The following is a 144179-nucleotide window of genomic DNA, read 5'->3' as shown; positions in this document are numbered from 1 at the left end:
GGAGTGTATAACCACTCTCCATTATATCTACTTTGTTTTCCCTTTATCAACTCTTTTGTTCTAGAAAGATCTCAACTAACGACTCGCCAGAAATAACAAGGGGGTTGAAATGGATACAATTTGTCTATATCCTCTCACGAACGGAAGACAAAACTGTGAAGAGTGACTAAGACCTATCAGCCATAAAGTTTTATTTAAGTGCATTATTGTCTATTTTGCAAGAAATAACTAGACAATACAGTGAGTGTAATGTCACTGATGTAAGTGTGGCGGCCTTTTGGGGTGTAAGGATGTCAGCAGGGATCAAGATGACTGACCATTGTAATGACTAATGTCGCTAAGGAGATAAATACCTTTATAAGAATATTACCACACTAACAACTAATCTCACTAAGGAGATATATTATAATTCTGTAAACATGATTGATAAATTCAAAACAAAAATGAACTTGAATCAGCCTCGAAACCACCAACTCACCAGCTTGACTTTACCATCGATGGTCAAGATGGGGTTCAATGTGTCAAGACCCTGCAAAAAAGAAGTTACAAAATTAAAGAAATAAAGCAATTGCAATAGTTTTCAAGAAGCTGCAAGAACAATCCAGTTGTATAGAATTACAGAACTACTTGAAACAATGAGTACTTAACAAGTCAAAAGAAATAAAAGGAAAGCCAAAAGGGTTATCACTTAGTTTTGAATCTATAAGAACATCAAAATATTGAAACATAAAGGTGAACTTGGGATCATACTGAGAGAACATATGGTGCATTTGGGAAAATGTAAACTTCGCAAGGAAGGTCATCTAGATCAAGCAATACATACTCTGCTTCCTCCATGTTATCATCACAAAGTGACTGGTTTTCCATCATACATCGCAGCAGAAAGTAACAACACCAAGAATTGCAATTGTTGATACACACAAAGGAGGGAAAGAAGTGAAGGAGAAAAGCTTAAAAGAGAAAAAAGAACGTGTAAAACAACAACGAAGGAAAACCTTACTTTTTCATTGTACAATAACTTTATATATAGATGTCACATTGCCCCATAAACTTCAATCAATGACATAATGCAGCAAATGTATTACATATTAAACAGTAAACAAGACACCTTCTTCTTACAATCACCCTGTGCATTACTATTGTGCTTCAGAAAATCAATTTTGTTAACTTCTTAAATCTCTTTATATTTGAGCAATTGTGAAAGTCAAAACAACAACTGTCATGTCAGCATTTCTTCGTCCAACTAGGATATATTTTATGAACAAAAAATCAGTATTCAAATTCTATTATTATTCTTTCTTATGAGAGAAATAAATTAAAATTCCATCTAATCCTCATAATAAATGAGAGAACAATGTTTGATTTGGTGCTTCTTATGATACACAAAAAAAATTCAAAAAGGTATGGTGTGTCAATGAAGAATAAAGGATAAGCTAGCTCTTACATAACTACAACAGCGAATAAAATGTGATCATTTTCAAGGTTTTCCCCGATTGATTTGATATACACTTCATGATTTATAAGCTTTTGGTATAAAGTAGCTAAAGTTTTGTTCCTTCCCATGTTGTATCCTTCTTTTTGATATGAAGATTTGATTCTCTCTTTCCTGTTTTTTTTTTAAAGCTTTTGGCATCCAAATGTTGAGCCTTTATAGTTGTTCTCTGTCAGGTTGTGACTGTTCTTTCAACTTTCGAGTATATTCTCCACCAGGGAAAAAAAGATGACAAAATTTTACTTGTTTCCATCTATCTTCCTTAAGCTGAGTAAACTTGTAGTTCTATAATACAGCTTTTTTTGGTTTCAAAAAGGGTGGCCCAATGGTTTGGGCTTGGGACTTCCATGTTGGAGGTCTAAAGTTCGAAACCCCTTGCCAGCGAAAGCAAGGGGTTTGCCTTCTGGGTCGAACTCGTCGTACCGACCTTGCCTAGTGCGGGTTACCTTTCCTATGTGGTTTGCGAGCTATTGCATAGGAGCGGGGGTTTTATCCTATGCGCAGCCAAAGATAGCGGCTGCGGGTTTCCTTGTCATCAAAAAAAAAAGGTGGCTTTACAGATTACAGCTAATATAAGCTTCCCAATTGTCCACAAAGAAAAATGATCATCACCATTACTAATAAAAATCGTACAGGATACCTACTTTTAAAAGCAATTTTTAAGTTTTCCAAATGCCTATAAAACTTAAAAAGTGCTTAAAAATCAAAATCACCTAAAAATAAGTTAATCCAAACAGGCATTGAATACTGTATCCAATTCCTACTCTCACACAAAGCTTTAATGGTCAAATTGGCGTAGTGAAATTCAGAAAATTAACTTTACCAGAAGACTGAGAGACAAGGAAATCGCAGCTTCTGAGTTCACTACTTCACTTAGATACACAGCTTCTGCCTTCTGATTCAGAAATTATCGTCTAGATTGAGGATTGAAGCACTGTCTCAATGAGGCATGAAAGTTGAAAACAGTGAGCAGCTATGGCGCTGAGTGCAACATTTGAATGCGCTGATGCCAGGCCGCAGCCCTAACCCTGAAGACAATCTAGTCAGGGGTAGAATTGTAATTTGAATCTGTCTAAACCGAGACCTGATCTGAACCAAGTTACGATGCGAGAAAAGGCTTAAAATAGTCCATTATCTTTGAGTTTAAACTCAAAATAGTCCCATTTCTTTTTAGTGGAGTATTAATAATCCTGATTCTTTAATAAAGCAGTGCATTTTTAGTCACTATCATAACCACCGTGAGTTTTTTTAACAGAGCAGTAGGTTGTGCACGTGACTTCTTCTCCCGAGCAAACTAACTCCTCAAATATCATTCTCTTCCCCCATTTCTATACATAGTGTAGTTTTTTCTCTCTTTATAAACAAACCAGGTCATTCTCTTCCACCATTCCTTTTCCCAAAATTTCATAATAACCTTAATTTACAAATCATTCTCTCAACTTAATGGTTTATGGCAACTCTCTGCATTTGGTATTTCAAATAACCAAATTTATGGGAATTTACCACAATTTTCATTGAAGATCAAGGCACTATCACTAGGCCACAACTTGCTATTAGGACACATTACCCTAGTGCATAAACTTAGACATCTAAGAACATTAGACCTTAGTGAAAATTTTCAGGAGGAATAAACAAAGGGATATTCATGTTACCTGAATTAAGTCACCTAAACGTTTCACAGTGTTTGAGGTGGTGGAATTCTCTGATAAAGAATAAAATGCCAATCGTCTACATGGTCATTTGCCTGTGAACTTGGTTACTTACCCAAACTTAACATAAATAAACCTTGGACATAACCTGTTTTCGGATGAGATTCCATTAGAATATTGGTCAAGACTCGGATTTTCATGGAGAAGTCTCAACTTGGAATATAATAGGCTGGAGGGATCGGAGCCTCGAGAGCTCAACAGGACTTTAGAAGGGGTTTGGGGAAGTTTTGAACACAATTCTCTCATTTGTCCAAAGGAATTGCAGCTATGTCATGGACAGAGGACAACTTCAGAATGTCATGGAGGATACCATAATTAGTTGACATATTTATCTTCTAATGTTTCAAAAGGAGAAGCCCAAACGACATTGCAATAGCAAGAGTTTTAAGTTTGGAGGGAAAGATATGAGTAGCACATGCATAACCTGTTGCTCTGTTAAAAAACTGACAGTGGCTAGAATGGAGATTGAAAATGCACCACTTTATTAAAGAATAAGGATTATTTATGCTCCACTAAAAAGAACTAGGACTATTTTGAGTCTAAACTCAAAGGTAATGGACTATTTTAAGCCTTTTCTCTTACGATGCGATAGATTAATTATGATAAGATATGTTATGTTGAAATTAATACTGTATTTCTTATTAGTGTTGGGTTTGTTATGTGTAATACGTTTTTGTATAAATTTTAAGAACAAGTTATTTATTTATGAAAATACCATTCATGAATGTGGATAATGATGTATAAAAAAAGGTTTAAAGGGGTGTTTTTGTCATTTAACTATTTTATCCCGATATAAGTTATCTCTGACTTACCAAACAGATAATAAATTAAGTGACATTATAATTTAATCTCAAAATTATTTGGTGTTATCATTCTTAAGTCTTAACAAGCGGTCCTTAAGTGTAGTATAACAAATTCAGATCCAAACCAGTAAATCATTAATTCAACAATTAATTATCGATTTAGATTTTTGATTTTGAATAACCCTATATATACATCAAAATATCTAAAAAAAATTTAAAAAAATCTAATAATCAATTCAAAAAGAAAAGGATGGACAACTTTCACATAATAATCAATTTTAAAAGAGAAAAGATTAAAAAGAAGAAGAGTATTGTTTTGACCAATCAAAACAAACAACAACCAAAAAAAGGAAAAATAAACAAGAATTATACTAAGCCTCATTTGATCATGAATTTAAAAGTCGAAACTTGAAAAATTAAATTTGTTGTTATGTTCATATTTGCATTTTTAATTGATTATTTTATTAGAAAACTTTTATAAGTGAAATTCCTAAAGGAAAATCCAAAAGTGAAAATATAAATCAAATTTTATAATCAATCTATATTTGAAAATAAAATTACAAAATCTAGAATCAAATACTAACTAAAGATTTATCTAAATTCAATTGTAAGATCATCTTTGCTGATTTTTTTTTTTTTCTCTATACCAAAACATTTTAAAATAAATTCAAATTTAATCGTATCTTATGCCCGAGAACAGAAAAAATCGGTGGAGATATAAAAAAAAAAGAAGAGAGAAATCTTCGCCTGTAACTTTGGTGTCTTTCCTAGTTGGACATTTTTGTCTGTAAATCTTCTTTTTTTTTTTTCTCTGCCTTGCTCGTTAATCTTTAATACTTTATTCTTCAGTCAGCATTTCGGTTTATTAAAGCTTTAAGTTTTAGTCGCTTTCATCTTTTCCCACTTCTATATAAAGAAAAAAATCCCACTATTGGACTGTTTCTTTACCTACTTTTAGCTTAATTTCTTGTTTATCAAGGCCCCCACAACTCAATTTTCATTCATAGATCCGATATTTGCTCAAATTTGTGTTTATAAAGTTCCTATCTTTGTGGGGTTTTGGAGTTTTTTCTTGTAATTTGCTAGAAAAAAAGTTTAATTTTGTTTGTTTGTTCAAGTTTGTGCTTTGGGGTTATTGTTTCTTGATGATTTATTTCGACTTAGATTATAAGATTTCCCCGCCAAGTCCTTCATTTTCTTATTCAATTTCATCGAATTTTCTTACATCTGATATTTTCTTGATAAAGTGTGTGGATTGTTTCCATTTTCGTTTAAAAGATTGTTTTTGTGAAGGGAAAATGGGGGATCGTTTGAGGTCAACTTCAATGGAGGATTTGCCAGTACATTTGATTCTTGAAATATTGATGTCGGGTCGATTAGCTGTTATTGATTTAATAAGTTTAGAGCTAACTTCAAGGACTTTTAGGGGAACACATGGTTTGTTTCCTAAAAAGTTCAAGTCTTTGGTAGATTATGCTGCTTTTCAGCTTTGTGGATTGAGTTCAATCTATGCTTCTTTGCATTGTAATGCTCAGGAAGAGCTGTTGAAGCGATGTAACGGCAATTGGAAGCGTCTTTTGAGGTTCTTGATGGCAGTGGAACAGTCCTCTGATATGGTTGAAACTTCTGCAGGCAATGTACTATTTCTTTGGAAAACTTATAATTCATTTATCAATGTTTACTTTGTTTGGTTGAATGCTATTTTTAGGACTAATAAATATACGGATGAAATGTTACTTATTTAATAGATGGATGGAATGTTTTAAAACACTGTTTTTGTTGTTGTTAGTCATGAGATATGCTTGTTGATGGAGGCAAGGGGCGGAGCCAGATAGGGCCAAAAATGTTACTTTTTGAACCCCTTCGGCTGCTTCATGTGTTTACTTCTTCGTATTTTGAACCCCGTAGTGAAAATTCGGACTCTTCAACTGGATGGAGTACGTGATTCCTCTGCTTCACATATAGCAGTCAGTACTAGGGTATTTTTTTGTTTGATTAGGGAATTCTATGTAAGGTTTAGTGAATTATTTAGTATTGCAAAGAAATGGGACCAAATAGAATGGAATGGATAACGATGATTCATATAGTCGATCTCACTATTTTGTGATTGAGGCTTAGTTGCTGATTGATTTCTATCTTTCTGATCTTAATATCTCTAGATTTTAGTTACTCGCTCTACTAGAATAATCTGCAGCTAGGACTTCATCATTTGTTCTTACTTACTGTAACAAGTTATTGGCAGATGCAAATAAGGAGTGGCAGGTATCACACACTGCTAATCAATGATTCAGCAGCATACTCTTGTGGTTCCAGTTTATGCGGTGTCCTTGGTCATGGGCCTGAAACAACGCAGTGTGTGGAATTTACTCGAATTAACTTTCCTGTTCCCGTACAAGTTGCCCAAGTTTCAGCTTCGCATAATCATGCTGCTTTTGTCACAGGGTCTGGACAGGTTTGGCAATCGTCATATATTATCAACTACTCTTATTTTTATTACAGTAATTTACCTTTTACATGCACTTTGTTTTTTGCATGCATAATGTAAAAGATTTTTCTGTTCTTTTTACTTACGAGTAATAAAGAAATGCTGAGCTAGATACTGTAGTATTAATGGTTGAGGAGGCTTTAGGCTAACCTCAAGGGATTACACATAACTTGTTTGCCTCAAGTCATGACTTGGTGTGCTTTCATGTTATGTTTGTGGCTAGTTTTTCTACTCCGTTAGCCGTAGTATGTCTTTTCCTAGTTTGCTCTCTTCTTGATGCAACTCTCTCTCCTAAGAGAAAGCAAAGTAAGAGATCTGATATAGAGGGACGAAATTAGGAGAATTGAGAATAAGTCTCTTACTTTCTTGTAGATACCAAAAGAAAAGTAAAGGAGAAAAAAAGTGGAAATTCTCGTTCTGTTGAGGAGTAAAGTAAAGTAAGTGAAAGAAGAAGAATGTAATTGGAAACAAGCAATCCAATCTCATTTTTCGTTTTTTTTTTTTTTTGAGAATTCTTTTAGGAGAGGCTCCTTTGGAAGACTGATACTAATATTGTTGAAATATCTATTGACTTTGAAAAATGCAAGAACTGCCACACCATGCCAGTCTGTAAAAAAAATTCTTACTATTATAGTATGAGTTAGACCTAAAACTTATCTGCAAGGTGTGGCCAATGAAGTGGGTGCTAACCTTGGAGACTATTAACAAAAAATACTAGGTGAATTCTTCCTATTTGCCTAAGCTTTAGTGTACAATGTTTGTCGATACTTCTATGTTTCTATCCAAGTGCTGGTCAAATACTTCTGCTCATTTTTTCCTTTCCCTTGTGGAGAAAATCAGTCATCATTATGCCAATTTATAGTGGCAAGTTGCTACTGCAATAAAATAAGATAGACAAAAAAAATAAAAAAATCTATACGGAGCGGATTGGTGCACTTTACAATGAGAGAACCTTTCAACTGTCCTACCGCTTAGACATATCCCTTTACCACAGTCCACAGTAGGTTGCAATAGTCGAAGTGTGTTAGAGAATCTTTCTCTGTTGTAAATATGCTAAAAACTGCCATATTTTGTCTTCTTCTACAATATAGGATGTATATACATACTATTGGAATGAATTTTCTATCACTCATGAGGTTTACAATTCTTGGTATAGGTGTTCACATGTGGAGATAACTCATCATACTGTTGTGGGCATAGCGACACCGGACGCCCAATCTTCAGGCCAAGAATGGTTGAAGCATTGAAAAATATTCCTGTCAAGCAGGTAAATTTCTTTCTATCGTGTCATGCCATCTAATTGATGGGATTACCTCAATACATGTATACAAATTGGGAACGGAAGGATAAACTCCGTTAAGTTTTAATAGCATAATTCAAGTTGTGAATGACATAAACACCTTCTTGTTCCTATGTTTAATTGCAATAAGCTTTCTATCATTTCTTCAAATGCTTTTTGATAAATGGATGGACAAGCCACTGTTGAATAAATGAAGGCTAAAAATGAAAACAAAGGCATTTTTAAGATCGAAAATGAGAAGACCCATGCATCACAAGGATAAATCTTCCATTTCCCATACAACTACTGAAGGTGAGAAACAGAGTTAGGCAACACCTATGAAATGTCCATTAGTTTGAGTAGCAAATTTGGAAATACCATTGTAGATGCTACCGTGCTAATGCGGATCTAATTGGTTCCCAGCAATGTGTATATGATGCTCTTCTGCATTTTGTCATTGTCTGTAAATGTTTTGGGTTCGTTTATCTTTAAAGTTGGGCTTACTTTTGTAGTATCTTTGAAGAAGTACTCTCTCCGTTTCAATTTATTTGTCTGATTTTGATTTGACACGGAGTTTAAGAAAGTAAGGAAGATTTTTGAATAGGATATATGGAATGTATTAAAATGCCTTTTAATCTTGTGTCTTAAACATTCCATGTGGTAAGTTGGAATTAAAGAGTTGCCTAACAAGGAAAGAGACATTCTTTTTGAAACGTACTAAAAAGTGAAGTATGAGAAACAAATTGAATAGGAGGGACCGAGGGAGTAATAGATAAATTGCCGAATCGATGTTACATGGGGTTCCAGTCATCATTTAATGAATTTAACCAATTGGAAATTTTTATGCTGTGTAAATTGCATGGTAGAGATAAAAAACACTTCATTGTCCTACACGAGGATGTTGCTGTTAAGTTTTGTCATGAATACACTGCTCACTACTGTTGGAACTGGTTCAGGTTGCTGCAGGTCTCAGTTTTACTATGTTTCTCACTAGGAAAGGTCATGTTTTCACATGCGGAACTAACGGACATGGTCAACTTGGTCTTGGTGACACGTCGGATAGGCCAACACCGACATGCATAGAATTACTGGCATCTGTTGGTTCTGTAGTTCAGATTGCTGCTGGACCAAGTTATGCACTTGCGGTGTCTGATGATGGGACTCTGTACTCTTTCGGTTCGGGTACTAATTTCTGCCTTGGTCATGGAGAACAGCAGAATGAACTCCAGCCACGTGCAATCCAGTCGTTTAAGAGGAAGGGCATTAATGTGGCTCGTGTTTCTGCTGGTGATGAACATGTTGTGGCACTGGATTCCACTGGATATGTAAGTCATTGTACCTAAAATAACACGATATTATAATTCCATTTAAGATGTATGCTAAAAGTTGGTTGACTTAAATAACTGCAGAAAAGAATAAAGTGCTAGTCACGACTGATGATGATTTTCGTGATTTCAGGTATATACTTGGGGGAAAGGTTATTGTGGTGCATTGGGGCATGGTGATGAGATTGATAAGACTACTCCGTCACACTTGACCAGCCTTAAGAGCCAACTAGCAGTTCAGGTCTGGCATTCTTTTACATTCGCTAGTCGATATTACAAGATCAGTATTAACTAAGGCAACATGAAATAACTCAAACTAGTATATAACACAAATAATATGATGCAAAGTAATTCAAGACATGTAAAATATATAACAGTCTTTCTAGTCTTAGCTTTATTTTGCCTGCCCAGTCTTTTAATCATTGATTTCCTTAAATTTTATGATTTTGGTAGGTTTGTGCAAGCAAAAGGAAAACGTTTGTCCTGGTGGATGATGGTTCTGTTTATGGCTTTGGCTGGATGGGGTTTGGTAGCCTCGGATTCCTTGATAGAGGAGCATCAGATAAAGTTTTGAAACCTCGGATTCTGGAGAGCTTGAGATCCCATCACATATCTCAAATTAGCACTGGCTTATACCACACTGTTGTTGTCACAAATTGTGGACGCGTCTTTGGATTTGGAGACAACGAAAGAGCCCAACTCGGGCATGATACAGTAAGGGGATGCCTTGAACCTACTGAAATGTTTATGGAGAAAGCATGAATAATGCAAGCAATAGCGGAAAACACGCCTCGTACAAGAACTAGTATCGAGTACTAAAGTGCCAAAGTCGTCTAGTACATGTTACTAATCAAATAATGTACTTTGACTAGACAAATATTGTTTGTAGAGCGTTATATAACATTTCAAAAATGACTTAAATGTTTTGCTTTGTCTTTTATTTGTTTATTGATTAAATCTTTTGTTAGTGTTCTTGTGTAAATACAATTTTTTGTTGTATGATACAAAAAAACAATCACACATTATTGACTTCTGAAGTTCATTACAACCTCTTCCTCATCCCAGGTACAGAAGAGCAGAAAACAACATTACGAAAGCACTAATTAAAGTCTCCTAAAGATCAATTACTCTTTAATGGAGACTTTCAACATGTTAAAAAGAGTCACAATTCCTACCTTGCTGCAATCGTCTTCAATTACCCAAACATAATTCACTAGATATGCAATCGCCTGGATCATAATTCATCACATGCAGCTAATTGAAGAGAACATAGTTTTAGCCTCAAAAAAAGAACAACGCATTCCCAAAAGCAGGGTCTGAGGAGGTAGATTTTACAATTTTAGCCTACTTAACGTTTTTGTGTCTCTACTAATTAATGTTTATACATTAAATAAGAACAAGAAGAAATTGACTTTGCAGAATTCAGTCATGGTTCACTTTCAGTCGCCTTGGCCCTAGCTCGAATTGCAGCTTTTGACATATCGTCTGCAACATATTAGAATAACAAGTTTTCGTTTTTCTCAACAATTAGTGCAACAAATACATGATCTACGCTAACATTTAATAAGAAAAATAGGTTTCTAGAATGCTTTTATCATTAATTGTTTTGAATGCAAGCGAGCTTATATATAGAGATATACCAAAGGGTACAATTCTTGCTTTACCTTCTACTAGCTTTAACACCTTAAGCTTTCGCCTGAGTCGATTGATTTCTTGTTCTTTTTCTTCCCTAAATTGCTCGACTTCTTCGATGTATTCCTTTGAATATTGCTCATATTCCAAGAGAGTTTGGCGGTCCACATAAATAACTCTCGCTACAAAGACCAAATTGAAACAAACGACACCTCGCATCTACACCAAAAAAGGTACATTCTCACAATCAATACAGAAATACGAGTGTTAAGCTGAGGTGGCGGATACGTCTACACCCTTGTTACACAAGCTTACTAAATGTTATTGTTCGCTAAACATTGAAATTTGAACAGAAAACAACAACAAATTAATTCAAAATACCGTATGAAGAATGAGTAAATTGGCAGCTGTTTGTATTGCTAGCTCCTCACCAACAGGCTTGCCATGGTATCTCTGAATTACACAAAGGGATATAGCAATTGTTAATAGTTGGGTTGTCCAAGTAAACTTTCTACAATTTTTTTCTTGACAACTGTTTTTCAAATTCAAGCCTAAAATACAGAATACTTCATTTACCTGACCATACTTGACGAAGGACTGCTTCAATTTGGGGTGCAAGGCATCACTTTTTCTAAGGCCACAAGCTAAAGACTCCGACATAATATGTACCATACCATCACAAAGCTTAGTGAATACTGCCATGATTACATAAAATATGAGAGCAAGTAAAAATTGTAAATTGTTAAGAAACTGAATGTATAACACTTACTTGGGCTTCTCATAACGTTGATAATCAAGACACTTATTCCATAACCTACAAAACATTTTTTTGTGAAATTGTTACAGCTTTCAATCTCAAAATCACAAACTTGTCTAAATAAAGTTTTAGGGATCTATGTTCTCCTCATCCCTTCCCTTTTTCCTTTCCTTCTCGATTTTAAAATTAAAAATAAATTACAGGGAAAATTGCAAGTATTCCTGCCGGAATTCTTCATAATAAAGGGAAGAGCGGCGACGGAAAAGGACTTACCACCAGAAACGCTGGACTGGGCTGATGCAGACGTGATCGTGTATTTGGAAAACTAGGCTATTTTCAGATACTTAAATTTATATAAAATTGAATAAGTAAATATATATGTTACTTGATTAATACACTTACGAAATCATATAGAACATGAAATTACATGTAAGATGAATGTTTTATTAAAATTTAAGTATTTATTTATATATGCTCCAAATTAAAAAAATAAAATAGATATCAATTAAAATCATGTTAAGAAAATATATTTATATATTATATCTTTCAGTTGATATTAGAGGATCAGTATGAAATATGAAATAACTCAAACTAGTGTATAATACAAGTAATAATTGAATAACTGATATGAATTATGATACGAAGTCAAGACTTGTAAAATATAAAACAGTCTTCCTAGTCCTAACTCTATTTTGCCTGCTCCGTCTTTTAATCATTGACTTCCTTAAAATTTATGATTTCGGTAGGTTTGTGCAAAAAAGAAAAAAATGTTTGTCCTAGTGGACGATGGATTTGTTTATGACTTTGGCTGGATGTGATTTGGTTGTCTCGGATTCCTTGACAGAGGATCATCAGATAAAGTTTTGAAACCTTGGATCCTGGAGAGCTTGAGATCCCATCACATATCTCAAATTAGCACTGGCTTATACCACACATCTTTGGATTTGGAGACAACGAAAGAGCCCAACTCGGGCATAATGCAGTAAGGGGATTCCTTGAACCTACATAAATGTTTATGGAAAAATTATGAATAATGCAACCGATAGCACAAAACACGCCTCCTACAAGAATTGGTATTGAGTACTAAATGAGTCTCTTCATATCCAGGGCTCGAACTCGAGAAATCTGGTTAATGGGTGAAGGAATCCAACCACTGCACCACAACCCATGTTGGTTGTTGTTATTATCTAGTACATGTTGTTACATACTAATCAAACAATGTATATTGATCAGACAAATATTGTTTGTAGAGCGTTATATAACATTTCAAAAATGACTTAAATGTTTTGCTTTGTCTTTTTTATTTTGTTTATTGATTTAAATAAATCTTTTATGCCTTATAACATGTATGAAATCATATAAAACGTGAATTAGATGTAAGATGTATGTGTTTTACTGAATTGTTTTTATTAAAATTTAAGTATTTATTTATATAATGATGAACTTTAACATTTGATACATTAATCAAAATATTAAAAAAAAATGGACCAAAATTATGGTTTTATGTGTAAAATCAAAAAATTTAAAACAAGATACATAACAGTACTAATGTATCATATACACATTGAATAATACAAGGAGGGGTCTAACTTATCATTAATGTGTCATTTTTTAATTGACTAAAATAAATAAGTTTAAAAATCAATAAAAGAAGATCAAAAACTAACCTTAGGAAAAAAAAGGTCGAGAAATCGTAGGAGCAAATTTTTGACCCCTCTTTTAAGGATTTTATCCACCTGCGCTTTAGAAGATGAAGAACAACTTTGATTCGTCATTGCTAATGGATGATGAAAACGTTAGATCTGGTTTCAGCCCATTTAGAATGTACATGATTAGATTATAGGAGTGAAATAAGGGAGAGATTGAAAAAGTGAAATTAGGAGTGGGAAAACGTGGGTTTGTAAAGTTGGAGTAATGTATCCAGATGAGTTGAGATTTTGGGAAAAAAAGAGATTTTTGTAATATTTTAGAATGGAAGGGAATAATAGAAAATATGGTAAATAAATATGTGTATATAAGTAATTTTTTCTAAGAAACAACTAATTTATGTATACAATTAACAGGAGAGAAAAGACCAGTAGCTATTTTGAGTTAAACAAGGAAAATTAATATTTTGTTTGATATGACTCTCTTGATTTTATGACTATTATTTATTATCATTACTATTATTAATTTATTTTTTAATTCATATTCCTTTTTTTTTTTAATTTAACAAATGTTATGGCCTGTAATTTTTTAAATGTTAAAACATGAAGCCTAAAGAATAATAACTAATAATAATTAGTCTTATATATGTCAATTATAAATTTTTCACTTGACCTACACATAAACACAAACAACAGTTTCACATGAACTCATTTTCAAAAGTAAAACTCAGCTAAATCTGAATCTCTTTTACTCTATACAAATCACTATGAGCATGCAATAAAAAGCATATCATCACTTACCCAGAGAAGATAACTCATACAAAAAAATGGAGGTGTGGCTTCGATGCTTGCGGTAACTTAACTCGATATCTATAAATTTTTGAAATGCAATTAAAAATAAATCATCCGCTTACCCATATTAAGAGATAACTGATACAAAAAATTGAGATGTACCTTTAACTAGAAGCGACGATTAAACGATTGCACTCTATTACTTCATCCTTCAGCTTTAGGTAACTCAATTTCTACCGATTTTTGAAATGCAACTGAAATTTGAACAATATATGAAGTCATGATATTTAATTAGGTTTTTTTCAATATTGCTCCCATTTTTCTAGTAAAAAGGGAGTGTTGAGGAGTGAAAGTTTTGGTACGAGTAGAGTATAGAGCAGTGAAAGTTTCAGGTGGAACAAATTTTTGGCTGCATTGTCATCACGTGCTTTTATGTAATTCCCTTTTAAAGTCGATTTTTTACATGATGTTTGACTTAATAATTGCTAATACTATAGAAATTTTTGTCCGAATTGATATCTAAAATTTGGCTTACCAATCAAAAACTTGAGATAAGTATGCTTGAAAGTTGGCTTACCAATAAAAAAACAATCCAATTGATGCGAGAAATGAATTACACTATTACAAACCAAGAAACAGTCAGAATGCCACAACACTATAAGGCACTAACGCCTATTGTGTGTTAGATGATTCAGGATCTAGTAATCTAATTCAGTATGTTGTTACACTAAATTCTAGCTGTAGATCATCTTAGTAGCTAAAATCTAAACACATTAAGGTCAGAAGATATAAATGAATTGATAACTAAAGAGAGGTCGGCTAGCAGTATGAATAATCGATATCGATTCCATTCTATCTTTACCCTCTTCCTTCAACACCTTATTCATGATACTCGGTACTTCATCGACGATAATTTTCTTCAAATATTCTTTTATTTTGGCTTGTATGTGTAGAAGCAAACTAACTTACGCATATTTCATCTCATATTGTTTTTTATTGTCTTCTTTGAGTACGTTTATTTTTCTTTTAATCTTTTCTCTGACTTCTTTAATCTATTCTTTGACTTCTTCAATCTCTACTCTGAATACGTTCATTACATTTGATATATCATCTTTTTTGTACAATTGCATAATATGTCATTCTATATACCCTCTTTACCTTCATTCATACCCTCTTCCATTAACACCTTGTTCACGATATCCGGTACTTCTTTGATTTTCTTCAAGTCTTTACCCTCTTCCTCAACACTTTTCTCTCAATACTCGGTACTTCATTGACGATAGTTTTCTTCAAATCTTCTTTTATTTTGGCTTGTATGTGTAGAAACAAACCAACTTGCGCCCATTGTTTTTCACGCTCCATCTCCCAATGTTTTTTATTCTTTTCTCTCACTTCTTTAATCTCTCTTCTCACTTCTTCAATCTCCCCTCTGAATTCTTTTCTGAGTACATTCATTGCATTTGATATTTCATCCTTCTTGTATAAAAGCGTAGCAACAAGAACCTAGCAACACCAACAACAACAACACTAAGTAATTCATAACCAAATGAATAAAAAAATTAAATAAATCATACATTCGCTTGATGCTAAAACGAACGTTACCTAGTTAAAAGCTTTTTCATGTAGAACTTTTAACTGCTCAAAATCATTCTTAGCAAAAAAATATGCTAATTCAACCACTTTTCTACTACGCTTAATTTGATTTTTCTAGTAACTTTGATATTGGCTCCATTACAAGTTTCATAAATAGAGTCGTATCAGGCATTATTAAAGTACTAAAGTCCAGACATACATATATATGTAGGTTTATCAGTAGATTGCAATACTTAGTGACAAGACAATAAATATTTAATATTTAAACTTTTTCATATATTTTATTTTTATAAATTCTAAAAAGATATGGTTATTGGTTATAAATTTAATAATAAAAAATTTCAAATGGTAGTATAAGATTTCTTGTAATATTTTGTAAGATAAGTAAAAATTATTATGTGTTATTTAACAACACAAATGTTTAAATCTATTTTATTGATTATAGTTTTAAAAACTTCTTAAATAGAGTCAATTGTTACACAAACTATCAAAATTATTCTAAAAGTATATTAAAATAATAAAAAAAACACCATTGCTTGATTGAATATGTTGATTAGATTATCATTTTTTTTATTTGCATAATATTTAGTATTACTTTTAATTACAAAAATCAATATTAGAACAATTGTTTCTTTTAGGCGCATTCAAAGTTAAAACAATGTTTACTTAAAATTTAATTATTTTCATAATCTAATTAGTTCGAACTAAAAATGTCTAATAAAACATCTCTAAGAATTTAAGAACTCCTGATATTGAATTTGGCGTGAAGGGATCAATTTGACTATGACAAAATTTTGAAATGTATTGCAAAATAGACTAAATTGAAAAGAATTTTGAAATTCTTTTCCGTGCAAGCCTCTGTAGCCGGTGAAACACCGTTTAATGAGATAAATAAATTGGAGAGGGCAATTCGGAATTGGGGGCCCGATTGGACCACAGTAAATAAATTAACACTGAAACTATTGTTCTTCATTATTTTTCATTGTTGTTAGTTGCGTATTCTTTATTTGCAGTTTCTGAAGCATGACCTACTACAATCCTAAGATGTAAAAGATCAAATTAATTGATTTTCATTATTTTAATGATGAATACAAGATATGAATTAACATGATCTATACTAACAATTGATAATATAAGGTATCCAAAAGTTAATATTATTGTCTTTAGGTCAAATCAGATAAACAAAAAATATTATTTACCTCCAAAGATTAGCCTTTTTAATTATTTTTTTAACCTTCTCGAAGGAATTGCTCCATTGTTTGGTTTCTACTTCTACCTCCATTGATGCTTTGTAGTTAATCTTGAATACCAACAAGAAAATGCATGAATTATTTGTGGTTGAAGCTAAAGTTATATGCTGAATTACCATTCAACTTTTCAGAATTTAGAAATTCATGGGTGTTTAACAAACCCTTAGTGGAGAAGACTCTAACGTTCTCCTAGTGCATTTTGAAAATAGACTCGGTCAGCTAGAGGAGAGGGTCAAATTTGCTAGTATAAATGAAGAAAATTTGAGTTTTTTTCTAGTATCTGTTGAATGAAATGCAGCAACTAGAAAAAAATTCAATTTTTTCCTTTCTTTCCACCTGCGAATTTGACCTCTCTGATTCTTCTTTCAAGATGTGCCAAGAGAACGTTAGTGCCTTCTTGAACACTGTCCTCATTTTGCAGTACCAAGAGAATCTTAGTGTCTTTTTCAGGACCGTCCTCATTGATTTGCAGGAGTTGCAGCAACTCCAACTACGCAAGTCTTTTATCATGATGATAGATGTGATTCCTAGTTTGTTTTAACCTTGGTATCATAGGTCTCTTATTGAATTAGCCTCTGGTCAATCTTGTTCATGTGTTTGTTGATTATCCATCTTTCTTTGCATCAACTTTTCCTTCTTCATCCTTTAGTAGCTTATATAGGCATTCAATGCCTAAAATAAAATAATTAAACTAATTAGTCATCTCTACGAGAATAGAAGATAATCAAACTAATTAGTCATCTCTATGAGAATAGAAGATGGTAGAGAATTTTCTTTTTGGATCTTACCCCTATCTTTATAGATTCAGACAATAACCCTATTCATTTATCTTGCGCTGCAATGTTAGTAATGGTTTCTGGAAGGTCCGAATTATACAACCTTCTCTGAAATCGATAACTATTCTAAAATATAAAAAAAACATATGATATAAAAGAAACAATTAATTAATTTATTTATTTTAAAATGAACTATTACTTACATGCCATGTTTTAATTGCAACATTCACAACAAAACGTGCGAAGCTCGAACCCTCACGCAGTATCGCAACAACTAGAATCAAGTAGAGTTTGACGAATGCGCTAGCTAAGTTGAATAAGTTCATCTGTGAGTTAGGATGTTTGTTAAAAAAACGATTGGTAGTTTCAACAATGTGCATCCTTCTACAGAAAATCAGTAACTAGATCAAAATGTACAGAAAATACTCGGGATACTGAAAATAGTTCAATTATACGTGAACCATAGGTCACTCAAAATAGTTCAACTTTTTTGAACCAGCAAGAAGGCCAACCAGAGGGGAAAATCTTCCTATTTGGATGAAGGATTTTGTTTCTCTTAACATTCATCAAGACACACCCTATGCTATGTTTGTATTTTATGATCAAGTGTCACCTAAATATCAGGCCTACTTGTCTACATTTTAAGCTGAGACAAAACCAACAAACTACCAACAATATGCTATTAAACCTGGTTTGCTACCAAGAGTTTTTGCATCTAATGGTCAAAATATGTATCAATTTGTTAGTATATGATGATCCATGTACTGTCTACCATCTAACAAATTGAAACTGTGATAAATAAATAACACCCTCACTTTGTAAACAAGCATCTAGACACTCCACAAAAATTGTTCACTTTACTTGTCATTATATCAAGCTACTGATAGAAATATGAAAAGAGCGTCAGTTAGAGGCAACTCTTGTAACACAATTCACTATATGTTGTGTTTGCTAAACTTTGAAAGCAAACACTAACACCACTAAATTTTGAATATTGTAAAATAAATGACATATAATAAGTAGTTGTCTGCATTATTAATTTCTCACCAACAAAATTATCGTAGAATCTTTGAGTTACAGAAAAGAGATATCAAGTGTTAATAGTTGGTTTGTCCAAGAAGCTTTGCAAATTTGAAATAACTTTAGAACTTCCTACAATTTTTTTGAGAAGGACTTTCCAAGGTCCAGCCTAAATAAAGAATTAATTCATTTACTTGACCAATTTTGATGGTGTCTGCCTAAATTTTGGGTATGAGACACCACACTTTATCAGCCTCGAAGCTACAGGCCTTGATATGGTCTATACTGTAGAGTCAAAAAGTTTATTATTGAGTACTAACATGACGACAAAAAGATGATCAGAAGTAACAAGTGTTTTACAGCAAAATGTGCAAGAATACTTGACAGTTCAAAATCCATATGATGTTAAATTGTCAACTTGATGCATGTTGGACTTGCCCATAGACAAGATACCTTCAACACCTCCTTCACAATACTTGTCACTTCCTTGACGATAATTTCCTTCAAGTCTCCTTTTGTGTTGATTCTACTTTGCAAAAGTTCTACTTGTATGACATTTTTATGAAGGAAGGTAACTTCTGTTTTTGGTGTTTTTCACGCTCCATGTCCTTATTTTCCTTGTGAAACTCTATTCATATAGTGTTCGTCCTGAATTCACTAAGCGGTCATTTGGTAGGATATGTAAGAATAGTGCATAATATGATATATTAGTAATGCCAATATTAGTTATGCTGATATTTTTCTTATGGTAGTGTTTGGTTTGGTGCATTAAAAATAACATGCATTGAATCATTTTCTTTAAAAAATATTTGCAATAAAATTGTTGAAGATCAATCCTTTTGGACCAAGGCTTTGATTGCTGTGACGGCAACCATTCCCCTGGTAGAAGTTATAAAATACTCAGCTAGACTGTACTAACAAGCCACAAGTTGGTTTCATATATGATACACTTGATCAAGCTATTTTCATCTTACTATAAACAGATGAAGTTGCATTTGCATCCTAGTACAACCATTTATTGTTGTGTTCGTCCTAGCGTTGTTGGCTTATAAAATAGGGTAAAATATGTGAGATGAGGCATGTCATAAACTATAGAGATTCAATCAAAGAATTGTATTTAGCTGGGATCCACAATCTAATCCACATAGATTAGAGCAGGAAGTAAAGTGACATGAAAGACATCATTGGTTCACCTACTGTGCAATGAGCCGAACCAAATAGTATAATTAATTATCTAACAATAGCTAAATTGAAGTGAAAGCAGATTCAGTCTCCTCCAACATTGTGTATTAAAGGCATAATTATATTTGACTACATACATATTAACGAGAGGAAATTGAAATGCTAAATTATCGCAACAAATATTATCCATATCCTCTCTTTCGCTTCCTCAGCATCTGTTTAGTTCTTCTAAATAATGAAGGCAAGATGCGAATTAATTGATAATATAAGTTCACAAAAGTTATTATTTACCTCGCAAGATTAGTAGCTCGTATTCATGAGTTTCTTCCCGGAGTCTATCATATTCTTTCCAAGTTTCTTCTCTTCTTTTACGGGATTGTTCCATTGCTTGATCTGCTACCAAGACTCTTTGCCTCTGGCGGTCTAAATATCTATCCATTTGATCGAATATGGTGATCCATGCAGTACCTAACATCTGAACATAAAGAAAATGTGATAAATGAGTGTCAGTCAGAGGCAACCCTTATAAACTTTGAAAGTAAACATCAACGACAATAAATTTTGAATACCGTCGACTGAACGAGATATTGGACAGTTGTCTGCATTGCTAGCTCCTCATCAACAGGATTATCATAGAATTTCTAAATTACATAAAAGAGATAACAAGGGTTAATAGTTGGCTTGTCCAATGGAAGCTTTGCAATTTTAAAATTATTTTAGAACTTGCTACAATTTTTCAGCCTAAATAAAGAATTAAATCATTTACCTGACCCATTTTGATGGTGGCTTGCCTAAATTTTGGGTACGAGGCAGCACCTTTTATCAGTCTCGAAGCTAAAGGCCGTGATATGGTCTTCACCGTGTCGTCAAAAAGCTTAATGAGTACTGACATGATCATGTCAAAAAGATACCTACAACAATTGTGAAAATCTTAGAGCATTCAATGAGATTACAAACCAAAATAGGGTTTAGGGTTTACGGTTTTAGGCTCCTCGTTCTCCTAACCCCATTCATTTCCCTTCCCAGTTTTAAAATTAAATAATAAAAGAAAAATACCGGGATTAGGGAGAAATCACCGGAATTCTACAACATTGACAGAAACGAAGGGAAAGGACTTGCACAAGTTGTGTTCGTCAGTTTCGGAAATTTGGTGCTTAGTGGAAATTATTATTAATAAAAGGGTCGTTTGGTAATTGGTACATAGATTAATAACCCAAAGTTTAGTTAGACAAATATTAGTAATATCGAGATTATTTTTTATTAATTGTTTGGTTAATTATTTTTTACCTAATCTTGTGTGTGATAATAGAAGTTGTCTTTTTATTTTTTGTTTGACAATTGATATAGTTTTACAAAATCAAAAGCTTTATTAAAGGTTGGTATCTAAGTGTTAATAGGTTTTTGTTTTCATTTTATTATATCACTTTTGATCATGTTTATAAATGTACATTTATTTCACATTCTCAATCAGTTTTCTCTAATTAACACTTGGGCTATAATACTCTTTTTGTATTTACTACTTTTGGTCATCGACAACCTTAAATACTTAGACTATTCTTCAAAATGAATTTAATTATATTTTTCATAATTACATTTTTTTATCTCTCATTACACGAATTTGTTTCAAAGAATGGTATATATCATCAGAATAAGTCTATAAAAATTAACATAGGACACACGTGCAACGTATGTGTTCAACACTAATTAAAAAATGTGTGTCTTATAAATTGAGATAGAGGAGTATATATTTATGCTTTTTGCAATTTTCATACTTAATTTACGAGTTTGTCTGCATTTGAATTCATTAATTAAGTAACTGTTATATACACTAATTTCCAAGTTTTCATAGGTGGATCTGCGTCTACGTATAAATAGTTAATAATAAGAATAAATTACAACCTAAGCCATAAACTATATCTTCATTTTCTTGACTTAACAAGTAATGTAGACATCTATTTTTGTGAATAAAGAAAAGAACTTACACTACCTCTAATAGACTTGCTCTGTTCTGTCTTGTGAGAACCACCAGAGCTCTGTAGTTTCCAGAATTTGTTCCGGCGGAGGATTCAACAGACCTGGAATTAAAGAGATGGCAGATCGTTTCTTTCCAAACACCATGCCTAGTTTTGTTGATGAAACTACAATTGAAGAATCATTTCTTGAAGGGGCAAAAGATCCACTGTTGGAGCTTCTGTATTTGCCTTATGGTACTGTTTGCGAGAAGCTCAAAAGGGTTGCTTTTGATCTCAAAGAAACGGTACTCAATTCTCTCTAAGTGCCTGCCAGGTGTTTGTGTAAATTCCCTGTTTCTTTTTGTCTTTCTGATTTTGATTTTGTTATGCTTCAGATAGTGAAGGAAACATGGGTATGTAAAAGGGGAAGAGTGAGTGACTATACAGTTTACACTGGAGCTTTGGGAACTGCTTTTTTGTTATTCAAAGCTTACCAAGTTACTCTTGACAAGAATGATCTTGTTCTCTGTTCTGATATTATCAAGGCTTGCGACTCTGCTTCCCGCGGTTCTGGGTACCCTTTCTCTCTCTTTCTGCAGAATTCACTTTTGATTTTGTGAAATAGACATGTCTGTGAAGATGCTAACTACATGCACATAGATAGAAAAGACCCTTTGAAGTTTCATTGTTATGTTCCCTGGGATTGGCAAATAAACATTTTGTGGTTTAAATAGCTAGTATATGACTGGAAATCTTCTAAATGATCATCAAATGGTTACATGAAATTCTAATGCAGAGTGGGTGAAATAGGAAAATAGAAGGTAAAGAAGTTGAAGAGAGGAGGAGGAAATTGATACATGTAGAAGGTCCGCGTCCTTCTACATGTGTTGACTATAAGAAAAGCCATTATCTGTTTTTATATATCCTTAGTTCAAGTTTCAAGTTGAATGTTCTATATCTTTTGTGAGTTTTTCTAAATCGTTCTCTCAATAATCAAGTAATCCATTAATATAAATCGGATAGGGAAGACCATGAAGTAAACTAGTCTCCGATCAGATGGGAGTAAACCTGTAACAGTTGGTAGGATCCATTGTATATTAATTGCACGGCGGTGGTGGTGGTGGTAAGGCTTTTGGTGTCATAAGTTTTACTGCGCAAAGTTGCTTATGATTCACTAGTCCTTCTATTGATAACAAAGGATTTAGCTTCTTTCCAACTGTGCTTAATTTTTTCTGGTTTTTGATTTGGCCTATTTGTTGGTGTTCTGCATTTTTTTTCCTATACTCTTCGGTCATTCTGATTGGTTTAATAGAAACTTCAAGTCAGCACTAGTCAAATGATCCGACCAGACAATCCAATCGAACTTTCTGTTTCATGATCTTCCACATAGAAACATGTTTTAGGTAAATTCATGAGGAGAAGTTGAACTCTAACTTGTGAAACTGCAGGCGTGTGACTTTCATATGTGGACAAGCTGGTGTTTATTCTCTTGGTGCAGTTGTGGCCAAACACAGCGGGGATGAACAATTGTGTGATCACTATGTGACAAAATTCAAAGAGGTTTCTTTTCATTGTTCCAAGCTTTTGCTGTTGATGTCAATAGTCTTCTCATTATCTATCTACAAATGCAGATTGAGCTTCCTAAAGATCTTCCGAATGAAATGTTGTATGGGAGGGCTGGTTTCTTGTGGGCTTGTTCATTCTTAAACAAAAATATTGGTAGAGAAACAATATCTCCGACCCAAATTGTAAGAAACTTCACAAATTCAATCACCTTCGACGTCTTATGCTTCCTCATTATGAATGGCTCTTAATTTCTTCTGAAATTTTTTATGCAGCGGGCAGTTGTTGCTGAGGTTATAAAGTCCGGACGAAAAATGGGGAAAGGAAGATGTCCACTGATGTATGAATGGCATGGCAAAAGATATTGGGGTGCTGCTCATGGACTAGCTGGGATAATGCATGTACTTATGGAGATGGAACTGAAAGCAGACGAGGTCGAGGATGTGAAGGCTACACTGCATTACATAATCCGAAATCGTTTTCCCAGTGGAAATTACCCTTCAAGTGAAGGAAGTGAATCTGACCGACTTGTGCATTGGTGTCATGGTGCTCCAGGTGTTGCCCTTACTCTAATCAAAGCAGCTAAGGTATGGAATAGTAACTATAAGAGACGGTAATCCTAATAGTTACTATATAACTCCTCAATCCTCGTTGACATGAGATGAAATCTGTGATCCTGGAAGGGATTTCTGCTCATCATTGTCGTAACTTTTCAGGTTTTCAGCAATGACGAGTTTCTGCAGGCAGCTGTAGAAGCAGCTGAGGTGATTTGGAATCGAGGCTTGCTCAAACGAGTTGGAATTTGTCACGGTGTTAGTGGAAATTCCTATGTCTTTCTTTCACTATATCGTTTGACAGGTAAAGTTGAGTACTTGTACAAGGCAAAGGCCTTCGCGTGCTTTCTGCACACTAGAGCTCAAGCACTCATATCAGAGGGAGTTATGCATGGAGGTGATCGTCCATACTCGTTGTTTGAAGGAATCGGAGGAATGTCTTATCTCTTTTTCGACATGATAGATCCAATGGAAACAAGGTTCCCTGCTTATGAACTCTAGTTTTTGTACATACAGAATATGCTGTAGATTGTAGAATCAGCTATGTAAATCTTTTATGTATTACCATATGATGTATTGTCAAGATAAAAATAAGGTTTGCTTACATTTTACCCTCGTCAGATTCCACTTATAGGACTATATTGTACCAAACCTATAATGGAGAAAAATAAATTAAAAAAATTGGACCTCCAAATGCGGGTTCATGTTAATTCTTGTTTTATTCAGCAGAAATTAATCAAAGTTTGTTAAATATTTAAATTAAATGTGCTCACTTTTAACATAAAAGTACCAAACTGTTCAAAAAGTATATATTTGAGGTATCACTTTGAACCTCTTTCCAAATGCAAGGAGTCCCCTAGCAATAGGTGTGGATAGCAATGATAAGAAATTTGAAAAAATCACACCTCAAAAACTAGTTATTAAGGTAAAAAACCCTAATATCGTATAAATTCCATATCGATTCCCATTAAATTAATATGGGACTCAAATTTCATACCTTTGACATAGGATCACAATGAATATTCTTTCCGTCTCAATTTATGTAATAAGTTTTTTTTTATAGTAGGTATAAAAATAATGTCACATCTTTATATTTAGTACGTAATAATTTTACCAAAGATCTATAGCTTACTTTATTAAATTACATATTTAGTCAAACAACGTTACATAAATTGAGACGGAGACGAGGGAGTCCATAGAAAGTAGAGAAGAGATGCAAAAGTAGCGGTGCATTCTTGTTTCTTCTTGTATTTATCTTACTAGCTTCTACAAGTCTCCAAATAAAAAAAAAATACATCTTATCATCCAGATAACTCTAAAGCTTTTTGTATATATATGTTCAATTGATTCCATCTTTCTACACAAAATATACTATTTTTGAGTTTAGACACAAAAAAAATAAATTCTCAAAGATGGCAGAACGTTACTACCCTAATGAAATGGGTGGCCTTTCAATTGAAGAATTGGCACCTGAAAGTGCAAAGGACTCTTTATCCAAACTTCGTTCACTTCCTTATGACACTATTTCTCAAAGACTCAAGCTAGATGCTATCAACCTCAAACATGAAGTATTCTTTTCTTTCAACTTTTAATTTCTTTTATTTACTGAGATGGATTCAGAAATTAAAGTTTATCGAGATGACATCGAACTCACTATTGGATTTAATGTGTTCACATATTTTTTAGGTTCAGTTAAACTCATAACATGTGTAATAAAACGAACACTCACTCGTCTAATAGATGAAAAACTCATTTAGTCTATAAATTCATAACCAGATTAGGGATTTATTTCGTTTCGTTTTAATTTATGTGATGTATATAGTATGATCCGATATGAAGTTGAAGCAATATAGAGAGATTTTACCATGTTTTAAAATTATCCTTAAAAAAAATTATGAGTATACTTTGATGGACTTTTTGCTAAACAAGTGAGATTTAACCACAAGTGGAATTAAGATTTTAATTTAATTTGTTCCGAATTTTACCATACATACAAGTGGTAATTACTGGGTTTTAAATTAATATTTTTTTACATATTTAATGAATTTATTGATACAAATACACTGGGCTACTACTTTCGCCCTCGAATTTAAAATAAAATACGTCATTATTTTTTAAATTGATTAAAAAAATGTGTGTAGTATGAATTGAGACAGTGGAGTATATATTTATGTTTTGCAATTTTCATACTTAATTTTATGAGTTTGTCTACATTTGAATAATTGAATTCATTAATTTTTTGTGTGTTAATAATTTTGTTTTTCCTAAATAAGGTTGTGAGGGAGACATGGGCAGCAAAAGGAAGACATGTAAATGACTACAGACTCTACACTGGAACTTTAGGGACTGCTTATTTACTATTCAAATCATATCAAATTACTCGAAACAACGATGATCTTGCACTTTGCTCCGATATTATTCAGGCATGTGACGCTGGTTGCAATGGTTCAGGGTACGTCTAAAGACATAATTAAGTAAATAAAAGTATGTCATTTTCGACATTTTAAGCTTAGATCATAATTTGTCATGGTAGTATTATAGAATGTGTGATGAAAGGCAAATTCGATATCCAAATTATGAAATTATGTGTTCGGAATTTAGTAGGCGTTTGAACGTAGATTTGGTTAAATATATGCAGACCACCTACATTTATAGGCGGGCACGCAGGTATTTACGCTCTTGGTACTGTTGCTGCAAAGAATAATGGTGATGATCAATTATGTCAACAATTTTTGACTAAATTCAAGGAGGTATTCAAACTTTTTCGTATGATAATGTGATTCGATTATTTTTCTAGTTAGACTTGAATCTAGTAGTAAAATGTGAGAATTTGTAATTTTGATTATATGCTATAACAAGGTAAATGTGACCTAATGGTGATACGAATTGTCTTATACTGATGATGAATATAACGTAAATTCTTCATTCACGCATATTGTATGCTCGTATATTTATGTTCCGCGTGATTAATTTTGTGATTTGATTGTTTTTTTTCCAGATTAAACTTCCAATAGATCTTGGAGATGACTTGTTTTATGGTAGAGCAGGGTACTTATGGGCATGTTCTTTCTTAAATAAACATCTTGGCAAAGGCACAATATCCATCTCCCAAATGGTAATTAGCAAATTTAACTACTCAATTATATTAGCTTAATTACGAGAAAATGACAAAAATGATCCTTTATGTTCGAGGTAGTTTTGAAGTAGTCCCTTAAATATAACAGATATTGACATTGTATGTGTTGGTATATATTTGACGGATACTAAAAGTGTTAACGTTTGACAAACTTAATGGATTGAAATTGTTCAGGAGTTTATCCGAGGGACTACTTTGAACTTACTTTCGAATACGAGGGACCATTTTTTTTATGTTCTTACTATAACTTGGTATTCAAATTTTGTTATACAGAGAGCAGTTGTGAATGAACTCATCAAGGCAGGTAGAAAACTGTTGAAATTAGAAAATTTTAAATCTCCTTTAATGTACGAATCGAGGGGGAAAAAGTACTGGGGAGCAGCCCATGGATTAGCTGGTGTTATGAATGTTTTACTAGACATGGAACTAAAACAAGATGAAATTGAAGATGTTAAAGGAGCATTAAGGTACATGATCAAGAATCGATTTTCGAGTGGAAATTATCGTACTAGTGAAGGAGATGAATCAGATGTTCTTGTCCATTGGTGTCATGGTGCTCCTGGTGTTGCTCTTACCCTTGCAAAAGCAGCTAAGGTACAAGTTTTGTCACATTACATGCACCTTGATTAATTTTACGAGGTGTCTGCTACCTACTACTAGCATATAGTTACAATATATGTGACAAAGATCAATTTTATGATTTCACTATACTCTTGAAACCTCGACGATATTGTGTTCAGGTTTTTGGTGATGATGAATTTCTCGAAGCAGCTAGAGAAGCAGGGGAGGTAGTGTGGAGACGCGGTTTGCTCAAACGAGTCGGGATTTGTCATGGAATAAGTGGGAATGCTTATGTTTTTCTATCACTATACAGGCTAACAGGGAAAGAGGAGTATTTATACAAAGCAAAAGCATTTGCTTGTTTTCTACATGATAGAGCTCATACTTTAATATGTGAAGGTATTATGCATAAAGGTGATCATCCTTTTTCTTTGTTTGAAGGAATTGGAGGAATGGCTTGTTTGTTTTTGGATCTTGTTGAGCCATTTGAGTCTAGGTTTCCTGCTTATGAAGTCTAGGATTAGGACTTTTTTTAACCTTATTGAAAACAAACAAGAAATAATGTAAGATATTATGTACCTAAGTATATGTGTGGTGTGTTTTTTTGTGTGTGTTTGTGCTAGTGATGATATTGTAATTGTTTAGATAAAGATATTGTCTTGGTTTGTGTTAACAAGATCACAGATTTCTTCTGTTTTTTTGTATAATGCTTGTACTTTGCTAAGAGATTTTCTTATCTTTGGGTCCATCTTAATCAACTAAAGTCTTTTTCTCATCATAGTACATATAACTTTAATCAATTAAAGATTGTCTTATCATACTACATAAATAGAGAAAAAGGACAAGTTGAGAGTAATACTACATAAATAGAGAAAAAGGACAGGTTGAGAGTTATGATGGTGTGATGGATAGGTCCTGTCGTTTTGGATCAATCAAAGATTTTCGAGTTTGAGCTTAGAAAAAAGAAAAAGTTTTAATAGAGAGTTCATCACTTTATACAAAACACAAATATAGATTTGTTGGGGTTTTAAAATAGATATTGCCGCGTAAGATTCTCAAATCAAAATTAACCAAATTTTCATTCTCTTTCCTACTCGGAAAGGGGGGATCAAAGAGTAGTTCATTTTCGTTCTCTTCCCTACTCAGGAAGGGAATCTTCTAAATGAATGTCGACTTATGTAGTGGTTGGCTTTCTTATCAAAATGTCTTAACCAAATTTTCATTCTCTTTCCTACTCGGAAAGGGGGATCAAAGAGAGGTTCATTTTCGTTCTCTTCCCTACCCAGGAAGGGAATCTTCTAAATGAATGCCGACTTATGTAGTGGTTGGCTTTCTTATCAAAATGCCTTAACCAAATTTTCATTCTCTTTCCTACTCGGAAAGGGGATCAAAGAGAGGTTCATTTTCGTTCTCTTCCCTACCCAGGAAGGGAATCTTCTAAATGAATGCCGACTTATGTAGTGGTTGGCTTTCTTATCAAAATGTCTTAACCAAATTTTCATTCTCTTTCCTACTCGGAAAGAGGGATCAAAGAGAGGTTCATTTTCGTTCTCTTCCCTACTCAAGAAGGGGATCTTCTAAATGGATGGCGACTTATGTCGTGGTTGACTTTCTTATCAAAATGTCTTGTTAGTCGATAGCAGGAAGTCTAGGGGTGTACATGACCGAGTTGGTTCGGGTTTTTGAAATATCAAACCAAACCATTTGTGTCGAATTTTAAATCTATAAACCAAACCAAACCAATAAAACTCAGGATTTTCAACCTCGGGTGGGTTTTTTTGGATTTTTTCGGTAATGTATTCATACAAACATATAATTTACTTGTACTTCAAATATTCTTTAGTCCTACCAAAATACAACTATCTAAGGTGTTTCTTAAGAAAATAATACAAAATATAATAGGAGTAATGACACTAAAATATCCAACAAAATAATAATAATAATGAAATCGCGTAAGACAAATATTGCAAATTAACAAGTCATAATGAAAATGATCATAATTTAAAAGTACTAAATCATGCAAAAATAAGTTTAATAAGTATTAGTTACATGACTAAATATTAAAGGAAATTAAAATTAGATTATGTATTTGAATTGTCTAAACCAATGTAAAACCAAAGAACAAATATTCAATATTATTGTCATTCTTAGTGTTGAATTGATTTACTTTTTGCATTAGTATTAATTTGATTTTGATTTAAGCTTTATTATAATTACCAAATCTGTGAATTATAATCTTTATTGAACCATTCAGAATCTAAGTTTCAAACTTGAAATAATATATTAAAAGATAAAAATTATGAAAAAGTATAAGAAATATTTAAAAATTATATCAAAGTAAATATTTTTATGTATAAAATAAAATTTTAAAATTATATATATAATATCGAGTTGATTTAGTTTCGGGTTGGTTTCTTTTAGTTAAAATTAAACCAACCCAAATATAGTCGGGTTTTTTTTTTCAATACCAAACCAAGTCAAACCAACCACTAGTCGAGTTTTTTTTCTCGGTTTGCGGTTTAGTTCGGTTTTCGGTTCGATTTTGTACACCCCTATCAAGAACTAATGGCTGGTATTATAATGTTGAACCCAGGATATTTACCTAGCCTTTTAAGTAAACAAAGAAAGAAAGGCATAACACAAATTCAAATTAGTTGGGGATTCAAAATAAATATCGAACATCGCACGGAAAATCAACAAGAAATTTCCGATTACAGAAAAACCATCGGTTTCAACAAAAAATTTCCGATTTCTCTGAAACACTGACAATTTTGTATAGACAGACAGCTTGAAGTTGAATGAATCTCAAAGAATTTCATTTCATTTCATTTTCCAATAAACACTTTCACAATTCTCAACTCTACAATTTCCGATTACAGAAAAACCATCGGTTTCTAACCAAAGGTGTAACCCTTTTTTTTTTGGGCTTCTATATTATCACCATATCCTGATAAAACTACTATAATTTCCAACCCTCCATTTTTGTCCCTCTTCACAATGCCTAATCAGGCAAGACTCCTATTTTAGTCCCAGAACCACTGGCACTAAGCACAAGAACAAAGAAAAATCACTAATATTACAAATCTCACCAATCTGTACAAAATTCGAAAACTTGGCTGTAGCAGTGTGTAACGTGGAATCGCAAAGACTTCCCCTGTTTGATCCTTCTTCTATATTCGGATTGGCAGTCCAAAATTTTGGAAAGTCCTGATTTCCCCTCTTTGGCCTGCGGTTACAATGACAAAACCCCAGGCAGACTTGGATTGATTTAAACCATTGGAGAAGTCGACACTAGTATCTACACTGACACGAGGGCTACGATTTTTAGTAGCTAACAGGAGTTTTTCCTCTGGCCATGTTGCTGAGAATTTATCAGAGAAGTAGCTGTTCATGGCACCACTTAAAGTCCCATGAAGAGGACTGTTACTGCAGCTAGATACCAGAGGTGAGCACTCGGAGCCATTCTCTTCAATGGGTATAGGAGGATGGTTGGCAGTGGAAACCTCGTCGAGATGATCAGCATGCCCATTTTGTTCCCCTAATGAGGAATCGGAAAGTCTCAAATTATCGGATATGCCAGGCCAAGGAATGGCCACTGAAACATCTTGACAATGGAAATGCTCATACGACTGTGTAATGGTAACGCCTCTATTCCTGCTTGGCCGAGAATCACCTTCATGTTTCCAGATATAGACATGTGAGTCCTCACTGGCACAGACCACATATCTACCATCAGCAGTCACAGAGGCTGAGATTTGGCTGTTTGTATTAAGAAAACCTGTCATAGTTGGTGCTAACTCAATACTAGGATATAGCATGGGGGAAATTAAAGCTGAAAATTGTGCAGGAAGACCAACATCTCAAAAGGTCAAGTGGAACTAACTATAAACTTCATTCAGTAACTGACCAGCTTTATAAGATAATTATAGCAGTTTCAATGTACCTTTGAACTTGTGGACAAGATCAACACCATCAACCACCCGAATTCTCGAATCTGCAGATGTTATAAGCACTTCTGATGTACTCCCTGGCACAAACTGTACATTTAAATTTATCAGCAACCAAGGAATTCATGAAGGTTACAATGTAAATTTATCCAGACAACAACTATTATTCCATCTGTTGCACATTAAGGTTATTAGAAAGATATGCGTAAATACACACATTATGCCCCAAACCTCCAGTTAACAAAGGAGGGGGAAAGTATTTTTAAGTTTTTGAACAACTATACTTGGAGAAAAAAGAGGTACTAAGATCAACTGAGGCAAAAACAAATGCATCTAACAGCAATCAATTATGAATTACCTGGAAACCAGTAATTTTCTTCTGGTGAGCCTTCTTCTTCTTATTCTGCAGATTGATTTGAACTTTTTTCTGCAATTTATTATCTGAAAACAGAGAGGCACAAAACATCAGCATGCTGAGTGCTTATTTTGCCTCTAGAGAAGAATGAGAATGGAGGGGGAACAAGGAAACATGAGGGACAACAAATCAAACCTGATGTGTTGTAGTGACAACAATTCCCCTTGTATGAACCAACAAATGCACCCTTCAAACAACAATCAAAAATTTAGTAACTAAAATTGGAAGGATCCAAATCCTAAGTGTTTCTCATCTACCAATGGTTTAACCTAACATCACAATGAGCACTATGTTCAATAGTCTCACCTGACCATCTGGTGTATAGCAAGCGGCAGTGACCATCTCATGCAGATCATTCCAATCAACAACTTGCCTCTCTGGAATGCTCCATATGCGAACCTTAGCATCTAGGGATCCACTGATAAAGTATCTATCATCAACAGGATTAAACTGGATGCAGGTTACTGTGCCAAAGAAAGGAAGTCAAGAGCACACTGCAATGAGTCAATTAGTGAAAAAGTTCCAGTGTATGTAATTTCTAGGTCATTATAGTTATTTCTAAAATTCTTAACAAACATTGGTGTTCATATTCATTAGACTTAAAAAACCATGGGGAGTGGAAGGGTGAAAAAATAAGAGCTCGGTTCAATAGACATACCATAATCACTATGTGAGAAGACCTTCAAACAAGACTTGCTAGACAAATGCCACAGCCGCACTGTTTTGTCCATTGAAGATGAAAGCAAATGCTGTGAAAGGACAGTGATAGAATGTATCAGAGAAAAGTAAAATAATTAGCTCACTAATCCAAAGAACCTAATGGCATGTGGCCTGTGGGTCCAACAACCCAAATTTTAGAAAGCAACAGGAAACAAATGCTTCAAGGGTTCCCACTTATCAGAAAAAATATCAGGAGTCATCAAATAAAACCATTAAATTATGCAACTTTAACTAATCATTTTTTTATTAAGAACTGTGCAACTTTAAAGAATCATCCAGCATCAATAACCATAAAATGCCATCTGGATATATTCTCAGAACCGAGGAAGGAAATGGAGCAAAGTAAGTGGTTACGCTGTATCATTCTAAATCTGCCAGATTTCTCTATACAATTGAATTTAAAAGTTGGTAAGTTAATTTAAGCACCAAAAAAAGATGACCACGAGCCACAACAGCCTGAGCCATTTGATATAAATAGCAGCCAGATCAACCCTTTTGTCCATTAGAATACAGCCATTTATTTATTTTTTTAAGAAAGTTAACAGAATACAGCCATTTATTCTCATTACAAGATATTTGCTTATGTCATAAACAAGAAAGAAACAAGTAACTGCGAAAGTGTTAACTGGCAGTCCACTAAGGAAAGCTTAACGCGAGATACTGTATGGTGGATAGAATCAAGTTTCATTGGTCTGCTCTTTGGTATCCATCTTTCACAAATGGGTGAGACAAAGCAACTACAATAAAAGATAGGAGTATTTTTTCCCCTCCAACAGAAGGGGACAGATAAGAACAGAACGTGCACTCGTGAACAAGCTCAGATAGCTCCAGGAAAAGTAGAGTCACATACAGTGTCGAGCCATGCTACTATTTATCATCTTATAAAGAGATTAAATGACTCTTCATTTCATCTTCTTGTGTACTTGCACACAAAATTAACTCTGTGATATCATTCTGTCAGAACAGATGAAGAACCAATCCTAGTATACCTCCAGCAAACCTTTCATAGTAAAGTAAGAAGCATTGCATAGTACTAGATCCACCTTGGCAGAAATCTATATTCAGCACACACTCAAACCCTGAATTAGTTGTCCCTCAACCAGAACCGATGGCAAATGGATTGCTAGTCTTAATCAATTTTATTGGTTCTCAGGGGAACAAGAAGGTAAGTGGAAGACGAGACGTTGATTGATAAAATAATAAACTAGCTGACATCTGAGTCCAAAAGAATCATCTTTATTGTGTCTGAATTGAAAAATCAGCTTTCACTTCTTATCTATTACAAGCCATGTACTCCCCTGCGGAATTACTGTTCAAATATGTTCTCATTTGAGAGGTAGTATTCAAAGATATTTGACAAGGTACATACGACTTCTCATGGCATATTCATATTGGTGAAATGTTTAGCATTAAGGAATGTAAAGAAAGCTTAATTCTTTTGTAGGGTAGGCAAGGGTCCAGAAAGTGTCCAATATGAAAATAAAGAGTGCCAGCTAACCTGAGACTTGGACCATGAGAGGTCAAGCACATCATCCACATGCCCCTGAAATGAAGAGATGGGCTTTTCTGAAAGTGCGAAAACAGTTTCCGGTACCAAAACATGGTCAAAGCTCACTGATTTTCGACTTATAGACAACCTTCCTCTTCTTTTCTTCTCCGGGTGGCCATCATTTGGTGACATTGTAGTTGGCTCTGGAGATCCATTTGCCAAAAGCAAGAGATTTAAATTCCCGTCTTCTGGCTTATCAAGCAATAGGTCACCCTTCCTCTCTGATTCAGTAACCTGCCAGACATGTATTATACAGTCCTCACCAGCACTAGCGAGATACTTCCCGTCCAAACTAAATTTGATGGTCCAAATAGCCCCAGTATGTGCCAGTATCTCTTGGCTCTTATACAGTGCTGTAAGTTCTTTGCAGGACTTTCCGTACTGCCGAACCCGTACTCTTTCAGGCCCATGAAAAGAAGCATCCTGACTATCATCTGTAGCCGAGCTTGACCTTCTGCCACCCTTCTCAGATGATGTATCCCTCTCATCACTGCTCCGCCGCTCCTTATAACCTGTCATAGCACCAGCCACATTTTTGATACTCTTCAACCAACTTCCCCTCTTCTTCGACTTGGATCCAGTTTCAACATCCTCATTTGTATTACCATCCAAACTATCCTTATTCCCATCCTCTATATTCTGCCTTCTCATCAGTTCTTGAACAATTGGTGATGTCCCAACACACATCTCAAACTCTTCTATGGTCAACTGCCTTCCTGTACCCACTTCCTTGACTTTTTTCAAAGTCCCATCTTCCTTAACTTCATTAACCACAAACTCCTTCCCATCATCAAGATTCTTTATTGTGCACAGCTGCTCTTCAATTCCGATATCTCCATTTGATTCCAACCCTTCCTCCACCTCATTATTCGCCAGCACCGGCAACGAATTACAGGTCCCATTATTTGTGGAATCAGCTCTCGTCTTTCCTGTGGGTGGCTTCTTCGGGGATCCATTGCCATTACGAAATAGATCCTCGCAGAGACTTTTACTACGGTTTCGGTTATTATGTACAACTATACCGTCAACCCCATTGGCCATATTTACTTGTACTGATGAAATGGAAGTAGAATTCAAGGAAATAACTTCAGTATTTTTGTGAACTGAATGAGAACAACAACAATTAGAGCAATTGCGATCACCATCCGATTTTGATCGAACGATCCCACAAACATTACTCTCAATACAACAAATTTTGGAATTAATACTATTAGAAATACCCTCACCGCCGGCAAGTGGACACTTCAAAAGATTTTCTGAAACCGATCTGCCAAAAATCTCCGGTCTTTCGTCAAAATCGTAGTCAGCAGCAGCAGACTGTGAGAGTGACGGTCTGTGGCGGAGGAGAGAAGGGTCACGGGCAAGACCCATTTGACTGAGGAGTCTAATACGTCGTTCATCAACGGAGATGGGTTCAGAGATCCATACATCATAGTTATTCGATACACCCCTTGGGAATCTCGGTACCGGAAGCGGCTCCGAAACACCATAGTTAGGAGACCCCAAATTGAAACTAAGATCCTTAATATCGTCTTCTTCGTTATCAGAAGAAGGAGATGAAGAACAAGAAGTATTAGTAGAAGAAAGTAACCGGTCAAGTGAGTCGTGAAATCGCTCGTCCTCTTCTTCTTCGTCTCTGGTTTTGCTCATCGTCTTACAGGCATTCCCATCTGGGAAATGAAAATGCCCCACAATTACCCCCAGCTTAATCCAACTGGGGGTCTCAAATTCAAACGAATACCGTATTTTTTTTCTTCACACAAGCAATTAATCAAACACTTGGTGTGCGTTATGAAAAAATGGTGTGATCGTACAGTAATGAAATGGATTTTCCCAGTTTTTTCAGTTCTGTTCAGATCTACAGAGGGTTAAAGAAGCGACCATTGAAGAGGGGAGAAAGAGGAAGAAGATGGAGAAGATGTCGTGTGGTGAGTTGTGAAGTAGCTGTGTTTGTTAAGGGTATGTGCGGGGTTTTTGGGAAGATGCTTTTTTTATTTATTTAAGAGAAAAACATAGTACTAAATTATTTTCTTTTATTGGGTTTTTTAGTGTTGGGTTGTGTGTTTTTTCTTAAGGAACAAATGGTAAGTTGTGATAATGGATAATAGTAAAAAAGGCATAATAGAGCGGATACGTAAGCACTTCAACTTTTGAGAGTGCACGTCTAGATTACTTAATCTAGTTTCAATGGATAATTACACAATTCAACTTGTTTGTTGAATTGTGTCTCGTGGACACTCAATACTAACGTGACATATAAATTTTAAATGTATTTAGATGATCATTTTGTAAGTTAGAATATTTAAATAACATAGTAAAAATGAGTTAAGTTATCTAAATGCACATATTCAAAGTCATGAATGTCTACTTGCAGAGATGTAAGTTAAAGTGTTTTTGGTTATGGGTTATGCTATGGTAAAGTTTACAAAAAGAGTGTTGAGTATTGATTTAGCTAGAGTTTGATGATAGATTTGAGATTAAATCTTTGAAAATTATCTTTAAATAATTATTTCATAATAAATTTGGATCTGTGATTAAGAATATGTTCAAAAGAATTTTAAGTTTCACAAATTGGTTCAGACAATTTTTTGGATTTTTGGGACTTTCACTCACAAAACTTCAAGGCAAATTCAAATAAAATACATATTCAAACATAATTCAACTTTAAGAAATTGTAACTTTAAAAATATAAATTTTTTAACATCAAAATCTATGATCTATCGGGAGTTTTGTGATTGTCGAAACAATAGTATTGTCAATTGAAAGTCAAAGAAGAAAGAAGTTGGCATTTTTCTGTGGCATAAATCTCGTAACAAGTAATTTCTTTTCATTTGTCTTAAATTTGATAAACATACTTACCTCCCACCTGGTACATGTTATTGTTGACAGAAAATGACATGTATTCGATAAATTAATTCAAATACACAAAAACTATCTCAAACATTACGATTATCATAATAAGAAGAAAAAACATTTAGTGAGTTTATAAATTAAATGTTTTCAAAAGGAGATACTCCTCACTCGCTTAAACCCTTTATAATTCAAACTTTAAAGGGTTATTTTCCTATCAGAATTTTTTTCCCAATTCTTATTTGGTATTTGATATTTATATTAAGGTCCGATTAAAATTAAATTTATATTGCAAAGTCTCATATTAAATACAAAGTATTCTCTAACTAATGTCTTATGCTCGAATTCGAAACTTTCAAACTATACAAATAAAGTAAATATTTATCACTATATCACGATCCTCGTGGATCTTAGTAGAAAACATTCAAGTAAGTTAGCTTTTACAGTGCTCATTCTTAATTTGTACTACATCTACTAGATTCGAAACAGAGCGTGAAGGCAAAGTAAAAAAGGAATGGGGAAAATGCCTTAATTATTGTATTTACATGTTTACTTAACTAAAAGAATATACTAAAAGGTTCTTGTTAATTAAAATCTGTTCTTAACTAGAATATAATTAAGGGTCCATATAGATTCATTAGGATACTAAATTACTAACATTAAATTAAAGCTTTAGATAAAAATAAATAAATGAAATAGATATGTTCAATGAGTATCTCAATTTTTTATTTGGCATCCGTTTCTAAAGCTTGGCACATTAATATTCAATTCTCTCAATTTTGCTAAAAGGCCAATAGTTTAAAGGTTAAATAAATACTTTCATACGCGTAGTCTCTGTCATTTCTAACAACAATTCATAAAGAAAAAAAAGAACGAGAGGAAAAAACAAAATCCAATTAATGCTTGTAATACTCTAACCGTTGAGTCAAGATTATTGTAATATTATTATATATTACTATGATAATAACAATATGTTACAGCTCTTTTAAATCGTAGTGAAAATGACTTGTAATTTTATATTGGTAAATAAACTTATAAAGTGCATGAAGAATTCAACTATTAGAGAGAATAAATTAAACTACAATTTTTTTACTCTCTTGGTTTATATTTCATTGTCCGTTTTAAATTTTACATGTTTTTTAAGAAATAATGATTAATATGAGTATTTTACTATAATATTCATATGAATTATTTAGTTATTGAAAAATTATTGGATGTATTAATTATTGCAAAATACTATAAAGAGGACAGCAAACTCCAAATTAATAATGGACGAAATATACTACAAATATGGGTTGGGGGCATGTACCAACATTAAGTCCACTTCAAATGTACTATCTTTGAGTTATCAATTGGAAAGTAGTAATTCAATTATCATTTTATTTTTGTGTTATTTCTTTGCCACTACTTCTCATGTAATAAAAAAATAAAAAATTATAATAGTGAAATTTTATAAATGGTCTTGAAAAGGTAGAATATACATAAATTTTATCACTATTTTGTAAAAGTAGAGAGGTTGTTTCCAAAATATCGTTGGCCCAACTACAACAAATCCGGGTACAAAAAGAAGAAGAGGGTGGAGAAAATATAGAAGGTAACAAGGAAACGGTGCAAGGTCTAGCAGAAAAAAACATAAACAACAATAAAATAATGTAATAATCGAAACATAATCAATAACATACTAGGATAGATTATTGAAAACGATAACAGAGAATACAACTAATATCTGACAAACAATAATAAATAATAATAAATATAAAAGAACAAGAGTTACATTAATACGACTTGTACAATGACCCACATTACACAACCTACTAACATTTTCTCATAATATGATCCTTCATGCTTTTCTTTTTAAGATCATGTCCTCGATCTAAAATTTGCTTCATAAGAAAAATTACCATAATAGTTTGATCAAGTACTAGTGCTAACTATAGCACTTCCTTTTGTTATGATGCACTTATTTGTTATGCATAATACATGTTCTCTGTTTTAATATATAAGGGTATTATCCTTTTTAATTCATTTTTCTTTTTTTACAATTCTTTAATATTAATTTTTCACACTTGACATAGCTAAAATTACAAAATTAAATAATATTTTATTACATACTATATATTAGTTAAGATCACGAATTAAAAAAAATTATTTACTTTTTTAAACTCCATATCAAATCAAAATCAGACATATAAATTAAAACACAAAAATTATATTTTCAACCAAAAGAAAAAAAAGAAGATTCAAATCACCCCATGCAGCGCGCAGCGATCACCTTTGATCATCCAGCTGGTTGCAACAAAAATATCACGACTTTCTTCGTTTCAATACATATGATATTTTTTGCTTTCCGAAACTCAACTCAACTAATATTTTTAACGTCAAAATAAATTAAACTAATTTATTATTTCAATATTAAAATTAAATATTCAAAACTTTTCGACATTAATAAAATTTCAAGAGCGTAAAAAGTATCACCTAAATTAGAACTAAAAAAAATTAAATTACGTTGCAAGATTGAGTTAGATATTTATTAATTTTATTTTTATAACGTGGGTACTTGGCGACCATTAACATCTGTCCTTTTTTCCTCTTCTGTTCTTAATTATGTCTCTAACTTTTTCTCTAAGTCAATATATTTGCGTATTGGTAGGGATACAATATTATTATATTAATAAACATTTCTTGTAACTACTTAGTCTTTTCTAAATGTATTTAAGGTTTAGGTTTAAACACGTTTGAAGAGTTATATCCATGTTTTCCCACCAAAAGTTGGGTTAATTTGGTGATCCATTTACGTGCTATTCCAATGTACCTCACTACGATAAATAAAGAATTTTGCGATAAATATTTAACGATAATAATATGATATTTATAAATCAAAACTTATTAAACTTAAAGTTTCAATTCATTAAACAAACCAAATAAAAAATTCAAAATCACTCACTCAAAATTGCTAAGCTTGTCCAAAATCCGCCTCTAAACCATAAAGTATAGTTTGGTAATCGGATATATAAGAAACAAGTTATCAATGTATTAATTTATGTGTAACTTATACGACGTTTGGTAATAGATAAGAAATAAGTTATTCATGTATAAAATCAATAGAACATTTAATTGACAATTTAGAAACCTGCATTACTAATACATGTATATATAAGTTACGGAAAAAAATCTATGTGTTATTTTATGTAACTAATCACTGCTTAACTAACATCTATATAAATATTCACTCATAATTAATCCCGACATTACTATTACCTGTATAATTCTAACCAGCTACGAAACGACTACACACTACATGTGTTATTAATTAATCTAGCGGCTAAAAGAAAAAGACTCAATGAAAATTTTGCAGTGATGCATGCTTTGTCTAACACTATATGTATGTGTATAGGCAAATAGGGATCATCAATTTTAAGGCTATAAAAATTAGGTGTGCAGAATTTTTTACACTACCAAAGTAGTTGGGCTTTTAAAAGTTACTACAAAATTACGGTCCAAATGAGGTTAGCCCATTACTGTGAAAAATAAAGTTGAATGTGACATTTCTATAAATCCAACTACTTTATGGGGACCATTTTTTATTTTATTTTTTAAGTTAATGTGTACTTGCTGTATAGATACATACATGTATATTTATGTTATGATTAGAGTGGTCCATTTAATTCAAATTCAAGAAAAAAAAGTGTAAGATGAATGGACATATATGTCTCACAACATCTTAGTTTCTAGTACAAACTTAAAAGTCGTTTGGTTAGAAATAAGTTATTATTAATCTCGAAATAAACTATTTCATCATGTATATGAGATATCTCGTTACTATAGTATAAATAGTGGATAACTAATCCAACGAGGTAAGGACTATCTTATATCACTACACAAAAAATAATTTTTAGCGACAATTAATTAACGACAATAGCTTAATTGCCGTTAAATATGTACTTTTAGCGGTAATTAGCTCTCTTTGTATATGTTCCTAAAACCTTTAGTGACATTGGATCCAATGACAATTAACTAATGCCGATAAAGGTTTTAGCACTCTTTGTTAATGTGTATATTCATTGCCGCTAAATGTTGCTTTTGTTATAGTGCATGTACCTCCAATAAGGAAAACAAAAGTGTAAGATGAGTGGACATATATAGACATACAACATCTCAGTTTCTAGTATATCCTAGGGGTCGTTCAGTTGGAAACAAGTCATTTTGAGATTAATTATCTTGAAATAAGTTATTCCACCATATATATATATATGAGATATCTCATCATTATGATATAAGTGATGGTATAAATAATCTATGGACTATCTAATATCTTCAACCAAACATAGAATAAAATAATCTTGTATTTTATTCCAAAATTATTTTACACACTTTATAGCTTACCCCAAACGACTCCTAAAATATTCAGAATGAAATGACCATGATGTTCATTGTGAATCCTCTAATTTAATGTTTCATACAAACATAATTTCTTACGTTTAATATTTATTATTTTTTGTAATTTGAGTGAATTTTACTTATAAATTTATGTTAAAATGACAAGTAAACATGAACGATTTATTTTTAAGATAAATAAATAAATAAATAAAAGTGAACGGTGGAAAATAAAAATCATTGCCTCCAAAAAGTACAAAGGAAAGTACAATAAGAGGATATTATGGTCTTTCCTCTTTTTAATTCGAACCGACAATTTCAACTGTCCCTATTAATTAATTTTACTTTTTATTTCCCCAATGAGGTCTGCATCACTATTTTTTTTTCTGAGACAATTTTGCTCCCTGTTGGATTCTCCATAAAACTACCAAACTAATAGTAAAACAGTTCACTCGCAATCGCTTTTCTTTGAGTACGCATTAAATAAATTCACTTTGATATAATTTGTAAATTATAAAGGATGTATATTGAATTAGGTAAATTCGATGCAACGAATAATTTGATCGAGAAAAATATTAACAGGATAAATCGATTCTTGATCACCCTTATGGTATATACATATTGCACCAATTCATTCAGTTTTAAACCTCCTAAACTATTGATGAGCCAACCTCTAGTACTTTTGTGTTCAAAATATTCAAAAATTATATATATATATACATAAAGAAAAATCACCTTCTATATATTATGTAATTTTTCGTGGAGAGACTTTGGGTGAACTATGAACACCCTTTCCTTATCAACAAGGGTTGTATTAGAGTGGTAAGTTTCAGATTCAAGTCCTCTTGGATGGAGTCGCTTTTGTCAGGAAGCATTTTATCTCAAATGTGGAACTTTCCGACGCAAATTCAGATTTAGCTGAGGTCCAATATGATTATCGTACACCCGAAAAAATCAAAAAACACACACCCTCCCCCTAGCTAGATCCACCGCTGCTTATGGTTAATCTTGACACTGTTCTTACGTAGATTATTAAATTCTAAGTCAATGATTAATATAGTTTATACGAATAATTAAATCTGCGCACTTGTATATTATCATCACTCAACTATCAGATTTGCATAGGATTAAATCAAAAGATTAACAAACACTTGTGTTTTCAAAACTTAACAAATATTAGTATAGTAACAAATCAAAGTCAATAGATCGATCGATGATGATAAGTAACATATCAAGTGATTGTATAATAATAATATATATATGGCATGCCTATACCAGGCATGACAAGTGACATTTGATTATCAACTTGTAACTTGCATTCCTCGTTTATTAGTATATTTGATCAATCTTTTAAAATCTTTAATATTCGGAATTATGAAATTAAAGATAGAAGGGGTCCAGCTAGAAAAAGTAGTAGCTTGGTTGTATTTCAATGAAACAACTCATTCTTTTGTATACAGTATACACCCATTCAAGAAAATGACACAAAAGTGGAGTTCGTGTGTGTATATGCCACGTCATAAATAATTTCATAAAAAAAATTAAAAATTAAAAAGTGTTGTAATATATATTAATAAAATGAAAAAATAGAGGTGACGGTGTTATTAATTATGATAAATCGTCAACGCTTTAAGACAAAGGAATATATGAATTTGTATAATTGTCTTCCACATGGTGACCATTATTTTTATTTAAACATCCTACGTCATATTTACTTTTGTTTAATCTAATTATTAATCTATTTTCGATAATTTTGTCAACTTAATTAGTGCGCTGAAATTCTTTAAATCTTTTAGCTAGGAGTATTGTGATAGTTAAGGTGGGGTTTTATGGATTTATAACGATGGAGGGTCGAAGATTTTATGGTAAAGATAAATGTGTGAAAGAGATCATCAGAATAAGGTGATTTATATATATAAATGTATTGATTGGTAGAGGATGATATAAAATAGTAATAAAGATAAATTTGTATAGTTCAAAGGTTAATTTAATAATTTATTTTTTGTCATGTGAAAAAAATATATGTGATATTATCGAGTGATAAACAATGTCATTAGAGCCCTAAAAAAATGACTTTTTCCACTTTTTATTTTGTTCTTTTGTTTATTCCTCTTTCCTTGCTTTATTTTTTTAATTAAGGGTGGGTAGGTTAGTTAATTGTGATTAGGGAAGGGAAGGAAGACATGGAGATTTATACAAGATCAGAATCTTATTTTTAAATAGTGCAGCATGAAATTATAAATATTAAGTAAATTGTGTATATCTACAATCCCAAGATATGAGGTACAAATACAATAAACTATTGTATATAACAAATTTTATTTGTCTTAAAAATAAATTACTCCCATCTAATTGAATGAAGCATACAAAGACTTGATAGTAAATTCATTCATAGTTTAAGCTAAGTAATATACACTTTCAACGTAAATAATTTTTATAATATCAAGTTATTTTCATTTATCATAACAGATAACACGTCTTATTTTTATAATATTTGAAATGAAATTAGGGGGTTGGGGGAGGGTAATATCTTGGTCAAGTAAATTTTATATATATATTACAATTGAATTGGTAAATGAATTTGGTCGAATCTTACGTATTGGTAAGTTCTCAATAAAATGAAATAAGTTATATGTATGTATAATTTAATTAAATTGACTGTCCATTCATGCACCTTAAGAAGATTGAACTAATCTAATTTAAGATTGTTTAGTATAAGGATCTTGCCATATGCTTTTGTGAGATTTTTTTTTTCATTTTCTCGAGTTCATATTGGACCCTCAATTAAATCGGGAGTACACACTATCGGGGTTATTGACGTTCTAAACATGATTTTCTTTATATCTAGGATTTAAACCCGAGACTTTTAGTTATGAGTGAAACAGTCTCACCATTCCACCACAATCCATGTCGGTGCTTTTGTGATATTTACTTATCTTAAAGAGGTGTTTTTTTCCATGTTCACAAATTGGGAGAAAAATAACGTAATTTCAACGTAGAAATATAAGTGTGTAGCCAGCATTTCAAAAGAGGCTTTAATTATTATTATTATTTATTCTTTTTTAAAAGGTAAGCACACTTTACTTTTGGATATGATCCTTTGGATATTAGTTTCTTGGTCTTTTTATGTTAAAGTTTTATACATAAAAATCTTTGTAAAAAGTAGTATAATTAAGTCATAATTATTATTTTACTAAAAATTACTTTAAAATGTTTGACAAAAAAATTGTAGCCAACCAATCAATCAACATACTATTACACGTTAAAATTCACGGTTGGACATAAAAGATCTATACAATAAAGTTAATATTTTCTTTCTTTTTTCAACTATAAAACCTAGAGTTAATCAAATTAATAATTAGAAGTCCAAATTTAACATATTTTATTGAATGGGCAGTCTATTTAGTTGCTAAAATTGGAATATATTACCCTAAAACGATATTAAGCAATATTATTCTTCATTGTACTGTGTTTCAATTATTTTTTGACAATTTTTTGCATTTGGCACATGACACACATGGTGTTTTAGACAATGACATACAAAATGACGTTGACATTCGTACGGATTATTTAATTTATAATACTGTATATATGAAGTATGTTTATATTTGTTGGAGCTTCAATATTGTTGTGTTTAGCAAAGTACAACAATTAATAATGCATTCTTGCCGGTGCCGTTCCATAGTTAGTTAGAATTATGCAGGTATATAGTGTCCTATTTTATGGGGAAAAATTACTACTATTAGTTCAGTCGAGAAAAAAATGAAAGTCAATTACTCAAAAGATAGAACTGTAAATACTATTCGAAATACTGAATGGTGTTTGATAATATTTCATTCATTGAAATCTTGTGAATACTAAAGCCAGTGAAACGCGATACAAAATTATCTAATTTAGGGCAATATAAGTAAGTGTATTAGAAATGGCTTGTTCTCATGTTAAATGTATTTTGAAAAATATGATTAGGCAAAATTATTGGATTCTCTAAGTAGTGGTAATTATTGAGCCCATTGTTCATGAATTTGAATGACTATGAAATTCTTTTTATGGAACCGATGTTCACACACCAAATAATCAAATAAATCAATGCAAAATATCTTGTATACAAATTTTATCACTTAGGTATGATTAACGGTATTAAAAGTGTTTTTTAGGGAATCATATATAATAATTCAATTAGTTGGCTATATGAACTTTCTACGATGGTTTGGCTATATGAACTTTCTACGATGGTTGGATCAAGGGCGGAGCCACCTTGTACTAAGGGGTTCATCCGAACCTCCTTCGGCGGAAAATTATATTAATTATATATGGTTAAAATAATTTTTTATGTATATATAGTAGATGTCGAACCATCTTCGACTACTTCGTGTGTCTATATATTTCTACAGATTTTGAACCCCTTATTGAAAATCTTGGCTCCACCACTGGGTTGGATTTCTTCCATTTGTAATCCCTATTAAAGTATTAACTCAATATACACATTGAGCAAAAAATTATTATTTCTCCGTTTCAATTCTTCAATTTTAACTTTTCACGTAACATACTTAAGACCGTAAAATTAAAAGATATATCGGTACATGTACTCTTATTAAGTTTATATTTTTTTTACTTTTTAAAACTTTGTGCCAATATTAAACCAGACAAATAAATTGAAATGAATTAGTTTTTTTTTTTTTTAACAACTAGGGAAACCCTCCGGCATTATCGTGATTATTACTACCTTATTTTCCCAAGATTTTGCATAATTATTCATATACTAATATTATTGAACATAAAGTAATGAATAATTATAGATAGATAGTTATAATTTATATGAAAATGGGGTAACATGCTCACGATATTAATTAGTGACAGACAGAATACTAACACGTGGCTTGATTCCAACACAGCCTGTTAATTATGATTGGCTCTAAGCCTGCTAATTAAACTTAATTATCATTACTGTACCTATCAACATATTAATAGGTTAGAACATTTTTCAACTGCTACTCTCATAATTAATCATGCTTCTAAAATCCTTAATTATTTTAATTATAGAAAACCGTGTAATCTTTTTTTTTTGTACCGTTGTACAAAATCACTTTACTAAATTGTTAGATAGTTAAACGACACCTTTGTAAAGAAAGTACACAAAAACAAAAAAAAAAGTTACTTCGTGTAATTATTTGATATTCAAATTTTATTGGTTTTCAAAGACTTGACATTTAGAATTCCGTTGAATGATTATGGTCTCGAGACTAAGTTTGGAGTCGCCAGGTGAGACATTCGGTACTTCATGGAGAAAATTAGGCTTTGAATTGACTAACTATATATATTCAACAATCATTTGCCAATATCGTTTCTAAGCCCTACTTAAGTAAGGGGGGTGTGTTCAGTCCCAAGGCTTAACTAATTCAGATAAAAATTTAAGAGTTTATTAGGCTAACTAAGCGGAAAAACGATCTCTACCAAAAAGTCTCCATATCAAATACATGAAATATTTGGTTACGTGTAGAGGAATCTCAATTATTTTTATTCTATAAATATCACTTGATGTTATGCATGTAACTCTAGAAAGGGAAATAGTGAAAGTATATAATTATAATCGTCTCACACTTATTGTAAGAATTTTTACCGGTAATATTAGACTCTATATATGAAGAAATAATGCAATTTCGTATCACTTGATAATAAATGATACAAACATTTTATATTTTTTTGTTGGGTTATAATTTTAACCTTCGATTGAGCTATGAACACGAATAGACAAACGGGCTAACCTATAAAAAGGCTACAAAAAATAATAGAAAAATGTTACAAATTTGCCACATTCAACTTAGATCGATACATAGTTCATGTAAAACAATTACTACCATGTATTATTTGAATAGAAGAAAATAACCTACAATAATCTTTTGAATTTGTTGTAACCACGAACCCTAATATTTTATTTATTGATTTCTTGTGTTATATTTAACTGATCTCCAAAAAAAAAAGAGCCATGTAATAAGAAAAAATAATACTCCTATTTTTAATGTACGTAAAATCGATGGCCTCTGCCAACATTAGTATTAGATCTCTTTGTAATTGGATTTTGCTGGTATAATTAAATACTAACACACTATTTAATATTTCTATTAATGTATTATAATATTCATAATCCAAATCTAAGTTAACCCACTGGTGAAGCACTTTCTATATGTATGTGACTCCTGGATAAGTTGAAGGGACACTAGCCAAACTAGTATTGATGGAAAACTTTCAAAGAAAATTATTTTTTTCGCCGTTTCAGTTTGTTTGTCCTACTTTCATCTTTAGTCTGATTCAAAAACATTATCTTTTTTTGGTTTTTGGCAACTCTTTAATTTCAACTTTTCACGTAATATATTTCAAACACAAGATTCAAAAATCTTCTTTATTTTTTTTAAATTCCATGCAAATCAAAACATGACAAACAAATTGAAACGATGGGAGTACATGATAAAAATGTAAAAAGTCCAATTGAATCAGTGGAGAGATGCTACATTTTTTTCCTGGCTTCATCAAACCATGCATCATGCATACATGTGCTTGCTTTGGTTCATAAATTAATTTAATTCCAATCTCTGAAGAGCCATAAAAAAAAAACTTTTACATACACTACAACATTTCAAAAAAAAAAAAGTTCTAATCTTTAATTTTCTACAAAATTTAGTGCATAATCATTGTATGTGTGAGCCTTACTTCTGAACCAGCCAGACTAATGTCTATTTATACATTTGAGAGATCCACTTATACTATTGATATAATCGATATGTACACATTATGTATAGATTATATATTGATTATATATTTATCGTATACAACGACTACAAATGGTTACAATTAGACGGGTTAATATTTTAGTCGTTTGGCTAAAAATGTTAAAAGAAAAAGAAAATAAAAAGGAAAAATTCCAACTAATAAATGGGAACATAATGATGAACACAACTTTTATAGACACAAAATGGGTGTTTGAAGGACCAAACATTTTGAGATAGGGGAAATTACGTGGGTAAGTAAACATATACTAGTTAATTAGCTAACATAGTTATAGTTTAAATTAATTATGGCTCGCAGCTTAATTTTAGCTGTAATTACGTGTGCCTCTCTCCTCTTTCCTCGCTTATACATATACAAATACAAATTATACGTACATATATAATTATATGACAGATATATAAATGCAATCGTCTCTCTCCACTCTCTGCGCTTTCCCACTCGCCTCTCTCCTCCCTCTCTCAATCTCGCTTGTCAGATATACAAATGCATATGTATATCAGTTCCATATATACAATTATCTGACATATATACATATACAACTCGCCTCTCTCCACTCTATGTCCTCTCTCGCTCGCCTCTCTCATCACTCTCCCAATCTCGCTGACCTCTCTCCTCCCTCTAACATGTAGCTACAAATCGTAATTAGCAAACTATAGCTATGAAAACATAATTAAAATTATTTTAGTGGATATTTGTAAAAGTTCTCAATACTTAGTAGCCCAGGCGCCAGCCCAAGAAGTTGTTATAATTAACAACAATAATGAAGCATAAAATACTTTCTTCGATCCCTTTGACTTGTCCAGTATATGCTAATTTTAGCAAATTAAGAGAGAATTAATTATTTTTTCTCCATTTTACTCTTGCCGTTAAGTAACCATTTCTCATACTTGTTGGAATACCTGTAGTAAAAAATTAGATTTTCAAAGTGTGGTAAATATGGATAATTTAGTAACTTGACATTAAAACTTAGTGAGAGTGTAAAATACATATGCATAGATATCTGATAACTAATTAATATCATAATACTAAATTAATTTGCAAATAATTCTAGAAAAGTAGAGGTTTCCACCCAGTTTAAGGCTTTAAGCCCAAGGTCTGCTTGAACAAATTCTGCGACTCTAGAAGTCCACATAAATTAAAGTTGAGTTGAAATTTATTCAATAATGTAAGTATTATATGTTTTTCTCTTTTCCTTATTTTCCTCCTTGAGGTAGTGGTGAAGTCTGCGACTCTGAATACATTCTACTCTCCCCAGACCTCACTTGTGAAATTTCACTGTACATTATTGTTGTTGTTGGCTGTTTAGCTTATTTTGGTTCACATTAAAGTTTGATATATTATCTTTTCAGTTCTCATGTCATAATCAATTTGTTAAATTGACCAACATCGAGATACAATGTGTCTGTCTCCAATTTGTTTGAGACTAAGGCACATTATTGTTGGCTATTGCTTGTCGTCATCAATTTGTTTGGGACTGAGACATTATTGTTATTGGCTATTGTGTATCGTCCACAGAAGAAAATATATAAGCGAGCGAAACATGGATGGAGCTTTTCTATTCTCAAATCATTGCCTTTACTGGATATCTCGTTTGTACACATCTAATGCTTCGCATCAATCACAAACAAGTTTGAATGTACGGATCACTCTATTTAATCCCACAAGTTGAATGTACGGATCACTCTATTTAAGCCCGTCTCACGCCATTTTTATGAAATACAACAAGAAGGACCTTGCCACATAGACTTCTTCTTGGTTCAAGAAAGAAAAAAAAAAACAGTTCACTCTTAATCTCAAATCTAAGAGATGTTTGCAGACGAAAGTTCACACTAAGTGACAGAACAAAAAATTTATGCAGAAGGAATATGGTACAATGAACTTTGCAACTAAGCAATAGAAAGTTGTATTATACATAAACTTCAAAATCACAACTATTTTTTTTTAACATATAAACGTAACAACGACCTTGATCACCCTCATTTGTAGGCTGCCATGCCAACGCCGGCTTCACCACCATATGGCATGGGGCCACCTCGCGCCTTGGCGTAGGTCACATAGTAGAACTGAGAGAGTATGCTGGTGAAGAAAATGAAAGCTGCTCCAGCTGCAAAAACTCCTTTTCTCAAAGTCTCACATGATAGATGTTTATCACTCGTCAAGTATGATATTCGATACTTGGTATGATAAGCATTCCTAACCGAACCAGCCAACAAGCAGACCTCAGCTATGAAAAATGCAACCCTGAAACAAAAAATACATAATATTTTACAATGTATGTACAATAAAACGTTACTCACAAGTCACACGATTTAGCATTGAAAGAGAAATCGACTTCCTTAATGTGGCAAATACCCTTTTTTAAGTCACTGAATTGGAAGCAAGATAGACACTTTTTGCTTGTTATTATACTTACCAGCATATGATGAATAAGAGAACAGCACAAGCTCTTGAACCTCCAGGCCTCAAAGCCTTTCCACAACAGAAGCAACGGCTCGCCACCATTATAATTATTTGACTAAGCATAAGAAATAAGAAAGCACCAACACCAAATCCAGTTGCTATGTCGGAGTCATAGACGCAATAGCTCTGTTCATCTTCACCATCTTGTTTGATTTTTGCCTACAAATGAAGGGATATATTCAATCAAGTGACACACGAAAAGCTAATTAGCTTGAACCAAATTGCATGAGAAAGCAACTTAAAGAAAACTTGGTCTTAAGTTCTCATGGATAACACTATAACACAAAATTGCAACCTAATTTGCAGTCTTTTCCCTCTTATCTTAAGTTGTTATTGATAGAACTAAGATATTAACAACATTAGAGCTGAGATCTTCGATTGTTTGGCTCACACTTTGTATAGGTATAAAAAAATTCCACTAAATTAATACAAAAATCGTATTTCGAACCTAGTAAGTAAATAAAATGAATAGTGGTGGAATTCTGTAATCGAACCCAAAATGTTCAAATCCTGAATCCGCCTCGCATAGGTAGGCCATAAGAGTCTTACTTGTGTAAAGACGAGATAAAAGTACCAATATTGGTTCAACAAAGAAGAGATTATGAAAGTAACACAATTACAAGGCATTCTACCTAAAGCTAAAAATTCATCTAAAAATTGCACATCACTATTACTCTAATCAAATTCCAGTAATAGTTCCAGGTGACCAATGATTAATCCAATATTTAACTTTTTTTGGATTCAATGAATAGCCACATCTTAGAAGAAAATACTCAAAAATCCTAAAATTGAACAGGAAATCACAGGAATCTTATTGGCTACGTGAATTTTCACCTTGTTGAGAGGGTTCAATTCTCCACCTGCAAATCCCCTACCTCTACCTCTAACCCTACCCCAATTTTTTTTTTAAAAAATTTACAGCAAACCGAACAGATCTAACAGAAGAAAAAGCAAAATCAATCAATTGAAAGTTAAAATTAGCAGTATGAAACAGAGAAAAACGAACATAACACAGTTATAAGTATAGTGAAGAGAAATTGAAAGTGGTTCTTACAGTGCTTCTTCTCCGCTCAGCAGCAATAGCCAAACCAAAAGCAATCAGATCGAATACGAAAATAGTTAGCATTAACAACTTCGACGCCATTTGTTACCAAAATCAATCAGTAAACTCGAGATTTCTTCCTCTTCCTTTCTCTCTCTCTGGAGTCTGGATATACTAAAGAGAGTTTTGAGTAATGAAGAAGCAGCAACAACAACTGGCAAAAACAATAAATAAATTTAGCAAAGCAAATAAAATGACATCCCAACGGTTCACACAACTCTTCATTAACCACCAACCACAGCGTCGTCGTTTGAGTTTTGACGCTTTTTATACTGTCGGTGCCTTCAATTGTGGTAACACAAGTTTCACATCTAATATCTCCGTTCATTTTTATTTATCCAGTCATTCAATTTAACTCGACATAATCTAACTTCGTCGTAATAAGAATAAATTTATTTCAATAATTTATAAATGCATATAATTTATTGTTATCATAGCTTTCTTAAATTCTGTGTAGAAATTAATGAATGAAAGAAATTAAATTCTTTTTTCATTTTGACAAAAAGGCCATATGCAATGAACACACTAATATTACGTGTATAAGGCATAAAACTCGTGTCATACACACAAAGTGTAACTCTTTTCAACTCTTACGTTAATAGAAAAAGAATAAAGAGAATCAAACACGTAATTACAACTCTAATTATAACTTTTTGTTCACTGAATGTATATTTGGAAAAGCACGTAGAGTTAAATATGACAAGTAAAAGTGAGAAAACGAAATGCAATTGCTTTGATTCTAATTCCTAGACAATCTTTAATTTTATATTGACTTTCCATGTGGACAATACTTCAAATTCCAGCCTTGAACACAATATATTATTATTATTATTATTAATATTATTATTATTAATATTATTATTATTATTATTATAAAAAGATCTTTGTAGATTACTCAAAAAATAACACAATAAGAGGGCTAAATAAAATAAAACTTGTCAGACTTGAAATGTTGTAATCACCAACATATACTATCTCCACTTAGAGAGGGAAAATGCCACTATTACTCAAATTGTGATTTCTATTAAATAGATAAAGTATCTATAAGCTGACAAAATTAATTCATGAAAATTTAATACGTTTGAAGAACAAATTTTTTTAGTTTGAATTGATTGTTAATTTATTTATTTATCGACTTAACTTATTTGATTTGTTCAAATTCAATTCATCTATTCATTTGATCACCCATTTCTCTAAAGACTCATTTTATATGTCAATATAAGTAGAAGAAAATGTAATAAATCAATTAATAATATTAGATCTTTGATTGTATGTGGTCTTCAAAGATTTTAAGTTTATCTACTTTGTACGTACTTTGCACCAAGGCCAATGTCAATTTGGAAAGGAATTTTAAAAAGATGGAAAATAAAGATACAAAATTGATTGTAATTGATGTTATTTTCCTTTTTCAAGTACATGATCAATATTTTCTTTGGCTTTTAACTTATATGGATTTTTAAGGATTCCTTTGTATTTTCCCTCTATTGAGAAGTTGATAGTAAAAGCACAAAGAAACAATTAAAAAAAAAACACAACATGAAATGGGGTTGAATAATTTGCTCTCTTCATTTGGTGAATTTATTAAAGGTTCAAGATGGAGACATCATTCTAAGTGGTAAAACATCTCTTTTTTTTTTTACTAATAATTTTGATTCAATATTTATTTTTGGTTTCACAACAACAATATCTATTGTAATATTATAAGTAGAATCTGATCAAGTGGGTAAAATGTATATGCAAAATTTATTTTTATCTTTATAGGATAGAAAAATTGTTTTCGATAGACTTGATCAAATTAGACAAATGTTATTAAAGCATAATTGAAAGAAAAACAAACCCATGTTATATTTCATCCATGAGATATTTTGTCTATCTCATTCTGTGTACCAAACAAATTCTAGTGCGATCTAACTTGTTATGAGAGTTTATTTATCTTTTTTTTAATCATGTTATTAGATTGTCAAAGTAATTACATGTAATTATCTTTTAAATGATGAACTAACAAGTTTTTTTCTCTATAGCAAGAAGGTAATCAAACAGCTTAAGGCACGTTTAGTGATACAAAGGAAGAGAAGAAATTCAATTATAAAACAATTACGTGAAGACATTTCTCAACTTCTCCAAATTGGACACCATCATCTAGCTTTAGCCAGAGTAATTTTCTCTTCACATAAGTTTAACATTTTATTTTTTTTAATAATGAAAAGCTTCTAATTAATCACTTAATTAATTATAGTAGCTAATCACCCCTTAATTACTTTGTTTAAAGGTTGAACAACTTTATAGAGATGAGTGCAGATTATCTGCATACAATCAACTTGACAATTTTTGTGATTGTATCTCTATGAACCTACGTGATATTAGCACCAACAGGTAATTACTAATTTCCAATTAATCAATTTCATCAAGTGTCATCAAGGTGTCCAATTGACGAGTCGAATCATATTTTAGTAAGTCTGCTATAAGATTAATGGTAGAGTCAGGAATTTATATACGATCTGATTGGTTGAATCATATTTTGGATTCAATTTATCGGGTCAAGTTAATAAACGAATCGCGAAAATTGGTTTTTGCTACAGTAAATTGTCTGATGACGTGCAAGAGGCATTATCCAGTATGATATTTGCAGCATCGAGATGTGGCGAACTGCCAGAGTTGCATTCACTAAGGAATTTATTTAAACAACATTTTGGTCAAGCATTTGATCGACTCAACGTTGAACTGTTACCAGGTAAGTCTATTAAATGGGTGGATTATGCTAAATTTAATCGAAATATTAAAATGATGGATAATTGAATTGATAAATCAGTAGATCATTGATTAATTCGCTCAAATCATCTAAAATTATATTTTTATGGACTAATTTTACGATCGTATAGGTAATATGGTTAACTCAGAGACCAAACAGTACCTCACACATGTCACAAAGCTAAAAGAAGACGTAAAGCTCCAAATCATTGATGAAATTTTCAGTAGCTTTAAGAGTTCTAGTAGGACTAAGGACAACAACTGGGTTGAAAGCTTAAATTGTGAGATTTATACTTCAAAAAGAACCAGAAGGAATAAAACCGTCAACAACAACAATTGTAATGTAATTTCACAGGTGGAATTTGCGGGGAAAAATGAAGAACAATTGCCTCGAGTACAACCACAATCGCCTCATGTCCATCCGAAGCTTCCGGACTATGATAATTTAGTTGTCAAATTCAAAGATCTCAAAGGAGAAAATATGTATAAGACTAGTACAAAATATCAATCCTTTTCTAAATTGATGAGGTGGTAGAATTATTTCAATTACACTATGTAAATTATTGATAATGACTTTATCTAGTCGATTCTATCTTATAATATTCGTAGGCATGTGTTTCATCTATTACCGTCCAAGCAACCCCTTTTACTATATATTATAGAATCTATGTAATATTTTAACAATTTCCGTTGTAGTCTAGTTGGTTAGGATACTCGGCTCTCACCCGAGAGGCCCGGGTTCAAGTCCCGGCAACGGAAAATCCTTTTTTTTTTTAAAATGTAATGATATCCTTTTATATTATTTTAATGGTAATGATATTTTTTTTTAAAAAAATTGGGTAAGATCCACCGAAGTGGGTAGCCTTAACCGGATGTGTCTGATAACAGGTAAAGCCCGAAGGCTGTTCCCGTCCCTGTCGGGGGAGATGCCAACCATCTCTCCTTTCTACGAACACAACATATGTGAAATTATGTATTGTATATAAACACATATAACATATATATACAAGCGATGTGGGACTACTGTTAAGGGATAACATAAGAAAAAAGTTGCATTTTAAAGAGTTTCGATAGTCATGCATAGTCTAATTAAATTAATACGAGTGTCTATTAGAAATAACTCCTCTACTCACAAAGGTAGGGAGAAAAGGTCTGCATACGCCCCACCCACCCAGACCTACGTGTGGACTATACTAGATATGTTGTTGTAGTCAAAATAGCGTCTAGTGAGTCGCGCAAAGACAAATTCATAAAAAACAAACATGAATACAAACAATAAAGTTATGCAACAAAAAGAGAATTAAATGAATCTTTCTTTTCTGATACAAGATTTTATTGAACAATAACCACAACACTCATCACACAGAATTTCACAGTAATAAGGAATGTCAAAACATGCATCTTTCTATATAATTTCGATATAGAAAATGCCATGACTTGATCACAAGAAAAAAATTCAGTTTTTTCGACCAAAATAAAGAAGCTTTCTGAATCCTTTAGTAACTTTTAGTGAGCTTTCATCAGTTGTCCATTTCCTTCTTCCTTGATTCGTTTCGAGGTTCATTTCATTATTTGGAGGTGGGGTGGAAACTGCATTAGAGAGTATGTCTTGGCATACTGGAGTGTCCAAATGCACGTTCGATACAGAGGAAGTCAGAGGACTTATAACTCCAATAACATTGTCAACTGCTTCTGAGGTTTCAACTTCAGACAGTAAAAACTTTACAGCCTTGTTAGGACTTTGTTTCTTGTCATCTATTGAATGTTCAGCAGAAAGCATAGGTGTATCTATCTTCTTCTCGATTAATGATATGCTACGTACCTCCTCCGTGTTCTTAGCATCAACGACTTCATTAGATACCTGTGGACTTAGTTCTGATCCACGTTCGTTTAACATTGAGTTTATCTCATTCTTGCTATCTTTTTCCTTCTGAGAATGATCAGATGAAGAATGACCTTTAGTATCCGAAGGCTTGGACTTACGGGGACCTTGCTTATTACTCTCTTTTCCAGATGATTTCTTTGTTGGAGCAATCATTTTGTTCTCCTTTTGATTTCCTTTCTTGCTTGGAGTGGATTTTGACTCGGTGGATCGATCCTTAGCTGTCCTTGTAGAAGCGAGACGTTCTATAGTGGAACTCTTAAAAACTGTTTTTTGTAATCTATTGGTTGCCTCAGTTGGAGCCTCAGGTTTTGGTTTCTCAATTTTTGAAGATGTGGCTGACTCTTTTGGATTCTTCCTTGATGTTGGTTTGGTTAAACCAGTGGCACCACTTCTTTCTGCGATTCTCTTTTGACGTTGCAATAATGATTGTTCCAATTTCTTTCGACTCTCCTCGTCCTGTCAGTAACATTAAGAGAGAATTAAATCATCATAATAATAACAATGACAGGTGAAAAGAACAGGAAAAACTATATATCTAGTACAAGATTGTGTTCATACCTTGTCAGCTTTGCTCTTCTGAAATGTTGAAGGTGATTTCTTAATTCTTGATGATGTATCAGATTTGGTCCTTCCAAGAGATCCGGTTACTGAAGGTTTAGATTTTGGTTCTTTGGTAACTGCCTTTCGACCAAGGTCCTTACCGATCCTTTTGTTGGTTCCTTCGCCTTTTGTTTGAAGCTTTGTATCAGCAGAAGCAGGTTTGATATCAGTGTGACTCTTAAGAGTTTCAGACAGGAAGACATCATTTTCGTCATACATTTCAGGATTTCGAGAGGCTGAAACTTGCTCAGTGGCTGAATCCCTTCCAAGCACCATGAAAAGGTCATTTGGTTCACATGCATCAGAAGGATCAAGCTTATCTTCCGCGTGATTAGTCATGCTGTGCTTAACTTGTTCAGCTCCGACAATGTCTGAAACCATGAAAATGTCTGTCTGTTGGTGATAATCAGACACATTATCAACTGAATGGGCTCGAACCACAATGGAATCATCAAATTGAACGCCTTTCTTATCTTTCCCCGTTTGCAAATGATCATCATGAGAGGCTGAAGCATAATCTCCAACAAAGATACTTTGATCTGAGCTTTTTCCTTGATATGTTGATTTATTTAGTAGATTGCCAGCTAACCAATCCTCTTCTTTTTGGCTCTTAAGGACAACTCGTTCAGTGGCAATGTTCAACGAGATAGACTGAGGATAGCCCTTTGGTTCCTGAGTTCTATGCGAAAATAACAACTCTTCATCTGTGCTCTCTCTTATAATAACTGGTCCACGCCTCTTCTCTTCCCACATGTTTTGTCGCGGGATTTCATCTCCATGTCCCATGTTTCTATCATTTACAATAAGAGGATCAGATGAAGGAGTCATTTTCTTTGTCATCAAGTACTCTTCCTGGACACCTTTTGGCCCCGTGTCATCGGTTCTTGAATCTGCATCTTGCATTAGAATGTTCTGGAAGATATCCCAATTCTTACCAATGTTGGTTACTTCATCCTTAGAGACACCATTTGATATACTCCCACTGTTGTTTCTCTTCTTTCCATCTCGCTTCTTCTTGTTCCGAGACGTTGAGTTATGATGCCTCTCCCATGATCCAACTGTTTCCTCTACCTGCTTTCTGAGGGAACCTGCATCAGTGGATCCATCCTCATCAGACGAACTATCCTCGGTGCTGCTATGATCACTTTGTTCATTTCTCTTCGAGGCTATGTAGTTTATGTTGCGTATAACAACTTTTCTTGATGATATTTTCCCATGCTGCATTTTCTTATCCTCCTCATAATCATCAGAGTCACCGTTAGAACTTGAATTGTTGCTTTCATTTCTATCCCCGTTTGAATATTTCTTCTTGTTCTTGGAAGGTGGTTTATTCTTCCAGTTATAATCTGATTCAGGACCGGGACCTCGACTAGAATCTTCCGGATTTGCAGGCCATGGCATTCCAGGATAGTAAGTAGGATTGCCCGAAAACATGTACCCTGGATATGGTGGAATTTGTTGAAATGCAGGATTTTGATAGTTTTGCATGTAAGGTGGCATATTGTTTGGCCACATTGGTTGTGATTTCCCTTCTGTTGAGTGAACTTTGATAGGTGGTGGTAAACCATTTTCTGCAGAATGTAATGAAGTAATGTCATATAATATGACTCATATTCATGATAAACGCGATTGACAGATATCGTCATGTGAGCTCTATACTACAAAGTTTCAAGCGAAAAAAGCAAGAGGATTGTCATATGTACCTTGACTAGTATCCAGACTTCCATGACTTAATGTATCATCATTCTGTTTTCTGATGGAAAGGCCAACACTTTGACTGTCTTGAGTAACATCAGCAGCAAGCGTGATTCCAGACCTCCCAAAATACGAAAACTCAGAAGGAGAGTAGGCTTGAAGAGCAGCAACTTCATCCATCCAGATTCCATCATCTCTCTTTTTGTTGCACAGCTCCATAAACTTAATGCATGCTTCTCTGGATGAAAGCAAAGTATAATTTCAATAGGTATTCACAATAGTATCATCTACCATCTTAATAAGTACGATAAACAAAGAGATTTACACGTTGCAGCAAAACGAGTAACTAGCTAGCAATCTACCTCATCGCTCCATTTAGCACAAACACAAAATGAACTACATAGGACTAGGCAAATTAGGTTTCATAGTCTCTACCTAGATGTCACAAATGGTTGTATTCAAGTCCTACGTACCTTAAACGTAGAGCACCAAAAGCATTGGAAAAAGATGTGAGATCATCCAAATTATCCATATCAAAGCCAGATACCAAAGCGCGAGCATATGCCATTGCTTGCTCTTTCCTTAAAACTGCTTTTCTGCTTTCTAGAACGCGTTGAAGACGCACTCTATCCATAACAACGAGCATTTAGTCATATAAGTTAAATCCCCATTTAAGTCATATAAGTAATGATATGAGAAACACAAGAACTCACTTGGGATTTTCTTCTTTTGCAGCATCACCAACACCATTAGATTCACCGTTGGACTTCAGTATCGAATGTCAGTTATTAATAAGTAGGAAATTCTAGTAAAAACGTGATACAACATAGTTTTATTTACTCTACAAATTGATATACCTTTGAAAAACCAGGAGAGAATTTGGAATCTCCATCAAAAGCTGATGCATTTCCTGCTAATATCAAGAGTCAATGAGAAGAAAACTTCGAAATGAAATTCAATGAATCAACTAATATACATAAGAAACAAGGACTTTTAAACCTGATAGATGTCTCACATAGTCACTCAACTAATAGTTATTATGTCAAAAAGTCATATTTCTTCTTGATTCCAATTTTTCTTCAACAAAGAAACTTACTTTACGAGATAATAACTATCAATATACAAACACATTGATGAATATACCTTCAACATTGATACTACCATTAGCTTGTTCACTCTCAATCTGCATAATATCTCTTTCTATGCTTACAAATCGTTCGAGAATTTCAGGAGTACTAACAAATCTCACAAACCTGACAACGTCAACAACAAAAAAAGTACCTACCACATTAAACATCGAAAATCAGTCTAACGAACTGCATTTCATCAAATTTAAGCATGATTACCTCTGTAAAGTTGCTTTAGTGAACCAAGAAACATTAGTAATCGAAGGTCGGAGAGTAATTGAATATCCTCCTTTAGAAATCTGATCTTTAGCGGATTTGAGATGAATGAGAAATGGTTCAAGCAAACCAGAAGCTAATTTCTCCGAATTTTCACCAGCAAAGATTACAAGATCGCATCTATGTAAAATTCAAATCAAATTTAAATAACATGAATATGCGATTCAAAATAACAGTTCTAACAATAATTGAGCATCGAGTCAATAGTCATATTAAAATGTACCTTGTTCGTGTTGGAGTAAGCTGAAACAGAGCATAATCCAAACGAGTCCTCGAATCCATTATAATGATTTTGCACTAATGAAACAAGAATTTTCACTCTTTTTCAACAGTAAATTAGTGTTTGTTGAAGAAAATTGAAATATATAGAGACTGAGTTACTAAAACAGAGCATATTTTAAATGGGTCCTGGAATTCCATATAATAATACAGTAATTTTTAGATATTTCAATGAACAATTTTAGTAAATTAAGAAAGAAGAAGAATTTCATTCATTTCAAAAGTAAAAAAAAAAATACTAGTTTTTCTTGAAGAAACTGAAAAAATGGAGTGAATTAGTAAATAGAGAGGAATTTATTTATTTAAAAAATGGGGTCCCTAATTTCAATGCCGACAATTCATAAAGTTTTAGGATAATGAATCTATGAATTTATGTAAAAATATCTTATAGTATACTAGAATATGGTGTTTGAGAGTTTCATATAATATGATCAGAGGCGAAGCCAGAATTTGTAGATTGTTCATTGAGTTCTTGATCTCAATATTTGTGTTATAAAGTCAATATTATCAATAGTATGACCATTTTTTGACTTAACTATCCACATCAGAATAATTCTGGACCAAACTATTAACTAATGATATTTTTTATCCTTTCTATATATTATTTACACATATCAAACAATTTTTTTAAACATAAATATCGATTTTGAGTCAAAACTAATGAGTTCTATCGATCTCGAATATGATGATGGGGCAGGGGTTGGGTAAGGGGTCGTTTCAAAAGTCCATAATTCTTGTAGTTGAAGACAGCAACAATGGCGGGCTCCTCCTCCTCATCTTTTTTGTAATTCAATTTTTATCTGATTTTTTTTTCTTCTAAAAATTGATTTTTCCTTTGCTTTACTGTTACTCACAAAGTGTAATAATAAAACTCACGAGGGTGAAGTCCCACTATTCCTGCTGTGTAACCGAATTTACCAGACTTTTACACTATCTATCATTATGACTAGGTTCGACTTCTGAAAATGAAAAAATTATGATACGAAATATTTATCTTTTTAATAATCCTTAATTGAGTTAAATTCGAATGAGTCAAGTTAATAAATTTTAATACGGAATGATTATATACCAAAAATAAAAATTCAACTTATTTAGGGAAATATTCCAAGTAAACCAAAATATTCTATTAATAATGGCATTACTACTTTTTTTCTTTTTCTCTACCTATATACGTACACTATAACAAATTGTAATTCAAAGTGTAATATTCAAATAAATAAGTCTTATTTTGAAGAAATTGAATATTCAAATGTCCAAAATTTGACTGAAAAGGTCAAAAGAGTAAACTTTATACTTTATTAATGGTGTAATTTGTTAATTTTTTTTTTTGTGTGGGATGAATTCATAAATAAATAAAAAGGAGAAGATAAAATTATAAAAAAAAAAACTTTGATAAGATCAACCAATGGCGTAATACATAGATCGAAGGATGATCCGCTGAATAATTTTCTCTGAAAAGATAAATTGTGTATACAAAAATAGTACAATATATATAAGTCAAATAATTTTTTTTATATTTATATAAATATATACTACAAAAAGAGATAAAGCATGAAATTTATGGAAGCAACATCACACCTTTTTATAAAAAATTGAAAAGATGGAACAAAACAAATATCATATCATGAAGGTGGATTAAGAAAAAAAAGAGAGTTTGAAATAGAAAAGAACCTACCCCTTTAATTAATTAGCTGGATTAATTAGGACAGCCTTCTTAATGATGATATTGACCTAATGTCTTTCTAATTGAATCAAATTTTCAACATTGCTTGATTATTTTAATTTTTTTAACCCAAAATTGATTTTGATTTGCAAACAACCACCACTTGTACTAATTTCTAAGATAATTTTTTTTTATCATTTGCCCTTGCATCTCAACTAAATATTATGAATTAGAAATATGCAAGTAAGAATTCATGACTTATAGGTGGATGATGTATGGGATAAAAATCATGGGAGACGATATAACAACAATAACATATTTAGTGAGATTTAAGGATCGAAGGGTGGGGTGTCAGCAGTCTTACTTTTGTCTTAATAGGTGAATTTTATTTCTATTTGTGTGATATGGTAAATAGACAGTTAGTAGACGAATAGTTGAAGCACACTCAAACTTACTAGACCACCAATATTAATGTTGAAAGAATAAGTTAGAAATATATATAAGCGGATTCATACATACATGTATTTTCTTCTTCAAAAGTACTACATTCGAATGAATAGATACCTAATGGCTATTGCATTCGAAAAATCTAATATCGAAAATTTCTAACAAAAATGATTCTATACAACGCCATAAGATTTGTTGATCAAGACTTATAATAATCTTGTAATTTACATTTACCAACATTAAAAGGCAAGACAAAAGGGACTCCATGTGATTAAAACGTTACGCCCTATATACATGCCTTGGATCTGTTACACTATTTATTAATTTTTTAGTGCATATTTTAATCTATTTATCTTTAGATGAATTAATATTACATTATCTTAATATGTTTTGTTTAATTTGTTGCTATCATAAATCAGTTAGCAAGTTACTATTACTAATTTGATGCAATTTTAAGTAACCATATTCTATTACCTGCTTGGAATATCATATGACAATTAATTTCATATTCTGGATAACAATGATCTAATCATCATCATTATCACTTCTCCACACAGCCTAATAAAATAAGTGGAATGCAAATAACAAAATAAAATTATTGGTGCATTTTTTTTTCACCATTGGTAATATTTAGAAGTTTCACAATTTGTTAAGTTTGTCAAATTAAAGTCTTCATATAATTTTTTCAAGGATCGATATTATTTTGATATTCTTTTGAGGGTTTATTAGAAATAATTTTTTTTATCTTTACAAGACAGGGTTACAATTGCGCACACACGATCCTCTCCATACCCCACTCGTGGAATTACTCTGAATATGTTGTTGTATTATTTTGATATTATTACATATCTACCACTATAAATACTAATTACTACTACTAGTTAGGTTCTGAGTTATATTTCAATTATACAAATATAATTTTTTGAAATTAAATTGTATGTTAGGTTGCCAATTCACATCATAGCACTGTGGATCAACAGTAGTAATATTATATAGAGCTAAAATAGATTAATACATGGAGGACTTGGTAGGTGGTACTACTCTACCAGATAATGTGGCACGAGTACAAATATGATGATTTTTTATAATAAATTTTTAACTATAGATTATATCAGTTCAACTATATATAGCTAAAAAACAATTCAACCAAACAAAATATTCTTGGAAAATTAGCAAACAATAAGTCCAGCAGTTGTGACATCATAATAACTATTGTGATGTCATACTATTGCATCTTGAATTATGGAGCTAGCAGTTACGTGAATTGTGGTAGGATGATTGAGATTCTTTCACTCTATTAAAGGTTTTGAATTTGATCCCCTAAAACTGAAAAAAAAATAAAAATCCTATTGAACTGTTACCCTAGAAATAAAACATATCATGTGAAAATTCAAATTTCGTTAAACCCCAAAAGGAATACTGAACACCAAATGAAAGTCGATTAAAAAAAAAAACATATGTGGCTGCTGGGATTCGAGCCCAGGTCTCCACGGCCACAACGTGGAATTCTTACCACTAAACTACAGCCACTTGATGTTTGTGTCTTCTTAATAATTTGCTATAAAACGTTAAACAAGAACTTTATTAGGTAATCCATGAAACATAAAGAAAACTTAGAATGGGATAAATTGTAGTAACAAATACTCCCTAGTCCTTATAGTAACATATGTTAGCTGATAAATTTGAACACTTATCTTTACCAGTTATATATTTATCTTGTTGGTTTTCTATTCAGTGTTTGATAAACGTAGTATATAGTCTTACTAAATTTGAATTTGTGTCAAAAATTTCTATATTGGAGGGTAAAACGCTCCCTAACAAAAAGGACAATGTACCGGCCTTCCTTAGGGGAACTCAAACTCGTGAGTCGAGACCTCAAAGTAACAATGAAAGAGTACTACCACTCCATCATTCCAATCCCTTATTGGTTACCGGTTATATCTTGAAGGTATAGCTTCTCTATAAGCTAGTGGTTAATATTGCCATCAATTTAGAAAAGATCGTTAATAAGTACAATAACATATTCAATATAATTCTATAAGTAAGGTTTGAAAAGAGTGAATTGTACAAAAACTTTACCTTTACTTTGGTGAGATACGTAGAGAGACTATAAAAGATCTTTAATAAGTAATTATTTATATATTAATTTCCCAAATTTAAGTATAAAAATATTAAACACATGCATTGTCCAATATATATTATTATCCCATCTACTGAGGCATAAGTCCCAAATTTTTTTATCACCCCATGGGCGTTAAGAGCTTTAATCACACTAAATTTAGTCTCAAGACAAGTCTCTAGTCAGAATTGACTTTCCATAAATAATGCAAAATGAACCAAAACAAAACGTGTATTTCACTATTTTGACTATTAACTAATGCATTATTAATCATCAATACATACACATATGTATATATATATATATATGTATATTACATAAATTCGGCGTATTTAAAATTAGTTATTTCATAGAATACATGCAAATTTGTTTACCAAAATATTTGTATTTCAAAAATTACAGCTAAATTTGGAACTAATTAACTTTGTGGTAATGGTATTTATGGTCAATAATTAATTTGTGGTGATATTAATTAACATCAATGCAAATTATTCATATTGATTTACCTTTTTTTTTAGTTTCCTTACGGAATGCGAATTGAAGCTCCGACTAAATTCGGATTATGCACAATGTAATGTAGGATTCTTTCGGGGTGACGCTCCCAACAAAATTTTCTCCTACTTGAACTCACGATCTCTAATTAAGAATAAACTAATTATATTTCACCACTGTACCATGACCCACGTTATTTATATTGTTTAAACATTATAGAGTCTTAAGGGTCTACCAAACGTTTTTGAAGGTTCCAAAGAACTTCCTTGTATTTGGAAAAAAAAAAAACAAGACAAGGAATTAAGAAGTGAGAAGAGGTCAAAATAATCAAACTTATCAAATTCCTTTGTCTTTTATTGTCACCTGTCAAATCACACGGTTATACCCTGAGTAAAATTCAATCTTCTTCAACATTCCTTCCTTAGAAATTCTCCTTTCACTTTCAAAAAAATACAATTCAATTTTTTTCTATTCGATCTTCGATGCTCGCAATTTTGATAAAACGAACTCTAGACTTTTGACTAATAAAGGCGAAAACTTATTAATTCTATCATAATTTATAAGGGTCATTTTATTTATGAACAAAGTTATTTCAAAATTATAATCATGAAATTCTGTAACTAATTTATCTCATCTCTTAGGTGGGATAAAATAACACCAACTTTGAGGTATAAATTTTATTATGGAATTGGTTGTATCTTTAACTAAAAAAATATTAATTTAATCTCAAACTTAATTATAAGATGTCATATTTTTACCTTGTCTCATGACCAACGACCCCTTATATGAAGTTCAAGTTCAATTCTTAGTCAACATTTCCTTCCTTAGAATTTCTCCTTTCACTATAAAAAATCTACAGTATTTTATTTCCACCTTATATCATGTATTCATTTTTATAGCTCTAATTAATTCAAATTTGTATGTCTAATTAAGAACCACTAAAAAGGAAAATACTCTAACAATTTTTTTATTCTAGAATAACTTTCATTCGAAATATCTGATTAAAAATACAAGAACATATTCATCCCATCACAATTCTTCGTAATATAAAAAATTACAAGCACTCATATATTATTATTAAGTACTAGTAAACTCCAAACATATTCCATGTTCACATGTATAACTTTCTCTAAACGAAAAAAAGAAGAAAAAACAACCCATTTGTAGAAATACAGCCACCTATATAAATACCACAAGGAAACACAAATTTAGCAAAACAACATTCCAATATTCAAAAAAAATCGAAAAAAATGCAACGTTCATCACTAGTTTCCAACTTATTACAACGCCAATTAGTCCATCAAAGGCAAAGGATTAGCAAAGACCAAATGATTAACAAAGTGATTAGATCACAATTACCATGTGATGTTTTCATTAATCACAGAGGTAATGACACAAAGAGAACAATAGCTTCATTATTATATGATCATTTGACACGTTTAAGGATTAATTCATTTTTAGACAACAAAAACATGAAGCCAGGTGACAAATTATTTGAGAAAATTGATAGTGCAATTGATGAATGCAAAATTGGTGTTGCTGTTTTTTCACCACGTTATTGTGATTCATATTTTTGTTTACATGAATTGGCTCTATTTGTCGAATCAAAAAAGAAATTGATTCCTATTTTTTGCGATGTGAAACCTTCTGAGCTTCGTGTTGGTAAGAGTAATAATATTCAACTTGGACCAAAAGAAATCGAGAGGTTTAATTTGGCACTTGATGAGGCTAAACACACCGTTGGACTTGATTTCGACTCAAATAAAGGGTACGTATCATCTTTAATATATTATAGCACGTTACTTACCTTAGATTTTAGATTGTTTGATTTTACTTATTATTGAGTTACCTTTAAAATGAACCTAGCTAAGTACAAACTATGAAAATTTAGATATATGTATAAAATTTTGTATTAAATGATACATTGTTTATTTCCAATTACATGCATCAAATTCAACAATATGGCTTGTAAAATGTTTGGTTGTTTTTAAGTTGACAATATAAATAATACACGCATAAAGTTATGCAGAAATCCCTTTATATTATTTTATACATTGAACTATAGAAGGTGAAATAAGAATATATAATTAGTAAATCTTTTGAATTATACATTGTATACTGATATTATGTAATATGTCAAACTATATACTCAATAAAAATATTTTCTATATAACTTGTCTTTGAACCAAACAACCCTTCAATGTATATAAGTTAAAGTACTCATTCTTAATTATCTTGCTTGTGGATTTATCGACTTAATTAATTACAAAGTGTAAATTAACTATAGTTACTTTCGTTAATTTTCGACAATTTAATGTTGTTTGTAGGAACTGGTCTGATGTGGTGACAAAAGCAGCTGATGTTGTCATTGAGAGTTTGATTGAAATTGAAGAAGCTCAGATAATCAGAAATCCCATAAAATTAATTATACCATAACTATACAATATCAATTTTATTTTTATTTTTAAAAAAAGGAAAGCTAATTAACATGAATTTATTGTTTTGAATAAGTTATCAGTTTTTGTATGGTTTTACTAAAATATTTTAGTGAACTATATATAATTAACAAGCAGATTTTTTTTTTATTGTTGTAACATGTCCAAAGTTCATCCAATAAAATTTATTCAATGTTTTCTTAATTTATTTATGTCCTTTTAACTTCTTCTGTTTTTCAAATTGTTGTAGCATGTTCAACATTTTTCTTATGTTTAAGGAGAAAAATTGGATTCATACCGAACACATTTTAAAGTCTGCTAAGTTGCAATAGATTATGGAAATCAAATCCCGAATTAAATTTTTTTTAGTAAAATCCACAAATAGAAAGTAATTTATTTTTTTGCGTATGTTATTTAAGAGATACATGTATAAACAATTATTTTTGTAAATATAACTTAATACATTACATACGTATTTTCTAAATACCATATATATTTATTCATTCAAAATTTAATTGCACAATTCTTCAAAAATTAAATGTAAAATAATTCTAAATAAACCAAAAATTTAACATATATTGCCAAAATATAAAAATAAAAAATTAAACTCCTTATATTGATTTCTTTGCTTGTCTATTATTGGTGAGAAAATTGTGATACCAATGGGCCGAAAGTTTTGGGCTTCGATCCAACGTAAGTGGATCAACATAATAAAGCCCAAATTTTATTGTGTAACCAAAATTCCATTCAAGATTATCCATTAAGCTCCATATGAAATAACCACGCACATCAGCACCATTCCTGTTCCATCATAAATTCATAATTACATGAATCGTGGTCGTTGCAAATTCATTTTCGCTATAAATAGACTTATATATAAATCTCCTAACTAATAATTATCGATAGAAATACCTTATTGATCGAACCAAAGATGTCAGGTATGCTTTGTGAAATTTAATTCGATTAATGTCTTTGTCCAAGTCATATCCCCCTTCTTGATTATCATTTGAACCATACCCTGAATATAAAAAAATTATTACATACTTTTAATTACGTAAATATCCATGATAATGTGTGAAAAATTCTACAATTTAAGGAGATTAACATTTACCATTTTCAGTCACAAATATAGGCATGTTATTGTATCTCTTCTTAATATAATCAATAATATCCTCCATGCCTTGTGGAACCACATACAATCCAGGCATTCCCATCTGAAAAAAAAACAATTTAATTTATTACTATCATATATCACCATATTATAAATAAAAAGATAGTAATTCGGTACATCAATATTCCACATATATAAGTTACACGTGATTCAAAAAAGAATCGCACCAAAAAATGTGTTATATAGATAGTCTATGTGCATGCACATGTACACAATTCACAAGCATTAGATTGATTATATATAATAAAGTCGAGCCTACCAAGGGTTCATCTGTCTCAAAAATTACACTGCATATATAAAGTTAAAATTATATAACAGACATAATTACTCTTATTCAAGTTTGATTATTGTAGTGATGGAAATGATTTTGGTATCAAATCAAAATACACTTCTCATCATCTCATCAAAAAAGGGAATATCACGATTCAACGACCCTATAAATCATACGAAGACAACAATATTGTTAATATGAATAATATCTTACCGGATCTCCTATGAATTCACCATCTTTATTCTGTCCAGAAGTGAGCAAAAATCCTAAGATTGCATGATTTTCACCATGGCTACACGTAGGATTATTTTCATGCATGCACGTACAATTTGAATGAAGACAATCCTTGACAAACAACGTTGAATAATGATTAATTCCTATAAAATCCATGCTGTTTTTTATAAGCAATTTTTCTTCATAGCTAAATCTTGGTAATTTCCTCCCATGATATTGTCGCATTTCTATTGGATAATCTCCATGTACTAGAGGATCAAGAAGCCTGTTCATTTAAAAAATATCGTATTATTATTAGGACGACAAAATCAGCTCATAAAAATATTATTTGCCTAGTTTATCCAAGTTTGGTAGGTCATTAACCCGTTCAATTCATTTTAAGAGTTTGATATGTTATTTATATATAGTCATAAAAAAGTACTTAAACGAATCATAGGAATACAAACAAAGAAATTAAAACATCGTAAGAGTTAAACGGATGAACCACGTTTAGTTCATTTTAATTTAAGTAATTTTTGATCCGTTCATTTATTTACTCAGCTCATATTGATCTTTCTAAATTCAATCCAATACATCTATTGACACCTTAATTATTACATGTAATGTAGTTGATGTTTAGCAAAAATATTTTATCTACATTCAGTGTTTGCATCAAATCAAGTAATGCATGATAAATATCTTCTATACACATTTTACCACTTATTTATTAGTGTATATATTAGCTTAATTTTGGTATAATGTAAGTTTTTTTTTATGTGAATATTTGGTGTAATACATACGTACCAAGCCACATGAAACGTCAAAGCTCTAGTTGCAGCTTTCTTGTCAACTTCATCATCTGTCATTGGCTTATACATATACGCGCTCGCAACCATTCCTATCATTCCATGTTGTTCCACCTGCTCGATCGTTAATTATATATTATATCATTCTTTTTTAAATAGAATAAAATGAAAGTAAACGTGGATACTTACCTGAAATTGGTCACGATAAATTTTGACAGCCTTGGCGTGGGCCAAAATTGAGTTGTGGACAACAAGTAAAGGTTCAATATCTGAATTACCACAAGAACATTTTCCAAAAGGGGGAGAACAATGGACTGGTGGAAATATTCCCTTCATATAAGCTAGTTCTGAAAATAAATTGGGCTCATTTATAGTAGCCCAATACTTCACTCTATTCCCAAAATTCTTAAAACATGTTGATGCAAAGTGTACAAACTCTTCCCTACAAAAACTCAAAATTATATCTAACGTCAATTGAATTCACTGTTTACTTTCTTAACCAGTATAAGTAGATATATATTGATTGTATACACGGTTATACATATGTGATACATAGAGGCAGAGTTAGGATTAGGAGTTTCGGGGTTATTAATTCCATAGTACCATTGAACAGTCAATCAATTTTGTTGGGTTCCCAAGTTAATATACATATATATTTATTTAAGGGAGAAAGGACAAATATACCCCCGAACTATCGTAAATGGTATGCAAATACCCCCCGTCATACTCTTGGGACATTGGTGCCCCTGCCGTCTAAAAGCAAGAACACATATGTCCTTCACTCTAACGGAAGACTAAATAGGGACACGTGGCACAATCTTATCCGTCGATCGAATATTTAATAAATGTTGGATTTGTGGATAAGATTATGACACATGTATGTCCGTTAGTACAAAGGATCTATATGCTCTAATTTTTAGACGGCAGGGGCACCAATGTCCCAAAAATATGACGAAGGGTATTTGCATACCATTTACGGTAGTTCGGGAATATATTTGTCCTTTTCCCCCTTTATTTAATTTTTCAGTACAAATATAGAATCTACGGACTCCACCTAATTCTGCCTCTAGTGATACATATATTATATTATTGCTGACTATTTTTAATTTAAGCGGTTGAGTGAATAAATAAAACTTACTGCATGAACGGACTAAGCCATGCCCCATATCTTTCTTCAAGTTCTTGAGGATAGTCATTGTGATGAATTGTCACAAATGGTGTTATTCCTGCCATATATATTTTAATAACCTACTAATATTACTTTATAGTAATCTTGATTTTGATCAACTCTATATAAGATTAAATAATGTGTTATGTATATTATTAATATATAAAAATTCACCTTTGAGTAAGAGATTATCAATGATATTATTGTAAAACTTTATTCCAGCAGGATTCATGGGTCCGGAGCTCCCATCTGTTTAGAAAATATGCACAATTTATGAATATATTATGATTTCGAGGGTCATCCATTACAGAAAGACTTTTTTTTGTGTGGATATATGAAAGTACCCTATGATGATCCAGAGATATATTGTATGGTTTATGAGTCCAATTGAAATGACTTAAGATTATTTTTGTTAGTCCTCAGATCAGCTCCCATATTATGTCATTCATATCTTATTTTAAATTATTCTTACCTCTCGAGCTAACTTTTCGATCCATTAGACTCAAGCTCACTTTCTTAATTAATACTCCCTCCGTCCACCATTAATTGTCATACTTTCCATTTTTAGAGTCAAACTTTAAAAAATTTGACTAACATTTTAGGATATATTTAATCATCATATTGATATATAAAAAATTGCAATATATAGTACTTTTCGTATAGTTTTTGAATATCTAAATTTTTTGTTTAAAAAATTGAATTAATGTAATCTAATTTAACTTTGAAAATAAGTCAAATTGACTTTCGAAAAACACAACATGACAAATAAAAGTGGACGGAGAGAGTACAAACAATAAGTTATAATGAAGAAAGAAAGAAAAAGAAACATACTAGGTAGAACTCTACTCCAAGAAATGGAAAATCGATAGGCATTTACTCCAAGAGACTCCATTATGTCAATGTCTTCCTGCCCATAACAATTAATTAATTATTTAAAACAAATTAATTAAAAGACAATATGATGTATGTTTTAATTAAATTTATATATATATGACATAATTAATTTTATTATTACCAGGTAACGATGATAATGATCATCAGCTATATCTCCATTTCCTCCATTTTTTATGCTACCTAAACCAAAAATTAAATAAAAATAGATGCATTATTATTAGATTATACAAAAGGGATATATTAGAGAACTTTTTTTTAATTGGGTACATATATTAGAGATCTTTATACAAATTAACTGAAAATAATGTTAGAAAGATACCATTTGTATGAGAATAAACATCCCAATTGCTAAGACTTTTTCCATCTTCAATATATCCTCCTTCAATCTAACACAAATTAAATGTTCATCATGTGCATTTTCAACGAAGATCGATGATTGTCAGATCTAGTCAATCATGTTTCATGTGGAATCATTTCAATCTTTCATATTCTTAACAATAATGTACACCCCAAAAATATCTGAACAGACGATATTAATTGTTATACAAAGATTTGACTGTATATACAAAACAAGAGAAACATACTAGAATATTTTAATGACGGATAATTTCTATCACCAAACAACAAAAATTAAAAGTGAAAGATGTATGAAGTACTTGATATGCAGAAGTTGAAGTTCCAAATAGAAAACCATCTGGAAATTCTGATTTCTTCACTTCTTCTTCCAAGCAATTTTCTCCTAATTGGCAATTAATGATACTATTTGAATAAACATGTTGCAATATTAAGAGGTGAAAAATAAAATAGGAGAACTTCATTTTTTTTTGGTCATAATTTAAGATAGAGCCTAAGTTGTATTTATAGGATTAGTAATAAAATGATTAATTAATTACTAGTAATAATTGAAAGGAATATTGAATTATTTGAGGTTTATATTTTAATTATTTTGACATATTTCTGAATAAAATATATCCACAGCTGAGTTGTACACTTTATATATAGAAAATATTTTATTAATAAAAAGGATTTACAAGTTTAATTCACCCTTTATTACTTTCTATGTGTTTTTCGGTATCGTTTTCTTTGTCATGTGCTATGACTTGTTATATTTGAATCGAAGGTTTTTTAAAAATAGTTTTTCTACTTTTATGAGATAGTGACAAAGTTTGTGTTCACTTTATCCTTTCTCAGACTCGACTTGTAGAATTTTATTAAATATGTTATTATTGTTATTGTTGTTGTATAATCCGTTATTACTTCTTTATTAGTTGTTATATATTCTTCAAATCGTTTTATTTTTCATACCTATTAGAATTTGCTATAATCCAACCAAAAAACTTTTAGAAATTGTCTTTTTTTCCTTTATTGAGTATAACCTTTATTACTTTATTTTCTTTTATGTTAACTTGTTTAATTAGGCTTGAAAATTGAAAAAAAAAGAAGAAGTAAAATTGATGAAATTTTTAGCTTAAAACAAGTGATGACAATTTTCGTGACACTGAAATTATGCATGAATGATAAGATAAAAAGTTTAAAAGTTAGATTATTTTAAATATAAAAAATAACATTTTTTTTCTTGAAAAGTTCAAAAATATAAGTGTCACCTCAAGGAGAATTTTAACGTGTAAAACACCTTTGTTACTTTAAAATATAAAATTCACCTCCTCACTTCAAAAGATAAAACACGTTAATCTCGTATTTTAATCTTTTAATCTCTCAATATATCACATTAAGTTTAGATAAGAACAAAATTAAAAGAAAAAAAAAGTAATTAGGGGGACACTAATGGTTGACCCAGCTGGTAAGTTAAATTAAAAATCTTAAAAGTTGCCATCAAGAGACAAGAATCATTAATTAGAAGATTTTATAGCCTGGATTTTCTCCAACTAACAAATTAATTAGTATATTTTCTATAAAATTAAAGTAAACGATAATTTAGTTATTAGTTTCTCTTTCAAAATAAAAATTGAAAGGAAAACACTACTCCCTCTCAAATGATCTAGTGTTGAAAATTGTTTTCTCAAATTATTTTCTTTATCTAAAATTATCTGTTGTGATTTTTAAAAATAATTATCTTAAATTATTTATCAGTTTAGAAGTTTAGGATAATAGTAATTATTCTTGGATGGAGTACTAATTAATTATCAAAATCCTTCCTAATCAATATATTTGTTAAGAGAATGTGTAAAAAAAAATACGATAGACAATTTGAGATGGGGAGTACTAGGCTACTAGCCTCTATTATAGTTCTAGCCCACCACATTAAAATTGATTTGTAAACGTCTCTTTCAATGACATTTAATTGATTTACTTCTTCAATAGTTCTTAGATTAAGATAACACGATTCAATATTTTTTCTTAACGTATCAATTCAGAACAAACCAAAATGTTTGAAATGGAGGACATAATATATAAAAATCAGTAAAACATAGGTAGGGAACGGATATAATCTCATTAACCATGATGAACATGTATCTCAAAAATTCTATAAACATACAAAATAGTTATAAAAAGATCGAGATATCTTTCCATGTAAACTAATCCTTATTGAATTCCATGATGTGCAGGAAACAGTTCAAATAGTCCTGTGGATGTCCTATACCCACGACAAACACCATAATTGTAGATGAGTAGTATTTGATCTTTCGCAAATATATATTTCGGTATGCTAATATTGTGATAGATATATTTGTCTTGTATACTATATAATATAGTCCAAGATTCCTTGATATCATAATCTTTCATCACCCATAACTTAAAAGTGCCCGACCCTGCATGTAGGCAACTACAAAAAGCACAAAGCATTCTTTCTATTACCGAAACATCTCGTTTGATAAACCTCATGTTGGGAATATTACAAATTCCCTCTGGCAACTGTATCTCTCTGTACACCTCACTTGATATATTAAGCGAAATCATAAAATACTTGTTTACATTATCCTTACATAACCAATGAAATGCACCAGAAACAAATGCCAAAGGGTAATCACGATATGTAGAATTATGAAAGATACGAGGATGGTTATCAATTTTTCTCCAAGAACCACTCTTTAGTGCAAGAATTTTACTGGGTGGTCTGGAATCATCACCACCGATGCTGTCAATCTTAAAAATCTTATAGTCATCACTAATCGAATCATATCCCAATCCGAAAGTGCTACGGATTGACTCATGGTAATCAATATAAGGAAGTTGTATTGATTCATTTGTGACAGGTTCCACAGTAAATACTCATAATGATAATGCAAAAGAGACAAACCATCACAACAACATAATACTTTATACCTGTTTGGTTTATTATTTGAAGGGCAACTACCAAGCTTTTGTAATGGTTGAGCCGATGATAAAGAAGAACAATAATATGAAGCCGTATGATCAGGAAGCCATCGAGTAATAAGAATTTTATTATTATTCTTAGCATGATTGTAATGCCTTCCCTTAAAGTGGTCTGAGGTGATCAATGTCTTCCAAAAATTTGAAACACATTTAAATCGAAGAAAAGACTGGACAGGTAATCTGATGAGGATTTCCACCATTATTTTCTGGGGAAAGTAGATTTCAGTGGCCTAGATAGAATAATTAAAACAAGTGTTTATATTCTTACGTGTCCAATGTTGAGCAACACAAATTATTTGCTATAAACAAATAATGAAAGAAAATTAATTTAAAACAAGAAATAATAACAATTGTGCATGATAAAACTCACCCAATCAATATCCATCTGATTTATCTCTTCAATTATATTCTTTGAAGGCTTTCCTGCATTTAAAAAAAATGAATTTTAGCCATATCTAGTGTGTACTAAACTTTCGTTATGAACACTAAGCTTTTGTTATGAAGTATGAACCATAAGGATCTATTGTACGCAATATTTGTTTCCACAACTCAAACTTGTGACCTTATAGTCATATACATAGGTCACAAAATTTCAACTTTATTAATAATTACGTCAAGATTCTCCTTCGATAGTCAAACAAGAACAAAAAAAATAAAAAATACCTTCATGGTGTAGAAATTAAACATCTCCTTGTTCTTTTTTGATGAAGTTCCAATAAAAAAAGCAGTGGAAGTTCATTATTGATTTGAAAAATTTAGCCTTTTTTCCCATCTTTAGAGCTTTCTCTATTTGCTCAAAATATTATTAGGTTATAAAGAAACAATTTCATATTCGAAAGAATTGTGGTTTAATTTGGTAGGTGTTTTATGAAGAGTTATATTTTTCGTAAACTTCTTCATATTTTTCTATTTTTTAAAATATGAAAATAATGATCTTAATTGAGAAAAACCTACACCCTCAATTAAAATATGTTCAAATTTAAAGAAAAATAATTGGTTCAAATTATTTTCTTTGTTTAAAATTATTTATTGTGATTTTTAAAAATATTTATCTCAGTTTAGGATAGTAGTAATTATTCTTGAATAGAGTACTAATTAATTATCAGAACCCCTTCCTAATTAGTATCTATTAAAAAATACATGACAGACTCTTTAAGATCGAAGGAGCCTCCAAAATTCTTTTTCCTTTTTTCTGCTATTATCGCTGCTATTCGTAGAATTTTTTTCCTTTTTTTTGAAATAGCTGCCTTGGCGGCTTTTTTATTTTTATTTTTTTTGTTTGGATCGCTGCCTTGTTGATATGCATTTAATCAGGAAAAAAGTATTTTAAAAACAAATAATCAGGCAAAACGCTGCCAAAGCAGCGAATTTAACAAAAAAAATAAAATTAAGTCAAACGCTGCGGAGGCAGCGGTTTCAATTTTTTTTTATAAAAAAACTGCCAAAGCAGCGATTTTCATGAAAAAAAAAATTAATTTTTTTTTCTATGAAAATGCTGCCTAATGTTCTTGACGATCAAATACATGTTAAGAAGGTCTAAAATCATTTATGTTCGATAAATACGTTATTAAATTATTTTCATATTGAGCTCTTTGTCTGTATATTGTTGAGGCTAGTGTTTGTGAGAAAATCTCTAAACCAATGGGTCGATAATTTTGGGAGTTTGGTTAAGGCTCAATGAGTCCCCTATGAACATTACCTTCTTCCCCTTCACCCTCCTCAAAAAATCCAATCCTTCAAATCTGTCCACATAAATAAATAAATAAGTAGGATTTTTAATTTAGTCACAAACGGAACCAGAGTATTTTTTTTTTTAAAAAAAAACAAAAGCCATCACCAATAGGTTGTGAGCCACACAAAAAGAAGTCAAAGATTAGGCTACTTATGTCGTGGTGATGTCAACTCAAGAAAGATTCAAGAAGCTAAAAGTCACGTGCGGCCAACCATAGACGATAGGAATAACAACCCATAAATTTTAATTGTAGTATGACAAAAAAATGTGGCAACTTATGATTCTTCTCTCTTGATGGCAGCTAATTTCAACATAACAGCTAGCTCTAAATCCCCAACAAATATGGCATCTAACACCCCCTGCACGCCCAACACTAGATGTTACGAGGGTCGACAACATAACATGGATGCACAAATCATGGGCGGAGCCAGTAAGATTACATTGTTTATATATAGTCAAAATTATTAGGTATATGTAGTAAATGTTGAACCCCTTTGACTTGTTTGCATGTTTACTTCTTCATATAATTTTGAATCCTCTTAGTAAAAATCTTGGCTCCACTTTTGCGCCAAAAATCATAATAACTGATGTTCGGGTCCAACATCTGATAAACTACGAAATTAGGATGAACCCGGACAAAAACATGAAATCATTCTGTTTCCATAGGAGTACGAGAAACAATTGGGGGGGGGGGGGGTGAAGTGGTTGGATTTTGCGAGTTATCCCAACCATTACCAGATGGGTGTGATTTCAAGAGCCGGACAAAAATGAACACCACAAAAAAAGAAGTCAAAGACTAGGCTACTTATGTCGTGGTGATGTCAACTCAAGTAAGATTCAAGAAGCTAAAAGTCACGTGACTGCGGCCAACCATAGACGATAGAAATGACAACCCATAAATTTTAATTGTAGTATGACAAAAAAATAACACTCGACCTAGCTCAATCCAACAGCTAGTTCACGAGGTGAGGTCCTATATCATAAAAAATACTCATTTAATAACAATATGAAAAAGGGATATTTACCTTTAGTATGACTAAAAGCATCCCACTTACTCAGCCCTTTTCCATCTTCCAGAAATGCCCCTTCAATCTGAAGAAAAAACAGGAATCAAATAATATCCAAAAAGAAAATAATTTTAGTGAAAAAGTGATAAATAATTTTAGTGAAAAAGTGATAAATAAAATAGAAGAAAATACTTGATAAGCTGAAGTGGTAGTTCTAAATAAAAATCCATCTGGAATTTACATATACAAATAGCAGTAAACACAGAAAAAATAAGCAACTATAATAATTAGTACTGCTATATAATTTTGACTCTTATATATGCAGTGTAATTGTTTGACGACAGATGAACTCCCTTTTTAGCTCTAGGGTAATTTAGGCATTACTTCTTGTGGGTATTGGTGGGCTCGACTTTATTATATAATCAATAATTAATTAAAGAGTGTGTCATGTGCATGGACGTAGACTATCAATAATTACACTTTCTTTAGGTGCGATGATTTTTCTTTCCCGAATCGTGTGTAATTTGTATACGTGAGATATTGATGTACCGAACTATCTTTTTATTAATAATAAACTATCTATATAACATTTCCTTTTAGTTCACTAAAATATTTTATATATACTACAAAGAACAACATGAATAGTTCACTAAAATAATTTAGTAAAACCATACAAAAATATCACTAGTTTCCAACTTATTACAACACCAGGTAGTCCATCAAAGGCAAAGGATTAGTAAAACCCAAATGATTAACAAAGTGATTAGATCACAATTACCATGTGATGTTTTCATTGATCACAGGGGTAATGACACAAAGAGAAAAATAGCTTCATTATTATATGATCATTTGACACGTTTAAGGATCAATTCATGTTTGCTTGTTTTTCTCATTGACAATATAAATAATACATTCGTAAATTTTGCATTCATTATCTTATACATAGAAGTATAAAGAAGTGGAATAAGAATACATATAATGATGCTCCCTCCGTCCACTATTGTTTGTCAGGGTAAGATCACACACAATTCTTAAGAAAAATTTAATATAATGTGCAATTTGACTAATATAACCCTACTATTAATCATTATTAAAATGATTTGTACTTTTTGAAAACTGTAAAAACAACTTTTTTCACATTAAAGTAGTCTTGTAACTTTAAAATGACTATTTTTTGAAACTAGTAGTTATGTAATTATTAAGGACAAAATTGGAACAAAATGACTAATTGTTTCTTGATTGTTTAAATTGACAAATAACTTTGGACAACTATTTTTAGTATACCTGACATATAATAGTGGACGGAGGGAGTATGTAATATACATCAAACTCAACGGAAATATGTGGATTAAAATGCTACAATGACCAAACTGACTGTCATACTAGTAATTAAGAATATTTATTTTATTTTAAAAAGGGATAAGGGTTTGAAAATACCTTAACTTTGGCCGAAATTGTTGTTAAGATATCAAACTTTAATGAGGACCTATTATCCCCAGACTATTTAATACCGTATTTTAAATATATATATTTGCCCACGTGGACATAAAAAATAATGCATAATTATAAATAGTAATGTGTCCATGTGGGCACAATTATACCTTTAAAATACACTATTAAATAGTTCAGGGGGGTAAAAGGTCCTCCATAAAGTTTAGTATCATAACAACAATTTCGGCCAAAGTTGAAGTATTTTTCAAACCCTTATCCCTTTTAAAAATAAGTACATCTTTTAAATTATACATGATATGTAATATACATCAAACTCAACGGAAATAATTTCTACATAACTTTGTATTTTAACCAAACAATCCTTTATTTTAAATATATAAGTTAAAGTAGTCATTATTCTTAATCATGTTTGTGGACCTATCAACTTAATTACTAACATGTAATCAATTGTAGTTGAAGCAGAAAGGCTGAAATATATAATTGGAGCAATTGTTCAAATAATCTTTAATGTTTTGAATTTGAAAAATTAGAGATAAGTTTTTTTGTTTATTAAATCAGTTAAGTTTCCATACAAAGGTAACAAAGATCGAGTCATTTCTTCATTTTGCGTAAATTTTTGGGTTGGTTGAAACAAGATTCGTTTATTAATTTGTTACTTTTTGACTCGTTTAAGTTTTACCCAACCTGCTTAGTAAATATAATAAAAGGTGATCCATGACATATTTTATCGAATCGATCAATAAGAAACCACTATGAAACGGGGGGAGTAGGTTTTTCTCAATTAAGAAAGAGAAACTAATGACTAAATTATCTTTTACTTTAATTATATCGAAAATATACTAATTAATTTTTTTGTTAGAGAAAATCCAGGCTATACATTAAATTTACTTATGATTCTTGTCTTTTGATAAGATCGCATTGCTAATATATAGTTCAAATTATTAGGTTAAAATTTTGAATCTTCTTAGTAAAAATCATGGCTTCATCATTGCGCCAAAAATTATAATAATCAGTGTTGGGGTCCAACATTTGATAAACTACGAAATTGGGATGAATCCGGACAAAAACATGAAATCATTATGTTTTCATAGGAGTACGAGAAACAATTGGGGGAGTGAAGTGGATGGATTTTGCGAGTTATCTCAACCACTACCAGATGGGTGTGATTTCAAGAGGCGAACAAAAATGAACACCACACTAAAAAAAGTCAAAGACTAGGCTACTTAATGACGTGGTGATGTCAACTCAAGGAAGATTCAAGAAGTTAAAAGTCACGTGACTGCGGCCAACCATAGACGATAGGAATGACAACCCACAAAGTTTAATTGTAGTATGACAAAAAACTAACACTTGACCTAACCCAATCCAACAGCTAGTTCACGAGGTGAGGTCCGATGTCATAAAAAAATACTCATTTAAAAACAATATGAAAAAGGGATATTTACCTTTAGTATGACTAAAAACATCCTACTTACTCAACCCTTTTCCATATATCTTCAAGAAATGCCCCTTCAATCTGAAAAGAAAAAAAACAGGAATCAAATAGTATCCGAAAAGAAAATAATTTTAGTGAAAAAGTGATAAATAAAATAGAAGAAAATACTTGATAAGCTGAAGTGGTAGTTCTAAATAAAAACCCATCTGGAATTTACATATACAAATAGTAGTAAACACACAAAAAATAAGCAACTGAAATAATTAGTACTGCTATATAATTTTGTCTTTTATATATGCAGTGTAATTGTTTGATGACAGATAACCCCTTTCAATACTCTAGCTCTAGGGTAATTTAGGCATTACTCCCTTCTTGTGGGTATTGGTGGGCTCGACTTTATTACATAATCAATAATTAATTAAAGAGTGTGTCACGTGCATGGACGTAGACTATCCATATAACATTTTCTTTTGGTGAGATGATTTTTCTTTCCCGAATCGTGTGTAATGTGTATACATGGAATATTGATGTACCGAACTGTCTTTTTATTTATAATAAAAAGATCCGCCCCTGTCTGTTATATGGTCTTAACCTTGTTTAACAGTATGCATTGTGCGTTTTTAACAGGTTTTGAAGACTTGAAGAGCTTAGAAGTTCCAAACCAAAATAGAAAATGAATTTAAAAGTCAAGATGCAAGATTTTAAGACCCAAATTGGTTATCATTTTGCAGTGACTGTAGGGCAATTGTTTACATTTTGTGCCATGAATGAAACATGTGATAGTATCATGCAACATTGCTACATAGGGATGCTAATCCATTTTTTGTAATTTAATCATATATATATATATGAAAGCATGGAATTATTTATATTTTGTCTACTTTCATTTAAATTTTGATATTATAGAAAAGTATTTAAGAAAATAGTACAAAACATATTATATATTTATTTAGGATCAGAAATATTAAGCTCTTAACAACCAGATGCCTTGTCTTAAAAAGTCTTTAAGGACCAAAAAGTATGGATCAAACAACAATTTAAGGACTAGAAATGCGGTCCCTAAAGGTCTTTTAGGACCAGAATAAACCTGGTCGCAACAAGCATTTAGGGACTAGCTATAAATACCCGTCGTTATTGGCTTTTAGCGAAGAAGCCTATTGCGACGAGTGGCGACCAGATTTTTCTGGTCGTTATTGTTCATTAGGGACCAGGATAAGCTTTTTAGGGACTCGATTTCCCTGCCCTAATAGCCTTTTTTCTTGTAGTGTTGCCCTGTTTGCAAGCTGGTCTACACATACGGTTACGCTAATTGCAAGGTCGGCCGTCGATGCCGATTTATCCATGAGGAAACAACGGATGAAAATGTTGCTCTTACTTCAGACTTTGATGGTCTTCTCGAGTTATGGAGGAGACTCAAAATGGTGAAATATCAACTAAGGTTGTTCCTCGCTGCTACCGCCGAAGAGGCTAATCCCACAAACCTTTTTCTAAAAATATTTACGGGTATAACTCGATATATAGAAGGTATTGGTGCTGCTATATATATATATATATATATATATATATGAATGTTGGTGATTGGACCGTTGATGTTTTCTTTTTCTCAGTACCTGGCCTGGCCGGGATGTCGTCGTCTTTATTTCCTTTTTGCATTGATGTTGCTGATGAGAAATCTCTTGTCATTTTTGTTACCACTTGTTTCTTTCCTTTTTGCATTGATGTTGCTGATGAGACTCTCCGATGGCCTGGCCGGGGATGTCCTCGTCTTTATTTTTGTTTTTCATCTTTATTCCGTTTTATTAATTAATTAGACTTTGAAATGGATTAATCTTTCTCTCAATATTCTTTTTTTTGCTGCTTTTCATTTTGTTTTTAAATGGGGTTTGATTCAAATGTATTTATCAACACTGCTCTTCTTGATATGTATGGAAAATGTGGTTATGTTAAAGAAGCAGAGCAACTGTTTGATGAAATGCCTGAAAGAAATGTGGTGTCATGGAATGCTTTGATTTCTCGTCTTGATGTTTTTGTATGGTTTTACTAAAACATTTTAGTTAACTATTCATGTTGTTCTTTGTAGTATATATAAAATATTTTAGTGAACTAAAAAGAAATGATATATAGATAGTTTATTATAAATAAAAAGACAGTTCGGTACATCAATATCCCATGTATACACATTACACACAATTTGGGAAAGAAAAATCATCTCACCAAAAGAAAGTGTTATATGGATAGTCTACGTCCATGCACATGACACTCTTTAATTAATTATTGATTATGTAATAAAGTCGAGCCCACCCATACCCACAAGAAGGGCGTAATGCCTAAATTACCCTAGAGCTAGAGTATTGAAAGGGGTTCATCTGTCATCAAACAATTACACTGCATATATAAAAGACAAAATTATATAGCAGTACTAATTATTTCAGTTGCTTATTTTTCTGTGTTTACTACTATTTGTATATGTAAATTCCAGATGGGTTTTTATTTAGAACTACCACTTCAGCTTATCAAGTATTTTCTTCTATTTTATTTATCACTTTTTCACTAAAATTATTTTCTTTTCGGATATTATTTGATTCCTGTTTTTTCTTCAGATTGAAGGGGCATTTCTTGAAGATATATGGAAAAGGGTTGAGTAAGTGGGATGTTTTTAGCATACTAAAGGTAAATATCCCTTTTTCATATTGTTTTTAAATGAGTATTTTTTTATGATATCGGACCTCACCTCATGAAGTAGCTGTTGGATTGAGTTAGGTTGAGTGTTAGTTTTTTGTCATACTACAATTAAAAGTTATGGGTTGTCATTCCTATCGTCTATGGTTGGCCGCAGTCACGTGACTTTTAGCTTCTTGAATCTTTCTTGAGTTGACATCACCACAACATAAGTAGCCTAGTCTTTGACTTTTTTTTGTGTGGTGTTCATTTTTGTTCGACACTTGAAATCACACCCATCTGATAATGATTGGGATAACTCCCAAAATCCAATCACTTCCCCCAATTGTTTCTCGTACTCCTATGGAAACATAATGATTTCATGTTTTTGTCCGGGTTCATCTCAATTTCGTAGTTTATCAAATATTCTTAATTACTAGTATGACAGTCAGTTTGGTCATTGTAGCATTTTAATCCACATATTTCCGTTGAGTTTGTCTAGACAGATAACAAGAAATAAGTATTATCTTCGTTTAATTTTATAGCTACGTTGTGAAAAATCAAACTTGCGTGAACTTTGACCATTATATTAATATGGTGAGAAATAATTGTAAAATATTGATCATCTTCGTTTAATTTTATAGTTATGTTGTCAAAAGTCAAATCTACATGAACTTTGACCATTATGTTAATTTTGTAAAGCAGTAAAATCAGCCCGCCTCATTCTTGAAAAGCAGAAGAACGCTTCTCCTGCGACTCCAAAATTAGAGAAACCGGATATAATTGCATTCCAGGAGATCTCATCCCATTTCACGATGTCAGAACACAACTTATGGAAATCCTCTACTCTACAACTACACCCTGAGTAAGCAGACAACAACGATATCAGAAATAACATAATCGCATTTTCAGGGTAGTGGGTGTCCAAATAACTAGAAATCAAAGCATTCCATGACACCACATTTCTTTTAGGCATTTCATCAAACAGTTGCTTTGCTTCTTTAACATAACCACATTTTCCATACATATTAAGAAGAGCAGTGTTGATAAATACATTTGACTCAAACCCCATTTAAAAACAAAATGAAAAGCAGCAAAAAAAAGAAGGAAAAACTACCTATATAGACATACTATACTATCATATATATACATATTTTATCTCTACTTTAAAAATATTATATAGAGTACCACTTTTTAATAAATATACCATATATTTTAGAAAATTAAATCAGATACACAATTCCTTAAAAAATGGTAGTAAATAATTATCTTAAAATTGCATCTCCTTAATTAGTGGGACATTAATAATTCAAATTAATTTTATGTCTCTTAAATTCAGCCCCAATCCCAAAACGTTTGTATCCTATTCACACTATCCCACCCTCGCCCCTTCTTCCCCACTCCTACACGTATCCCTTCCTTCCTTAGCAGTTCAATACACCTTTTGCATTGTTTGAGTTTGTTATTTCTCCATTTAAATTTTTTTAGCCGATAGATTTTAGAAATTTTACATTGTTTGGGTTTAATTTGTTGTTTCTCCATTCCATTTTAATGGCTCATAATTCAAAAATTGGTATGAATCTTGTTAAGGGATGGTTAATGAACAATAAATTTCCGATAAAGAAATTTTTATTTGTTTCTTTTCATAACCATTTTGTAATGGTTGTAGGATCCAACTCTTAAGTTCAACAAGACGCAATGGAAGCTAACCAGATACATGTACGGGTACATTTTTTTCTACTTCAATTTTTAATATATTGTTATGCTTATCAAAAATTCATAGTTTAGGACATGTAAACTTTTTTATTTTTCCGTGTATATTGTGATTTTTAAAACATTTTCTGATTTGGGGATTTACATATCATGATGAATATTTGTCAGATACAGTGGGGATTTGTTAAAAAATTTACAAATTAGATTTTATATTTTTAAATTTGTTGTTTCTCAAACACTTTAATGGTTGAACATTTCTAAAATCGGATGATTCTCGTTAAATGTACTACACATTAACAATATTATACTAAATCAAACAACATTTATTTGTTCATTTCACTCATGAATTTCTCATTGCAGGGACTGACTCTTCATACGCCAACATTCAAGTCGAGAATAGATCTAAGTATAGGAACGACCCAATCAAAATGAAATAATTACGCCAAGCTTTAATTAACAGAAAAATACATCATTAGATGCACATCAAGTGCAACAATGTTGGATACACATCAGGTGTACATGTATCTAGTTAAGAGTTCATGTATCTGAGTTAAGATTATATGTATCTATGAGAAAAAAATTCAAATCCTTAAAGAATGGGAGAATTTTGATTTTTTTAACTTTTTTTTGGATTAATGATAAGATAAATACTCCACCGTCGTGATTTGTTCCTAAATTCGTGTGTTTCAATTACATTTCATATTTAGACACACATAATTATATGTGTGTTTACTATGTATCTGAGATACATGATTTTGAATATAATGTATGATATTGATACTTGATACATCGAATTAATAATAGATACATATAAAAGATACATGAAATTAAAATTATATCATATAAATAGATACATGAAATTCATACTAGACACATATAACAAATACACAAAATTAATATTAGATACTTCTATGATACATATGAATGTACTTGTTTGATACTCATGTATCTAAGTGTTTTGTTTGTTGGATACATCATATATTGATAATAGATAAATCAAATTAACGAATTTTATTATTTTAAGAGTAATAAAATGAAATTAATCAAATTGCATGACCAAGATATACATGTTTTTTTGTCTTTTATTAATAATATTAACGAATTTATTATTTCAAATAATAATAAAATGAAATTAATTAAACATAGATACACTCCTTGATTTCCGCCTTATATTAAGGAAATCAGTTACAACCAATTAATTTAAACAAATAAAATACGTATCTCGATTTTAAAATTCGATAGATACATGTATCTCACGAATTCAAACTCATGTATCCTAAGTATGAAATATGGTAGAGGAAGTAATATTTAAAACTATCGGGAATCTGAGTAATTAGGACCTAAACTAGTGGGATTTATGTAGTTTGCCCAAAAAAGAATACTGAGAGAAAGATTAATCCATTTCAAAGTCTATTTTTTTAATTAATAAAACGGAATAAAAGACGAAAAACAAAAAATAAAGACGAGGACATCCCCGGCCAGGCCATCGGAGAGTCTCCAGACAAGTGGTAACAAAAATGAGAAGAGATTTCTCATCAACAACATCAATGCACAAAGGAAATAAAGAAAAATAAATACGACGACATCCCCTGGCCAGAAAAAGAAACCATCAACGCTCCAATCAGCTGCAACATCCCCATTCATATACATCGACTGATACCCGTAAAGATTTTTAGAACAAGGTTCATGGGCTTAACCTCCTCGGCGGCAGCGACGAGGAACAACCTTAGTTGATATATCACAATTTTAGGGTCTCCTCCGTAACTCGACCGGAGGAGACCATCAAAGTCTTCAGTAAGAGCGACATTTTCGTCCGTTGTTTCTTCACGGATAAATCGACATCGACGGCCAGCCTTGCAATTAGCGTAACCGTAGGTGTAGACCAACTTACAAACAGGGCAAGTTGGAGGAGGAAGAGGAGCTTGGGGAGGAGGATGAGGGTCATCAAAAACACTAGAGCCGGGGGAGGAGGAGGAGGAGCTACAGGGACGGAGGAAGGGTTGTTGTCACCGAGGATATCCCTATAAATCCCATTCTCTCATTTACTTTCCCCAAAAACAAATTAAAAATGTCTACCCCTCCTACTCCCCCAGCTCCAGTGTTTCTGATGACCCTCCTCCTCCTCCTCATTTCTTTCCAGTCGTCATGTCATGGCCCAATCGGGCCACTGTTATGTTGGGACTCCAACCATTGTTTACTTAAGTTATCAATCATCATAGCACAACCCAATTTGGTCACCATTGTTTTCCTTTGTTTTTCTGCTTAGCCGGTCTGTTTGAAATTTATTTATATTTCTATCGATGAGAAATATCAAAGGAGTAATCTTGTCATTTTTATTAAAAAGATTTGAGATGGACTGTCACAACCCAATTCGACTAGTGTTACGGTGAAATTCTGGTCACCGTTACTAAAGTTATTAGGCATCATGTCACAGCCCAATCAGAATACTATTACGATGGAACTTCGGCCACCGTTACTAAAGTAATTAGGCATCATGCGTTGATGGTAGGTGGTCTTATTGGTGTGATGATGATGTTTCTGCTTATGTTATTATTACTAGCTAAGCACTAAGGTCTAGTTAAAAAGTTAAACAAAATATTAGTATACTGCCTTTGTTTTGATAATTATCTTCTTTTTTGTGTGTTTGCTAATTATAGTTAGTTAAAATATTAGTAAAACTTCTCTTCTTCTTTCCTTTGTAATTAATTTGATTATTTAGTCAAAATTGCTAATTCACAATGTGCCAATAAAATTTTTTGTTGTACTACTACTGGCCATGCACAAAAACGTAGACCATGGGGCCCATTTTTTAAAAGAAAAAACAATATTCATTTCTTTAGGTTAATTTGTATTAATGCACCCTTCCCTCCAAAATTTATTGTTGTATTGAGTCAATTTCAATAATCTTCAAAAAGTTAAAATGAATTAAATGAATTTCATATTTTATAATTAAAATCTAGATATTCAAATAAATAAAAATTATTGAAAAAAATGACGACTTTTCTATGTCAATTTGAGGAAAAATAAATCTTAAAATTTATTGATCAATAGCTTGATTCTCAAGAAATGAAATCTGACAACTAATTTTTGATGATTTTTTTTTTTTAAAAAAAATACTACAAATTTCCAAAAAAAAAAAAAACTAGATAGATATAAGTAATATTTTTTATTCATTCACCTAATAGTAATTTTATATCTATTGGAAAAAAATTTAATTTGAAAAATTCAAAATGCTCAACTCACGTCCAATATTCTATGTTTGGCTTCCCACCCTCATTGTAAAAAATGGATGCATGCATAAGACTAATGAAAAGATTAATAGTAGAAAGTAGAAACAACACTACATCTGATTAAGGCGACCATAATGGTAGTTTGTAAACCGAGAAACTTGATTAAAATCCATACATCTTTGCTCTCAAGAAAAAAAATATGACAAATATTTTAAGACGGATGAATGTAATATCTACAATCTACCCCATGTATAGATAAGTCTTGCGAAACCGATCAATTTGTTCCTAGAAATTGAATGCCAATAAAATCAGTCGCCATGCCGGCCAAGCCAGAAACTGAGAAAAAGAAAGCATCAACGGTCCGATCACCAACGGCGAGAAACAACCTTAGTTGGTATTTCACCATTTCGGGGTCTCCTCCGTAACTCGACTGGAGAAGACCATCAAAGTTTGAAGTAAGAGTGACATTTTCATCCATTGTTTTCTCACGGAAAATTGGCATTGACGGTCGGCCTTACAATTAGCGTAACCGTAGATGTAGACCAACTTGCAAACAGTGGAAGAGAAAGATGAGCTTGGGGAGGAAGAGGAGCTAAAGGGTCATCAAGATGACTGGAGTGTTCTGGTTGACGACGGACGGAGGAGGAGGAGGAAAAGGAGCTGAAGCGATAGAGAAAGGGTTGTTGTTACCGGGGTTGACGACGAATCCGGAGATGACCCGAGTAGTAGACATTTCTAATTTGTTTTTGGGGGAAAGTGTAAATGAGAGTGGGGTGTTTAGGGATATTCGGTTTTTATAAGCAGGTGGGTAGCACATTTATTTTTCCTTCATTGAAAAGGCACGTGTCCATGGATGAAGAGAAGACGGGACCTTTTTTTCCTAATAGTTTATTTTTTCATCATATATACTTTAATTTAAAATTACTTTTCTAGTTATTTTAGATGCGAAATCATCAGGTATTGTTTTATAATCAATTTGTTTTAATAATTCCTTTACAAATTATAATTCGATATCTCTTAAGACATTGCTGATTTTAAAGAAGATTTAATCAATTTTAATTTCAAAAAAACGTCTTTCGGTTGAGGCAACTATTACAAGAACTGTTAACATTATTCTATAAGCAATATGTGTATTTGGAAAGAATCAAGTCTTTTTATTTTATTTAGTATTTCCATTTCGTTGGAGGGAGAGGTCTACAAATATGAGAAATGCTCTAAAATACACCCAACCATATTAATATTAATTATTAGGTCATCATTTATTACTTCTTTGTTAAATCTTTATAAAATCTTTTAATACTTCCTCATTTCATCCCAAAATATTGTCCTAAAACCCTTAAACTCTTTCCTCATATTCCTACAAAAATTATCCTAAACATTTCTTCATTTCTTCCTAGTCATCATGTCATAGCCCAATCGGGCCACTATTATGTTGGGACTCCAACCATTATTAGTAGTTATAATGTCACAGTCCAATCCAACCATCGTTACGATGGAACTTCGACCACCATTACTTAAGTTATCAGTCATCATATCACAGTCCAATCCTATCACTGTTGATGATGGGTACTCTTATTGGTTTGATGATGACAGTGATGTATTTGTTTTTGTTTATGTTATTGTTACTAGTTAGGATCTTAGGGCTACTTAAAAATTTAAACAAATAGTAGTATTCTACCTTTATTTTGATAATTATCTTCTTTTTTGTGTGTTTGCTAATTATAATTAGTTAAAATATTAGTAAAACTTCTCTTTTTTTTCCTTTTTAATTAATTTGATTATTTAGATAAAAATGTTAATTCACAATGAGCTAGTAAATTTTTTTGTTATAATACTATTTACCATGAGCACACAGACCATAGAGCCCATTTAAAAAAAAACAAGTTGGTGTACTCCGTACACATTGATTGTCAGGGCGGCATCGACTGTCGATTTATTCAGGAAATAGGAACCGATGACAATATTTCCTATACTACAAATTTTTGAAATCTTCTCTACTTGAGGTATGAAGGAGATCCGACAAAGCTCAACTATCAACTACGGTTATTCCTCTCTGCTGTCGCCGCCCAGGATGAGGACGTGGACCGAAGAGGCGGTGGTGTTTTTAATTTGTTTATATTTCTTTTTGTTAAGCTAAGCTAGCTACGTACTAACTAATTAAAAAATACGGAGGACTAGTATCTGGGATGTCTTTATTTATCTTTCTTTTTGGTGTAAAATTTTCTTGCTTTTCTTTGTTTTTCCACTTAACCAACTCCTTTTTATTCCTTGTGTTACGTTGTGCATTACTATAATTAATCTACCTTTTAATTAAAAATATTCAACTCATTTATTTTAAAAACCTGTCACGCTAATAATTTTTTTAATACAAGGCATACATTTGATATAACATTTGATGCATACCTTGCATGAAGTATGTATATATAATAAATTATTTCCAATTAACATTTCTAATTGCGATTTTAATTGATTAATTAAGGAGATTAACATTTATCATTGCAAGTTAATCTATATATCTTTCTTATACCTAAATAATTTGTGGTAAAAAAGAATGTCCTCTTTTGCCAAACTATTAGAAAAGAGCCAAAAAGCACAACATATTATTAATTATTATTCACTTCGTTTTTTATTCTCTTCACTCATTTAAAGTAAGAAAAAGACAAATATTGTTTTTATAGGTGGGTCCCATCGTCCGCATAGCAGATAAACTTTATTGTTTTTATTGGTGGGCCCAAATATTTGCATATCTTTTGCAATTACTAATTTGCATTTTTTAGTTACTAGAAATTTCAAAGGTGGTTTGACCCTTTATTTGGAAGGGCTTAAAAGTGCCCAACCCAACCCAATTCAGAAGGGTCGAGGGCTGGGACGGGCAAGCCTTTTTTTTCCGAACGTATAATTCTATAACATCAGGAAAATAAGAAGATTTTCAAATCAAATATTGCAGACAATGGTATTGTTTCAATAACAGTAGCAAAAAGTCTAGCGTAATTGACATGTATCTCGCATACCAGATATGTGAGCGAGATAAGAGAGTGACAAGCAAGATGGAAGGGAGGTGAGGACACGAAATGTGTCTATATGTCCCAGATACATGTGAATCTATTTGGATAAAGTGTATGTAGAACAAATTAACCTAATTTTGATTCCATATATTCTGAGATACATATATCTAAACGTACCAAAATCTGGTAAGATCCATAATATTACAACATAACATTTATTTAAGTAATTAAATTATATACTAGTGAGATTATTGTAAGTTACCATTAAATAAAAAACTTTGGCTCATGGGCCGACCCCGACCCAAAACTGATCAAGACTCAAGGGTCAAGGGCTTATATGGTTGGGCTTATAAGCTTTAGTTTTAAATGGGCTTGAAAAATCATATTCCAACTCTACCACAATAACAGGTTGGGTTGGGCGGGCCCCATGGGCTAAGAAAATTTTGATGACTTTATATATAGCTACAATATTATTATTTTTAAAAACAAAAGGCCGAACTCATAAACAGATCCCTAAACTTGTTGGGTTTTTCCCATCAGGTACCTCAACTATGCCATTTTCCTATTGAATCATTGAACCTTCCATAATTTGTTCCTTTTAAACACCGTTGGTTGATGTGGAACCAAACATGACCTCACGTCGTTTGAGCGCGTGAAGACGCTTTAAAGTCGTTGATGTGGATGCTGAACCACCCACCAACGATTTTCTTCCCCACTTTAACCCTAATTTCTCCCGTTCTTCTCTTATTTCTTCTCTTTTGTTTCTCTTCATCATTATTTCTCCTCTTTAGCTCATTAGAATATATCTCTTCTTCATTGATTTCTTCTTAATCATTAAGTTCCAATGTCGAAGTTATCTACTTCATTGATTTCTTCTTCTTCAACTGTAAATGTGCTATGTCATTGTAGGGTCGTTGTGAAAATGAACACCTCATGGACGCAATCCAACCCTGGACGTAGGTTCCTTTGTTGCAAAACTTCAAAGGTAATTCATTTTTATTATCTAATATAGTAAAGAATCACCTTATTTGTAATTCAATTTTTTCTTTAATTTTGTAGGCACGAGATGGATGTGGATATTTCCAATAGTATGATGATGAAATGCCAGCTCAAGCTAGGAGGGTGATATGGCGTTTGTTGAAAAGAGTCAAAACATATAAATTGGAGAGGAATCGATCAAGAAAAGTATGGATGATATGCATTGTCGTAGGGGTGATATTGGCTACTTGGATTTATGTAACAAAATGATCTTAGTTGGTTCATTTGTCTTCTACTAGATTTCTTCATAAAAGTATGTATGATAGATTGTAGTGTTCTCTATGAGGGCAATTTTGATCGGCTTTTCTATTGTAAATGCCTTCAATTGTGTTCTTATTGTAATGATTTTGATTGAACGAATGAAGACAAGCTGTATGTTAGTCTCATTTGTTTTCTAATGTTTTCAAATGACTTGAAGTAAAACACAATTATTCTGATCATTCATACCATTAATTTGCTCTAGTGAGCTCCAATCAAACATACCAATCCATGACAACTAATTAAAAGCAGTACTACAAATAAGTTAATGTACTTAAAAGACACCAAAAGACATTTCATAGCAGTCAATACAAGTTTTTGCTGCTGATTACACATCCAAAAAGTGACTTTTCTGCTGAAATTAGGCATTTTTTGGTGCACTAGATGTTCCACGTTTGTTTTTTCTTGATTGACTGATATGTTGCAATTGTGAAGCTGTGACAGCATCTCCACCATTCCACTTGAGTCCTCGAGGCTTATAACCAATATTAATATTTGTTGGAGTTGCATCCTTATAAACTCCCGGAGTAATAACTCTTTCTCCTGAAGTACCAGGCTGCATAGAAATGTGTTAAAATGAGACTTTATATAGTAAAGTAAGAAATGAACAAAATTATGTGTACACATACATTAAAGGTTTGACTGCCACTTGCATTTGTATAGATGCCAAATCCTACAGTCTTGGTCCTTTTTTGTCTTCATGTTGATATTGAATCTCACATAGCCCTTGGTTGATCAGGTTGCTGACTTAATACACCTTCAGTGCCTCTACCAATGCCTCTGTTAGTGCCTCTCTCAGTGCCTCTGCTTTTTGCATGTTATTTTCTCTTCTAACAGCTGAAGAATCAAAACACATAAAACTACCTTGCTGACTGAATACTGGTGGCTAACTTGAGCTTGATAGTCTGCTAAAAAAATGGTGAATGGCTTGAGCTTGATGGTTGGCTAAACACTGGTGGCTAGCTTGAGCTTGGTTGTCTACTTTGGTAGCCTCCAGGTTGTTCCATCCCAGCCTATTAATACAGTAATAATAATTGATTACTTTAAATAATTGAAGCTAATTGTAGATGAATTAAAAGAGAATAATAACTTACCATGGTTGAACAAGCTTTTTTGTTGTGGCCTATTTGATGACACAATGAGCAACTCATTTTTACTCCTCTTTTGGACAACTTTCCATACTTTTTCCTAGGCTCATTCTTTGTCTTTCTTTTGCACTTTGGTGGCCTACCAGGCATGACTTTTGGTTCAGAAGGTTCAATCACTACACCACTAGTGTGAGGCCACATTTTCATGTTTGGTATTGGCTGTAGAAAGTGATTATAAGCCTTCAAGAAAGTTGTTTTCCTATACCAATGCACTACTTCAAGTTCAGGTTCTATGTCTTTGTGCTGATATGCAAGCACAACATGTTGACATGGTATGCCCCTCAATTGTCATGTTCTACATGTACATGTCTTCTTCCTTATATCAACAATATGCCTGTACTGACCATCTAAAATTTCAAACCCAATATCACCATTGAATCTAACTTCACAAAGTCTAATAAGATCTTTTTTCTCTTCAAGTACTAGTCTAGCCATAAAAGAGATATTTGAGATCCAAGTTTCAACAAATTGTCTCATTGCAATATTTCTGTCCATTATCTTGTGTCTAATCTCCTCTAACATAGTTATAATAACCTTATGTCTAGCAGTTAGTATCCAAGAATTAAAAGTTTCACACATATTGTTTTCAACAATGTCACACTTAGAATGCTCCTTAAAATATGTTTTGCACCAAGTAGTTTATTCATAATGCAACAAGTCCTCACAAATTTTATTACCTAATTTGTTGAGTTTATCCATCTCATTTTCAAATTTCACTTCAAAACTTGACTTAGCACATCTCCAGAACTGGTTCCTTCTTTCTTTACCACTCCATATTTGATGCCAGTTGGACCAGATATGTCTAGCACACCTTCTCTGCTTACTAACTGGTAGCAACTCACATAAAGTTGGTACAAAACCCTATGTAAATAGTTATAGCAGAAAAATTTAAAAGTATTAACAACACAAGAAATTAAAAAATAAGAGATCAAGCTACAATATAAAAACTATCTAACCTTCTGCATATCTGACATAATAGTCAGTCCATGTCCTGTGCCTAAGTTCAGATCTTCTATCAAGTAATTGAGGAAAAAACTCCAACTGTGTTTTGTCTCTGTGTCAACAACAGCCCATGCAATTGGAAACATCTGTTGATTTTCATTTCTACCAACAACAACCAACAATTCACCCTTGTAAAAACCTTTAGAAAGCATCCATCAAAACCAATAATTTTTCTGCATCCTTCCAACCAGCCTCTCTTCAATGTATCAAAGCAAACATAGAAGTAAACAAACAAAGTTTTTCCTGGCTGAGACTCTCTATCTGTTATCACCCAACATGAAGTACCAGGATTAGTATGTTTAATCATGCCTGCATAATCACACAATCTTGAAAATTCTATCTTTCAATCACCTAAGAAGTCCTTGATAACCCTATGTTTTGCCCTATGACAAACAGTTTTTCCAACATATAACCCAAATTTTTTCTCACCAATTACTGAATTTACCACAATCTTATATATGGTTGACAGGTAATTTCATTATTGAACTTTTCTGCAACAAACTTAGATGTACACAACTTGTTCTTGATTGATTGAGGACATATATGCACGGGATAATAATTTTTTACAATAAAATCACCAGAATCCTTATTTATACTAGCAAACAACAACCATTTACATTTCGTGTCCTCACACTTAACTCTAACCCTTTTTTTGTCATTAGGCTTCAACTTTAGCCTAATTTTATATTAACAAGAATAGTCCTCAACAACTTTTCAGCACTTCAAATACCATACCAAGCTCAAAAATAGCTAGAACACAATCAGGATCAAATCTTACCTTTTTACTTTTTCTTCTTGCTGGTAAATCAACACCCCTCACAAAATCTGGATCCAATTTATCCCTACTGTCATCACTATCCAATTTTGAGCAATCTATATATTGCTCATCACCGCCTAGTCTTCCAGTGTATCTAGCAGCCTTATTCCTTCCTATGTCTTCAAATTCTTTATCAATACTAGTTGTTCCAAGCTTTATTTCCTCAGTTTGAATAGGTTTTTTCTTTTTCACTTTGTTTCTCCTTTCATTTCTAAGAGCCCCAATTCTTCATCAACCTCAGAGTCATCCTCATCAGGAATAACATCCTCTTGAGAGTCAACACTGCTTTCTTGATTTGATCCGGCTCATCCCTCTTCTAGATCTGATATATCCCCTGGCTCAACTTCTACATTAACATTTTCAGATTCTGCCTCATGATTCAACCCTTCACTTGTAGTCACATTTATATCTTGTAAGTCTTCTTCACCAACCACATTGCTATTTTTTTCAACTACAGGCCCACAAAGCAAACCAGTTGTGGCGATCACTTCTACATCATCCACCACATGCTTCACATAAAGGTCTAAAAAGTCACCATCCTTTAGGTCTTTGATAAGATTTAGTAAAGTGAAATCAGTTTCCACCTCAATAAAGTCATTTTTTGTAGGGTCTTTAACAGAACCTACCAACAATAATCTACCCCAATTGTTTAGTGTAAAAAAGTAATTCGATTATTGAGAAGTGGACCTTGTTGATATTAACATATTCCACCTCGTTTTCCCATTTAAAAGTAATTCCATTTTTGTCCTGAATAAATTTATCACCATGATGAAAATGAGTTATAATAATGGTGTCCATAAGATGCCCTAAAACAAGGCGAAAGCCCCAAAAATTTCTGACATGTTATGAACAATAAGAAACAAAAAAACCCTAACTTTTTTCAGATATTAACAACACACCATCACATTAATACTAAAATGCAGTATATATCACATTACAACAATAAAAATAACATAGAAATTAGGGAATGAACTTACCTCACACCCGTCAACTCAGAAATCGTGATTGAACTCCAAAATCATCTACAATCTTTGATGATTCCTTTAACAAAACACTCGAAATCACTTCAAAATCTGAGAATTTTAGTTGTAAATGTCACTAAAAGAAGAACAATTGTTCGGGTTTTCTCGTCTAGCATCGGGTTAGAATTGTTTTGGGGGGAAATGAAGGGGCTTTAATTTTTAGGTTTGAGGATTGAATATGTGGCGCTGACGTGTAATTGGGTTGAAGTATGATTTGTTGGAATTTCCACGTGGGGAAGGTTGATCTCACGCGCACATCAGCCAAAAAATATTTGTTGAAGTTTGGTTCCACATCAGCCAACGGTGTTTAAAAGGAACAAATTATGGGTGGTTCAATGATTCAATAGGAAAATAGCATAGTTGAGGTACCTGAGGGGAAAAACCCAACAAGTTTAGGGATTTGTTTATGTATTTGGCCAAAACAAAATATATCATTTGAGCCAAAGCATTGATATATAAGCTATGGTTCCTCCCTTAGTACTTAGTGAATTTCAATAATCAATTAATTCATCCACAAATAAAATTCCTATTACATTTTGTACGTGTTCCCTAATTTAGCAGTAGATGTGATTCGCGGTATTATTAACTATCTTGTTTCCGACTATAATATAGAAAGATTTTGGGTCATTAAATAAATTCTTCAATGCATGCAGACAAGCTAGAGTATTAATTTTAATTAAATAAATAAAAATGGCTTGAAGGTTTTTAATTAAAAGGTTCATTATATGCAAGAATATAAAGGAGGAGTTTGCTTTTTTTATCCCGTCTTTTCAATAAATACAAAATAAAAATGTACCACTACCCTATAAAAATACCCATTCCCAATTCTTAACGGAGACCCTCCCCTTTCCTTTTCTTTCCCTGAAAATGAAATATGTCTACTCCCACTCAGGTCCCGAGTAACCCTTCCTCAGTCATTTCTGCTACTGTCACAAGTGGCCCTTTCTCCGTCTAGATTGTTTCTTCTACGAACCCTGCTACAGACTCCATCGTCAACGTCAACCCTTCCTCAGGTTTCTGCTACGGTCACGAGTGACCCTTCCTCCGTCTCGATTGATTCTTCTACGAACCCTACTATAGATTCCGTTGTCAACGTCAACCCTCCGCTCACGAGTGACCCTTTCTTCGTCGTCCTCCTTTCTGCTACGGACCCTCCCCCTCCTCCGTCCGTCATCAACATGAACCCTCCTCCCAACAATACCACTTGCTCTGTTTGCAAGTTGGTGTACTCAGGGAACATTGATTGCTAGGGCAGCATCGACTGTCGATTTATCCGGAAGGGAGGAACCGATGACAATGTTTACTATACAATAGATTTTCGAAATCTTCTCGACTTGAGGTATGGATGAGATCCGACAAAGCTCAACTATCATCTCCGGTTATTCCTCGTTGCTGCGACCGCCCAGGCTGAGGACATGGCCCTTGGTATGAAAATATGTGAGGGTATCTATCAATGTCTCAATATTATTACCAACTGTTTTGGATTTTCCTGCTGCTGATCTGATCGAACCGTTTGATGGAGAGGCGGTAGTGTTTTTAATTTGTTTATGTTCCTGTTATGCTAAGCTAGCTAGTGCTAATTAAAAAAAAAGGAAAAAGGACAAATATACTCTTGAACTTTCGTAAATGGTATCTAAATATTCCTCGTTATACTTTAAGAGCGTTGATGCCCCTATCTTCTAATTTTTGGAGCGTGTATACCCTTTGGACTAATGGAGGGACACATGTCACGATCTTAACAACCTATCAAAAAATTATTTAATTTTATTTCCAATTAAATAATTAGACCCGGATATTTCTAACAAAGGTTTTGAAATCGAGTCTTTGTTAATGGAAAAACATCCTATCCCACAAAAATTGAATATGTAATGTACAAATTCAAATTTAATCAGATCCCAATAAAAATACAAATATTGAATGGAAACCAATAAAAATAATTATTGAGCTAGGAAATGATTGAAATGGTTCTGTTGATACATCTTAAACTGAAAAAGATATCTATATATTTTTTATTTTATTTTTTCTGAAAAAAAGTATAATAGGTGGCTGCTGCGTTTCGAGCCACTAAAGATTTTCCACTTTTAGTTCTTTAAAGATTTAAGTTAACAATAACATTATTGGTGTAATTTAAATTTAAACTATATAGAAAACTGAGAATTTGTGAAAAATTGTAGTATCAAATACTCCTTAAGTCCTTATAGTAACATAGGGTAGTTGATAATTTAGGCTAGACAAATGTATATACGATATGTCTCTAATATCACAATTATCACTCTATACGCAATCCTTGTTAGTTAGCGGTTATATCTTGAGGATAGCTTCTTTATACGCTAGTGTTTAATATGACCATCAATTTAGAAAAGATTGTTAATAAGTACAATAACATATCCAAATATATAAGCAAAAGTTTAAAAAGAGTGAGATATACACAAACCTTATCTCTATTTTGCTGAGTGGAGATATTGAATAAGTAATTATTTATGTATTAATTTCCCAAAACTAAGTATAAAAATATTTTAAAATGCAATTTTCGAATATATATCCCATCTACTGGGGCATAAGTCCCATGAGACTTTTGGCCCCGATTTTTTTTATCACCCCATGGGCGTTAAGAGCTTTAATCACACTAAAATTAATTTCAAGACAAGTCTCTAATAAGATAAGAATTAAATTTACATAAATAATGCAAAATGAACTTATATATTATAAATTTTTCGATTTAAAATTACTTATTTCAAAGAATACATGCCATATTGTTTGGCCTTTGGAGCCCCGACTTAATTCGGACCGTTCACTGCAAGGTTCATTTGGGGGTGCACTCCCAAACAAAGGTCATCATGTTAAATGCCCAAACAAATAGGTACATAGTTATCCACAATGGATCATATCACCTTGGAAATATACATACATGAATTCAAGTAATTCATGTATAAACTCAACAGACAATCCACTTAGTTCAATGGATTTATAATAAATCGGGGATTTACAAATGTGAAAAATAAATTCGTATATTGCACTGATTAATTATACAAACAAAAACATTTCAATAAAGATAAATAATGCTAGTTCCAACGACTAAATAATTAGTTTTGTACCAACACTAATTTATAAATCTATTGGTATTATAATAATATACACAAATTATATGCAATGATATATTTGAATACCAAATATCGTATCATCATTTTTCAAAAAATTGCACAATAAGTACGAGTATACATCAGTACCAAAATTAGGGTATAAAAGAATTTGATTTCAATATGATGATACGATATCTACCATACTACGTGGCCTCCGAGTTGGACTCTAGCCTACTTTTGCTCGAAAAGACAAACTTAAGGTACTTTAATGGGATCTCTCAAGGCCCACACGTTGTCAGGCCCAATTTTACCTAAAGCGGCCCATCATTGGGACTTGATCAACCAGATTTCCATATTTTTATGGGAATTTATCTAGAAATGATATAAAATTAGGGGTAAAATTACTCGATTTAGCGGAAATATTTTTTAAAAATGAAAAGAAATAACAATATTTTTTTTCAATATATATATAAAATTTAGTAAAACATACAATTGACCTATAAAAATACGTAACAATTATATTTGTGTATGTCATGTCGTGTGTATATATATCATTGTATCTCCACTGATACATTATCGTTATTTAGAGCCCACTACAAATATTTTGAGTTGAATAGTGTTTTTAAGTTTAATTAACACAAATTGCTAAAGATATAAAACACTCAGTTCAACAATCAAAATAAAAATATTCTACCAAAAAGTACTGTAATTTAATGTCATTTACTGGACCAACTGTTTATGTGATTTGTCATATTATTAAATGAAATTATTTTATTGAGGTCCCACTCACGTACCCCTGATTTTATATTCATTAATACCTATTCCCTGATGACCTTTTTAAATTAATTTATTTAGTAACTTATCAACTTTTTAGATCATAATTTAATAGCACATTGTTTTGGAGGGTTGTTACCGTTGTATTGTATTGTTAGTTTAAAAATAATATTTGTTTTGATTGTTATCTAAATTTAGTTGTATTGTATTGTTTAAATTGATCGTTAGGTAATGACAAAATGATTGTTGTGATTGTTTCGTTACCTTGGTATTTTCTTCTCATTTTGTCTTTATTTATTATTTAATAATTATATTTTATCATTTACTCAACGTTTTCATAGTAGCTCTACCCATACCCTACAATTTCATGTAGGTTCATTATGAATATGTGACATTATGTAACGACGAAGAACGATAATCTATTCAAACAAACCGAACTTCTTTTTTTCTGTGTTTACTACTATTTGTATTTGTAAATTCATATGAGGAACAGAAAAATGTGAAGAAATCAGAATTTCCAGATGGGTTTTTATTTGGAACTACCACTTCAGCTTATCAAGTATTATCTTCTCTTTCATTTATCACATTTTCACTAAATTTTAACCCACCTTATCATGCCTTTTTAATATTTTTTTCCTCATTTTTGCTCTTCATCATTGAGCTCTTTTTGAAAAAATATTGAGCGTTGTTTTAACTTTCACTTTGTAGTGTCTTACTTTATTTTTTTAAAAAAAATCTTTCAAATTAATACCCCAAAAAAGCACAAGTTTTTTTTTTTTTAAAAAAAAAAGTGTAAGGATTAAATTATTAGTACTGTAATACTTATTTAGTGCTCAATAATAATTAAAAAATAAAAATATTGACCAACACCAATATTTATAGGTTGAATGATAAAAAAATATAGCTGAAATGAACAAGTGATATAAGTCGATAATATAAACGATAGAAATTGACAAAATACAAAAATCTTTGCATAAATAAAACTAGTCTGAAATGAACAAGCGATATAAGTCGATAACATAAACGATAAAAGTTGACAAAATACAAAAATCTTGTATATATAAAACTAGTCAATTACAAAATTATTTTAAACAATCGTGACACACACACATATTTTTTTTAAATAAGCGTGACATAAAATATATAAAGAGAGATACACATATTGTGATATTTTTTCTTAGTTGAGAAGTGTGTTGATAATAAAAATCAATTAGAAATTATAGAAATTTATCTAGGACTTTAAAATAGTATTGAGAACCTTGAAAGAAAGAGAATTGAAATATTTTTCATTACAACTATGTGAAAAAAATTACATAATATTTTAGATCTAATATTTATACTTGAGCAAAATATAAAAATATAGCATTTTAAATAATAAGGACATACAAATGTACCCTAACTAAAAATGAAGGCAACCTGAACTCCATAATGAACCCCAAGACCACTGCTACACTTTTCAGTTATCTTGAGGGAGTTTATTTAAGTTTATATTCAAAAAGATCAAGACATCACATATTATTCTTTTTCAAAGTAAATGAAATCAACGAAGTTCTTTCCAAAGATAAACTCAAAATACTGAAATGTTGCCTAACATTCTTGATGATCAAATACATGTTAAGAAGGTCTAAAATCATTTATGTTCGAGAAATACTCTATTAAATTGTTTTCATATTGAGCTCTTTGCTTGTATATTGTTGAGGCTAGTGTTTGTGAGAAAATCTCTAAACCAATGGGCCGATAATTTTGGGCTTCGATTCAAAGAAAAATGATCAACATGATAAAGCCCAAATTTGACGGTGTAACCAAATCTCCACACAAAATTATCCATTAAACTCCATACGAAATAACCACGTACATCAGCACCATTCCTGTCCAACATAATTTATTAATGAAAAATAATTAAAAATATATCTTAAATCAAGTTTATATATATATATAGTGATTGAGTACTCTTAATATATATATTAGATCTTACGAGTTTGTGTATGTAAAAATATAAGTTGTGTATATATACACTTATACTGATATACATAAATACTATGACTTTACAATTCGTGTTTTATTGATCCAAATAAAGTAGACATTTTTTATACACATATATATTTAATTAATTCACTTGGAAAAACTTTATATGATCGAAAATTAATTACTCCGCGTTATTATTACCAAAGATAAATACCTAATTGATCGAGCCAAAGATGCTAAGTATGCTTTGTGATATGTAATTCGTATCCTATCTTGGTCCATATCATATTCTTCTTGATTCTCATTTGATCCATACCCTTCATGAAGTATGTATATATCATAATTTACGTAAATTTAACATTTCTAATTTCCATTTTAATTAATTAAAGAGATTAAAACCTTTACCATTTTCAGTCACAAATATAGGCAAGTTATTGTATCTCTTGTTAACATAATCAACGATATCTTCCATGCCTTGCGGAACCACATATACTCCGGGCATTCCCATCTGAAAAATCAACTCGATGATCATTAATTTGATCAATTAAAGCATAATTTTGAATAATAAAAATGATTTTTATAAATAAATAGTTACATATTTAGAGAATCGTCAGGAAGAAATTATTTACTTGATCTCCTATGTATGCACCATCTTTTTGTCCAGTAATAAGCACATAGCCACGAATGGCTCTATTTTCGCCATGTGTACAAAGAACATCACTCTCCATGCATGTACAATTTGAATTAAGGCAATCTTTCACAAACCATGTTGTATAATGATTAAGTCCTATGAAATCAGTGCTGTTTTTTATAAGTATTTTTTCTTCCGAGCTGAATACTGGTAATTTTGTCCCAAGATAATGACGCATTTCTATTGAATAATCTCCATATACTAGAGGATCAAGAAGCCTGCATGATCATATAATATTTATCGAGGTCAATAATTTAGAATAAACAAGAAAAGACAAAGTACATCATATAAACTGAATCAGTACGAACAAGAAGTAAAAAAAATGGGATATTTATAAATAATGTCCATATATATATATATGATCAAAGTCCGGCTTCAAAACAAACACTTTTTGAATGCTACATATCAAAATAGACCCACCCTAAAAACATAGACTAAAATGAACACTTCGCTCATTTGTGGGCGAACTGTAGTAAACATAGTTAACTTCCGTTAGTTCACCTTAATTAAGTAATGTGTTTTTTTTTTTTTGGAGTTTTGGGGTGAACTAACGAAAGTTAACTTTGTTTATCACAATTCGCTCATAAATGGGTGAAGTGACATCCATTTTGGTCTGTATTTTTAGGAAGGATACCTTTTGATTTATAGCGTTCAAAAAATGTCGATTTTAAAGTCGGACTCTATTGGATCATGAGTATTATAACGTACCAGGCAACATGAAAGGCTAAAGCCCTGTTTGTTGCTTTGTTGTCAGCCTCATTATCCGTCATTGGCTTATATATGTAAGCGCTCGCAACCATTCCTATCGTTCCACCTTGTTTTTCCTACAGTTTGTACAGTCATTTTCTATAATAACATTTTATGTAATCAAGTTCTCGTTTTTGACATTGATTTTCATGTTATATCATATAAGAGTTGAAAAATATTTAGACAAAAGGCGTTGTTATTACCTAGAATTGGTCACGATAGATTTTGACAGCTTTGGCATGGGCCAAAATTGAGTTGTGGACAACAAGCAAAGGCTCAATATCTGAATTACCATAAGAACATTTTCCCAAAAGGGGGAGAACAATGGGAAGGTGGAAATACACCTTTTAAATAGGCCATTTCCATATATAAATTTGGCTCATTTAAAGTGGCCCAATATTTCACTCTATTACCAAAACTCTTAAAACATATTTCAGCAAAGTGAACAAACTCCTCCCTGTAATTAAATAATGGTGGAATCAGAACTTTTATATAAGGAGATTCAAAAAAATTCTAGAACGTCACGGTCGTAATTTTGAATATATATATAATCTAGTGAGTGTCAAAAACACACCTTACTATCCATTTTTGTTGAGTTTCACACCTAACACATCTAAACTAATAAATTTGAGAAGAACATCTCAAGTAATATGAAACTATACTCTTAAGAGTATCGTTTTAAAAAAAAAATGTGTGGGATATGACTCAAAGTAAACGATATTATTTTATGTTAAGAATATATTTAATTAATTAATCTTGAAATATAAGACAAGTTATACACTATAATAGATAAAGATGATCTGACGGTATAAAAAATCTTACTGCATAAGAGGACTGAGCCAGGCCTGAAATCTGTCTTCAAATTCCTGAGGATAGTCATAATGGTGGATAGTCACAAATGGTATTATTCCTGCATTTTATTAATATGACCATCATAATTAATTTAGCTTTTTGGTCATAAAATGTAAAAATAAAAAGAATTGACTAATTAGAGAATTACTGTAAATTATCAACCACCTTTGAGTAGGAGATTATCAATAAAGTTATTGTAAAATTTTATTCCAGCTGGATTCACATGCCCTAACTTTCCTCCTGTTCAAAAAACATATTTAAACAACATCAAATAATTTTTTATTTTCCTATATTTCGTTTGTTAATTTTCTTGTAAAACAAATATCATAAAAATGAGAAAAATATCTTTTTTAATTAGAAAGAAGGGAAAGAGATTAAAGTTCTACAAATTATATTTTTAAAATAACAAATAAGTAAAATGAATATATAAAATATTTTTTGCTTATTTATGAACAAAATAAAATAAACTAAAAAAAATCTATTTAGTACTCTAAAGAAACACTTTTTTTTACTGCAAAATATTTTTCTTTGTACCAAACACACCCTAAGAGAGGAGCCAGAAAATAAAATAAAACATACTGGGTAAAATTCTACTCCAAGAAATGGAGAATTGATATGCATTTACTCCAAGAGAGGCCATTATGTCAATGTCTTCCTGTCATTATTCATTAAAACAAATTAAATACATAATTAACATATGTATCGAATGTTAAAATCAAATTAAATAATTATTTTGGATTTGCTATTTTATTTTATTTTTGAAATCCAAGAATAATGCAACCTCTATTTTTTGAATGCAGAGCCAACAAGGGGTGTTCGTGGTTCGGTTTGGATTGGTTATTGGTTAAAACCAAAATCAAACCAATCTAGTCGGTTTTTTAAATTTCTAAAATCAAATCAAATCAAACGAAAAAAATAATCGTCGGTGTGGTTATTGTCGGTTTGATTCTATTTGGTTCAGTTTTTCTGGTTTTTTCGATTTGAAAGTAATAAATTTTTTGAGGACATACATATCTCGATAGACACAAACTAGTACATGAACAATCCACAGAAAGCTACTGTAGGTTCAATTAAGCAATGCTAGAGTTATTATTCCACGAACAAAGTGATTCATTTAAGAGAAAGTGTGACTATTTTATATAAGGTAGGGTAGGTAAAGACTAAATCAATGAATTTTGATGGACTTGGACTAAGGATTGTAATAGTTAGGCTAAAATTTAAGTGTTGAGCTTCAGAAAATGGTAAAGTTAAATTCTTAAGTTAATCAAAATTTAACAAAATATTTATATTTTATTTATGAATAATATATAAATAATTATAAAATTTATATATCTAATTTATCGGTTTTGTTTGGTTATTTTTGCGATTCATTTTTAGTAAAACCAAAACCAAATCAAAACCAAACCAAATAGTATCGATTTTCAAAATTTAAAACCAAACCTAATCAAAATAAAACAAATATGAATCTTTTAAATTGATTTAATTCGAATTGCGATTTGATTTGATTTTTAACCATAACCATAAACATCCCTAATACCAAGTAACGATGGTAATGGTCGTCAGCTATGTCTCCACTTCCTCCATTTGGTATTCTACCTGTAAACAATTTTAAGTACAAAATAAGATAAATGTATTAATCATTCATGTTTATTTTATATGATAATATTTGACTAAATATAACAGATAAAGTCTATTTATAGCCACTCTTAGATGTAATGGCGGAGCCAAAATTTTCAATAAGGGGGTTCAAAATCTGTAGAAATAGACATACGAAGTAGCCGAAAGGGGTTCGACATCTACATTATATACATAAAAAATTATTTTAACTATATATAAATAATATAATTTTCCGCCGAAGGGAGTTCGGATGAACCCCTCAGTACAAGGTGGCTCTGCCCCTGCTTAGATGTTGAAGTTTTAGCCATGACATGGTTAGAGGTAGAGTTAGATTTAAACTTTGTAACGTGTTTTCAATTTTAGAATAGCGACATGTGAAATTAATTTTTTGTATCATTTAGATAAATTTCATAATGTTAAGATTTAATTATATTATTTTTCTATTCTTTTTCAAATTACAAAAATTCCTTAAAATTTATGAAATTTTAGAGTTTCGGATACATCAGCAGATATCCGAATACATAGGGGAGGGATGTATCTGAGAAGAGAGGGATGTATCAGAAAGGGGATAGGACATCCGGATACATCGGGAGTATCAGAGAGGGAAGGGATGTATTTGAGAAGGGATAGAGATGTATTAGAGGGAAGTGATATATTCGAGAGAGGATTTTTGAACTTTTTTAAATGGTAAGGAATTTTAGAGATTATGGTAAAATAAAATGTGTATTTAGGTAGTTTTTCCAAATTATTTTTTACATATATTTTATGAACTTTTTAGTGTAAATATAAATTTTTGACTAATGAAATTGGGTTTGGTCAAATCTGAATCTAACCTTCATTTAAGTATAATTAAAATGAGATAGTTACCACTGATATGACAATAATTATCCCAATTGCTAAGACTTCTGCCATCTTCAATATATGCTCCTTCAACCTAACGCACAAAAAATTGCAGGATTAGTAATTAGTTATAATTAATTATACCATGAGATAAATTAAAGAGACACTACAAAAAAAAAGTACTACATGTTTATTGAAATTTTCCACCGAAGAAATCAGTGACTATTCTCATGTTTATTTTGATTGAATAAACAAATAGGTAGTGTTTACAAACGGAAAAAAATTAGGAAGCTTTCCAATATTTCAGTGAGAATTTGTTTTTCAATCATGCATTTTCCTGATGAGATAATTCAGCAAAAATAAATGGGAAAACCATGTTATAGCATACATTTTTTACTGATTCACGATAAGAACAAGCTAGCCAGAAATGAAAGGTGAGATATATACATACTTGATAGGCAGAAGTTGAAGTTCCAAAAAGAAAACCATTTGGAAACTCTGATTTCTTCACCTCTTCTTCCAAGCCATTTATGATTTTGTTTGAATAAACATGTTGCAACAGAAAGAAGATACAAATAATGAAATACGAGTACTTCACTTTTTGTCTTAATAAAAGGTTTTGCATTGAAGTGATTTATATAAGTCTATTATTCCATTGGATGTGCTTATTTGTTAGATATTATAATCTATTATGATATTAAATATAGTACGTAGTATTATATTGACAACTTGACATGATAGATGATATTTTAATTTCACGATGAAACCATTACTAGCTAGAATATTAATTTTATAAATTCATCTACCAATAGTGAGATTAGTAAAACTAACCGTGTTATGTTGCCATAATTTTAGTACAAATTGAAAAGTTTTGCTTAATTAGTAAATTTGTCTTTGTTCATAAGTTATGATGTTAATTAATTCTAGTTAAGTAATAAAATAATTTTATATGTATCATATATTCAAATGATCAAATTTCAAAAAAATATTGCTTCAAATTATTTCCTTTGTATAAAATTATCTGTTGTGATTTTTACAAATTATTATCTCAGTTTAGGATAATAGTAATTGTTCTTGAGAAGTTTGACCGTATATACGAGGAATTTAAATTGAAACAGAGAGAGTTAAGTGTGTTTGGCAGAAAGTTCACTCAAAAAAATGTGAGCCAAAATTTGAAAAATGAATAACTTTTAAAATATGGTTTTTTAATTTTAAATTCTCTATTACTATATTTTATGTTGAATGTGGGAAAATGAACCAAATTGATAAACAAATTATTAGTTGACAATAAAATAAAATCCCCTGGTTTGAAGCAAACATAAAGAACTAGTATTGGGCTATAATCACTAGAAGAATAGGTCAAAAGTTCAAACGCTATTTGTGGTGGAATTTAAACCAACTCCTCCGTCCATTTTAACTCGACACACTTTTTAAGAAGTATACTTAACGGTAAGTAATTTTCAAAAAATATCATATAGTGAGTATTCTCAAAAAAAGGAACATCATATCATATAATCCTCTAACCTATGGAGAAAATAATGTAATTTGGTTGGATTGTAACTACTATTAAGGTCTCGATTAGTTTAAAAATTACTTACCGTGAAGTTGAAAATATTTTTTAAAAACAAACTTAAAATTTTTTTTTTGGGGTGGGGGGGGGGGTAGGATGTGGGTAGGGGGGGGAAGGGAGGGCGAGGGTAGGGTGAAAAAATGAAATTTTGAAGTTGAAAATATTTTTTAAAAACAAACTTAAATTATTATTTTTGGGATAGGGGTGGCGAGTAGGGGGTGAGTGGGTTGGGGGGGGGGGGGGGGGGATCGAGTGTAGGGGTGAAAAAATGAAATTTTGAAGTTGAAAATATTTTTTAAAAACAAACTTAAATTATTATTTTTGGGATAGGGGTGGCGAGTAGGGGGTGGGTGGGTTGGGGGGGATCGAGTGTAGGGGTGAAAAAATAAAATTTTGAAGTTGAAAATATTTTTTAAAAACAAATTCAATTTTTTTGGGGAAGGTGGGGTGGCTGGGGAGGGGGTGGGTGATCGTGGATCGGGATGAAAACATAAAAATTTGAAGTTGAAAATATTTTTTAAAAACAAACTTAATTTTTTTTTTCTTTTTGAAGGGGTTGGGGGGCTGGTGGGGGGGTGAGGGTAGTGGGTGGGGGCTAAAAAAAAAATTGAAATTAAAAATATCTTTTAAAAATAATTTTAAATATTTTTTTAGGAGGGGGTGGGGGCCCGTAGGGGTGAGGGTGAGGTAAAAAAATTGAATTTAAAAACAAGCTTTAAAATTATTATTTTTTCGGGGAGGGGGAGGGGGGGGAGGTTTGAGGGTAGGGACAAAATAAATTGATTTTTTCGACAAAAAGGTAATTGTAATTTGAAGTTGGAAGAGAGTTTTGGAAAATGTTTTCCTTAAGTTTTGAAGGGAAGTCATTTTTCTTAAATTTGAAGAAAATGAGTTGATTTGGAAAACATTTTCCAAAACATTTAACCCAACCAAACTTGAGAAAATTGAAAATGTTTTCCTTCATACCAAACACACCCTAAATCTTCACTCAAAATTATTCATTGAACTCCATACAAAAATTTTATTAATGAGAATTTTTATTTATTTATTTGTTAGGTATTCTTTAAAATCTAATATTATGTATTGAAACCTAAAAAGTCTTGTTAGGACTAGTAATATTTACTAGTAAATACACCATTAATTAAATTTTCTCATATTTATCCGTAGCTAGAATCATACAAATCCAATAATGTTGAATGTATTTATAGATATGATAGCTATTGTGATTACATTAAATTAATAAATATATGATACATAATAAATAGATAAAATTATTTCTATCACTTAGCCATGATTAATTAATCTTCACTCCATTAATTACAACAAGTAGTTGGTACAAAATCTTACAAATTCAGGAAAATATTGACAAACACATTTTGAAATAAGCAAAAACCAATAACATTGATAAACCACAACTGACAAGTAAATAAACTTTTATATAAGAGAAAACTTTGGGAACTAATATGAAATAAGTGATTTGGGAGAAATAAAACTTTCCGTATAAACTAATTCCTCGCTGAATTCCACGATGTGCAGGAAACAGTTCAAATAGTCCTGTGGATGTCCTATACCCACAACGTAGATGAGTAGTATTTGATCATTCGCAAATATATATTTCGGTATATCAACATTGTGATAGACATATTTGTCTTGTATATTAAATAACTAGATATGGGACCCCGTGCCAGCACGGGGCCCAATATATGTTACTGTTTCTGTTTTAATTTATGTGGTACATATGAAATTTGAAGTTAATCAATTTTTTAGTATGTTTTTATATATTTTAAGTTGCTAATTATTTGTATTTAGAGTATGTTTTACGTAAATATATTAGAAATCACAATAATTAACAAGTTAATATAAAAAAAACTTATAAAAAATTCATTGACTTTTGAAATTTCATTTGTATCACATAAATCAGGACTGCGTAATATATATGAAAATTACATAAAACGTACTATAACTCACAATAATTAGCAACTTAAAATATGTATATATCTATATTTCTCTCAATTTATGCGGTATAGATGAAATTTCGAAAGTTAACAAAAACTTTTTATATGTTTTGAAATATTTTAAGCTATTAATTAATATGATTTATAATACTTTTTACAAAAAAAAATTATTTATATAAAGTATAAAAGAAAAAATTTAGAAAAAGGAAACATAAATGTCAGCAGGAGTCCAATCTATGTTAATTTCTATGTTTTAATTATTGTAATACCGATTGAATTTGGAGAGCCAACTAAAAAATTTTAAAGGATTTTTTTTATAAATTTTAAGTTGTTAATTATTATAATTTATAATATTTTTATTAATTTTAAACCAATATATGTTTTTCTCTGTCTCAATTACATGAGACATATGGAATTCGGAGAGTCAACTAAAATTTTAAAATATGTTAAGTTGTTAATTATTATACCTTATAGTACTATTACGTGATTTTCAAATAAAATATGTATTTTTTAATTTCAATTTATATGTCATTGATATAATTACATATATTCAGTAATGAAGAATTAATGTGTAAATTATGTGACACCTATGAATTTTGGAGTGTAAATCAAATTAGTTATATGATTTTTTTTTAAAAAGCGGTTAATTATTACAATTTATAATACTTTTTATATATTTTTTAAATGATATATATATATATATATATATATATTATGATATTGATATTAGTATTATAATAAATTAAATTTTATTATTTTAAATTTATGATCTCAATACTCAACCTATGCCACATTATAAAATGTTCCAAAGTAGATATCAGATTTACAAAAATGTCGATGCCAGCTAAAGTAATAAAATAACATCTAAGGGCATGAACCTATATATGTATATATAAAGCTGAATATTGACAATTTGATGTGGCATCTCTCTATGACCAGTATTTGTATTCATCTTTTTTTTTCCTTTTTTTGACATTTTATCTTTGTTTTGTATTTTTTATTTGTATTTTAAAAAAAAAGTATTTATGTCATACCCGATTAATTATGCCCTTTATAACATCCATTACACTAATATAGATTTAAGTAAATGAAAATGGAAGATGAAAAGATAAAAACTATTCATTTTTTATAACTGTTTATAATTATTTAGCCTATAAAATAAAAACAAAATAGTTGAGCATTTGTAACAAATAAAAACAAATTTCTTCACTTTGGCTCTTCTTCTTCTGACGATAATGATCAATATATGGTATCAACTTTTGTCGCTAAGATGTCCATCAAATTTCTAGGTCATGTGACTTTTTTAACAAAAGAGAAAGAGAGAATATCTCATTATTCTTGTGAAGACATTGATGTAAAGAAAGAGATTACGTAACAAAAAATTCTTTTCAAAATAAAAGACTTTTTGAAAAAATGTTTATTCCTCCTACAAGGAGAGAAAATTCATTGTGGTTGAGAAATTTATAAGAAGCCTGATTAGTACAAGCAAAAATTTATTTTGTGATTTGAAAAGAGAGAAAATTAGATATTATTTCTTTCAACCTCATTATTCTTCTAATTTCTTTCTTCTTTTATTTTGTCTTGATTTTTTGTATCTTTAATTAAAGTTTATATATATTTTCTTAAAAAAGAATTTAAAAAGATGATCATATTTAGTTCATTTCCTCATCAATGCTATTAATCTCATAATTAGTGTTATTTGTATTATTTTCTTAATTACTTTTTTTTCTTTCATTTAATTATTTATTTGAAGAAATTAGTTATTATAACTTTATAAGAATTACACATGTATTTTTACATAATTGATTTGTTATTTTTAAAATTTTTGGATCATTCTTCATCTTAAAGTTTCTATCTATATGTAATAATAAAGCTAAAATAGAAAATGTGGGGTGACACCTTCTTAGCAATAGATACTTATTTATTCTGATCAATGTTTCTGACATTTTTTGTTATTTTTTCCTTAAAATAATTGTTACCCTCGATTTTTAGTTTTAGTTTTATATTTTTAGCATTTTCTAATTTTAAAAGACTGAAAAATTTATATTGAAAATTTAGAAAATATAAAAAATGATTTATTTAACTCCTATCATCATCAATATTATTATTAATTTGTTTTACTTCTTTTCTTAATCTTCATTTCATCATTAATGTAATTTATATCATTTTCTTAGATATATATATATATATATATATATATATATATATATATATATATATATATATTTGTGACATTTCTTAGAAGTTAGGATTACTATTTATTTAATTTTTAAAATTTTTGAATTCTTTTGTCATACTAAATACAACATGTTTTATTATAATTACATTTAATATATTAATCAATATGTTGTACGAATGAAAAGAAAATTATCATTTCACAAAAACAAAGGTTAAAATATAATTTATTATGATTAAGGAAAGATAAAATTATTATTCCAATATCCATAACCATATATAATACATTAAAAATTAATTGAAAAGCTGTAAATGGAAAAGGAATCACCATTTAAGGAATCATTATTTTTAAATTTTTGGATCATTTCTTCTTGTAAAAGTTTCTATCCATACGTAACAATAAAGTTAAAATAGAAAATGTAGTGACACCATTCTTACTAATAGATAGTTATTTATTTTTATTAATTTTTTTTGACAATTTTGGTTATATTTTTCTTTAAAATAATTATTGCCTCGATTTTTTTTTAACATTTATTTTTAATTTTAAAAGATTGGAAATTTTATGTTAAAAATTTTAATAATAGAAAAAATGATTTATTTAACTTTTATCATCATCAATACTACTAATTTTTTTGACGTTTTTTCTTAATCTTCATCTCATCATTAATGTTATTTATATAATTTTGTTTAATCACTTATTTTTTCTTTTTTAACTCTTTTATATATATAAAGTTGGATATGTAAATGATGATGTGACATTTCTTAGAAGTTAAGATTACTATTTATCTAATTTCTCCAATTTTTGAGTTCTTTTGTCATACTAAATACAATATGTTTTATTATAATTACATTCAATATAGTAAACAACATGTTCTAGGAATTAAAACAAAATTATCATTTCAGAAAAATAAATGTTAAATTATAATTTTATTATGATTAAGGAAAATAAAGATATTATTTCAATATCCCATAACCACATTCAATACATTAGAAATTAATTGGATATAACTGTAAATGGAAAATGAATCACGATTTAAGGAAAATAAATGTTTGCAATACCATAATAATTAAGGAGAGAGTAAGATATTATTTTAATATCCTAATTCGGAACTTTTAATCTACTACTCAATTAAAAATAAAATGCATTTAATAACATGAAAAAGTTATTAGTTTAATATTTTTTCTCATTGTACTAATTCAATTCAATCAAACTTAATTTTAAAGATAAAATAACAGCTTCATTTTAATTGTTGTCAATATATTTCAAAAAATTATCGTGAAAAGGCTTTTCTTGCACCTTATTTTAATTTTCATATACTATTATTATTTTTTCTGTCATTTTTCAATGAATTTTTATTTCGATTTAAAATTTAATGTTTATTCTTAAAACTCTGATGGTACAAATTAAGGTGGAGTAGAATATAATAAATGATGATTCTTCTACTAAATAAGAAGATATAACGAAATTGAAAGGGTGAAGGTTTTTTTTTTTGTAAATGGATAGGAAATTCTATTAAGGTATCATTACGTCATTATTCAATATATTTTTAATATAAATTTCATTTGTTGATGCATTTGTTTAGTACTCCCTCTGTCCCTAATTACTTGTTTACTTTTCCTTCTATAGTTGTCTCTAATTACTTGTCCATTTTGACAAATCAAGAAAGAATATTTTTTTACCTATTATACCCTCAATTAAATGACTAATTACTTTGAAAATTGCAGAACTTTTCATCTACTTCATAATTAATAGGGGTAAAATGATAAACTCACTATGTCATTAATTGATTTCTTAATAAATGTGTAAATTTAAAAGTGGACAAGTAATTAGGGACAGAGGGAGTATTACAGTCTTATTTGACATTATGAGATATTTCTTAGACATTTAAGGAGAATGGTAGACCGAAATATATATTATATATTAAAGGATGAACTTCATGCAATGGAAGAATTTGTTATTAGCAAATATATTTTAACTTATTTGATAAAAAATATATTCTTCCTCATTTAATAGATGTAAAATTTGTGAAGCTTTATTTTTTTCACAATCTTCATATTATTAAGACAAATAATAATATTATGATTAAACAACAAAGTAAATATAAAATTAATCAAAAATATTTAATTTAAATGATCGCGCGAAGTGCGGCCAAGTTCTGTAATTTAAAACAAAAAAGTAAAATTTAAATGGGTCTACTATAGAATTCCTAGAAATCCAACTTGAAAAATTATGTTAAAAATGGAAAATAAAAAGTGAAATAAATTTAATTGAGAGTAATCCTTCGTCTGTCCCATTTTATGTGAGACTTTTTATTTTTCGAGAATCAAATAGTTTAAGTTTAACCATAAATTTGCGTATGATATCTTCATTTTTTTTTAAAAATTTGGAGAAATTAGATAAATAGTAATCTTAGCTTCTAAGAAATGTGGCATCATCATTTACATATCCAACTTTTATATATATAAAAGAGTTAAAAAAGAAAAAATAAGTGATTTAAGAAAATTATATAAATAACATTAATGATGAGATGAAGATTAAGAAAAAACGTCAAATAAATTAGTAGTATTGATGATGATAAAAGTTAAATAAATCATTTTTTTTATTATTTAAATTTTTAACATAAAATTTCCAATGTTTTAAAATTAAAAATAAATGTTAAAAATAAAAATAAAAATGGAGGCAATAATTATTTTATTAAAGAAAAATATGTGTAGAAAAAGTAGAAGTAGATGAAGTTACTTTAGTTCATATTTTTGGTGGGCCTCAATGTACAATTTCTATAGCTTTTAGTCCAACTCTTTAGTGCAATGTTGGTCCTCCAAACTCCCATTTCTAAATAAGAAGTAAAATAAAATATAAAAGAGTTAAAAAAGAAAAAATAAGTGATTTAAGAAAATTATATAAATAACATTAATGATGAGATGAAGATTAAGAAAAAACGTGAAATAAATTAGTAGTATTGATGATGATAAAAGTTAAATAAATCATTTTTTCTATTATTTAAATTTTTAACATAAAATTTCCAATCTTTTAAAATAAAAAATAAATGTTAAAAATAAAAATAAAATCGAGGCAATAATTATTTTAAAGAAAAATATAACCAAAATTGTCAAAAAATTAATTCTTCATGTGGGTTGTTGTATATGTAGAAAGGCACGTGTACAATTAATGAGACACAATTAATTTTATAGTACAATTTGAAATGCTTTGTGTACAACATGGTAGTGCCGTGTTCGTGCTTTAAAGTGTCAACTCTAATAAGGAGCCAAATGAGTAATAATAATAATTCTAATAAGGAGTAATGAGTAATAATAATAATTGCAATGTTAGTCCTTCTAGGTAATGAGTAATAATAATAATTGCAATGTTAGTCCTTGGAGTTAGTCCTTCTATTAATGTACAATTCTTTTTGCACGTTGTACAACTAATTAATGCAGTCAAAAGTTAATGTACAAAATTGTATGCATGTTGTACAAGAGTATTAATGCAGTGTTGGTCCTTTCCAACTCTCACTTCTAAATAAAGAAAAATATAACCAAAATTGTCAGAAAATTAATTCTTCATGTGGGTTGTTGTATATGTAGACAGGCACGTGTACAATTAATGAGGCACAATTAATTTTATAGTACAATTTGAAATGCTTTGTGTACAACATGGTAGTGCCGTGTTCGTGCTTTAAATTGTCAACTCTAATAAGGAGCCAAATGAGTAATAATAATAATTCTAATAAGGAGTAATGAGTAATAATAATAATTGCAATGTTAGTCCTTCTAGGTAATGAGTAATAATAATAATTGCAATGTTAGTCCTTCTAGGTAATGAGTAATAATAATAATTGCAATGTTAGTCCTTGGTGTTAGTCCTTCTATTAATGTACAATTCTTTTTGCACGTTGTACAACTAATTAATGCAGTCAAAAGTTAATGTACAAAATTGTATGCATGTTGCACAAGAGTATTAATGCAGTGTTGGTCCTTTCCAACTCTCACTTCTAAATAAGGAGATAATATAGTCCAAAATTCTTTGATACACAATCTTTCATTACCCATAGCTTAAAAGTGCCCCCCGCTGCCCCTGCATGTAGGCAACTACAATAAGCACAAAACATTCCTTCTATTATTGAAACGTCTCGTTTGATAAACGTCATGTTGGGAATATTACAAATTTCCTCTGGCAACAATATCTCTTTGTACACCTCACTTGATATATTAAGCGAAATCATAAAATAGTTGTTTACATTATCCTTAGATAACAAATGAATGCACCACAAACAAATGTCAAAGGGCCATCACGATATGTAGAATTGTGAAAGATACGAGGATAGTTATCAATTTTTCTCCAAGAACCGCTCTTTAGTGCAAAAATTTTACTGGGTGGTCTGGAATCATCACCACCGTTGTTGTCGATCTTAAGAATCTTATAGTAACCAAATCTCCACTCAAACTTATCCATTAAACTAGTAACCACGTACATCAGCACCATTTTTGTCCATCATAATTTATTAATGGGAAATAAATAAATAAATATATATCTTAATCCAAGCACAAAAATAAAAAATAAAAATTATATGAAACATATATAAAATCCGTGTTTTACTGGTCTAAATAAAGTTTCATATACATGTATATACAATTTCACAAGTAAAACTTTAGAAGCTATTATTAAAAACTTTAGAGGCTATTATTTAATAAGTAATTTGGGAGAAATAAAACTTTCCATGTAAACTAATCCTTGTTGAATTCCATGATGTGCAGGAAACAGTTCAAATAGACCTGTGGATGTCCTATACCCACGACAAACACCATAATTGTAGATGAGTAGTATTTGATCTTTCGCAAATATATATTTCGGTATGTCAAGATTGTGATAGATATATCTATCTTGTATATTATATAATATAGTCCAAGATTTTTTGATACCATAATCTTTCATTACCCATAACTTAAAAGTGCCCCACCCTGGATGTAGGCAACTACAATAAGCACAAAACATTCCTTCTATTACTGAAACGTCTCGTTTGATAAACGCCATGTTGGAAATATTACAAATTTCCTCTGGCAACGGTATCTCTTTGTACACCTAGTACTTGATATATTAAGCTAAATCATAGAATACTTGTTTACATTATCCTTAGATAACCAATGAAATGCACCACAAACAAATATCAAAGGGTCATCACAATATGTAGAATTGTGAAAGATACGAGGATGGTTATCAATTTTTCTCCAAGAACCACTCTTTAGTGCAAGAATTTTACTGGGTGGTCTGGAATCATCACCACCGTTATTGTCGATCTTAAGAATCTTATAGTCATCACTAATCGAGTCATATCCCAATCCAAAAGTGCTACGGATTGACTCTTGGTAATCAATATAAGGAAGTTGTATTGATTCATTTGTGGACGGGTTTCACAGTAAATAGTCATAATAAAAATGCAAAAGAGACAAACCATCACAACAACATAATACTTCATACCTGTTTGGTTTATTATTTGAAGGGCAACAACCAAGCTTTTGTAATGGTTGAGGAGATGATAAAGAAGAACAATAATATGAAGTCGTATGATCAGGAAGCCATCGAGTAATAAGAATTTTTTTATTATTCTTAGCATGATTGTAATGCTTTGCCTTAAAGTGGTCTGAGGTGATCAATGTCTTCCAAAATTTTGAAGCACATTTAAATCGAAGAAGAGACTGGACAGGTAATCTGATGAGAATTTCCATAGTTATTTTCTCGGAAAAGTAGATTTCAATGGCCTAGATAGAATAATTAAAACAAGTGTTTATATACTTACGTGTGCAATGTTGAGCAACACATATTATTTGCTATAACCAAATAATGAAAGAAATTTAATTTAAAACAAGAAATAATAACAATTGTGCATGATAAAACTCAGCCAATCAATATCCATCTGATTTATCTCTTCAATTATATTCTTTGAAGGCTTTCCTGCATTTTAAAAAAATGAATTTTAGTCATATCTAGTGTGTACTAAACTTTCGTTATGAACACTAAGCTTTTGTTATGAAGTATGAACCATAAGGATCTATTGTACGCAATATTTGTTTCCACAACTCAAACTTGTGACCTTATAGTCATATACATAGGTCACAAAATTTCAACTTTATTAATAATTACGTTAAGATTCTCCTTCGATAGTCAAACAAGAACAAAAAAAAAAAAAAATACCTTCATGGTGTAGAAATAAAACATCTCCTTGTTCTTTTTTGATGAAGTTCCAATAAAAAAGCAGTGGAAGTTCATTATTGATTTGAAAAATTTAGCCTTTTTTCCCATCTTTAGAGTTTTCTCTATTTGCTCAAAATATTATTAGGTTATAAAGAAACAATTTCATATTCGAAAGAATTGTGGTTTAATTTGGTATGTGTTTTATGAAGAGTTATATTTTTCGTAAACTTCTTCATAGTTTTCTATTTTTTAAAATATGAAAATAATTATCTTCATTGAGAAAAACCTACACCCTCAATTAAAAAATGATCAAATTTTAAGAAAAATAATTGGTTCAAATTATTTTCTTTGTTTAAAATTATTTATTGTGATTGTTAAAAATATTTATCTCAGTTTAGGATAGTAGTAATTGTTCTTGAATAGAGTACTAATTAATTATCAGAACCCCTTCCTAATTAATATCTATTAAAAGGAGGTGTAAAAAATACATGACAGACTCTTTGAGACCGAAGGAGTACTAGCCCCTATTATGGTTCTAGCCCACATTTTAAAGTTGATAATAAATATGTATTTCGAAAATTCTATAAACTCACAAAATATTCATAAAAAGATCAAGACATCACATATTGTCCTTTCTCAAAGTAAATGATATCAACGAAGTTCTTTCCAAAGATAAACTCAAAACACTGAAATGTTGCTTAACGTTCTTGACGATCAAATACATGTTAAGAAGGTCTAAAATCATTTATGTTCAAGAAATACGCTATTAAATTGTTTTCATATTGAGCTCTTTGCTTGTATATTGTTGAGGCTAGTGTTTGTGAGAAAATCTCTAAACCAATGGGCCGATAATTTTGGGCTTCGATTCAAAGAAAAATGATCAACATGATAAAGCCCAAATTTGACGGTGTAATCAAACTCTAATATTAATAGAGAATTAATGGACTTAACTGTGGTTTAGAGGGGTATTTCAGTTAAATGATTACTGACCATTAAACTTAAAAACGGACGGATGTAATTAGATTAGCATAATACTGGACGGACCGGATACTAGCTATACTGGAGAGGAGCCTGTTCACGAATTTAAATTCCATCAATAATTCGTGGAGTTTGAACTATTAAAGTTTTTAACTATTCACGAATCATTCATTCGAGTTTGATACTAGAGAGACAATGCAAAAGATAAAAAAAGACACATCCCGGTCAGTTGCAGCAGCAGCAGGAGCAGGAGCAGCCTTCACATGCAATTGCAGCAGCAATAACTCCCATACCTTGAATGATAAAGTCAAAAAATTTCAGAGCAAGGCTCTTGTGCTTAGCTTCGGCGGCGGCGGCGAGAAACAACCGGAGGTGATATTTCACCCTTGTGGGATTTCCTTGGTAGTTCTGGAGAAGATTTCCAAAGTCATCAGTATGAACAGCATTTTCATCCGTTTGTTCCTCCTGGATAAATCGGCATCGACGACCGCCATTGCAATCGCCGTAACCGTTGGAGTAGACCAACCTGCAAACAGAGCAAGTTGGAGGAGGAGGAGGAGGAGAAGGAGGTGGGGAAGGAGGAGGAGTAAGAAGAGCTGAAGGGTCAGAAACGTCGACGGAGGAAGGGTTGTTGCCACCGGAGCCGGAGCTGAGAGTGGGAGTGGGGTTTGGGTCGACGACGGACGGAGGAGGAGGAAGAAGAGCTGAAGGGTCAGAAACGTCGACGGAGGAAGGGCTGTTGCCACCGGAGCCGGGGCTGGGGGTGAGAGTGGGATCCAGGTCGATGACGGACGGAGGAGGCAGAAGAGGAGCTGAAGGGTCAAAAACGACGGAGTTGTCACCGGAGCCGGAGGGAGTGGGGTTCGGGTTAGTAGACATGTTTAGTTCTTTTTGGGGAAAACAAATGAAATGAATGGGGGTTTTATAGCTACATTTTTTTAAAATTATCATATAAATTGATATGGATAGACTAACAAAACTAATACCTCCTCCATTAAAACAAAATAATCGTTAAAAATTCTTGTACTTTATCAAGTCGTAGAAATATTCGTCTACATCACACCTTTTAACGTTATTAAGGACTTACTATTTTTCACTTAAAACTATGTCGAATGACTATTTTCATAAATATTTTGATTGAATTAGTGAGGAAAAAAAATAATATTCAATGATTATTTCCACTATTTCAACATAATTTTATTTTCCAGTCAATAAGAAAATTATATTTTATAATATAATTTTTTTATTGATTCACGAAATAACTTTATCTCTCTAGTTAATAGTATAAAATATTCATGAATTTTTCATATTCTCTTTAACACAAAATATTTTGTGCATCAAATCATCCTTTTTTTTAATGATTTTTTATTATATCAAAACGTGTCTTTGTGTCACGACCCAAAAATGGATGTGATGGCACTCGTCGTATCCCACCAAGACAAGTTAGCCTAAAACCCAATCATTTCTATAAAGTGCGGAAATAAAGCAAAGTTCAATAACAATTACTATTACAAAGACAAATCAACTTAATTCAATCCCCAAAACCTGGTTGTCACGTGCACAAGCCTCTAATGTAAATACTAGAATTGAAATAAAATAAGCAAGTCTCAAATGATGTTGTCTTTCAAGTAAAAACAAAATCATAAACAGGAGTAAGGAGGTTCGCTGAGATGACAAACAGCTACCTCTCAGATCTCCACAGAAAGCCTCGAAAACGGAGAGAATGGAAGGTATCACGAAGATCTGGGCTCGTAACCTACAAAAGATTGTAGAAGCAAGGGGTGAGTACCAAACCACACGGTACTCAACAAGCAAACCCCTAAACACAAGCTAAGGGTGCAGAATACGGGTACTCCTTACACCCCATCCTAACCTCCATAACTACAACCTGCATAAAACCAGCCCAACCTAACAATTCACAGTTTACAAAGCATACAGCTCAACAATAGCACTCTATCAGATCATATATTCTCAATAACAACTCTCAATATTCATCAATAGTTTCATATAAAGGCACTCACAAGATCAGCAACACACAAGATCAAGTTCATTAATAATAAAAATGTGCAATGCAATGAAATGCAATGTCAATTATAGTGATGCATGTCTGACCTAATGATACACACCCGCTGTCTCTCAGTCCGGGACCCATGGGGGACATATCTGTCCATGCATCCATCGCGGCGCGCGATACGTCCCTCGAAATATAATATCCGTCGCGGCGCGCGACACGTCCCTCGAAATATAGTATCCATCGCGGCGCGCAATACGTCCCTCGAAATGGTACATCCTCTTTAATTTCTTATTCTTTCTCAATACACATAACACTTGTCACAACCATGTCTCAGAACAATGCAAATGACATGTTCACACAAATAATAAGGAGATGATCATTTTCATAACATTGCACAAATCACAACAACCGAATCATGATACAACTTCAACAATGATTCAACAAGTCTTTCAAACAATTCTCAACACATCACACAAACAATTGATCACATTACTCACAAACATATACCACAAGGAAATACACGAATTCCATACGCTTAACAAGGGTTTAGAAATCCACTTGCCTCAATGGATTCACAATTCACTCCGAGACTTGAGCCTTCCCTTTTCGTTGAGTTTCCAAATCAATGTAATCTATTCAAATACATAACCACAATGAGATTTCATAACTAACAACACTCATATTACTAGGTGTCTAGTCTAGACCCAAAAGCTCACTCAAATCTGTAACAAGCTCTTAACATTTTCCAAATTTCAAGGCTAAGGTCAAGTCTTAATTCCTCCGGTTATTATAAATTTAAAGGTATTCAAGTAATATAATACCCCAAATATTTAAGTACTTATCTCAATATATTAAATCTAGAATAATAATGTAACCATAACAAGAAACTTAAAGCACGAAACAAAAGTCCAATTTACCATCAAGTAACCAGACAGTGACGTGAATTTGGGAAAACAAAGTAACCACGCATCTTATACTCCTAAAGACTATCTAATAATTTGTTATTTGTTACCCTTAATCATTATGCCATCACTATTTCCATGATTGTAAGTCAAACTTGTCGCTGTGCAAATTCTCAAGTGAAATTTTTACTATTTCTATACAAATAATATTAAGAAAGTGCACTACCTACTACAGCTATCAACATTTAACCAATCAACCAATCAAAACTATTTAACTTTCTTACTTTTAATCCCATGAAATAGTTCCACCTACGCTGTCTAGGAGAATTTCCAAGTTTCAACTCCAATATCTTTCAGCTATCGCACATAACCACAAAACATATAATTAAGACATGAATTAAGTTATCCCAAGCAAAACAAAGATTCTTACCTAAAGGAAGAGAAATCACTGCTCACGCTCTCTTCTGGTCATTTATGACTAACGCCGCACGACTATGCGGTTTCCACAAATATTATAAACCTAATTTACTTTTACACATGGACCAAGTAATATAAGACCTTAAATAAATAATTAAAATTCCCCAATTATATAACTATAATTAACTAATAGTCCAAAATACCTCTTATAAAATTTTCGAGAATAGTCAAATAATTCTAGTACTAAAAATGATCTAACGGGTTATTACACTTTGCCACTCCTACAACAAGGGATATACAATGAGACAAAAAAAAAACAAATTCTTTGGACCCCTCTTGTTGTCAATTGAGCACAACATGCCTTATAATACAAGCTTCATGTATCATTCCACACTAAAGTACATATAAATTCTTTAAAAAGATTTCATTATTTATTTAATGAGGATTTTAATTTATTTTTATATTTTAATTTTTTTTTGACAATTTGTGATTTGTTTTGGTGTTGTAGTAGTAATCAAGAACCACCAACTTTTGATTTTGGAGAATCGGAAGAAGCTATTGTTTTACAAGGAGTTAAGATGAGCAATGATGATTCTGTTAAATCATGTATGCTCTTTTTTCTTTCTCTTCTTTTTCCGATAGTAGGGATAGAGTCAGAATTTTTAATAAAAAAATTGATAAACTTTTCATCAAACGGTATAAATCTTTTTTTTTTTTGCCTCTAACTCCATCCATATTCATTTGATATATACAATGTAATTTTTCAATAAAAGTTATTTGAAACAACCCTTTTTATCCTTAATTTTATTAATGTGGTATATATAATATATTTTGTCGAGGAAGTTTGGATAAATCTTTTTTGCCCCTAACTCTGACTCTGTCCAATGTTGATGGGGTATGTTAATTTTTTCATCGAAGAGGTTCAGATAAATTCATTTTTCTCATAACTCTGTCTAAGCTTCTAGAGGTGTGTTTTGTTACATAAATTTATGGATTTATTTAAATTCAATTAGTCAAATAAAATAACGTTTTTAAGGCTATTAATAGTTTAAGTATAAAATTAATTATTTACGTTAAATTTAAAAACATTTTTAATTTTGATTTGTTACTTATCTACCCATTCCTAATTCTTTCAGCCCACCAAAACGTTCCAATTAACAGCAGCCCACTCTTTTCATTCAGCCAGCCCAATTCTTCTCCTAAACCCAGAGCTTCCAACGTTCACCACATCAGTAGCAGCAGCACGCGACTGCGTGCAACGCAGACGCCCTTCACGCGCGCCTTGTCTTCGAGCAACATCACAGTACAGCAACACGGCGTCAAATAGACGGAAACGACATCAACTATTGCGCAAACAGCAACGAAACGACGTTGGCTTATCAAACGATTCCAAACGGCAACGTCAAAATACACGGAAAACAGAAATTCCAACGGCTCCAAGCAGTGGACGCGTCGTCTTCTTCACCTAGTACTGTTCCAGCAAAAAGCACCTGCTGTAACCGCGTCTTTCGTCCTTGCTCCAAGGACGACCAATCGATCAAAACCGTACATCTGTTCATTTTGTTGGACGATTTGAGGCTTTTTTCGTATAAGCATCGGGGTATTCTCGACGGAATTTTGATTTTGAAATTCAAGAATATTTTTTTTCCTTTTTTTTTGGTATTACTTCACTGTAATTTGTGCTTTGTCGTACTTCACTGTAACTTGGGTCAAGTCCAAACAAATGTATCTTTTGCGTGTCTTTAAATTTAGTGTTCTGAATATTTTAATAGTCGTTTGTTTTAAGACAATTTTAGTGATCTGTTTCTTTAAAATGATTTGAAGTCTATAGTTTGTCTACTTCCTAAAAAAGTCTTATTTCTTTTTCTTAAAAATCAATTATCCAAATAATTAATTATCGGATAATCACATATTAACGGATATTTCGAGTGCTTTTAAACACTTTTCAAAATGCTAATATGAACCTCGAACCACCCTTTAATATTTTCATTAGATTTCTTTTTTTAATCTTTTGAAAAAATAGTTTTCTTAATTTTTCTTTAAAAACTAAGTGGCGACTCTTAAAACCAATCGAACATTTTTATTGAATAAAACAAATATTTTGGTAAACAAATTTGCATGTATTCTATAAAATAACTAATTTTAAATACCGTAATATACATATATTTACATATGTGTATGTATTGATGATAAATAATGCATTAGTTAATAGTCAAAATAGTGAAAAACACATTTTGTTTTAGTTCATTTTGCATTATTTATGGAAAGTCAATTCTTACTAGAGACTTGTCTTGAGACTAATTTTAGTGTGATAAAATAATTTAGCACTTATGCCCCAGTAGATGGGATTACCCTTATTTATAAACGACACTTTGTTGGACAAACACTGCATTATAAAGTTATACAAATTGAATTGCAAATAGTATTATAAAACTAATCTTGAACCCATTAAAAAAATAAACACATCTACTACACTTGTGTTTCTACCCGTACAATATGCACCTCCCTTTTCCAATTTATAATTATTTTTCTTGATTTTTTCCTCAATTTCTCCATTTTCTCCCTCTCCCTCTCTCTCTCTCTCTATATATATATATATGATAGTTTCTTATTTTTAAATAACGTGGTATGTAATATTTATATACATTCATATTAGGCAATGGATATAATATAGATATTTATTTTCATGAATATAATATATATATTTTTTCATTTTTCTTCAATATGTACAATATTATTTGTTAAACAAAACTGATATATAAAGTCTACTACTATTCCATTGGATGTGCTTATATTTTATATATTATAATCTATTATGATATTAAATATTACGATTTACGTAGTATTATATTGGCAACTTGACATGATAGATGATATTTTATTTTCACGATGAAACTATCACTAGCTAGAATTTTATAAATTCATCTACCAATAATGAGATTAGCAAAACTAGCTTTGTTATGTTGGCATAATTTTAGTACAAATTGAAAAGTTTTGCCTAGTTAGTAAAATTTGTCTTTGTTCATAAGTTATGATGTTAATTAATTATTGTTAAGTGATAAAATAATTTTATATGTATCATATATTCAAATGATCAAATTTCAAAAAGGATGAACATGATAAAACCCAAATTTGACAGTATAACCAAATCTCCACTCAAAATTATCTATTGAACTCCATACAAAATTTTTATTAATGAGAATTTTATTAAATTTTCTTATATTTATCCCTAGCTAGAATCGTACAAATCCAATAATGTTGAATGCATTTATAGATATAATAGCTATTATGATTACGTCAAATTAATAAATATACGATACATAATAAATAGATAAAATTATTTCTATCACTTAGCCATGATAAATTAATATTCACTCCATTAATTATAACAAGTAGTTAGTACAAAATCTTGCAAATTCAGTAAAATATTGACAAACACATTTTCAAATAAGCAAAAACCAATAATATTGATAAACCACAACTGACAAGTAAATAAACTTATATATATATATATATATATATATATATATATATATAACACAATTGACCAGTAAATAAACTTATATATAAGAGAAAACTTTGGGAACTAATATGAAATAAGTAATTTGGGAGAAATAAAACTTTCCATATAAACTAATCCTCGTTGAGTTCCATGATGTGCAGGAAACAATTCAAATAGTCCTGTGGATGTCCTAAACCCACGACAAACACCACAATTGTAGATGAGTAGTATTTGACCATTCGCAAATATATATTTTGGTATGCCAAGATTGTGATAGATATATCTTTCTTGTATATTATATAATATAGTCCAAGATTCTTTGATACCATAATCTTTCATTACCCATAACTTAAAAGTGCCCCACCTTGGATGTAGGCAACTACAAAAAGCACAAAGCATTCCTTCTATTACTGAAAGGTCTCGTTTGATAAACCTCATGTTGGGAATATTACAAATTTCCTCTGGCAACTCTATCTCTTTGTACACCTCACTTGATATATTAAGCGAAATCATAAAATAATTGTTTACATTATCCTTAGATAACCAATGAAATGCACCACAAACAAATGTCAAAGGGCCATCACGATATGTAGAATTGTGAAAGATACGAGGATGGTTATCAATTTTTCTCCAAGAATCGCTCTTTAGTGCAAGAATTTTACTGGGTGGTCTGGAATCATCACCACCGTTGTTGTCGATCTTAAGAATCTTATAGTCATCACTAATCGAGTCATATCCCAATCCGAAAGTGCTACGAATTGACTCTTGGTAATCAATATAAGGAAGTTGTATTGATTCATTTGTGGACGGGTTCCACAGTAAATAGTCATAATAAAAATGCAAAAGACACAAACCATCATAACAACATAATACTTCATACCTGTTTGGTTTATTATTTGAAGGGCAACAACCAAGCTTTTGTAATGGTTGAGGAGATGATAAAGAAGAACAATAATATGAAGTCGTATGATCAGGAAGCCATCGAGTAATAAGAATTTTTTTATTATTCTTAGCATGATTGTAATGCTTTGCCTTAAAGTGGTCTGAGGTGATCAATGTCTTCCAAAATTTTGAAGCACATTTAAATCGAAGAAGAGACTGAACAGATAATTTGATGAGAATTTCCACAATTATTTCCTCGGGAAAGTAGATTTCAATGGCCTAGATAGAATAATTAAAACAAGTGTTAATAGACTTAACTACGTGTGCAATGTTGAGCCACACAAATTATTTGCAATAAACAAATAATGAAAGAAAATTAATTTAAAACAAGAAATAATAACAATTGTGCATGATAAAACTCACCCAATCAATATCCATCTGATTTATCTCCTCTATTATATTTTTTGACTGCTTTCCTGCATTCAAAAAATTGAATTTTAGCTATAGCTAGTGTGTACTAAACTTTCGTTATGAACACTAATATTTTGTTATGAACCATAAGGATCTATTGTATGCAATATTTGTTTCCACAACTCAAACTTGTGACCTTATAGTCTACATAGGTCACATAATTGCAACTTTATTAGTAATTACATCAAGATTCTACTTCGATAGTCAAACAAGAACAAAAAAAATATACCTTCATTGTGTAGAAACATCTCCTTGTTCTTTTTTGATGAAGTTCCACTAAAAAAGCAGTGGAAGGTCATTATTGATTTGAAAAATTTAGCCTTTTTTCCCATCTTTAGAGCTTTCTCTATTTGCAATTATGTGACCTATGAATTTCCCGTAGTTATTAAGAAGAAATAAAAACGAAAAATGAATTTCTTTTAACAAATAGTAAATAAAAAGAGGAAGGAAGAACTAAAATAGGAGATTGATACTATTAATTAGGAGACGGATAACAATCAATATAATGACCAACCAATTAAGAGAAAATCATGGGATTGATATATTTAAGGAAAATATAATGTTAATTAATTGATTAAAAATTATTTGAATTCATTTTTCGTTGTATTTCTTAATTAATTTATTATTTGTTAGATATTGTACTATTCGTCTAGAAAAATATATTACAAAAACTACATATTCCAAAAACAAAATAGATTTAAGAAATAAGAATAATAATTATTTTTTTAACAAAAACGATTTTCAATTTATTTTATTTTTAGAAAAAACAAAATGATATCAATCTTCAGTATAAAAAAAAACATAGAAAAAGGATGAAACAAGAACCAAAATAGGAAAAATAGGAGATTGATACGGTTAATTAGGAGATTGACAATAACCAAAATAGTGACCAACCACTAAAATAGATTTGATGGCCAATCTAAAATTTAAATTCAATGGGTTATATGTATTTTAGTATTAAAAATATTGAATTCAAATGAATTTAACCTTATTGGATTACATATATGTTTCATATAATTAATATTTTTTTGCTCGGATTAAGATGTAATATTTTCTCATTAATAAATTATGATAGACATGAATGGTGCTATTATGTACGTGGTTATTTCGTGGGGGGTTTAATAGATAATTTTGAGTGGAGATTTGGTTACACTATCAAATATGGACTTTACTATAACTTACATAAATAGTAAGTAGTAAAATTACATCTTACTCCTATTCTTTTTCTAATTATAATAATCTCTTAATTTTTACATAATTCGGATACATAATTCATTATTCAGATACATTAATGTTAATACATTATGTATCAAGTTATTACGCTGAAAAAGGGAAAAAACAGAAAATTTAATTAAAATCCTATAAATTACGCTTATACGATTTTTCTTACTGTCAATCAATCAATCGCAAATTCTAAAAGAACCAAAAAGTTCAAAAAATCAAATTTCTTCTCCATATTCATTGTTCATCGAAGAACCATTCAAATTAGATTCAAATTTGATGAGATACATGATGAATAGTTGTTGGGACAAACAATTTCTTTTGTGAGTCTCAAATCTATCATCGCAGGAGATCGATGAGATAAGGAAAGTTAACAAAACCACACTTAAGATCCTTAACAACAACATTCTTAACGTTGAACTCAACATTGTCACCAGAGAGTGCCTCATGAAGAGATACATAGCTTTGGTGGATTATCTATCACTTTTATAATGTTGTCTAATCGTTTTTTAAATTGTGTTTTCGATATAGATGGATTTATCAATACATGGCTATTTATATATCTTGTTTAAATTGATAAGTGTTGTACTTCTACTAGATACATTAATTAAGAAATTGTTGCCCATAAAATGTTAGGTTTGAGATCGATACATTATTGTTTGGTAATTGGTATGTATCAGATACATTTAGTATAATTTTGAATTTACGTATCATACCTAAAAAATTAGTGCATGAAACATTATTATACATGTAATTGTTTCAAATAATATTTTTGTGTGTGATACATAACACAAAGTTTATGTATCAAGTACATTTATATTAAACATGCTAAACACTAATCGAAGATTCAACATCATTAGAGTTATATATCAGTATCTTAAAAATGAAGATACATTGCATAAAACAAAGGCTATTATAACAGTGACGTATCAGATCAATGATAACACTAACAAAGACTAATTTAAGAATCAAAATAAACGAGATACATTGAAAATTTGTATCTTTGATAGTGATGGTAGTGCAATGGCAAATCCAATATTTTTTTTTATTTTTTTATTTTTTTTGTCATTTTTCAACATTAGATTTATAACTCGAGCATGCATCCTTCTTCAACATTTCTCTGCTCTCAAATTCTCCATGATTAATGGGTCGTTTCAATCGATTTTCATAACAGTTTTCATCATCATAATTAAATTTGGTAGAATTTTTGTATCAAGTATCAATACTAATTAAGGCTACGTATCAAAATTAATATTTGAACACGATACATTGTGCATGATAAAATTGTAATGTATCATAATGTTGAAACGAAGGCATTATACATTAGTTTAAGAAACAAAATCAACTAGATACATTAAAAATCTAAACCCATATGTATTAGAAAAGATGAACAACCACGAAAAAACATAACAATTATATGCGTGTATGTTGTGTCGTATGTATACACTACAACAAAAATAACTTCTAGCAGCAATAAATATTGACATTAATAAAGAGAGTTAAAAATTTTACCGACATTAGTTAAGTGTCATTAGAACCAATGTCGTTAAAGACTTTATGGACACATAAAAAGAGTGTTAATTGCCGCTAAAATACATAATTAGCGGCAATTAAAATTAATTACCGCTAATGATCATTTTTGATGTAGCGATATTATTGTATCTCCACTGATACATTATCATTATTTAGAGCCCACTACACATATTTTGAGTTGAATAATGTTTTTGAGTTTAATTAACACAAATTGCTATAGATATAAAACACAATTCAATTTGTGGATTTTACCAAAATAAAATAAAGGATTCGGAAATTCTTTTCAATAATCTACTTACAACTAAGCAAACTTATTTTGACATATAAATAATAATGGGGAACCTTCACTCGTAACGACTAAAAAATAACTTAATTATGCTTCATAACTATAGTTTACTAATTACGATCCGTAGCTACATGATATAGGGAGGAGAGTGGCGTGCGAGATGTGGAAAGGGAGGAGAGAGGCGAGAAAGAGAGGACAGAGAGTGGGAGAGAGGTGAATTGTATATGTATATCGGTTAGATAATTGTATAATTGAATAATGCAAAGTCTGGAATTATACAAATATGATAAAAACTCAAAATAACGAATTGATACAAACATAAACATATGAACTTTAAACAATTATACAAATTATATTATACAAATTACATTATATAAATTTATATTATACAAAATTCGAAAACTATACATTTATACAAACTTTAAAAAGTTATACAAAAAAAGATTAAATGTATATGGTGATAAAACAGAAAAACCAAAGGAAATCATTGTCATATACAAATATAAAAAATTGTATACAAATATTTAAATAAAAATAAACATAAAACACATGTATTTCGTTATTTAAATATTTTTTAAATAAGTAAAAGGTAGATGGATTGGGTCAGCAGTAACAGAAGAGAATCTGAGTCTCCACTCACCCTGCCACACAGTCCATTCATGGTGTGAATTTAATTTATATGATGTAATTTTGACTATATAGGGGAAAAATTACTCTATTCAACGGATATTTTTTATTCCATGGACTATTTTGATTAATGCATCCTATCAACGGGTCTTAAAAGTAATATATTTTTGAAGGATATGACACTAGTATAACATTTATTTTTAAGAAGTTCAAGCAATATAGTTAATAGTACTTGTTGGAGGACTATTTGTCTGATAAATGATTTGCTTGTGAACTATACTTAAATGTAATTAACTTTCCTGTTTCTTCACCATTGAGGCTGTTGTTAGTCAAGAAATTTGTATACCATTTTGCTGAAAGCTTGGGAACTCGATCTAAAGTGGCGCGATCAACGTAGTATAACCCAAATTTCAGCTCGTATCCACTAGTCCACTCGAAATTATCCATCAGGCTCCAAATGAAATAACCACGTACATCAGCACCCTTCCTGTAAATGCCATACAAAGGCATCAAAGATTCAGTCATTACTTCATTTTGCGTAAAATTTTGGGTTGGTTGAGTCATGACTCGTTTATTAATTTGTCACTTCTTGACTCGTCTAAATTTGACCCAACATGTTGTTTTGGTACGAGAACATGGGAGGGGAGTACAATTACCTGATCGCTCGAGCCAATGATGCAAGATATGATTTATGGAATTCAACTCGCTTAGTATCATTTTGTAGCTCATCCGCTTGTGCAGTAGTAGGATTCAGAGAAGCGTAGCCTGCAATGTACCTCATAAATCAGTTTTTCGACAAAATTATAAGCATATGAATATGCAAGGAAAACGAGGCTCGATTATTTACCATTTTCAGTGACAAACATAGGTTTGTTATGATATCTCTTCTTCATATAGTCCACAATCTCCTCCATTCCATTAGGAACGACAAAAAATCGAGGCATTCCTGTCTATGGAAAACAGGATAATAAGCATATCATGACGAGAGAAAGCAGAGTTAAGGATAACGAAACAATTTCATACCGGTTCTCCAATAGAAACGCCATCTTTCTCTGCTAGAGTAATGAGATAGCCATGGATAGGGTGGTCTCCACCCGCAATGCAACTAGAATTGGAGCAAACACAGCTAGAATAAATGCAATCTTTTGCATACAGAGTGCCATAGTGGTTTATTCCCATGAAATCAATACTATCTTTAATAAGCTTTCGTTCATCTGAGGTGAACCTCGGTAGTGCATCTAGAAGATATTTACGCATTTCTGGAGGGTAATCTCCGTGTACTAAAGGATCGAAAACCCTGAGATAAGAGGTTAATAGCATGTCAAGATTTATGCTACTGTCAATGCGTGAACGAGCTTGTAAAGGCCAAGTTTTAAGCCAGTAAGACTAACCAAGCAGCGGTAAATAGCACAGCCCTATTAGCAGCATCACGATCAATGTCATTATTCCTTAACGGTTTATACATAAATGAATGCACAACAATTCCAATCAATCCCCTATGTTTAGGCTGCATCAAATTCGGGTAAGCTCATGTTACACTATTTGAGAAGATATGTGAAAGCAGATCCTTACCTGAAAATGCTCGCGATATAGTTTTGCAGCCTTGGCATGTGCCAATAACATGTTATGCATTGCAACAAGAGGTTCGGTATCAGAATTTCCAGCTGAACAGTTGCCAAAAGGCGGGGAGCAACGAGCAGGAGGGTACACTCCCCTCACATAGGCCATTTCTGCAAACATGTTTGGCTCATTGATTGTGGTCCAATACTTCACTCTATCACCAAAACTCGCAAAACAAATCTGAGCAAAATACGAAAATTCTTCCCTATAGAGAAAAAATGGGACACAATTAAAAAACGGACATCCTTAAGATCGCTATCAAATGTACCATACCTAGTATTTACACAAAGAAACATACTGCATGACAGGATTAAGCCATCCCCCATATTTTTCCTCGAGTTCATGTGGATGGTCGTGGTGATTAAGAGTCACAAAAGGTGTTATTCCTGCAATTATACGTCAAATTTCTGTTATCTAACCACAACATCCATGAATTTACTAAGCCAAAATTTGTACTATCTGCAAACATTACACCTTTGAGTAAGAGAGAATCAATGAGTTTGTTGTAGAACGTAACGCCAGCAAGATTTACTTTACCAAACCTTCCTCCTATCACAATTCAAAAAAACGTAAACAAAATAAGTACTGATCCGATCAAGACAGCAATCGAGGGAACAAAATACAAACAAAAGCATAACGGAAAGTACTAGGAAGGACTCTGCTCCACGAGATAGAGAAACGATACGAATTCAAGCCAATAGAGTGCATTAACTCAACATCTTCCTGCAATTATTCATAGAATCAGAAAGTAAAGTTAATTTCTTTTAAGAAAACTATTCAAAATCCAGATATTCGACCTGAAATCTATGGTAATGATCATCCGCTATATCTCCAGAATCTCCATTATTTATCCTTCCTGAAACCATTTAAAAGTCGAAAATCTTTCTCAGTGTATGCATAAAACAACTAAATCAAATAGACTTCAGAAAAAAGATAACTAAGAAATGGAGCTTGGCTAATTTCAACATAATAGCTAGTTCTAAATCCCCAACAAATGTGGCATCTAACACCCCTGCACATCCAAGACTAGACATCTAGAGGGTCGACAATATAACCAACCAAGGGCGGAGCCAGTAAGATTACACTGTTTATACATAGTTAAAATTATTAGGTATACATAGTAAATGTTAAACCCCTTTGACTTCTTCGTATGTGTACTTGTTCATATAATTTTGAATCTACTTAGTAAAAATCTTGGTTCCACCATTGCGCCCCGTGTTGGGGTTCAACATCCGGTGAACTACGAAATTGGAATGAATCTGGACAAAAACATGAAGCCATTTTGTTTCCCTAGGGGTACGTGAAACAGTTGGGAGCAATGAAGTAAGTTACTTGACTGCAGCCAACCATAGACGATAGAATGACAAGGCCGAAATTTTAACTCTAGTATGACAAGAAAATAACATTCGGCCTAACTCAATCCAACAGTTAATTCACGAGGTGAGTAATTTACCGTTAGTATGACTAAAAACATCCCAATTACTCAACCCTTTTCCATCTTCAAGAAATCCCCCTTCAATCTGGAAAAAAAAAAAAAGGGAATTAAATAATATCCAAAAAATGAAAATAATTTTAGTGAAAAAGTGATAAATAAAATAGAAGAAAATACTTGATAAGCTGAAGTAGTAGTTCCAAATAAAAACCCATCTGGAAATTCTGATTTCTTCAAAATTTTCTGTTCCTCAAATGAATTTACAAGTACAAATAGTAGTAAACACAGAAAAAATAAGCAACTGAAATAATTAGTACTGCTAATCTTCATCTGGGGTTTAAAAAATTAACCCAAAATAATTAGCAACTATTTTTGTTGAGAACTAAATCCACTAAATATCAACTATTTATGTGAATTGCTCTAAAAGGAAATATCAATAATTTGAAGGTAGATGGAGTTAGTGATTTTTTTGTACCAAAAATAGCCTTTATACTTGCAATAGGGGAGACAAGGAGAATAGTGAATGGAAAAACGTAGCATCTACTGGGACCATATAATACAATTCTGAATTAAATTTTATTCATATTTTTAAAAGTCGTGCAAATTTAGCTTTTAAAAAATTATCCTTCCAACAACGGTTACATTATTCTAACATTTCTAATGACCGCAAAATAAATCGTATAATTGTTATGTATTGTTTCATAATATATTATATTGTATTATAATATATTGTTTTAATTAATACAATGTTTAAAAAGATTGTATCGTTCTCCGTCGTTACATAATGTCACACGTTCATATATTTTATTTAAATTAATAATACAATACAACGGATAACAACCGTATAATTATTAAATTATGATCTTAAAACTTGATGTTAAAAAAATATATATAAATAAAAAAGGTCATCAAGGAGTAGGTGTTGATGAATATAAAATCAGGGGTAGGTGAGTGTGCATATCAATTATATAATTTCATTTTATAATATGATAAATCAAATAAACAGCTGGTCCAATAAATGACATTAAATTACAGTACTTTTAGGTAGAATATTTGTATTTTGATTGTTGAATTGAGTGTTTATATCTTCAACAAAACAATTTGTGTTAATTATAGGGATAAGAGTCTGAAAAATACCTCAATTTTGATCGAATTTGTTGTTGCGATACTAAACTTTCATGAGGACCTATTACCTCCCTAGACTATTTAATACCGTATTTTAAACATATATTTTTGCCCACGTGGACATAAAAAATAATGCAAAATTATAAATAGTAATGTGTCCACGTGGGCACATATATACCTTTAAAATACACTATTAAATAGTTCAAGGGGTAAAAAATACGGTATTAAATAGTCTAGGGAGGTAATAGATCCTCATGAAAGTTTAGTATCACAACAACAAATTCGACCAAAATTGGGATATTTTTTAGACGTTTATCCCTTAATTAAACTCAAAAACTCTTATTCAACTCTAAGTATCTGTAGTGGCTTTAAACAATGATGATGTATCAGTGGACATACAATGATATACACACGACATACAAAAATATAATTGTAATTTGTATGTTTTTCTATATGTCACTTGTTTGGTTTACTAGATTGTACATATTTTGTGAAAAAGCTAAATCGATTAATTTCACCCCTAATTTTATATAATTTTTAGGTAAAGTCCCATCAATATATCATCTTATAAATATCATTTTATATCAATTGCCATTGATGGACCTCTTTAGGAAATAATTGGGCCTGGGATAGTATGGGCCTTGAAAGATTCAACTGATGTACCTTTAGTTTGTTTTTCCAAGCCCAAGTAGGCTAGAGTCCAACTCGGAGGCTACCTGCTACGGTAGATATCAAATTATTATATTGAAATCCAATTTCTTTACATCATAATTTGGGAAAATTACAGAAATCACATACTTTTAAGACAAAATTACAATTTATCCCTTAAAAGTTTATAATTACAGAAATCCCTCAAACGGATACAATAATATAAGCGTTGATACATTAATCTAATGCGCGAGATACATTGATAGTTAAGTAAGATACATTACATTTTGTACATGATAGATACACTAATCTGATGCGTGAGATACAATAATATAAGCGCTGATACATTAATGTGATGCGCGAGATACACTAATTTGATGCGCGAAAATGAGGGATTTTGAAAATTTGTAAAACTTATAGGGGATAATGGTAATAAGTAAACTAAAATGTGGGATTTCTGTAATTTTTCCTAATTTTAATATTGTCGTATTTATTATGCATTTTTTTGAAAAAAATTATACCCGATACGATATTTGGTATTCATAAAAAAAATGTTGAATATCATACTTAAATGTATAATTGCATATAATTTGTATATAAAATCATAATACCAATAAATTTATAAATTAGTATTGGTACAAAACTAATTGTTTAGTCGTTGGAACTATCACTATTCTATCTTTATTGAAATGTTATTGTTTGTGTAATTAATTAACGACGAAAATTGTTTGTATTTTATTTTCAATATTTTTTAATATATTTATAGTGTTTATATATGTATATATATATTTCCTCTTATCATATATTTTAAGACTTATTAATTTTCCTAATATATCTTACATATATTTTTCTCTTGTTATATATTTTAGGACTTCTTAAATCTTAAAATATTTTTTTACTATATATTTAGGACTTTTAATTATTAATTCTCCTGATATTTATTATCATATATTTTTTATTGCCATATCTTTATCATATAAAAATAAATTATAACAAGTAAAATTGAAAAACCAAAGTACCCTAACCCATAAATATTATATTATATAATAAAGTTTGACTATATATAACATGAAAAAAAAATTGATGAGAAAGTTATATCCTTCCAAGCTACAATTCCAAATCTTGGATTTACCCAAAGTGCACATAAATTGCATGATAACTTATTTGCGTTATTTCTCCGATTTCCATGGGAACACATCCACTAAATGTCAATATAATAATTCTCCTTGTGGTTATATTTTAGTTGACGAGAGTTAAATAATATAAATTTTGATCAATATTTTATAATTATTTTTTATTATATTAATATAATTTTCAAAGTTCATACAAAATTGACTTTCCATTATGTCACTGTAAAATTAAATGAGATAGTATTTATTTCTTGTCATGTGTATAGATAAACATATTAGATTGAAATTCATTTGCTGTTCAAAGATCAAGGTAAATAATTTTAACCAAAACATAAAAAGGAAAAAAATAATAATGGCAGCAAAGCTTTTTTGATGGTTTGAATCATTTGTATCCAAAAAAAATAAAAGATTAAACAATTTTAACCTCCAAAAACCAAAAAGAAAAAAAATAATAACTAATGACAGCAACTATATAAATATGTCCTTTATTTTGACTTCCACTTACATTTATGTCTTTTAATTTTTGATATGCATAAATAGGTATTTAAACTTGTATAAGATTGAACAAGTAGACACACAACTACTACTTGCGCATACTAAAGTTGAAAGACATAAATGTTAGTTGAAGTCAAGTTAAATGACATATCTATATATTATCAAAAACTTATTTGTGTTATTTCTCCTACTTCCATGGGAACACATCCACTAGATGTCAATATAATAGTCCTTTGTGCGCTTTTACTTGTCATACTTTGCTTAATGAGAGTTAAATTATACGAATTTTGACCAATTTTTAAGAATTATTTTCTCATCATATATATTAGATTAACATAATGATCAAAGTTCATTGCAGGTTTGACTTTTCGCAACGTAACTGTAAAATTAGAAAACTTGTCATATGATTAGAATTTTGACTATTTAACAATTAATTTTTAATCATAGTCAAAGTTCATCTGGATTTGACTTTCCGCAACGTAAGATAAATTATTTTTACCAAAAAAACAAAAAGGAAAAGAAAAATTAATGGCAGCAAAGCTTTTTTGATAGTTTGACATTTGATATCAAAAGATTTAAAAGATAAAAACAATTTTAACCCCCAAAAACTAAAAAGGAAAAAAATTAATAATATCAGCAACCACAAAAACCACCATCTTTTTTCCTTTCTTAATTTTGGTTAAAATTGTTTACTCTCTCAAAATTCTATATATACCTTATATTTGACTCTATTCATATCTTAAAATTTATAAATAAAATAATTATTCTACTATCAATCCTAGTAAAACTATAAGTCATCTCTGCATTGAGTTATAAATAAAATAATAATTTTACTATATGTGTCCCAGTAAAAAAATAAGTCATCTCACTCATCGGGAAATTAACAGCCCTAAAAGTGATTTAAGTAAATCATTTATTACACCTCCAAATATATCGTAACACGTATCATATCTCCTCCAAACTTTACGTATACCCAACAATATTTATCACCGATATATAAATACATCAAATTCTTCTCTATTTTCAATCCCTTTTTTTTTTTCTCTTTTCTTCTTCAAAGAAGAGAGGGGAAAAAAATTATTTATAAAAAAAATGGAGGATATACAAATTACTCAGCTGGAAAGTGCAGCCATCTTCAAGAAAACTAATTTTCCTGTCACTCTCAAGGTAATTAATTAATTTATTTATTAATTAATCTGATTAATGTTAAATTTATAAATTATTTTGATGATTTGGTGGTAGGTCTTTTGATTTTTTCCAGAAAATTACATGCATGTATCCGTTTAATCTAAATTAATGAAAAAAGAAAGCTACATTCTTGTTTAAACACATTGATTTTGTGTTTTATTAGTTCTATCGTTTAAAATTTGTCCAATTTCTTCTTTGTAAAAAATAAATTGTTTTTAATTCAAAGGGTGTGTTTGGTATGAAGTTATTTTATTTTTTTGATGGAAATGTTTTTCAGGAAAATAAGTAAGTTTGTCACTTATTTTTTTTGTGTTCTATTTGATTTTACTTGATCAAAGTTGACTTGGCACTTTCCTTAAGAAAATATTTTATTAAATTAACCTTATTTATTATGTTGGAAATCTAAATTTGACTAGTAAAATTAATAAATTTCTCTTTTAAGTTGCTAGAATATACAAGTAAAAAAACGTAACGGGTGGAGTATATTATATAGCTATAAATATTCAATGTTGAATCCTAGTTAATAGTAGTCCCGCTGTCTATTTTTACTCGTTCAGTATTGACTTGGCATAGAATGATAATTTTATTATATCACCATTTGAAATATAATAAATTCAATGCTTTGGAAAGTAAACTCTGTCTATTTTTACTCATTCAGTATTGACTTGTAACACCCTTAAGGAGCAATAACCCAGAATGATAATTTAGTAAATTAATAACTATGTGATAAATTATTTGTGTTTCTCTATACTGGACAACTATTTTAAGTATGGTAGACGACTAAAACGGGTTATCTTTTGGTTTCCTATCATGGTTTTGATGTTGTGAAGTCTAAATTTGTGTTATGTTATTTGTTTCACAATGTGCAGTTTGAAAATGTTGTGTACAAGATTAAGCCAAAGACTGAAGGGATGTTCAACAATTCCTCTAAATCACAAGAAGAGAAAATAATCTTAAGAGGTATAACCGGTATAGTCTTCCCCGGTGAAATGCTGGCCATGTTAGGCCCCTCTGGGAGTGGTAAAACAACGTTGTTAACAGGGTTAGGAGGTCGTCTAAGTGGTCGTCTTGAAGGTACTATAACTTATAATGGAATGCCCTTCAAAAATGCTATGAAGCGTTACACCGGATTTGTTACTCAAGACGATGTTCTTTACCCTCATCTAACTGTCACAGAAACACTGGTATACACTGCCTTGCTTCGGTTGCCTAAAACCTTATCACACATGGAAAAAGTCGCGCATGCTGAGGCTGTAATTTCTCAATTGGGATTAATGAAATGCAAGGATAGTATCATTGGAGGTCCGTTATTGAGGGGGATTTCTGGAGGGGAAAGGAAAAGAGTCAGCATTGGACAAGAAATGCTTATTAATCCGAGCTTGTTGTTTTTGGATGAACCAACATCAGGCCTTGATTCAACAACGGCTCAAAAGATTGTGTCGACTCTATGGGAGTTAGTGAACGGTGGGAGAACGATTGTGATGACAATACATCAGCCTTCAAGTAGACTGTTTTACATGTTCCACAAAGTTTTGTTATTGTCTGAAGGAAATCCCCTGTACTTTGGCAGAGGTGAAGATGTTATGGCATATTTTTCAAGCATTGGATTTTCACCCTCTGTTGCTATGAATCCCTCCGACTTCTTGTTAGATCTTGCAAATGGTATGTTCATCTATGTTTTATGTTATTTTTATATATTGTCTCACATCTCTGCCCTTACAGAGGATATCTCTATAGAAAATGACAATGTCACACACAATTGGGCGTGTTATATATACATTGTCTTATAGCAAATGTCAAATATACATTCGTTGTGATCAATTTGTGCAGGTGTTATAGATGATCCACAAGAAGATCAAGCATCAATCAAGCAGACTCTAGTAACTGCGTTCAAAACCAATCTGTTGGATGGAGTGAAGGAAGAATTGCAAAAATATGATGATAGCGAAGATCATGAAAAGTTACAAAAAGGGAAACTCGATCGATGGTCAAACACATGGTGGAACGAATCTGTTGTGTTGTTTAGAAGAGGAATGAAAGAACGAAAACACGATTCCTTCTCATTCCTCAAGGTTGGACAGGTCCTTATTGTATCTATATTGTGTGCAATGTTATGGTGGCGATCGAGTGACATACAGGATCAGGTATTCTCTACTTCCTCTGCATTACAATTCTTGCATTATTAACGTATGCATTACAACTAGTCTTTGAGCCAACGTAACGACTCCTAAGAGTTGTAATTTTGTCAATTGATGCAGACTGGGCTCATGTTCTTTATCACTTCATTTTGGGGCTTCTATCCTCTTTTCCAAGCTATTTTCACGTTCCCACCAGAACGAATGATGTTGGAGAAGGAACGATCCTCAGGTATGTATCGACTCTCTTCATACTTCATGTCAAGAATTGTTGGTGACCTTCCAATGGAGCTAGTACTTCCAACTGTTTTCGTCATCATAACATACTGGACAACGGGCCTAAAACAATCCCCAGTGAATTTTTTCTCTACCTTGTTCACCGTCCTATATGGTGTACTAGTAGCACAAGGCCTTGGACTTGCAATTGGCGCGATGATCATGGATCTAAAATCAGCTACTGTACTCGCCTCAGTGATCATGCTATCGTTCACTCTAGTCAGTGGATTTTTCGTTCAGCATGTTCCTAGCTTCATTAGCTGGTTAAAATACATATCGCTTAGCCAGTATACGTTCAAGCTCTTGATAGGGTCACAGTATGAGGCAGATGAAATGTATCATTGTGGCATAGTGGATGCAGCTTGTTACGTGCATGACTTCCCCGCGATAAAGTCTGTAGGGCTTGGAGGTAAAGCGATATCAGTCGTTGCATTGACTATAATGCTTGTGGGATATAGGTTGTTGGCATATTTGGTACTTACAAGGATTGGTGTGACAAAGAAATAGATGTTAGTGATCGTCTGATAATGAGGAAGGAATATTCGTCTTTCTGCTAATCAGGATGGATTTGAGTTTTTCTTCATATTTGGAAGTCCAATAGATTTCAGAGTTGAGATATCATCTTTACCTTACTTTAAAACTTAGGTACAATGTAGAATGGCATAAAGATATACTATTGACAAATTTGAAAGTTGATCCAAATTGTAATTTTTGATTTGTCATCATATACAATTTAGACATTAAACTTTTGTATGTGTTTTATTTTCAGCTTCAATATGATTGTAGTAGTAACATATTGTTTTTAGTACTTGGCCAACATCTATTCTCTTGTTAAAGATCAGCTGATCAGAGAAAAAAGAAGTAAAGAAGATATTAGTTGTTTTTTTCATATATTTTGGATGGAAAGTATTGACAACAAAGACATGTTTGGACCAAACTATTAATTGCGACATTTTTATTCATTTTACATAGTTTAAGAGCATTTTTTTTAATCAAATTATTGATGAGGATATTTTTGAATCAAGGTATTTTTGTTTATTTCACTTAGTTTATGGATATTTTTGACACTTTTATTTTTTTTTTAAAAATTACTACTTTGGTAAGTTTGGTCTTTTCCACTATAAAGCAAAATATTTTCCTTTTCTCTTGTTTAGCAGAGGCAGTATGAGAGGTTTCTGATTCCAATTTTCTGACAAAATTAATAAATTTGGATTCAATATGTCAAAAGTATATCATATAGTAAGTGCTAGAAATCTTAAAGATCGAGCTCTGTCTACTTTAAATTATGAATTTGTCTCTACATAGAAAAGTAATTAATATCAAATGGACCTTTAGCATATCTTAATTTCAAAAAGTCAGTTCATAAAATGACAATTATTCAAGACAATATAAGGAGACTAAATAACCACATGTGATTTTCTAGACTAGTATGGATTATATAAAATAGAGCTTAATATCAAGTAAAAATCATGAATTGAGATGTTTTTGACTTTATACTGTAATTTAAAAAAATGAAACTCAGGTTTAACTAACTTCAGAAACTAGCTCTTGATATGAGAATTATCTGTCTAAAATCATATAAGAAAATCAAATAACTAGTCTCTCATCAATGTGGAAACTCAATACTATTGAAATTCGAACTCGTGACCGTAATCATTGAGAAATACAAATCAAATATATAACTAGTCTTTCATCGATGTGGAAACTCAATACTAATAAAATTCAAACTCGTGACACTAATCATTATGAAATACAAACCAAATAGCACACAATAAAAAATGAGAAATGGAAGTTGCAAAAGAGATGGAACAAATTAAGATAAGGTCTTAATAATTGGAAAGAAAATAGGGGGCACAACAAAAAGGGTGTATTAACCAGCTCATATACTACTAGATTCATCTAATTGGGGCATGTACATATATAACTTATCCGACCACAATCTCTGCACCTATTACTATGTTAAGTTTATAACCTAATTCTAAACAAAAGTTG

At 31.2% G+C, this 144179-nt stretch overlaps 10 protein-coding genes, 3 non-coding genes and 2 pseudogenes across 15 annotated transcripts; 7 read left to right on the top strand and 8 right to left on the bottom strand.

Annotated features, from left to right (window-relative positions):
* The first annotated feature begins 4899 nt into the window (after positions 1-4899).
* On the top strand, positions 4900-10088 carry LOC125808092 (ultraviolet-B receptor UVR8). The gene is made up of 6 exons (XM_049487866.1): positions 4900-5641; positions 6247-6456; positions 7646-7756; positions 8725-9093; positions 9227-9334; positions 9547-10088. The coding sequence occupies exons 1-6, from the start codon at positions 5150-5152 to the stop codon at positions 9853-9855; spliced, it is 1599 nt and encodes a 532-aa protein (XP_049343823.1). The 5' UTR covers positions 4900-5149; the 3' UTR covers positions 9856-10088.
* An 11697-nt stretch (positions 10089-21785) lies between these two features.
* On the top strand, positions 21786-24516 carry LOC125808405 (lanC-like protein GCL2). Its single transcript, XM_049488111.1, has 6 exons — positions 21786-21998; positions 22089-22267; positions 23142-23253; positions 23325-23441; positions 23532-23843; positions 23973-24516. Exons 1-6 carry the CDS (start codon positions 21831-21833, stop codon positions 24309-24311), a joined length of 1227 nt encoding a protein of 408 aa, XP_049344068.1. The 5' UTR covers positions 21786-21830; the 3' UTR covers positions 24312-24516.
* A 706-nt stretch (positions 24517-25222) lies between these two features.
* Positions 25223-28033, top strand: LOC125807035 (lanC-like protein GCR2). The gene is made up of 6 exons (XM_049486792.1): positions 25223-25378; positions 26084-26262; positions 26449-26560; positions 26809-26925; positions 27220-27540; positions 27687-28033. The coding sequence occupies exons 1-6, from the start codon at positions 25223-25225 to the stop codon at positions 28023-28025; spliced, it is 1224 nt and encodes a 407-aa protein (XP_049342749.1). The 3' UTR covers positions 28026-28033.
* A 2281-nt stretch (positions 28034-30314) lies between these two features.
* On the bottom strand, positions 30315-36111 carry LOC125839307 (uncharacterized). 2 transcript variants are annotated; one of them, XM_049518308.1, is made up of 8 exons: positions 35365-36109; positions 34088-35190; positions 32528-32618; positions 32176-32333; positions 32005-32056; positions 31813-31895; positions 31451-31544; positions 30315-31285 (listed from the first exon to the last, which is right to left on the bottom strand). In XM_049518308.1, exons 1-8 carry the CDS (start codon positions 35786-35788, stop codon positions 30678-30680), a joined length of 2613 nt encoding a protein of 870 aa, XP_049374265.1. In that variant the 5' UTR covers positions 35789-36109; the 3' UTR covers positions 30315-30677. The 2 variants fall into 2 exon arrangements, with proteins under 2 accessions (XP_049374265.1, XP_049374257.1); XM_049518300.1 differs by having other exon boundaries at positions 34088-36111.
* A 13870-nt stretch (positions 36112-49981) lies between these two features.
* Positions 49982-51870, bottom strand: LOC125808131 (uncharacterized). Its single transcript, XM_049487880.1, has 3 exons — positions 51660-51870; positions 50559-50764; positions 49982-50386 (listed from the first exon to the last, which is right to left on the bottom strand). The coding sequence occupies exons 1-3, from the start codon at positions 51747-51749 to the stop codon at positions 50122-50124; spliced, it is 561 nt and encodes a 186-aa protein (XP_049343837.1). The 5' UTR covers positions 51750-51870; the 3' UTR covers positions 49982-50121.
* Positions 51871-53248: 1378 nt separating this feature from the next.
* Positions 53249-54990, top strand: LOC125807879 (uncharacterized). Its single transcript, XM_049487623.1, has 5 exons — positions 53249-53322; positions 53729-53861; positions 53977-54080; positions 54287-54438; positions 54587-54990. Exons 1-5 carry the CDS (start codon positions 53249-53251, stop codon positions 54988-54990), a joined length of 867 nt encoding a protein of 288 aa, XP_049343580.1.
* Positions 54991-55141: 151 nt separating this feature from the next.
* TRNAE-CUC (transfer RNA glutamic acid (anticodon CUC)) lies at positions 55142-55214 on the top strand. The gene has a single exon. It is a non-coding gene; the product is annotated as a tRNA-Glu (tRNA).
* A 69-nt stretch (positions 55215-55283) lies between these two features.
* LOC125809491 (U6atac minor spliceosomal RNA) lies at positions 55284-55411 on the bottom strand. The gene has a single exon (XR_007441804.1). It is a non-coding gene; the product is annotated as a U6atac minor spliceosomal RNA (small nuclear RNA).
* Positions 55412-55764: 353 nt separating this feature from the next.
* On the bottom strand, positions 55765-60397 carry LOC125840368 (COP1-interacting protein 7). 2 transcript variants are annotated; one of them, XM_049519338.1, is made up of 9 exons: positions 60262-60397; positions 59982-60158; positions 59779-59888; positions 59493-59545; positions 59349-59401; positions 59109-59261; positions 58644-58873; positions 56899-58511; positions 55765-56796 (listed from the first exon to the last, which is right to left on the bottom strand). In XM_049519338.1, the coding sequence occupies exons 1-9, from the start codon at positions 60318-60320 to the stop codon at positions 55912-55914; spliced, it is 3333 nt and encodes a 1110-aa protein (XP_049375295.1). In that variant the 5' UTR covers positions 60321-60397; the 3' UTR covers positions 55765-55911. The 2 variants fall into 2 exon arrangements, with proteins under 2 accessions (XP_049375295.1, XP_049375301.1); XM_049519344.1 differs by lacking the exon at positions 59779-59888 and having other exon boundaries at positions 60262-60378.
* Positions 60398-63885: 3488 nt separating this feature from the next.
* On the bottom strand, positions 63886-63957 carry TRNAH-GUG (transfer RNA histidin (anticodon GUG)). Its single transcript has one exon. It is a non-coding gene; the product is annotated as a tRNA-His (tRNA).
* A 250-nt stretch (positions 63958-64207) lies between these two features.
* LOC125807869 (beta-glucosidase 18-like) lies at positions 64208-82641 on the bottom strand (annotated as a pseudogene).
* On the top strand, positions 66304-67474 carry LOC125839343 (TIR-only protein-like). The gene is made up of 2 exons (XM_049518338.1): positions 66304-66806; positions 67366-67474. Exons 1-2 carry the CDS (start codon positions 66367-66369, stop codon positions 67472-67474), a joined length of 549 nt encoding a protein of 182 aa, XP_049374295.1. The 5' UTR covers positions 66304-66366.
* Positions 82642-102243: 19602 nt separating the features above from the next.
* On the bottom strand, positions 102244-106556 carry LOC125840072 (beta-glucosidase 18-like; annotated as a pseudogene).
* Positions 106557-132250: 25694 nt separating this feature from the next.
* On the bottom strand, positions 132251-135611 carry LOC125808044 (beta-glucosidase 18-like). Its single transcript, XM_049487826.1, has 12 exons — positions 135368-135611; positions 135212-135278; positions 134556-134614; positions 134406-134481; positions 134233-134307; positions 134057-134144; positions 133711-133963; positions 133530-133645; positions 133162-133435; positions 132986-133088; positions 132795-132903; positions 132251-132625 (listed from the first exon to the last, which is right to left on the bottom strand). Exons 1-12 carry the CDS (start codon positions 135518-135520, stop codon positions 132382-132384), a joined length of 1617 nt encoding a protein of 538 aa, XP_049343783.1. The 5' UTR covers positions 135521-135611; the 3' UTR covers positions 132251-132381.
* A 4025-nt stretch (positions 135612-139636) lies between these two features.
* On the top strand, positions 139637-142992 carry LOC125840236 (ABC transporter G family member 9-like). The gene is made up of 4 exons (XM_049519213.1): positions 139637-139755; positions 140646-141438; positions 141607-141920; positions 142035-142992. The coding sequence occupies exons 1-4, from the start codon at positions 139681-139683 to the stop codon at positions 142692-142694; spliced, it is 1842 nt and encodes a 613-aa protein (XP_049375170.1). The 5' UTR covers positions 139637-139680; the 3' UTR covers positions 142695-142992.
* Positions 142993-144179: the final 1187 nt, after the last annotated feature.

This window comes from Solanum verrucosum, unplaced genomic scaffold (assembly GCF_900185275.1).
Source record: "Solanum verrucosum unplaced genomic scaffold, falcon-dt-bn FXZP01000277.1, whole genome shotgun sequence".
In the NCBI taxonomy this organism is placed as follows: domain Eukaryota; kingdom Viridiplantae; phylum Streptophyta; class Magnoliopsida; order Solanales; family Solanaceae; genus Solanum; species Solanum verrucosum.
This window is presented reverse-complemented; position numbering and strand designations above follow the sequence as displayed.

What these genes read in the sequence shown, in the direction of transcription:
- LOC125808092 (XM_049487866.1), top strand. Translation starts at nt 5,150, where the DNA reads ATGATTTATTTCGACTTAGATTATAAGATTTCCCCGCCAAGTCCTTCA. An exon ending in TTGAAACTTCTGCAGGCAAT is followed by an intron (nt 5,642 to 6,246) that starts GTACTATTTCTT and finishes AGTTATTGGCAG; the next exon opens with ATGCAAATAAGGAGTGGCAG. An exon ending in CACTGGATTCCACTGGATAT is followed by an intron (nt 9,094 to 9,226) that starts GTAAGTCATTGT and finishes TCGTGATTTCAG; the next exon opens with GTATATACTTGGGGGAAAGG.
- LOC125839343 (XM_049518338.1), top strand. Translation starts at nt 66,367, where the DNA reads ATGATTAACAAAGTGATTAGATCACAATTACCATGTGATGTTTTCATT. An exon ending in GATTTCGACTCAAATAAAGG is followed by an intron (nt 66,807 to 67,365) that starts GTACGTATCATC and finishes TGTTGTTTGTAG; the next exon opens with GAACTGGTCTGATGTGGTGA.
- LOC125808131 (XM_049487880.1), bottom strand. Translation starts at nt 51,749, where the DNA reads ATGGCGTCGAAGTTGTTAATGCTAACTATTTTCGTATTCGATCTGATT. An exon ending in CTGAGCGGAGAAGAAGCACT is followed by an intron (nt 50,765 to 51,659) that starts GTAAGAACCACT and finishes CTTCATTTGTAG; the next exon opens with GCAAAAATCAAACAAGATGG. An exon ending in CTCTTATTCATCATATGCTG is followed by an intron (nt 50,387 to 50,558) that starts GTAAGTATAATA and finishes TTTTTGTTTCAG; the next exon opens with GGTTGCATTTTTCATAGCTG.
- LOC125808405 (XM_049488111.1), top strand. Translation starts at nt 21,831, where the DNA reads ATGGCAGATCGTTTCTTTCCAAACACCATGCCTAGTTTTGTTGATGAA. An exon ending in CTTTTGATCTCAAAGAAACG is followed by an intron (nt 21,999 to 22,088) that starts GTACTCAATTCT and finishes GTTATGCTTCAG; the next exon opens with ATAGTGAAGGAAACATGGGT. An exon ending in ATGTGACAAAATTCAAAGAG is followed by an intron (nt 23,254 to 23,324) that starts GTTTCTTTTCAT and finishes CTACAAATGCAG; the next exon opens with ATTGAGCTTCCTAAAGATCT.
- LOC125807879 (XM_049487623.1), top strand. Translation starts at nt 53,249, where the DNA reads ATGGGGTTGAATAATTTGCTCTCTTCATTTGGTGAATTTATTAAAGGT. An exon ending in CGTGATATTAGCACCAACAG is followed by an intron (nt 54,081 to 54,286) that starts GTAATTACTAAT and finishes TTTTTGCTACAG; the next exon opens with TAAATTGTCTGATGACGTGC. An exon ending in CAACGTTGAACTGTTACCAG is followed by an intron (nt 54,439 to 54,586) that starts GTAAGTCTATTA and finishes ACGATCGTATAG; the next exon opens with GTAATATGGTTAACTCAGAG.
- LOC125808044 (XM_049487826.1), bottom strand. Translation starts at nt 135,520, where the DNA reads ATGAAGATTAGCAGTACTAATTATTTCAGTTGCTTATTTTTTCTGTGT. An exon ending in GTGGAGCAGAGTCCTTCCTA is followed by an intron (nt 134,308 to 134,405) that starts GTACTTTCCGTT and finishes GAATTGTGATAG; the next exon opens with GAGGAAGGTTTGGTAAAGTA. An exon ending in GTGCTATTTACCGCTGCTTG is followed by an intron (nt 133,436 to 133,529) that starts GTTAGTCTTACT and finishes CTCTTATCTCAG; the next exon opens with GGTTTTCGATCCTTTAGTAC.
- LOC125807035 (XM_049486792.1), top strand. Translation starts at nt 25,223, where the DNA reads ATGGCAGAACGTTACTACCCTAATGAAATGGGTGGCCTTTCAATTGAA. An exon ending in CTATCAACCTCAAACATGAA is followed by an intron (nt 25,379 to 26,083) that starts GTATTCTTTTCT and finishes TTCCTAAATAAG; the next exon opens with GTTGTGAGGGAGACATGGGC. An exon ending in CCCTTGCAAAAGCAGCTAAG is followed by an intron (nt 27,541 to 27,686) that starts GTACAAGTTTTG and finishes TATTGTGTTCAG; the next exon opens with GTTTTTGGTGATGATGAATT.
- LOC125839307 (XM_049518300.1), bottom strand. Translation starts at nt 35,788, where the DNA reads ATGAGCAAAACCAGAGACGAAGAAGAAGAGGACGAGCGATTTCACGAC. An exon ending in CTTCTCACATAGTGATTATG is followed by an intron (nt 32,334 to 32,527) that starts GTATGTCTATTG and finishes TCTTTGGCACAG; the next exon opens with TAACCTGCATCCAGTTTAAT. An exon ending in AGAAAATTACTGGTTTCCAG is followed by an intron (nt 31,545 to 31,812) that starts GTAATTCATAAT and finishes TTAAATGTACAG; the next exon opens with TTTGTGCCAGGGAGTACATC.
- LOC125840236 (XM_049519213.1), top strand. Translation starts at nt 139,681, where the DNA reads ATGGAGGATATACAAATTACTCAGCTGGAAAGTGCAGCCATCTTCAAG. An exon ending in ATTTTCCTGTCACTCTCAAG is followed by an intron (nt 139,756 to 140,645) that starts GTAATTAATTAA and finishes CACAATGTGCAG; the next exon opens with TTTGAAAATGTTGTGTACAA. An exon ending in CGAGTGACATACAGGATCAG is followed by an intron (nt 141,921 to 142,034) that starts GTATTCTCTACT and finishes CAATTGATGCAG; the next exon opens with ACTGGGCTCATGTTCTTTAT.
- LOC125840368 (XM_049519338.1), bottom strand. Translation starts at nt 60,320, where the DNA reads ATGGATTCGAGGACTCGTTTGGATTATGCTCTGTTTCAGCTTACTCCA. An exon ending in TCTCTCCTGGTTTTTCAAAG is followed by an intron (nt 59,402 to 59,492) that starts GTATATCAATTT and finishes TCGATACTGAAG; the next exon opens with TCCAACGGTGAATCTAATGG. An exon ending in AAGTCTGGATACTAGTCAAG is followed by an intron (nt 58,512 to 58,643) that starts GTACATATGACA and finishes TACATTCTGCAG; the next exon opens with AAAATGGTTTACCACCACCT.